Raw genomic sequence first — 144179 nt, 5'->3', positions numbered from 1 at the left:
TCTTTCAACTAACATGTTCAATTTAAAAATGAGTCTTTGTGTTACTCAAGGATGTATTTCTCAAGCAGTTGGTTTAATTGTCCTATTAGGCTAGAGATCTTGCTTAATACTATACAAAGATAGAGGTAAAATAGATATTATTAATAACTTTAATATACATTGAATATTTTCTAGAAGAAAAGTCTTTTGCTAAGTCCTAAGTTATTTCATTTATACTTCACTACAATACTAGGAAGCAAGAACCACTGGGATTCCCAGTTTACAGATGAGGCAACTGAGGATGCCAAAGTGAGCATAAATAACTTGGATGCAGATACTTCGCTTATACTGCTCCTGAAGACCCAGACACCGTTATCTTTCAAGAAATTCAGTGACCTAAATGAAAAAAGTCTTCATGATATTCAGTTCCAAGTTGAAATATATGTCTATCTCTGTGTAACAGAATCATAGAATATCAGAGTGTGTCATACTGGGAATTGAATACACCATTTTTGCTCTGGTTGGGGGGCGTGGAGCTTATATCTCAATAGATAGACAACCTGGCAATAAATTACAAGTAAAGCCTATAACATCAGAAAGTGATAGAGCAGTAAAAATTATTAATAAAAGCAGGATATACCTTTATTTATGTCATTTACATATACAATGAATATGTCATTTAAGGATTACCAATCTTTTTGAGCACTTGCATTACATTTTGAGTTTTCTACATTGAGTTTTGACCTTTCCAAAACGGAAAATAGAAAACTTATTTCATAGACATCTTTCATCTAGAATTCAGGCAATATCTTGGATTCTGCAAATAATATTCACTAACATAGATTTTAATATGGAATTGAACATCTTGAAGATATTTTCTTCATTCAGTACACTGAGTTTCTTGATAGATGTAGTAATTCACAGTCCAGGAGAATAGTACTGGCCATTTCCGGTATTTATTTTCCCCAAAAGGTCCCAGCATCATTGGTATGAGTTTTGGTGCTGGTGTAATATGTGTTATGTAATATCTTTTAATACATTTACCTCTTCTTAAATTGCCTATAGTGAATTCCACTATTTGCAACAAAGAACTATCACTGATACACATGGATAGAGACCTTGTCATATTGATTGAAGTAAGTCAGACAAAGAAAAATGTCATATGATATCACCTATATGTGGAAACCAAAAAAGGGGGTGGGGTAAAAATGAACCTATTTACAAAACAAAAATAGAATCACAGGTGCAGAAAACAAGCATATGGTTACCAGGGAGTAAAGCAGGAGAGGGATAAATTGGGAGATAAGGATTCACATATACACACAACTATATATAAAATAGGTAACTAATAACCTAATGTTCAGTTCAGTAAAATTGCTCAGTCGTGTCCAACTCTCCGCAACCCCATGAATCACAGCACGCCAGGCCTCCCTGTCCATCACCAACTCCCGGAGTTCACTCAAACCCACCTCCATCGAGTCAGTGATGCTATCCAGCCATCTCATTCTCTGTCGTCCCCTTCTCCTCCTGCCCCCAATCCCTCTCAGCATCAGACTCTTTTCCAGTGAGTCAGCTCTTCGCATGAGGTGGCCAAAGTATTGGAGTTTCAGCTTTAGCATGAGTTCTTCCAATGAACACCCAGGACTGATCTCCTTTAGAATGGACTTGTTGGATCTCCTTGCAGTCCAAGGGACTCTCAAGAGTCTTCTCCAACACCACAGTTCAAAAGCATCAATTCTTGGTGATCAGCTTTCTTCACAATCCAACTCTCACATCCATACATGACCACTGGAAAAACCATAACCTTGACTAGACGGACCTTTGTTGGCAAAGAAATGTCTCTGCTTTTTAATATGCTATCAGGGTTGGTCATAACTTTCCTTGCAAGGAGCAAGCGTCTTTTAATTTCATGACTGAAATAAACATCCGCAGTGATTTTGGAGCCAAAAAAAAAATAAAGTCTGACACTGTTTCCACTGTTTCTCCATCTATTTCCCATGAAGTGATGGTACTAGATGCGATGATCTTAGTTTTCTGAATGTTGAGCTTTAAGCCAACTTTTTCACTCTCCTCTTTCACTTTCATCAAGAGGCTTTTGAGTTCCTCTTCACTTTCTGCCATAAGGGTGGTGTCATCTGCATATCTGAGGTTATTGATATTTCTCCCAGCAATCTTGATTCCAGCTTGTGCTTCTTCCAGCCCAGCATTCCTCACGATGTACTCTGCATATAAGTTAAATAAGCAGGGTGAAAATATACAGCCTTGACATACTCCTTTCCTATTTGGAACCAGTCTTGTTCCATGTCCAGTTCTAACTGTTGCTTCCTGACCTGAATACAGGTTTCTCAAGAGGCAAGTCAGGTGGTCTGGTATTCCCATCTCTTTCAGAATTTCCACATTTTATTGTGATCCACACAGTCAAAGGCTTTGGCATAGTCAATGAAGCAGAAATAGATGTTTCTCTGGAACTCTCTTTCTTTTTCCACGATCCAGCAGGTGTTGGCAATTTGATGTCTGGTTCCTCTGCCTTTTCTAAAACCAGCTTGATCATCTGGAAGTTCACGGTTCACGTATTGCTGAAGCCTGGCTTGGAGAATTTTGAGCATGATTTTACTAGCATGTGAGATGAGTACAATTGTGCAGTAGTTTGAGCATTCCTTGGCATTCCCTTTCTTTGGGATTGGAATGAAAACTGACCTTTTCCAGTCCTGTGACCACTGCTGAGTTTTCCAAATTTGCTGTCATATCAAGTGCAGCACTTCCACAGCATCATCTTTCAGGATTTGAAATAGCTCAACTTGAATTCCATCACCTCCACTAGCACAGGAAACTCTACTCAATACTCTGTAACAGCCTACATGGAAAAATATTCTAAAACAAGAGTGAATATATATATATATACACCTGCATAACTGATTCACTTTGCTGTACATCTAAAACTGATACAATATTGTAAATCAACCATACTTACATAAATTTTTTTTAAATGTTTAAGGTGATATTTGTCAGAAAACATACAAATTTAAGGGAGAAAAGCACACAGAGAGATGAAACCAGAAGAAACAGTAAATAAAAAGTCCTGAAATAGGATTAGCTTGATGTGTTTTTGTAGCAGGAAGAACATCAATATGGGTACGAGAAGTGAGCCAGATGGAGAATTATATGAAATGAGATCAGGCAGAGAATCATGAAGTGACTTGAATATTATGACAAAAAAATTCAGATTTTATAGTGACCGTGATAGGAATTAACTGTGTAGCTTTAAGAAGTAGTTTTATAATATGACCTACAATTAAAAAATTCACTCTGACAGTTGTGTAGTACTTATAATAGAGAAACCAGAGTAGAATTGAGATACACAAATGTCTAGGAGAGAGAAGTGACTTACACTAAGTTGGAAATAGTTGGGGTCACAGGAATAGGTTTTATTCTAAATATATGTTGAAAATGGAAGCTATCACTTTTGTTTTTATATTAGATGTACATTTTGCGAGAAAGCAATTGGGTGGATTATGATTATTTACTAGCAGCTAGAGAACAGATATTTAGTTTTGTTAATATGGGGATAGAGAAATCAAAAGTTCAGTTTTGAAATTACCCATTAGACATATAAATGAGGATTTATAGAAAAGTTAGTCAATTTTATGGCTGTGGGGAGTTTAGAGGGCAAACATTAGACAGATAAATGTCTCTAAATGTCAGAGTCAACTGGACATAGATTAAAAATCATTAAATAGATGACCTCTAAGTACTAAATAGAGATAGGGAATGTTAGCAGCCCATGTATTGTACTAAGCTAGGGGACATTCTAACCTAAGATGTTGGGAGTGTAGAAGGAGTAAGAAAAAAAACTGACAAAAATTGCCCAATGAGATGAGATTAAAAAAAGCAAGACAATCGTATTCTCCATATTCCAAGTGAAGATAGTGTTTCTAGAAAGATAGCATCACCAACCATGTGAAATGTTGCTAATCCAAAAGGTGATAATGATGAGGTCCAGCACATAGGCATGTCCATCCTAATGTTTTGCCTTGCATGGATTTTGATTTCTTGTTATTTTCATGATACCAGGTATTTATCAGAGCTCTAAACATTCCATCTAGTAGGCAGGAGGAAGAGGCAAATAAAGATGCGAGTGTATTTCTTTCCTTTAGTGATACTTTCTGGCAGTTCAGTGCACAATTTCTGCTTGCAACCACTGAACTTAGCCTCAAGACCATGACTGACTGCAGGGAAAACGAGGACATGCAGCCTTCATTCTGGGTGATGCAGATAAAAGTAAGGGGTTCCACTGGTATGGGAAAGACGGAAATAAATACTTGCAGCTGTTTCAAGTTCCCTGGGAAGCAGAATCTGAGATAATTTCCAAGGAAGTTTATTAGAGAGTGTTCTCGGGATCGACAGCTGATGAAAGGTTGGGGAAGAGAATGCCTATGGGGACACTGAACTGCTCCACAGTCCCAACAAAGATCTAAGCCAACTCCATTCAGAGTTGTCCATTGTTGGGAGTGGGCAGGGGCAGTCAGTCTTCATATTTCAACTTTGGTCGTTTAATGCAGGCTGCAGACTGCTGAAAGATATGTTGGGCAAAACAATTCTCTTCAGCTGAGAAAATTTCCAAAGAAACGACAATTAAGGGCTTTCTGCCAGCACTTGTGGAGACGGCAATGGCAAGCCACTCCAGTACTCTTGCCTAGATAATCCCATGGATGGAGGAGCCTGGTGGGCTGCAGTCCGTGGGGTCGCTAAGGTTCGGACACGACTGAGCGATTTCACTTTCACTTTTCATTTTCACACACTGGAGAAGGAAATGGCAACCCACTCCAGTGTTCTTGCCTGCAGAATCCCAGGGACGGGGGAGCCTGGTGGGCTTCCGTCTATGGGGTCACACAGAGTCGGAAACGACTGAAGTGACTTAGCAGCAGCAGCCAGCACTTGGGGGAAAAAAATCTTCATTCCTGTAAAGGGACCTTATAATATCTACCACTGAAGACTGCTAGAAGTATGTTTGCTGTGGAGGATAAAGTAGGAAATAGAAAACACATTTGCCTCATTTGCCAAATGAGGACCTTACCTTCTAGTTACATTCCAAAGACCTCAAACACAAGGTTGGAAGAACTAAGTATTTAAAGAGAAACACAAACAAAGAGGGGTGGGTTTCAGCGGGTACAGATTATTTACAGTTCTTATTAGGCACTTACTATAAGTCAGATACCATGCTAGACAACATGATAAAGCATATAATGTGATGGTGTATTCCTTTGCCATCATGACATTTAGTGACTCATTTGGAAGAATGATTGAAAACAAGTAAAGAAGTGAAAGAATAGCTAATTTTGATATGTTATAGAAAGACAAATTAATAAACAGTAAAAAAATGACTAATTATGAAATATGTATTTGAAGGAGATGCTCAGAGGAAAGAGGGAACTATATAAGTGAGAATTAGTGATGAGAAGGAAGCAGCCTCAGGAAGAATGGGAACACAGATTTCTAGGCAAGGGGTTCATTCAATGACAAAGTGACAAGTTTGAGAACTAGAAGAACATCTGCTTGACTGGGACACAGTAAGCAAAAAAGAAAGTTGTGTGAGATGAGATTAGAGTGTCACGATTACTCAGTGCCTGAGAATCTGGGTTATTTTCTAGGCACACTGGAAGACAAGGATTTAACACCAGTGAAAGCACATGTGATCAGAGTAATACGGCACATAAATTATTTCTGGGTGTAGTTGAGACTGATACTTAGGGATTAAAAAGACTTCAGAAAACTTGACATTATTTCTGAGAACTGCTTTCAACAATTATTTAATAAATACATAAATGTTTCACACTCTAGAAATACAGTGATAAGAAAAAAGACAAAATGTCTTGCTTAATGAAGCTTAATTTTCCATAGATTCTCTTTCTATCCCTATCACTTCTCTATGCACAAACACAAATTTATAAAATTGAATGTATGAAAAGTAATCTCTGAATAACTCTTATAGCTCTTCATATATTTATTTTTGCTTTTTAAAAATACCATTCTTTTACCTTGTATTAGAGTTATTTATGATACATACACACACTATCTATATGTATACTACATTATATATATATATATTCTATATACTATACATGTATATTATGTATGTATGTGTGTATATGATGTATGTGGGTTCCAGATGGCACAGTGGTAAAGAATCCACCTGACATTGAAGGAGGTGCAGGAGATGTGGGTTTGACCCCTGGCTGGGAAAGATCCCCTGGGTAAGAAATGGCAACCCACCCCAGTATTCTTGCTTGGGAAATCCCATGGACAGAAGAGGCTGGCAGGCTACAGTCTATGGGGTTGCAAAGAGTTGGACATGACTGAGCAACTGAACATGGGCATGAGAGCAACTGAGCTTGAGCACGATTATGTATGTATACACGTGTATATATTATGTGTGTATATATACATATAGGATATGTATATATGTGTTATATATGTATAGTATATATATTATATGTGTGTATAGAATACCATATAGATATTATATATAATATGCCATGCTAAATTATGCATTAATACATAGAGTTTTCATGTTTGTTAACTATTTGAATAAAAGTAGTAACTTAAATAGTTTATAGTGTAATCTCAATTTTGTCATGCCCAATACTATATAACATACTGCAGGATATTCTCTATTGAATTCACAAACGTGTTCATATGTTTCTATGAAAATAATTTTATATTTTTATTTTAATAAATAATTATTTTAAATATCATCTTTTCCTATTTTATGTGAAAATATACCTAAATAAGCATTTCTTATTTTTAAATATAAGTCAAAAGTTAGTGTCAAGGCAAAAATATTTTTGCTTACCTATGACTAATTATTATTTAACTCATTCTATTTGTGACAGATATCTCAGGGGAGTGGGTAATTTCCTCGGTTCTGTCTCATCACAACAAAAATTTGAAGCGACGGACATTAAAGCCCTCAGCATGTCACAACACTCAGACAGACTGTGTTATAGCTTTCGGACAGATCAGTATTACAGCTCTGTGTTACAGCTCAGTTTTATTTAGAAAATAAAAGGAAAATACATCCTCAAGGCATGAGGGCATGATGACCCAAAACACGCGAAGAGAAGAGAGAGAGAGAGAGAATGCCCATGTGCGTGCGCTTGTGCTTGAGGGAGAGGGAGAGAGACCCCCTGGCCTTTTGGCTCCTCTTTTTATGTTTTACCTCCCCCTGGGCCTGCCCTATGTAAACTGGGCTAGCCGGGAGTGCTGTTTGTTCTACCTGAAGTCCTCACTCAGGTCTTTGGACCGTCCTTTGTTCTATTTTTGTGGGCTTTTCCCTTCCTTGTCTTTTGGCCACCGCCATTCTGGACTCCTTTGTCCTATTCTAACTACTTAACAGAGATTTATAAAACAATTTGGAAGTTTTCTACATTGACTGAATAGGATTGCTAGGTGGAATGTAGAACTGAATGCAATGCCTTTTTATATGTTGTATTTTCACAAAACCTGTGATAGAATTTTGGATTATTTCATGTGAGAGATCTATGATACTTTGCTATGATTCTACCCATTTCATAAGAGAAGGGTAACTATTGGAATGCTTACATCATTAAAGAAAAAAGAACATCATTTTTTTTCAAAGGTTATAAACAATTTTTGTATATGAAGCATGCAAATATTTGAAGCATAAATGGATTTTAAATTTTAAAAAGATCATTGTTCTAGTCAGGGTTTATATTTTTTGTTTGTTTTTTCTTAAATAGACTTTGTGTGTGTGTATGTGTGTGTGAAATCAGAACACTGAAAACTCACTGGAATTTAGATACATGTCCATCCATATGCTCTAAACTATCAAATGTCTTTTAGACAGAAATCTGAATGTACTATAACCTGGAGACTGTTGTAAATCATGCATTTAGTTGGGAAGTCTTAGCTGATCAGCAAGAGAAAAATGTTTAAGGGAGAAAACTACACATCAAACTGACGTCAAAGCTTCCACTCCTTTGAGCTACAGAAAGGAACACCATGAACTGATCACTAATCATGTGCACTACTAAGCCTATGGGATTCAAAAGACAACAGTGCACATGGCCCTTCCCACCAGCTCAACAGGAGAAATGTGACACACACTGAAACAGAGGCAGAAGCTAAGAGTAGAGATTTAGCCGACTGAAATTTTTCTAGACTCTAGAAAAGTTCTGTCAGAGGTAAACTCTCAAGAACTCATTTTCCATCCACTCCCTAGAGCTGTATAAGAAACTATGGAGAACACTTTAGCAAAGAATTAGAGCAGATTTTATCAGCGAGGTGTGGCTGATTATTAAATGCTCTTAGTAATGTAACCCAGGACTGCAGCAATGGTGTTAATCAAAAAGCTAGAGCAGGTTACCCCAGCTTTCACCACTTTTTTGTTTTGTTTCCTAAATCCGATAGAATTAAGTCTAAATGTTAATACATAAGATTTTTATATATTGATATATTATGCCTGTTTTCAATACTAGCTTAAATGTTATTAATTACCAAAGTATAATACCATCAGGTTTTTTCAGAAAACTCTCTTAGCCTTTTATTAGTCAAAACACTTCCATTATAGTGGCTGAATCTCCAGGTTGGATAACACTTCTTAGTAACAGCCTTAGGATCACATCAGCATTGAAAGGACAGGAGCAGGCTGGGGGTCAGTGCCTTCAGGCATCTTAGTTTCTCTTTCTCTGGGCTTCTGTTGCTAGGCACTTACAGAGAATAAAGGCAGGGCTATTGTTTAAGGGTGGTTCCCCCTTTCCCTCCTAAGCTCCTGTTTCTCTAGTTCTGAAATAAGTGACTATTTGGAAACAGACTACAAAGAGGCCAACAGAAATTTCCACGTTACCATCTAGTTAATATCCCTGGGCAAAGAATTTTAAGGTAAGCACTATCAAGGAGTTTTTCTAAATTGGCATTCTACTTGAAGGAAATTTTTTTAAACAGAAGTTTGATATTGTTGACTCTAATGAGATTACAGGTTTGAGTATTAACAGTTTTAGTATTTTGTCAAACACACAATAAATTTATTTATTTATTTATTTATTTTTTAGTGCACACACACACATATTTTTATTGGACAGCACTGTTTTGATGAAAGATTTCACTAATAATCTACCAGAGAGGTGTGAACAAGAGTTTCTTGTCTCTTTTAATAGGATTAGATGATCAATACAATAGAAAAATTTTCAGATCTTGTAAGAGATTGGAGTTACTAGTACCAACGTTAATAGAGAGTATGACAAAATGATAAATGATGATATCAGGAAAATAAGATCTAATTTATTTTTAAGGCATTGGTTTTCCTTTAAAATGTGTGGCACTTTTAATTCAGCAGGAACTTGAAAAAAATCTTTTTGGCAGAATTTAACAATACAGACTGAAGGAAAGCATTTATGGTGAAAACGGTTATCATGCTATTGTTGCCTATGGCATAATTATTTAACTATTTCTTTAGTTGATAAATTAAATCAATAGACTTTGACTGTGAAGCTGTTAATAGTTTGGAAAAAACTGCTGCTGCCTTAATTTTATAGATATTCTGATTGCTCTGGACACAGAAATCATGAAGGACATTTTGTCCATTTGCAAATTTGACTGCTTTCTTTCCTTTTGAAGCCAAGCTCCGTGTTAATTATTTCAACCAGTTTTCTAATATAACAGGAACTTGCCTCTGTGTGTCAACAAAAATGAAGAATAATAATACATGATACATAGCATAATACATGATATCAGGATAACCTGGGAAGAGGGCAAAGCCTCAAAGTTAAAGTATTACTGTGATTATGAGGGGAGGTTATGTGTTTGTCTGTCTAAAGCCATAAGGGGAAACAGGAAAATGTATAAATATGGCCAACAAAAATTTTAAAAAGAGATGAACCACACAGAAGAATTTCTGGTGATTTGAGTAAGAAAAATCCTCCCTTGAAGATCAAAGAAATTCAAGAATAGACGGGTTCAAGTCTTATTTTGTCAAGAGTATAGAAAATATAATGGAAGTTAGGCATTGTTGTCGGTGGTCAGTACCTAAGTCTTGTCCAACTCTTGGCAACACTATGGACTGTGTGCTCCTCTGTCCTCCACTGTCTCCTGTAGTGTGCTTGTTCATGTACATTGAGTCAGTGATGCTATCTAACCATCTTATCCTCTGCCACCTCCTTCTCCTTTCCCAGCATCAGGGTCTATTTTAATGAATCAGCTCTTCAAATCAGGTGGCCAACGTACTAGAGCTTCAGGTTCAGCATCAGTCCTTTCAATGAATATTTAGGGTGATTTCCTTTAGGATTGATTGGTTTGATCTTGCAGTCCAAGGCACTCTCAAGAGTCTTCGCCAGTACCATAATTCTAAAGCTTCAGTTCTTCAGTGCTCAGCATTCTTTATGGTCCAACTCTCACATCCATGCGTGACTACTGGGAAAACATAGCTTTGACTATATGGACCTGTGTCAGCAAAGTAATGTCTCTGCTTTTTAATATGCTGTCTAGGTTTGTCATAACTTTCTTTCCTAGAAGTAAGCATCTTTTGATTTCATGGCTGCATTCACAGACCACAGTGATTTTAGAGTTCAAGAAAATAAAATCTGCCACTGTTTCCATTTTATCCCCATCTATTTGCCATGAAGTGATGGGACCAGATGCCATCACTGGCATCTGGTTTTTTGAATGTTGAGTTTTAAGCCAGCTTTTCCACTCTCCTTTTCACCTTCATGAAGAGGTTCTATAGTTCCTCTTTACATTCTGCCTTAAGGGTGGTGTCATCTGCATATCTGAGGTTTCCAATGTTTCTCCTGGCAATCTTGATTCCAGCTTGTGCTTCATCCAGTCTGGCATTTCACATGATGTACTCTGTATATCACTTAAACAGGGTGACAATATGCAGCCTTGACATATTGCTTTCTCAGTTTGGAACCAGTCTGTTGCTCCATGTCTGATTCTAGCTGTTGCTTCTTAACCTGCATACAGGTTTCTCAAGAGGCAGTTAAAGTGATATACGTTTATTCCCATCTCTTGAAGAATTTTCCAGTTTGTTGTGATCCAAACAGTCAAAGGCTTTAGTGTAGTCAAAGAAGCAGATGTTCTTCTGCAATTCTCTTGCTTTCTCCATGATCCAGTGAATGTTGACAATTTGATATCTGGTTCCTCTGCCTTTTCTAAATCCAGCTTGTACATCTGGAAGTTCTCAGTTCACATACTTGCTTGAAGGAGTTTGAGCATTACATTGCTAGCATGTGAAATGAGCACAATTGTACTGTAATTTGAACATTCTTTGGCATTGCCTTTCTTTGGGATTGAAATGAAAACTGACCTTTTCCAGACCTGTGGACACGACTGCTGAGTTCTCCAAATTTGCTGCTGTGTTGAGTGAAGCACTTTAACAGCAACATCTTTTAGGACTTGAAATAGCTCAGCTGGAATTCCATCTCCTCCTCTAGCTTTGTTTGTAGCAATGTTTCCTAAGGCCCACTTGACTTCACATTCCATGACATCTGGCTCTAGGGGAGTGACCACACCATCATGGTTATCTGGGTCATTAAGACATTTTTTGTATAGTTCATCTGTGTATTCTTGTCATCTCTTCACTTCTTCTATTTCTGTTGGGTCATTGCCATTTCTGTCCTTTATTTGCTTATCTTTGTGTGATATATTCCCTTGGGGTATCCAGTTTTCTTGAAGAGATCTCTTGTCTTTCCCAATATATTTTCCCCCCTATTTCTCTGCTTTGTTCACTTAAGAAGGCTTTCTTATCGCTCCTTGCTATTCTCTGGAACTCTTCATTCAGTTGAGTATATCATTCCCTTTTCTCCTTTGCCTTTCGCTTCTCTTTTTCTGTCAGCTATTTGTAAGGCCTCCTCAGACAACTACTTTGCCTTCTTGCATGTCTTTTTATTGGAATGATTTTGGTCACAGCCTTCTGCACAGTGTTGCAAACCTCCATCCGTAGTTCTTCAGGCACTCTGTCTACCAGATCTTATCCCTGAATCTATTCATCTCCCCCTCCTCCAATCTATAATCATAAGGGATTTGCTTTAGGTCATACCTGAATGGCATAGGGGTTTTCCCTACTTTCTTCAATGTAAGCCTGAATTTTTCAGTAAGGAGCTCATAATCTGAGCCACAGTCATCTCCAGGTCTTGTTTTTGTTCACTGTATAGAGCTTCTCCATTTTTGCCTGTTAAGAACATAATCAATCTGATTTAGGTATTGACCATCTGGCCATGTCCATGTGTAGAGTGGACTCTTGGTTTGTAGGAAAAGGGTGTTTTCTATGACCAGTGTGTTCTCTTGACAAAACTCTGTTAGCCTTTGCCCTGCTTCATTTTGTACTCCAAGGCCAACTTTGCCTGTTACTCCAGTTGTCTCTTGACTTTCTACTTTTGCATTCCAATCCTCTATGGTGAAAAGGGCATCTATTTTTTGGTGTTAGTTCTAGAAGGTCTTGTAGGTCTTCATAGAACAGGTCAGCTGTCCAACTTCATCTTCTTCAGTTGGGACATAGACTTGGATTACCATGACATTGTATGGTTTGCCTTGGAAACAAACCAAGATCATTCTGTTGTTTTTGAGACTGAACCCAAATACTGCATTTTGGACTGTTTCGTTGTCTATGAGGGCTACTCCATTCCTTTAAAGTGATTATTGCCCACAGTAATAGATATAATGGTCATCTGAATTAAATTCACCCATTCCTGTCCATTTTATTTCACTGATTTCTAAAATGTCAGTGTTCATTCTTGCTATGTCCTGCTTGACCACGTCCAATTTACCTTATTTCATGGACCTACCATGCCAGGCTCTTATGCAATATTGTTCTTTATAACACTGGACTTTTCTTTCACCACCAGAAAATATAATGGAAATTAAGCACTGGGTTGATCAAGTATAACTCTGGTTTCTTGATATAATAACATCTCAACTTTGACCAATTATTACTTTACATTGTATAAAAAGTCTCGTGTACACTGACCCAAGTAATCATCAGAAGGAGACTATAGAGGAGATAACAGAAGCTTGGCAGGATTGAGGGACATGTCTAAGATCATACCAGCAGTCCATGACAGAGCATGGATGAGAAAGACCTCAGGTTCAAACCTGAGATCCTTTGCCATGCTGCCTTCTTTCTACACTGCACTGCCTATGGTTCTAAAAGAAATAGGTAAAGAATTTGAAGAGAAAGTGTTCATGATAATATGAGAAAAATTATGTGCTTTATGGGGTAGCTGTATCTGGAAAAGAGATTTATTTACTGAGATTTAGGAGCAGAAGTGCTGATAAATGTAAGGGAAAGCCATTTGTTGGCTGCTTCAATGCAAATCCAGAGATGTCCTTTGCCTACAGTCATAGGGAAGTTTTGAATGGATAATTCCCTTTTCTATTTCTTCAGTTTAACTAACAATACAGAGATCTGTATACTCTATGCTAAGCAATGAACTGTAACTGTCAACGGAGGTAATTTCTTAATTTTACTGGCACGTAGACTAATATCTAGTTAAGGTTTAAATTACAGTCTGGCAAATACATACTTCAAAATTCCATTTGTGAAGTTGAAGCAAATGTATTTGCAACATATTTCTTAAATACAGGAATTGCTTATTCTAAGGTATTAAAGGATCCAAGGGAATGCGGCTGTTTTCTAGTTATCACATATAAAAATCTTCAAAACTTGAGAATTACTGTTAGATACAGTTGTTTTGTTAAAATGATTTCCTTTAACTATAAAAGTGTTAGAAATGAAATGAAAGTGTTTTCATTCTGTGTAAATGCTTATGTGTGTATGAATGAGTTATATGCCTTTTTAAAATGAAAGATTGAGACAGAAATGTTAAAGTTGTTCTATGTTTCTCAGAGTTGCCCATGGTGAATGTAAGCTGTCTTATTCTATTCAGTATTGTTACCACTACTCTGATAATGGTTCTACTAGTATTGATTTATATTTCTATCCAGTCAAATATTATATGCCTTCTTCAGTTCATTGTATTTTTGTGAGTAATACACTGAATCCATTTCTGCAGGTCTTCTTTTCAACTTATAGTTTTGCTTTTGGGAACATACAGTAATGATACTTCTAATGAAGGAGTTGAGTATAATAACTTATGCGTCACAAATGCTGAGAATCCTTCAGATGAATGCAAAGTCCTTTGTGAGCTATTTTTGTTCTGATTATAACACTGTTTACAACATCTGGTCATTTCCTAAATTTATTACTAATGAGAGTTTGTTAGCAGCTGGGATCGCTCTAAATTTAAGCTAAGCTTATTTAAATTAGGGTATTAAACCATTTTCCTGCTGCTTAAGAAAAGTAAACTTCTTAGGAAAATTACTTTCATATTTTGTCTCTGTGTGTTACCATCAAGTCTCTGCAGAACGACCATATTTCTTTTAGTTAATTCCTCTAAGATGTGACAAAATTATTGGCTTCTTATTTTTCTATTTTAGGGAAATTTTGTCGTGGTAAAAAAAATGAATTATTTGATTGTTCAGTTCAGATCAGTCATTCAGTCATGTCCAACTCTTTGGGACCTCATAAATCACAGCGCGCCAGGCCTCCCTGTCCATCACCAACACTCTGAGTCCACCCAAAATCATGTCCATTGAGTTGGTGATGCCATCCAGCCATCTCATTCTCTGTCGTCCCCTTCTCCTCCTGTCCCCAATCTCTCCCAGCATCAGAATCTATTCCAATGAGCCAACCTTTCACATGAGGTGGCCAAAGTATTGGAGTTTCAGCTTTAACATCAGTCCTTCCAATGAACACCCAGGACTGATCTCCTTTCGAATGGACTGGTTGGATCTCCCTGCAGTCCAAGGGACTCTCAAGAGTCTTCTCCAACACCACAGTTCAAAAGCATCAATTCTTCAGCGCTCGGATTTCTTAATAGTCCAACTCTCACATCCATATGTGACCACTGGAAAAACCATAGCCTTGACTAGATGGACCTTTGTTGGCAAAGTAATGTCTCTGCTTTTTAATATGCTATCTAGTTTGGTCATAACTTTTCTTCCAAGGAGTAAGCATCTTTTAATTTCATGACTGCAATCACCATTTGCAGTGATTTTGGAGCCCCCAAAAATAAAGTCTGACACTGTTTTCCCATCTATTTACCATGAAGTGATGGGACCAGATACAATGATCTTAGCTTTCTGAATGTTGAGCTTTAAGCCAACTTTTTCACTCTCCTCTTTCCCTTTCATCAAGAGGCTTTTTAGTTCCTCTTCACTTTCTGCTGTTAGTCAGCTACTTATCATCACTTATTATTAAGTGTGTGTGTGTGTGTGTGTGTGTGTGCATGCATGTGTATCATGGTTAGTCAGTTGGAAAGAGCACTTAACATTTTCCCAGTATTAAAATCGGACAAAATTACCTAAGCTCTGTAAAATTTACTAAGGTATTTTTAGGAGAATGTGTGTGAAGACAGAATTAGGTATAAAAAGACTATCGATTTTGATTTACAAAATCTGGGTTTTCGTCCTGATTCTAACAGCAGAATTCATCGAGTGTCCTACTGTATTTTTTTCTTTCATTTTGTGTTCTAGACACGTTATAGCCAAATGCTCCAGGAAACAAACTCACTCAGAAGGACAGCATGGATAGTGGAGTGAAGTTTCTTACACCAGCGGGTCTGAGGCAGTCTCCTCTTTAGCCAGGGACCCTGATCAACTTTTGCGAAAACCTTATATACCTCAAGTATACTGCTCAAGCCCACATCCTCAAATTCCTTAAACCTAGCCTGGAAAATGTTCAAGGGAGATATAATCAGGTTAAAGCCATGATTCATAATCAGAAGGGTCATTTGCTTATACATCGTAGCCTATACCAATGGGTGCCATAAAGATTACAAAGGTGATTGACTACATGGGGGTTTATTACATTCTTTTTGGCGATGGGAAATCTTGGTGTGGAATCTGGTGTTTATCAATCCAGGAGGCTAGTTCGGCCATAGGTACGTTATCCCCATGGCTACCCGGCACATAGTCCAAAGTTCACTGAAAGTACAAAATGGAGTTTCCTTCTTTTTCAAGATGGTGTCAGCTCGGCCTGTTCCTTTCCTCCTTTAGGCATACTAAATTTTTGGTTAATATCAGTTCAAGTTGACTTTCTATCCTGAAGATCATCTCTGTTCTACAAATGAATATGAGTACTAGATTTGTTGTATTTGATAAAAGAAAGACTATACACTTGCATTAAGAAAGTTTAACACACTGCTAAGAAGGGGCAAATGTTCTTGATTTACAATTATTAAATTCTTTTCCTACTTATAAAAAATTAATGTGTAAATTACATACATTAAAATTCACAGTAATTTAACAACTGTATATCCTCAGTACTCACAACCAAAAGCAAATGTAAAATATTTTACATCATCTCAGAAATATCTTTCATGTCCTTTTCCAGTAAGTACTCCCAACCCCAGAAAAACTATTTTCTGATTTCCACCACCATAATTTAGTACTTCCTTTTCTTAGATATCCTATAACTAGAACTATGTTCTTTTCTATCTTTCTTGTCTCAAACCTCTCACTCAAGGTATTGATTTTGAGATTCATCCATGTTATTGTACACAAAAGTATTTCATTCCTTTTTGTTGCAGAGTAGTGTTCCACCATATGAACATTTCAATCTTCATTTATATCTTCTTCTATTGATGGACATTTGGGTTGTTTCCAGTTTGGGACTACTATTATGAATAAAGCAGCTCTAAATACGGACAAAGCTAGTAGAGGTGATGGAATTCCAGTTGAGCTATTTCAAATCCTAAAAGATGATGCCGTGAAAGTGCTGCACTCAATATGCCAGCAAATTTGGAAAACTCAGCAGTGGCCACAGGACTGGAAAAGGTCAGTTTTCATTGCAATTCCAAAGAAAGGCAATGCCAAAGAATGTTCAAACTACATCACAATTGCACTCATCTCACACACTAGTAAAGTAATGCTCAAAATTCTCTAAGTCAGGCTTCAGCAGTACATGAACTGTGAAATTCCAGATGTTCCAACTGGTTTCAGAAAAGGCAGAGGAACCAGACATCAAATTGCCAACATCTGCTGGATCATCATAAAAGCAAGAGAGTTCCAGAAAAACATCTATTTCTGCTTTATTGACTATGATCCACTTTGACTGTGTGGATCAAAATAAACTGTGGAAAATTCTGAAAGACATGGGAATGTCAAACCACCTGACCTGCCTCTTGAGAAATCTGTATGCAGGTCAGGAAGCAACAGTTAGAACTAGACATGGAACAACAGACTGGTTCCAAATAGGAAAAGGAGTACGTCAAGGCTGTATATTGTCACCCTGCTTATTTAACTTCTATGCAGAGTACATCATGAGGAATGCTGGAGTGGAAGAAGCACAAGCTGGAATCAAGATTGCCGGGAGAAATATCAATAACCTCAGATATGCAGATGACACCACCCTTACGGCAGAAAGTGAAGAACAAATAAAGAGCCCCCTTATGGAAGTGAAAGAAGAGAGTGAAAAAGTTGGCTTAAAACCCAACATTCAGAAAACTAAGATCATGACATCTGGTCCCGTCACTTCATGGCAAATAGATGGGGAAACAGTGTCAGACTTTATTTTTTGGGGCTCCAAAATCACTGCAGATGCTGATTGCAGCCATGAAATTAATAGAAGCTTCCTCCTTGGAAGGAAAGTTATGACCAACCTAGACAGCATATTAAAAAGCAGAGACATTACTTTGCCAACAAAGGTTTGTCTAGTCAAGGCTATGGTTTTTCCCGTGGTCATGTATGGATGTGAGAGTTGGACTATAAAGAAAGCCGAGCGCTGAAGAATTGATGCTTTTGAACTATGGTGTTGGAAAAGACTCTTGAGAGTCCCTTGGACTGCAAGGAGATCCAACCAGTCCATCCTAAAGGAGATCAGTCCTGGGTGTTCATTGGAAGGAGTGATGTTGAAGATGAAACTCTAATTTAATTTTGGCCACCTGATGTGAAGAGCTGACTCATTGGAAAAGACCCTGATGCTGGGAAAGATTGAAGGCAGGAGGAGAAGGGAACAACAGAGAATGAGATGGTTGGATGTCATCACTGACTCAATGGACATGGGTTTGGGTGGCCTCCGGGAGTTGGTGATGGTTAGGGAGGCCTGGTTGCTCCAGTTTATGAAGTAGCAAAGAGTTGGACATGACTGAGCCACTGAACTGAAATACTCTTGTATTCAGAATACACTTATAAGGGACTTCCCAAGTGGCTCACTGGTTAAGAATCTGCTTGCCAATGCAAGGAGATACAGGAGACACTTGCCCTGCATTGGGAAGATCCCCTAGAGGAGGTAACGGCAGCCCACTCCAGTATTCTTGCCTGGAGAATCCCATGGAGATGAGCCTTGCAGATTACAGTCCGTAGCATCACAAAGAGCATGCACACATGAATACTCTTTTACAGGACCTTTTGTGGACACATTTTCATTTATTTTGGATAAATATCTCCATGTAAAATTTCTTTGTCAAGGGTGAGATGCATATTTAAATTTTATAACTGTCACACAGTTCTCTAAAGTGATAATTTCTATAGGAAATACATGAGAGTTCTGATTGCTTTACTCCCTTCCAACATTGGGTATTGTGAGTCTTTTTAAATTCTAGTTCTAATGGTAATGTAATGGTATTTCATTATAGTTTTGTTTTGCTTTATTCCGATAACTATAAATTCTGGGCAGCTTTTCATGCATACGTTGGCAACTTATACATATTTTTTGTTATGTGTCTGTTTAAGGCTTTTGCCAATTTATTAATTGGATTGTCTTTTTATTATTTATCTACAGGAATACATTTTATAATCTGGATAGGTAACTTATTCAAATATCTGAATTTCTATCATTTTGCTCCTATGTGAGGCTTGCTATTCATTTAAGAAAAGTGTATCTTTTGATGAGCTGAAGATTTTATTTCTGAAGGGATTGGATGGATCAATTTTTTATGGTGCATGCTTTTTGTGTCCTATCCAAGAAATCTTCTTCTGCACCAAGGTCATGAAGATATTCTCTTAAATTTGTTTTTTGAAGGTTATGGTTTAGGTTTTAAATTTAGTCCATGATCCATCTTAAATTAATTTGGGGTTTGGAGTCAAATAGAGACAAAATTTCTTTTTTTAAAATTATATATTTATTTGCTCCAGTATCTTTTATCAGTAAGATTTTTTAATCATAGAACTGACAGTGTTTTTGCCCCCCAAATCATTGTTGATTGACTACTAGACTCACTACTTCCTTCAACTGTTCTATTTTTAGAGAAAACTCTCTTGGCCTTATATTATTTGGAATACCAAAATGGCTCTGTTTAGATTATAGATTATCTTGAAATCAGGTGTGAGAGTTAATCAGTTTAGTTCTTTTTGAAAACTGGTTGAACACTTTAGATTCACTTTCTTGTGAACTTGCCTAAATTCATTTATTAGTAGAGGTTTTTAAAAAATTTTTGAGGATTACACAGAGTTGCTATGTACATAGGTATGTTATCTCTAGTAACAGCATTTTATTTTTCCTTTTCAGTCACTCTGCTTTTGTCTCTTTTGTTTGCCTTGTAATAGTGACTAGGCCTTCCAATCCCATAGTGAGTAGAAGTTAAAAGAGCAAAGATTTTTGCTTGTTTTTTAAATCAGAGGAAAAACATTCAAATGTTTCTTGATCAATACAGATATTATCTGTAGATTTTTACTGATTGCCTTCTAGTCCCAGTATACCAAGGGATTTTAACATGAACTGGTGTTTAATTTTGTCAAATGCTTTTCCAGCATCTATTTAGACATATATATCTACATTTTTCATTATGTATTTTCTTTAGCTAATCCATCTGGTCCCATCACTTCATGGGAAATAGATGGAAAAACAGTGGAAACAGTGTCAGACTTTATTTTTTTGGGCTCCAAAATCACTACAGATGCTGATTGCAGCCATGAAATTAAAAGACGCTTGCTCCTTGGAAGGAAAGTTATGACCAACCTTGATAGTATATTAAAAAGCAGAGACATTACTTTGCCAACCAAGGTCCGTCTAGTCAAGGCAATGGTTTTTCCCGTGGTCATGTATGGATGTGAGAGTTGGACTGTGAAGAAGGCTGACCGCCGAAGAATTGATGCTTTTGAACTGTGGTGTTGGAGAAGACTCTTGAGAGTCCCTTATACTGCAAGGAGATCCAACCAGTCCATTCTGGAGGAGATCAATCCTGGATGTTCATTGGAGGGACTGATGCTAAAGCTGAAACTGCAATACTTTGGCCACCTCATGCGACGAGTTGACTCACTGGAAAAGACTCTGATGCTGGGAAAGGTTGGGGGCGGGAGGAGAAGGGGACGACGGAGAATGAGATGGCTGGATGGCATCACGGACTCTGTGGACATGAGTTTGAGTGAACTCCGGGAGTTGGTGATGGACAGGGAGGCCTGGCGTGCTGTGATTCATGGGGTCGCGGAGAGTCGGACACGACTGAGCGACTGAACTGAACTGAATGTGATGGAATTCTTAAAATAATTGTCATGGTGTCATGATATATTAGCCTTTTACATAGTGCTTTTATTTAGAGTATTTTTGTTTACATGTCCATGTAGGATGTTAGTCTGTGGTTTTATTTTTATTGAAATATTTGGATTAAAAAATATTTTGTTCTAGTGTTTTTCTGACCTCATGAATTGAGTTGGAAAATATTACTTCATCTTCTATTTTTGAAAAGAGTTCATGAAGACATGATATATGTTTTAAAGAACCTACTAATGAATCCATATGGGCTTGGAGTTTTCTTGTTGTTGGAAAGTCTATTATGAATGTAGCTTTTAAGGTTTTTTCTTATTCTATTTAGTTTTTATAAAAACATAGTATGTCCTTTCACTTAAATTGCAAGTATATTAGCATGTGGGTCTTCTGGAGACAAATCCTTTTAGGTTTTGCCTATTGAAGATGTCTTTATTTCTCCTTTACTTTTAAGGATATTTTTATTACATAGATGTAAAATTCTAACAACTTTTTTTTTCCTTTGTGTATTTTAAAGATGTCCTTCCATTGTCTTCTCTCATTCATTGTATATAATTAAGTCAGCCATAATAGTTGTACACTTTGTGTAATGTAACTTATTTTAAAAAATTACTGAGTGCTTTCAGTATTTTCTTTGGCTGTTCAGGATTTTACCTACAGTCTGTCCAGGCACAATCTCCTTCTCAGGATTTCCTGAACTTCTTTAGCGTTTGGGTTAATATGTTTCATCAATTTTGGAAAATTTTTATCTGTTATCTTTTAAAACTGTATCTTTTGTCCTAATCTCCTTTTCTTTTTCTTTTATTAAATCCTACATCTATATTATACCGTATGAAAATGTTCCACAGATCTCAGATACCGTTTTGTCTACACCTTTATCTTTTTTGTGTTGCAGTTTGGACAATTTGTTTTTAACCTGCCTGTCTTCACACTAGCCAGTCGTTTTCCTTTCTATTTCACTGTTATTCAGTTCAGTTCAGTTCAGTCGCTCAGTCATGTCCGACTCTCCGAGACCCCATGAATTACAGCACGCCAGGCCTCCCTATCCATCACCAACTCCCGGAGTTCACTCAAACTCATGTCCACAGAGTCGGTGATGCCATCCAGCCATCTCATTCTCTGTCGTCCCCTTCTCCTCCCGCCTCCAACCTTTCCCAGCATCAGAGTCTTTTCCAGTGAGTCAACTCGTTGCATGAGGTGGCCAAAGTATTGCAGTTTCAGCTTTAGCATCAGTCCCTCCAATGAACATCCAGGATTGATCTCCTCTAGAATGGACTGGTTGGATCTCCTTGCAGTATAAGGGACTCTCAAGAGTCTTCTCCAGCACCACAGTTCAAAAGCATCGATTCTTCGGCGATCAGCCTTCTTCACAGTCCAACTCTCACATCCATACATGACCACGGGAAAAACCATTGCCTTGACTAGACGGACCTTGGTTGGCAAAGTAATGTCTCTGCTTTTTAATATACTATCAAGGTTGGTCATAACTTTCCTTCCAAGGAGCAAGCGTCTTTTAATTTCATGGCTGCAATCAGCATCTGCAGTGATTTTGGAGCCCAAGAAAATAAAGTCTGACACTATTTCCACTGTTTTTCCATCTATTTCCCATGAAGTGATGGGACCAGATGCCATGATCTTTGTTTTCTGAAGGTTGAGCTTCAAGCCAACCTTTTCACTCTCCTCTTTCACTTTCATCAAGAGGCTCTTGAGTTCCTCTTCACTTTCTGCCATAAGGGTAGTGTCGTCTGCATATCTGAGGTTATTGATATTTCTCCCAGCAATCTTGATTCCACCTTGTGCTTCTTCCAGCCCAGCGTTCCTCATGATGTACTCTGCATATAAGTTAAATAAGCAAGGTGACAATATACAACCTTGACGTACACCTTTTCCTATTTGGAACCAGTCTGTTGTTCCATGTCCAGTTCTAACAGTTGCTTCCTGACCTGCATACAGGTTTCTCAAGAGGCAGGTCAGGTGGTCTGGGATTCCCATCTCTTTCTGAATGTTCCACTCACTGTGTTATTAAGCTTATCAAATTATTTCTAATATCATATTTTTGTTTCTATTATTTATATTTTCTTTATAGTTTTTGTCTCTGCAGACATTCCCTCTGTATTCAGACATGTTGCTCTTATTCTAGGATATTTAAGTTAAATTATATCAATACATATAATATCTGAGCATTTTCTGGATCTTTTTCTACTGTTTTCTTTTTTGACTATGGGTCACATTTTCTTGTTTCTTCATTTTTCTCTTTTTTTTTTTGAGAGTATTATATGTAAAAGAACTGTAGCAAATAATATTTACTTCAGAGAGAGGCATACTTCTCCTGTCAGGCCTCAAATATGGGATCCACTGCTGGTTAGTCTCTTCAGTTGTGTCTGACCCTGTGCGACTCTATGGACTTCTCTGTCCACGGAATACTCCAGGCAAGATTATTGGAGTGGGTTGCCATGTCCTTCTCCAGGGGATTTTCCCGACCAGGGATGGAACCCTGGTCTCCTACATTGCAGACAGATTCTTTACCACTGAGCCACCACAGAAGCCTCAATATGGGGTCTAAGTCACACCAATTTGTAGTTGAGGTAGGTTTAATCTAAGCTAAAGTTGTTACATCTTTTATTGTTTTAACTCAACACAGTTTTAAAATTGATCATACTTTGAGTATGATCAGGATTTTCCTTTCAATTAAGCTCGAGATCAGAGCACAAACAAAGCTCCAAAGAGTTAGTTCTTTATTCTTTGCAATACAGAAAAAATATCTCTGAACTCTGTGTTACAGGCCTAAAAATAAGGTTTCCAATTATATGCTGCCTCAATATATGAAACCTAGAGGGCTTCTTATGGCCCCAACCACAAGTTCCCTTCCCCTTTCTGCTCCAGTGGATAAGGTCCCCTGGCCAAATAATTCTCCTTATCAAGGGAACCAAGCACAGTTCCTCCTCGTCCCTGAATAGTGGGATTCAGTTCTCTGCCAGCTTGTAGAATTATTCAAACAAGGCCATTTCACCCTCCAGTGAAAGCCAGGGTTGGGGGGAAACCTCCTTTCTTGATATTACAAAACTGGCCCCTTACAGCCCCTGGCTATTTTACTCTGTTCTCAGGTACAACCTCAGTGCAGACTAGTGTAGTATGTAGTGTCTTCCTTCCCAGGACTGTGAGTATATGTACAAACTGCTACCAATCTCATTTGTCCATTGTCAGGTGTCATGTGTCATCCATCCCTACCTTCATAAGGAGGGAATTCTTCACCAGTAAAGAGGAGGTGATTAAAATTCTGTGGGAGATCTCCTGTTTTACAGTAAGAAATCTATTTTATTTTCATCTCTAATAAGTTATCTTTCTTCTCCAGAACCACCCCTGGATTTCTACGCTATGAAAGATATTTCTCCCACCTTTTGCCTTATGTTCCACCTTTAGGAGACCCTTGAAGTGTGCTCAGTGAAGACCAGCATACCTCAAAACCATTTTTATTTTCAGTCGTCTTGCCCTTCACCCAGCCTTTGGAGGGTTATGGCAGTGACTTAGTGAAAACTAATTCCTCCTCTGTTAGCCTGTTCTTGTCACTACCCCAGGGAAGGGATGGAAGCTGAGGCTGCTTGTAACAATCCTGTGAGTGTAGAATCTAAGCTCTCCATTCAGCCTCTGCAGGCAGGGACAAGGGCAGCACCACAGTTCTTTCTGTGGTGTTTGGTGGGAGTAGAGCAATTACTGCCTAAAAAGATTTCTGTCTTTCTAGGTTGACCATTTTCTTCTGGTCCTTTGGATTTTCTTGGGGTTTTTATTGTTTGTGCCATCAGTGTTTATAGTTTGTCAAATTCTCCCATACTTGGTCAGGGAGATATTAGGCAAAAAAGAAAATCCAGAGAACCCAGTGCAGTTGTTCTTCAGGTCTTCTAGCCCATCCGCCTTCCTCACCTTCCAGAGTCTTCTTATGTTTGTATTATACATCGTGGTTAGGAGTTTTAGATGTACTTAGTAGGAGGAAGAGGGAAACATATGCTTCTATATTTCCAGAAGCAGAAGTCATTAATGACAATCAATCAAAGATTAGCCATAACTTTCATGAAGGAAAAGAAAATGCTGTTTCTAAAATGTGCAAAATAAATTAGTCTTAAAGACTTTTTAATACTTTCAAGTATATTGCTCTACTTAAATGGAAAATATAAAATAAGCAATAGGAAGTTTTGCAAACTACAATATAAACATTTCCTAAGAGGGTTATTTGGTCATCTTTTATCAATTTGCTCTTAATGTTCCTAATTATAGAATTAAAAATTTTATATTAGGACAGAATGAGTTCTTTCCTAACAAACTTTCCTGATAAACTTGTCTCATTTAATATTAAAAATTATTTCACTCATTATACTTCCATATTTCCTTTCCTACCAGACTACTGGACCTAAATTTTATAATTAATTCTGGTTTGTTTGCACACCTGAGATTTTTCTGGCATAACTATTTCTTTATTACCCTTTATTATACAGCTCTTAGACTTTGCTTTGTAGTTCTCATGTGCCAGTGATGGTTTCAAGATAAATTGTCTCAAACATATTTTGAAAACAGATGAGGTAGAAACAGTGGGCTGAGTTTTATTTCAGAAGGATTTGCATGCAAGAGGTAATCTTTTTAAAAGGGTATTCTAGGAGACTTCTTGAAGTTGTATTCATAGAAGGAGTACCTTGTATTTATTTACCTTGCTTTTTTTTTTTCTTTTGTGTAGCTATGAGTTGGGGAATAGATTCTCCTCTCTAACCGCTGATAGGTGTATAGAAGTACTTCATCATTTTATCCGTTCATTCATTTATTTAGTAAACATTTATTGAATGTCTACCAAACACCATTCTAGATGCTGAGGATGTAGCACTCATATTGTCCTGGAGGTATCGCTCCAGCTAGTGAAGGAGCATATTATCTGTGCTTGTGAAGAATAAGGCAATTGCATCCAGTCCCATAACTTCACAGCCAATGGAAGGGGAAAAAGTGGAAACAGTAACAAATTTTATTTTCTTAGGCTCCAAAATCACTGCAGACAGTGACTGCAGCAATGAAATTAAAAGACATTTGCTCCTTGGAAGGAAAGCTATGACAAACCTAAACAGTGTATTAAAAAGCATAGACAACACCACTGACAAATGTCCATCTAGTCAAAGCTATGGCTTTTCCAGGAGTCATGTATGGATATAAGAGTTGGACCATAAAGAAGGCTGAGTGCTGAAGAATTGCTTTTGAAATATGTTGCTAGAGAAGACTCTTGAGAGTCCCTTGGATGGCAAGGAGATCAAATCAGTCAACCCTAAAGGAAATGAACCTTGAATATTCATCAGAAGGACTGTTGCTGAAGCTGAAGCTCCAATCTTTTGGCCACCTGATGCAAAGAGCCAACTCATTGGAAAAGACCCTGATGCTGGGAAAGATAGTATCACTGACTCAATGGACATGAATTTGAGAAAACTCTAAAAGTTAGTGGAGGACAGAGGATCCTGGTGGGCTACAGACTATGAGGTCACAAAGAGTTGGACATGACTTAGCAAATAATCAGTGATATCACTTACAATGCTGCTACTGCTGCTGCTAAGTCACTTCAGTCGTGTCCGACTCTGTGTGACCCCATAGACGGAAGCCCACCAGGCTCCCTTGTCCCTGGGATTCTCCAGGCAAGAACACTGGAGTGGGCTGCCATTTCCTTCTCCAATGTGTGAAAGTGAAAAGTAAAAGTGAAGTCGCTCAGTCCTATCCGACCCTTAGCGACCCCACGGACTGCAGCCTACCAGGCTCCTCCATCCATGGGATTTTCTAGGCAAGAGTACTGGAGTGGCTTGCCATTGCCTTCTCCGAGACTGAACAGGAATTGAAAAAGGCACCCAAATGAGAGAATAAAGTAGTAAATATTAGACTAAAAGCAAATTTACAAACAAAAAATCTTCCCTCTAATTTCGTAAATTTAAACAAATGTAAATCACAATATTATCAGCAGTATCTCACTGTATGTTTTAGCTGTGACATAAAAGCAAAATATACCGTTAAAAACAATTGAGAAAATGAATGACGACAACTTGAAAATTATTTTCTCTAGATTTTTGTAAACTAGTCTTCCACCAAAGAAGAAGACTTCTAGTTTTCAATTTTTGGCATTGCGGAGGGGGGGGTGTGCGCAGTGGAGTTTACTGTTAGATGATGGAAAGAAGAATTGGATATGAGTCTCAGTTCATTCCCTCAGTCAGGTCTGACTCTTTGTGACCCCATGGACTGCAGACACCAGACCTCACTGTCCATCACCAACTCCCAGAGCTTGCTCAAACTCATGTCCATTGAGTCGGTGATGCCATCCAACCATCTCGACCTCTGTCATCCCCTTCTCCCACCTTCAATCTTTCCCACCATCAGGGTCTTTTCCAATGAGTCAGTTCTTTGCATCAGGTGGCCAAAGTATTGGAGTTTCAGCTACAGCATCAGTCCTTCCAATGAATATTCAGAACTGACTTCCTTTAGGATAGGCTGGTTGGATCTCCTTGCAGTCCAAGGGACTTTCAAGAGTCTTTCCAATATCACAGTTCAAAAGTGTCAATTCTTCAGTGCTCAGCTATCTTTATAGTCCAACTCTTATATCCATACATGACTACTGGAAAAACCATAGTTTTGACTAGATGGACCTTTGTTGGCGAAGTATTATCTCTGCTTTTTATATGCGGTCTAGGCTGGTCATAGCTTTTCTTATAAGGAGCAATGTCTTTTCATTTCATGACTGCAGTCACCATCTGCAGTGATTCTGGAGTCCAAGAAAATAAAGTCTGTCACTGTTCCCATTTTTTCACCATCTATTTGCCATGAAGTGATGGGACCAGATGCGATGATCTTAGTTTTCTGAATGTTGAGTTTTAAGCCAAAAAGATGCTCTTCAGTTCTTTTTCACTTTCAGTCATAAGGGTGGGGTCATCTGCGTATCTGAGGTTACTGATATTTCTCCCAGCAATCTTGATTCCAGCTTGTGCTTCATCCATCCCACCATTTGGCATGATGTCCTCTGCATATAAGTTAAACAAGCAGGGTGTGTATACAGCCTTAACATACTCCTTTCCCAATTTGGAACCATTTTGTTGTTCCATGCCTAGTTTTAACTGTTGCTTTTTGACATGCATACAGATTTCTCAGGAGGTAGGTAAGGTAGCCTGGTATTCCTATCTCTTTAAGAATTTTCCAAATTTTGTTGTGATCCACTCAGTCAAAGTCTTTGGTGTAGTCAATAATGTCAAAGTAGATGTTTTTAGTCATGTGTGGATCTGAGAATTGGAATATAAAGAAAGCTGAGCACTGAAGAATTAATGCTTTTGAACTGTGGTACTGGATAAGACTCTTGAGAGTCCCTTGGACAGCAAGGATGTCCAACCAGTCCATCCTAAATGAAATCAGTCCTGAAAGGTCATTGGAAAGACTGATGCTGAAGCAGAAACTCCAATACTTTGGCTACCTGATGCAAAGAACTGACTCATTGGAAAAGACCCTGATGCTGGGAAAGATTGAAGGTGGGAGGAGAAGGGGAACACAGAGGATGAGATGGTGGATGGCATCACCTACTCAATGTACATGAGTCTGGTAAACTCCGGGAGTTAGTGATGGACAGGGACGCCTGGCGTGCTGCAGTCCATGGGGTTGCAAGGAGTCAGACACAACTGAGTGACTGAATGAACTGAGATGTGCTTCTGGAAATCTCTTGCTTTTTTGATGATCCAATGTATGTTGGCATTTTGATCTCTGGATCCTATGCCTTTTCTAAATTCAGCTTGAACATCTGGAAGTTCATGATTCACATACTGTTGAAGCCTGACTTGGAGACTTTTTAACATTACTTTGCTAGCATGTGAAACAAATGTAATTGTGCAGTGGTTTGAACATTCTTTGGCTTTGCCTTTCTTTGGGATTGAAATGAAAACTGAACTTTTCCAGTCCTATGGCCACTGCTGAGTTTTCAAATTTTGCTGGCATATTGAGTACAGCACTTTCACAGCATCATCTTTTAGGATTTGAAATAGTTAATCTGAAATTCCATCACCTCTACTAGCTTTGTTTGTACTGATTTTTCCTAAGGCCCAGTTGACTTCACATTCCAGGATGTCTGGCTCTAGTTGAGTGATCATACCGTCATGGTTGTCTGGGACAAGAAGACCTTTTTTGTATAATTCTTCTGTGTATTCTTGCCACCTCTCCTTAATAAGTCAAATCCCTTGATGATTATATAGTAAGTGGCAAATAGAATCAAGGGATTAAATCTGATAGACAGAGTGCCTAAAGAACTATAGATGGCAGTTCATGACACTGTAAAAGAGGCAGTGATCAAGACCATCCCCAAGAAAAAGAAATGCAAAAAAATGGTTGTCTGAGGAGGCCTTATAAATAGCTGAAAAGGCAAAGAGGAAAAGGAAAGATATACCCATTCAAATGCAGAGTTCCAAAGAATAGCAGAGAGATGAGAAAGCCTTCCTCAGTGATCAATGCAAAGAAATAGAGGAAAATAATAGAATGGGAAAGACTAGAGATATCTTCAAGAAAATTAGAGATACCAAGGGAACATTTCATGTAAAATGGGCACAATAAAGAATTGGACATACATCAATTAATAATGTGCTACTTTCGGAGGTTACTTCACTTCTTGAAGCTTGATTTTCTATCAGTAAAATGAGAGTCAAATACTTACTTGGCATGACAGTTCCAATTTATGGAGAAGGGCCATAGTAAAGTATTATTTTCAAAATTTTATACTATTTTAAAGATAAGAATTTCTCACATGAGGAAGAAAGATGCTGCCAAGAAACCCTGTTAATCTAGTTGAAGCTTTTCCCTGCTTCCAATATTTTATAGAGGACAATAACTCTTGTAGCCATAAAGCAGCTTTTAAATAATACATAGCACTATCTACAAATCTGACAAAGGTCCGTATTGTCACAGCTATGGTTTTTCCAGGAGTCATGTATGGATGTGAGAGTTGGATTATAAAGAAAGTTGGGTGCCAAAGAATTGATTCTTTTGAACTCTGGTGTTAAAGAAGACTCTTAAGAGTCCCTTTGACTGCAAGGATATCAGTCCATCAATCCTAAAGGAAATCAGTCCTGAATGTTCATTGGAAGGCCTGATGCTGAAGCTGAAACTCCAATACTTTGGCCACCTGGTTCAAGGAACTGACTCACTGGAAAAGACTCTGATGCTGGGAAAGATAGAAGGCAGGTGGAGAAGGAGATGACAGAGGAAGAGATGGTTGGATGACATCACAGACTCAATGGACATGAGTTTGAGCAAGCTCCAGGAAATGGTGAAAGACAAGGAAGCCTGGTGTGCTGTAGTCCATGGGGTTGCAAAGAGTCGGACATGACTGAGTGACTGAACAACAATCTCCAAATCATGAAGTCCTTAATCTAAGATTCTCTCTTAACTCCTAATTACATTTTTGTCCCAACTTAATATGATTTTTTGTTTTCTCTTATGATTAGAAAACACTAAAATAATAATAATAATGAATAATAATATATTACAAAAAGAAAATGGAAATAACACCATTATCTCGTCAGCTAGAAAGAGCCCTTTTGCAAAATATATTCAATCCTTAAGGTACAATGAAAAAATGATATACAAACCAGATGATAGTACATAATATAATGAGTTTTATATTTGCTTTCTTATAAATTACTCAGTGAAAAAAAATGGCAATAGAGTAAAACAATTTAACTTGAACAATTTAGCAACCACAGGGGTGTAGCAAAATGATTGGGTCCAGGTGTAAAAACTGATGATATAGTTTAATCCAGGGATAGTTCTTATAGTAATTAGAAGAATGACTGAATAGTCTTCAGGCAATAATCCCAGGAATATTATTATCCTTAACTGTTAGTTGATGAATATTAATGAGTGTCAAAAGCAGAATTTGAGGCTAGACTTCTGACAGTTTCTTAAGTATGGATACTTACTTTATGTCTCCAATTAAGAACTGATCCATACACCTAAATCCTTCAGATGAGATGGTGATTCTCTGGGGAGTTACAACACAAGATGGCTTATTGGACTGATAATGAGATACAGAACCTTTAGCCTTCTGATCACAAGGTCACTTGTAAGCTAGGATAGCAGTAACCAAAATCATTATTGGTCAATATGTTATGGAGGAGAAATTAATTGCTTTAGCTCAGCTCAGTTTTTATTACCATTTGAGAGTCATTTGTTATCTCTTATAGATTCAGTGAGTGACCCTTTACCACTCAAGTTCATTTGTCCTAAATAGGATCAAGATTTTTTTTCAAATCATAGAAACAAAAAAATGTGTGTGTCATTATTCTGATTATTTCTTAAACTTTCAGGATTGTCTCTTCATCTACTTTTACTAAATCTAAGAAAATGATTTAAAATTGTACACTAAATAAAAATACTTCACTTAGAGCTTTCTAATTACTATTCTGTTCTAAGTCAAAGATAGTTGCTTGTGTCTTTTCCAGATAAAGAAACTGTAATGTCTTTTTCTCAGTACTGACAACCCTGCTTGCGTTGTGAAAATTATGCAGTTTCATCACTCTTTTTAGTAAGTAATTGCTGCTTGGATTGTCTGTGCTGGACCTATTTGCTCTTTTACAAATGCAAAGTTAGTTAATTTCTCTGTGATGTATCTGAGAAACAGATGTTTTGTACTACATATCAAAGTCAGTTGGCCTGCTGCTGACTAGTGTGTGTCGTCGTTTAAATAACCTCATGCTATATACTCTGTAAATGTCAACAACAGTCTACAGCCATACCACCCTGAATGCACCCGATCTCGTCTAAATGTCCATAGCTTGTATAAGAGAATGGCAGAGATGAAGGGGAGAAAATGTATTAAGACCAAAAATTTAGTAATTCAGAGGAAATTTAGGTCTTGTTTCGAAAACTGGTGTCCTGTATACAGGATTAGAGACAAGAATGTCTATCTGTGGTGGGTGTTGTTCAGTTGCTCAGCTGTGTCTGACTCTTTGTGACCCCATGGACTCTTTGCAGCCCCATGTAAAAAGGATTAGAGACAAGATAATATATCTACAATAATATATAACCAAATAGTCATGAGGTTTCCAGTTTTTTGGTTCTGAAAGAAAACATTACAAGACTGAATATTTAACAAGAACTTAATACCAGGAATTGAAGTTGACAAAAAGGTTAATTACACAGAGATCTAGCCTTCAGGTAATATATAATAGAACACAAGTACACTGAGACCCAAGAATATTCTTGCTTTATAATCTCAGCATCTAAGAGAGCACCTCACTAAAGCTGACTGGCGATTTGGGTTATTACTGAATGAATGAAAGAAGAAACATGTGGATGGATGAACTATTCTAGTTTGTTACTTATATGTCCGAAGAGTATGCTATGGAAAAATTTTTATAGCTCAGAGAGCTTAATGGAATCCTGAGAATCAGACATTTGTTGGAACAGTGAAATCATAAATCCCATGAAGCATCCCTACTGGGAAAACCACCATTGAGAAGTCTTTGATCAATGCAGTTCCCTATTTTCTGCTGCTGATATATTTGGTGCTACAGTAAAAATACAAAAACTAATATTTATGATTCCATTTTATTTTCATGTAAGTCCACTCTTTCTTCATCCTTTTTTAGTGGTAAAATATTTATCACTCCCAATCATGAGAAGATAAGGATTAGAAAATAAAAGAATTAAATTTCTGATGCTTCATTCCCTAATTGGTTCTAATAGAAATTTTGAGAGCAAAATTTAAAGTGAGTTTCTTGTATACTCATATAATTCAGTTATTTATGCTTTTCTTTTTTATTATCATCATTGAGATTGACTTCAAATAATGCTACAGCTAAAGTGTAGATAGAAAAATAGGGATATGTTTTTATTTTTTGACAATTCAGCCTGTGATGTATGAAAGGGCAGAGACACTGTAGACTGAGTTTTTATTTATGTGTGTGTATGTGTATATGTCCTTAAACAAAACTTGGCTCTCTAGATGGGGCACTGTTGAAAGGAAGTATCACATTTTTTTTCTCAATTTCCTTGCATAGTAGAACAAAATGTAAACTCTTTGACTTAACCCATCCAAACAAAATTCCATCATCACCATGAAATTTCTCTTCAAAACTGAGCAATACATGAAATATGAGTGGACCTGGGAAAGTTATTTCATGTTTCTTTCATGGGTTTTCCTGATAATCATTGCCTGTGTTTTTCCATTTACCCTCAGCTTCGTCGGACACGCTTTATTGCTTCCATAGATCATCCTACCAGAGGTCACAGATCACACAGAACCTACAGAAACAGGAAATCAAACTTCCCGAGTCCATTACAAAACACAGAAACCTGTTTCCTCTTCACATCTCAAATTGGCAGACCTCTGTCTTAGCAGATTCAGTGTGGAAGCAGCTGTCAGAAAGGCTAGAAGGACTTTATCCCCCAATTTTACATGAGCTTTCTAGGTTCAAACTACTGAAATGAAAGGAGCAAGGCTATTTATCCTGCTTTCTAGTTTATGGAGTGGAGGCTTTGGGCTTAATGACCCTATGCACACTTGGATTACACCTGAGGATGAGAACTCCCAGAAGAATGCGACCTCTGCTTCAGTTCCTCCAAACAAAGGACAAAGTCTCCAGGTGCTGCCAACCACCCCGATCATATCACCTGAGGTGGCCACAGCTCCTGATTCCAGCACTTCTGAAGACAGTCTTCTGAAATCAATACCACTGCCCTCAGAGACAAGTGCATCTCCCGATGGTGTGAGAAAACAAACTCTCACACCCACAGAGAAGACAGAAGAAGGGATGCTGAAGTTACAAACTCTTGCACTCCAGACGGAATCTACTCTCAAGTTCAGTCCTAAAGCAGAGTCAGTGATTCTTTCCAACTCCACCCTGAAATTTCTTCAGAGCTTTGCCAGAAAGACGAATGAACGAGGCATTTCTCCAAACTCAGTTGGAGGTGTGGGAAATCGATCGCCACGGGAAACATATCTCAGCAGAGGTGACAGCCCTGGAAGCCAAAGAACCAGCAAACAAAAATCAAGTTTTGAAACAACTAGAGGAAAGTAAGAAAATTCTTTTTTTCCCCTTTCTAATGATATGGTTTATAAGATTGCAAGCTAACAGTTAAGCGGTCTCATTTCCAGAAAGGATTTTATGTTCAAGATGAAACCAGATCATATGTCAGTTAGATGAGGGAATTGAGCATTACCTTATCTTAAAAGGAAAAGCTGAACAAACAAAATGTAGCAATTTGTTTTAATTGAAGTGGTTCAAGTTACTAATAGAGGTACTTTAACTGGAGATGGTCACTAACCCTACAGTGTAACCCTACAGGGACTTGTTAGTTAACTCACATCAAGCATATGCTGTTTGTGCTCAGAATTACACCCACAAGGTGAAAGAAAAAAATGTCAATACAGTTAAGGTGTGAACAGATTTAAAAATTGAAACAGCCTGGTGCTGTGGAAATTGAACAGTTATCGAGATCAAACCAAGCAGAGCTGGGTTGGAATCCTGGCTCCCATACTGTCTAGATCCTTGACTTGAGCAAGTCAATTGATATTCTTGAATCTGAGTTTCTTCATTTGTAAAATGCAGATAGGAAGTACCAACTTTTCAGGGTTATCATGAAAGATTCAAACTAATGAAATGTGCTTAGACACATGCTTCTTACAGAATGGGTGCTCAACAAATCATATTTACTAGTACTATTATACTGAGTTATGCCATTATTATTAATGTGTTGATTAGAAAGGCCAATTTTTCAAATAGATTTTGATTTAAAATTAGAGAAAATTCAATTTGAATTGTTGTTGAAACAAAATAATAAAACAAAGCTTAAAAGAGTATCATTAAAGAAGACTTTTGAAAGGACCAAAAAACAAGAGCAAAACACTGAGAAATCAAGTCAATGCTCTATTCACTCAATGTCCAAAATTATTTCTGTGTTTGGAATACTAGAAGTTTAGTATTATGAAACTAAACTTTCAAATACCTTTTGCCTATAAAAAAAATTTCAAGACATCAATAAATGTCTTGGAAGCTTGAGTTAAACATCTGACTATATAAACTAATTCAAGTTAATAATAGCAACTTACACCTGCTGTATGAAAGGCATTGTGTCAATGATATAAAGATGTTCTTGATATAAAGATGAGGACACATTGGGAAGCATATAAACCAATAGACTTGTATTTATTTAATTCCATTTTCACTGTATTTCAAAGGTTATAGAATTTTTTAAATATGAAAGTAACTGTGATTTTAACTAGACATTAACTTGGTGGAATGTGGAACATGCCAATGTACTATAAAATAAATACTACAGATTACAAAATGTTCAACTTGAGAAGGATATACTTTGTCTATAATAGACATTTTAACAGACATAAATTAAACTTTCTCATGTTTATGAACAACAGAATATGGACTATCAAATAATAGTAAAATGTAAACTATTGAGAGTCACAGTCACTTATAAATCATTTCTATTAATATTTTGTAATATTCTATAATTTAATATTTTAAACAAGTTGAATAGAAACCTTAGGCACTCATAGAAAATGACTTGAACTTTTTAGAGATGTGTGTCAAGATTTTTCAGTAGACTAGTAAATACAACCAAAAGAAAAAGGGAACAGTTCTAATTAAAATACTGCTTAAGTTTTACATGGTATATAGAAATGTCATATAGTTGTTTCATAATTAGAAGTAGTAATTGATAACTTGATGAATACTAGATAAATGCTAATTGTTTTACCCAGAGACCTCACTGTCAAAGCTTATGAACACGTACTTATTTGATGATTTTTATATATTGCCTCTGATGTGCCTAACATTGTACTAGTCTCTGGGGAAATAGAGAATTTTTAAAATAATTCCTGCTTCCAAGGAATATTTTCTTTAAAAAGTAAGCACAAACATGTCTCAGATTTTTAAAAATTCACTATATGTTAGGAGGAAACAAGACATTAAAGTTGTAACCTGCTGAGCAGAACTCCATCCCTTGGATTTTCCAATGAAAATAATCTTATTTCTCGGGCTTCCCAGGTGGCTCTAGAGGTAAAGAACCCTCCTGCCAATGCAGGAGATGTAAGAGATGCAGGTTTGATCCCTGGGTCGGGAGAATCCCCTGGAGAAGATAAAGGCAACCCACTCCAGTATTGCCTGCAGAAACTCATGGACAGAGGAGCCTTGCAGAGTACAGTTCATAGGGTTGCATAGAGTCAGACATGATTGAAGCGACTTAGCACACATGTACTTAGAGAGTCTTGAACAAACTCCAGGAGACAGTGGAGGATTGAACAACAACAACTTAGTGCGTCTACATCCTGAAGTCCTGGAGAGCTAAGGTTCTATTTCATTTTTTTGGCTGAACCATGAAGCATGCAGGATCTCAGTTCCCTGACCAGATATCAAACTCTCTGCATTGGGAGCACTGAGTTATATACCACTGGACCACCAGGGAGGTCCTGACGTTCTCTTTTAGTAAACTTTTCATTAAGTCCCAGGCTTCTTACTCATTAAGCCATGCAATTGATAATGGTATTAGACAAAACTCAGGTCCATCTCTTATGGACACAGTGCTGACGAAAAGAAACCTTCAGTTCAGTTCAGTTCAGTCCCTCAGTCGTGTCCGACTCTCCGCGACAAGGTCAAAAGAGATCTTTCATATTTTCATTTGATTAATAAACAATAATAGTAGTAAACTCTTTATTATATTATCCCTAGTACTGTACTATTCTGAGTGTGTGTATATGTGTGTATGTGTGTGTGTGTATATATGAAAATACGTAATTTTCAATCCTTTAAACATCACCATAATTTTATGAAGAAGATTATTTTACTATTTCATTGTGGAGAGGTTAAGAAACTTAACTAGGGTCACTGAGCTAGTAAATTGCAGGGCAAAAATGCAAACCCAGGCTGACTGTCTTCAGAGACAAAGCATTCTATCCCTATGTTATACTGCCTCAGCAAACACAGTCTACTATCCCAACTGGAAAAAACAAGTGGCCAGTATATTTCCCCACTTCTGAGGCTTCAGTGGTTATTCTTTGCTCCATAACAGAGTCCAGATTTGTTACCCAGTCAGTCACACAACGCCATCCTTGATCTGGCTCTCGCCTATCTCCCCAGCCTCATCTTCTGTCACTTTCTGGTCATTAAAATTTGTAGTTTTCTAGTCCACGGTATCGGAAAAGGCAATGGCAAGCCACTCCAGTACTATTGCCTGGAAAATCCCATGGATGGAGGAGCCTGGTAGGCTGCAGTCCGTGGGGTTGCTAGGGGTCGGACACGACTGAGCGACTTCACTCTCACACATTGGAGAAGGAAACGGCAACCCACTCCAGTGTTCTTGCCTGGAGAATCCCAGGGATGGGGGAGCCTGGTGGGCTTCCGTTTGTGGGGTCACACAGAGTCGGACACGACTGAAGTGACTTAGCAGCAGCAGCAGCAGTCCACAGTATCGGAAAAGGCAATGGCAAGCCACTCCAGTACTCTTGCCTAGAAAATCCCATGGATGGAGGAGCCTGGTAGGCTGCAGTCCGTGGGGTCGCTAAGGGTTGGACACGACTGAGCGACTTCACTTTCCCACATTGGAGAAGGAAATGGCAACCCACTCCAGTGTTCTTGCCTGGAGAATCTCAGGGATGGGGGAGCCTGGTGGGCTTCCGTCTATGGGATCACACAGAGTCGGACACGACTGAAGTGACTTAGCAGCAGCAGAAGCAGTCCACATTATATTGTTTGTTAAACCCATCTCTGGTCCCTGTTTGTACTTCTGGCTAGCATAGTCTTATTTTCCTATCACCTACTTCTTTTACACCTGATAATAATACCTCCAGGAAGCCTTCTCAGTCTCAGTCAGGTGGGCTCTCTGACTGTACAAATACTCTGAATTCTTCTTTCACCACACTTACAGTTCAGTTCAGTTCAGTCGCTCAGTCGTGTCCGACTCTCTGCGACCCCATGAATCACAGCACGCCAGACCTCCCTGTCCATCACCAACTCCCGGAGTTCACTCAAACTCATGTCCACAGAGTCGGTGATGCCATCCAGCCATCTCATTCTCTGTCATCCCCCTGTCTCCTCCCGTCCCCAACATTTACCAGCATCAACTCGTCGCATGAAGTGGCCAAAGTATTGGAGTTTCACATTTAGTAGTGTATTATATTTATATATGTGATCTCCTTGCATTTAGGGACATATTTTCATTGCTAGTAAAATATTTGGTTTATAATAAGTACACAATATTTAATGAACTGAATGTAAAGTTTATGGATCTATATGTGAATATATAAACAAATCCTTCCTAGAGAATTATTATTTCTGTATAAGAAAACCAGATTGACTGGGGATAAACTCGTCTTTAGGTTTTGGGGTTTTTTTCCCTACTACTCTTGGAATTTTATAGTGATTCTACTTAAAAGGAATACTTACATCAATAGAATTTTTCTGGCATATTTTTGTCTCATCTTGTACTTTGTCTCATCTTAGCACCACAGAACTCCTGGCCGCACCAGAGTTGTGGTTTCCGGTCTAGCACAATGGAGGTTGGACAGTGACCAAGCACTTTGAAACAGGCAGGATAAAAAGGAGAAATTAGAATTAGTGTATTTATTCAGTGATCCAATATTTGCTGAGGACTAATACAGGTCCTGGGTGTTCATTGGAAGGACTGATGCTAAAGCTGAAACTCCAATACTTTGGCCACCTCATGCGACAAGTTGACTCACTGGAAAAGACTCTGATGCTGGGAAAGGTTGGGGGCGGGAGGAGAAGGGGACTACAGAGAATGAGATGGCTGGATGGCATCACCGACTCGATGGACGTGAGTTTGAGTGAACTCCAGGAGTTGGTGACGGACAGGGAGGCCTGGCGTGCTGTGATTCATGGAGTCACAAAGAGTAGGACATGACTGAGCAACTGAACTGAATACAGGCTACAGTTCATGGGGTCGCAGAGTCAGACATGACTGAGCAACTAACACTTTCAGCTTTCAATGTGTCCCCAGCATTGTGCTTGTGCTGAGAGTAAAAGTGAAAACAAACTCCCACCCGTTCTGCCCTCATGGAACCTGCAGTCTAGGAGGGCATGGGGAGGAAAAAGAGTGCATCACAATTGCTGGTGTGGAATCAAAATGGTGATCAACTTTCTGAATGAAGTTCTTAAGCATACGTAACAGGGTGACTGGCCTACCCTGAATGCTGTGAGCCTTCCCTGAGAGGATAGTAGGTAAAATGAGATCTCGAGAGGCATCAACTGCCTACCTAATAACTTCTCTCACCATCCCAACCCCTGCACATGTGTACTTGAATCTTCATCTCAGTGAATGGCTAGTTCCGTAACTAGAAACCTTTGGTATATATTTTACATTTTCTCCCCTGGCCTTTATATCATCAATTAAAAAGTCTTAGAGTCCTCTCCAACATTCTTCAAACCCCCTAGCCTCTCTCCACCTTTACCATCCCATCCCATTCTTACCACCATTATCCTCCACCAATCTCTTATCTTGTCCACATTTCCACTCTTGCCTCCACACGTGTGAGATCTTTCAAACTTTTTTATTGAATAAATTTGACATAGAACATTGTATGTTTGACATAGAACTCGGCTCCTCCGAGTCCCTCTGTGCCCAGCCACCTGCTCCCACCCAGGTGCCGCCAGGGCCAGGGCCACTGCACCCGCACTGAATCCTGATTATTTTAAGCTAACTGTGGAAATGGTTTCCCTTGGCAATGTTTGACTTAGGAGTAGACATGTGACCAGCTTTTGACCAAAGAGACACCTGGGAAAAACCACCAGGGGACCTCAAGGAAAAACTTCCCCACTCTTGACACTCAGGTTTCTCTTCTTCCTCTAGGCATGCACTCTATACTGTGATAGCCACTAAGCGACTGAGCATAGCACAGGTGGCTATTTAAAATTAAATTAATTAAAATTAAGTGAAATTAAAAATTCAGTTCCTCAGTCACACTAGTTACATGGTCAAGCATTCTGTTCACCTGGGGCTAGTGGCTGCCGTATGGGACAGTGTAGACACACAGTATTTGCATTGTTGCAGAAAGTTCTATTGGATAATTCTGTGCCTGGATATTTTCAGTTTGGATTTGATGCCAAAACAGTGGTAGCCATCTGAAAAACACTGAAAGGGGCTGGGGATTGCAAGTGAAAATGGAGATAACCTGAGGTTTTGAAAGATTGGCTTCCCTGATAGCTCAGTTGGTAAAGAATCTTTACCTGCAATGTGGGAGACCCCAGGTCAATTCCTGGCTTGGGAAGATCCACTGGAGAAGGGATAGGCTACCCACTCCAGTATTCTTGGGATTCCCTTGTGGCTCAGCTGGTAAGGAATCTGCCTGCATTGTGGGAGACCTGGGTTCCATCTCTGGGTTGGGAAGATCTCCTGGAGAAGGGAAAGGCCACCCACTCCAGTATTCTGGTCTGGAGAATTCCACAGACTGTATAGTCCACGGGGTCACAAAGACTTGGACATGATTGAGTGACTTTCACTTCATTTCAAGGCATTTAACCTTTGCCTCAGGTTAATGAATTTCATTGAATGTAAGACTTATATACTGTGATGCATTATCTTATGTACTAATAAGAAAGTATGAGATTATAGTTTTTAGATTTATCTTTTGGAGTTTTATTACATATCACTTAGGCATCCTTGAAATGAAAATATAAATAAAACTGGTTTAGCTATTTCTAAGGCAGTAACAATACCTACCATCTGACCAATAGTGACTAAAAGATACCATTGATTTCAAAACATATTCCTGATTTCCGAGATGTGTGTCTTAAAAACCAGTGAAATTTGGTATTTTGCTCACCTGCTCAAATTCACTTGGTAGCTTTCCATTACCTATAGAATAAAATTCTAAATCCTCACTGTGCGCACTGGGCTTGCTCATGACCCCCTGTCTTTATGATCTAAATTTTCACCATGCTCCAAGTTCATGCCACTTCATTTTCTCCAGTCACAGTGGGCTTCCTTCTGGTTACCGACCATGTCAAGTTAATAAGTATCTCAAGGAAATTTCTTGTGTGCTCTCGATAGAATGCTCTAACTTCAGTATTTTTAATGATTGATTCCTTTTCTTCATGCAACTCTAGCATTGATGTCCCTATCTCAAGCAGACCTTCTCTGACAACCCAATGTCAAATTGCCATCCTTATCACCTTTACTTTTTTATTTAAAGCATTTATTTGAAATTATTGGGTTTATTACTATAGACATTCATATATTTTATATTTTTTCATGTCATACATACACCCTGTGATAATAGGAACCTTGCCCTTCTCAAGTATTATTCTATTCAACTGCTAACATAAGTGCCATGTACATAGAAAAAGTCGAACAAAATTCTATGGAATGACTGCTTAATGGATGGATTTGGAGTTTGAAGCAGAGATCAAGGCTAGAGACATAAGTTTGGAAAATATGAGAACTATAAAAATATGGATAATCAATTGAGGAGTTTTCTCTTTTTTTTTTTTTAATGAAAAGGAAAAGGGAGAGAGGGCATGAGTCAGAGCTGGCTCTGAGAGTTTCCCACTCTCTTGTTGCCATTGTGTTTTATTTTGCATAGAAAATGGCCATAAATATTGGAAAATGTTAATGAAAAGGCCAGAAGGGAAAAGTTGAATATGAAACAAGATGAATACTTTATTTGCTGAGTTTACTGGAAACTTGATTTATTTTAGAATTTCATTTGTTTATTCTTTCTATAAGCTATATAACTTGCTTTAAGTACAAACAAGTGGCTCAAGTTAAATAAATTATGATTTCTAGTATGTCTAAGCACTTTCCTGGTGACTCAGTCAGTAAAGAATCTGCCTGCAATGCGGGAGACCTGGGTTCGATCCCTGGGTTGGGAAAATCCCTTGGAGGAGAGCATGGCAACCCACTCCAGTATTCTTGCCTGGAGAATCCCCATGGACTAGGCAGACTGATGGGCTGCCCATGGGGTCACAAAGAGTCAGACACAAGTGAGCAACTAAGCAAAGCACAGTATGTCTAAAAATAATAAATACTACAAGTCTTTAATTAATTAGACCACTTGTAAATAGAAATTTTAAATATAATTTAAAAATTTAATGGTTTAAAATCACAAAAACTAACCATCTAATTAATTCTATTGCCTATCATAATAAGCATTTTTCTGCTTAATACTGTAAATTATGAGGTTTTAGATGTGAAAAATCTGGTCAATTAAATTCAGATAACATCTTAGTCCATTCAGACTGTTACAACAAAATGAAAGACTGGGTGGCTTATAAACAACAGAAATTTCTCAGTTGTGGAAGCTGGAAGCCCAGGAACAGGTTGCTAGCATGGTCAGTGAGGTTTTTTTTTTTCAGGTTCCTGAGTTCTCATTTTACCCCCACATGGTGCAAGGGATGAGGGATCTCTCTAGGGCCTCTTTTATAAGGGTACTAATACCTTACACCTAATAACTCCCAAAGTCCCCATCTCTCAAAACTATCATAATGGGCATTTGGATGTCAACAAATGGAGTTTGAGGGGGACGCAAACATTCAGTCTGTAACACATGTAGTTTGCAAAGTTCTTATCAAAGGCCTAGCAGCATCCAAGGGGGTTATTCTCACATGCTGTAAATATCTAAAAGGAAACACACCATGTGTATACTTGAGAAACAAATGTATCTACTACATTATTGCCAGTGAAAACACTAAAGTATATTCCACATCTCAGTTTTTTCTTATTAATCATTTCCTTTTATTTCTTTGATATTTTTACTCACTAAATTGCTGCTGAATATATAAATACATATTGTATGATACATGCCAGATTTTAAGGAGTGCTTATATAATCTAGGTGATGAGATGAGAAGTGTTTGTATACTTTGTTTACTTAAATATGAAATTAATTTAAAAATGTATTACTTGGGGGGATGCTAAAAAGAGTCAGTTTACAGGAACAACTGATTTAAGTATAGCATTAAGCATCACAGCATCTATTAGCCTGCCTTTCCTGAGGCTCTGCAGTTTGCACAGTGGGAAAGTCTGACACCTACTGGAGTAGAGTTTACAACATCCCTGAAAACCAAGTCACAGGATGGGGAAAAGAAACAAAAATAAAATAAAATTAGGTAAAATAAAACCAATGTATGAAAAAAAGTTTAAGGTACCTTTAATGATTGCTACTTATAAAAATGCATATGTTATGCATATCGAATTCAATGTACCTCCTAAAAATGTTCTATCATTGGCTTTAAAACTTGAAAAATAGGTTTGGTACAAAAGGCAAACTCCAAGCACATCCCGGGTAGGGGGCACCCTCAGCTCATTCTCCTAAAATTTTACACTGAAAATTACTACTATTATTATTATTATTGTATATACACAATAATTTGTGACTCTGAGCATATGTCATTAAAAACTCAATTATATTCACTATATTGTGCCCACCATGGAAGTCAAAACAGTGGTGCCTGACAAAAGACTTTCATTGCAAAGGATGGTATATAAACGTTTTTTTTTTTTTTTTTTCTTAAAACCTAAGTTAACCAGAAAATTCAAGTATCAGAAATTTCCCATCATCTGAGATTTTCATGATTGCCTCTCAAGATCTGTTTCAAATATTTCTATGATTCTTTTATAAAACTAATACTTCTATCCCACTTTAAATATTATATAGACTTTAGAAAATGGATGGGCTATATAAAGGTATTACACTAAAATAAATGAACCACAATTTTTAAAATTTGAAAACAGGCATTTTCTTAAAGAGATTATTATCAAGATGGACTTGTCTTTTGAACTAACTGCCAAAACTAAATATAAAATGTCTAATGCTTTATTTGTGTGTGATTTACATAATAAGAATCTTTTCACTAAATATAAATGCTTACTTCCAAGTTCTGTTAATATTTCTTTCACATTGTATATTTTCTTTGGACTACTTTCTCCTTTGTAACAGGTGCACTACCTATAAATCCTAATCTAGACAGTCTATGAAATTCTCTAGGTCAGAATACTGGAGTGGCTAGTCTTTCCCTTCTCCAGGGGTCTTCCCAACACAGGGATGGAACCCAGGTCTCCTGCATTGCAGGCAGATTCTTTACCAGCTGAGCCACAAGGGAAGCCCAATGAAAATAAAGATTCCTATAAAGATTACATAACATTTGGGAAGTATTTAGGTTCATGTCTTTTTGGGACTTTAGAGACATCTGGAATATATTTCTTCTGAGAGCTAAGCTTCATCATATGCTTTGATCAGCAACAATAATAGTCTTCTGTATTAACCTGATATACATAAGCATTTACGGTTAAGATGAATTTATCAGGTCATTAGAGAAGAAAAAGGAGCGATCTCTACTAGTGTATGAGGCAAAAAACAAAGTGGGAGATTTATACATACATATATACAGCTACATAGGTATCTATTCCCTTCATAAAAATATCTTATTGAACTCTCTGAATCATGTAGTCATTAACAGCAGCAGCAACTGTTTTAAATATATTAAGTCATTTAATCTCACAACAATTTGTGAGGTAGATAACATTATTAAATTTATTGTATAGATGAGGAAGCCACATTTAATGAATAAGCTTATGGCTAAGTTGTTTAATTTCCTCTTGTCCCTCACTGAATCCCCGTTCATCTCAATAAGGGGATGACAGGAAATGAAGTTAAAAGTTCTTTAATTGGCATATTACGATGTAACATTGGTCTTCATTTCCATCTTAAAACGCCTAAAAATGCCTAACAGGTTTTTAGATTTGTGAATTTTAGTTGAAATGTATTTTACGATGTTACTAAACCTGCAGAAATATTGAAATATTTCAGAGAACTTATTCACTGTACATTTAATTTATTTTATTTATAAAAGTTATGAACTGTAGAAAGTTTTACTTGTTGGGTCAAATGCTTGTTGCTTCAAATGCTTGTTGCATTTGAAGTGCTAGTTACAAGAAAACCAAATACCTTCAATGTATAAATGCTATTAAGTTTTTAAAGGACTCTGGAGTATAAGTAAGTTTGTTTAAAGAAATTTAGTCTGTTCAACTTGAAAAAAATAAATAAATAAAATTGGAAAAAAAAAAAAAAGTTCTTTAAATACATAGTCTCCCCAAGTACAAAACCTTATCCAACTTCCAAGAGAAAATCACATACCATTGGCTAGTTTATGGTGGGAATTTTGCTGATTGACTTTGATTTCTAGTATACAGTCTTAGGAATTGGTATTTTCATGGTATTGTGTCAGGTCAAATCCCAGGGTGTGAATATAAACATTTAAACATTGTCTTATGAACAGGATGACAAGCAATTTATTAATCTGAATTTTAAGGACTAGTATAAATATGTAACATTAAATTTTTTAGATTGGTGTTTTCTGTTTCTTAAGAAAAATACTTGTCATGGTCATTATTTAAATGAATCCTTTGTTGCTTCAGTCCATTCTCAATTCAGGATGAGAACGGAATCTGTGGGCCATGGTTTGGTCAGTGTGCACAGCAAACGGCAAGTGGCCAACTCATGGAATTTTTGTTTTTCATTTAGCGTTTTCACTGGCTCCTTGGAAGACTGGATTTCTAAAATGTTTCAGAGTAGAATGATTGTTTATTTACAGTGCTTTTCTTAGTTCATTAACCACAAGACTTCAAGTTGTCTGAATCAAAATAGAATCTTCTATCATTACTTTTTTAAGTTCTGCAAGTGCATCTCATGTTCATAAATAGCCAAAGATGTCTGCTTTTCCCTCAAACAAATCTTTTACCTATTAACTTGGAAAATCCAAAGGATCAATACAAGCCTTTTTCAGTACATGTTGCTGCACAAAAGCAAGTGTTCTTACCCTTAAAGAGAATCCCAAATGCAGTCTGCTGTTTGGAGGGTTAGGACCCCACGGAAAGCTCAACACTTCAAAGAAACTGCTCTCTGTTTGCCATAATCAGTCTGGAAAGGTACAAAGGATTTCTAGATTTAAGCAAAATGCTTGTCTGGGATCATTACATTGCTTTTAAACTTGCCTGTCGCTATTTCACCATGCTGAATTTTCTATTTTAAAACTTATATTTTCAAATTATTCGGTTTTAAAATTATATTTACATATTTAATATCCCTTAATGAGCTTATTTCGTTGGTAGCATAAACCTAATTATGAATCACACCAGGGACTCTTTGGCTGTGGATAGTTCTCCCAATTTACACTGGATCAAAGATTGCTGGGCCATGAGCAATCTACTGATCTGCTTTTTTGCCTACTACACTATTTTAGTCATGAAATGGTTTTACTATTTAGAGTTTTAAACAATCACTACAGCTGATGCTGATTTACTCTCACAAACAATATCTAGCTATCTTTCTATCATCTTTTTTTTTTCCCCAAAACCCAGGTTACGTAGTGACAGTGAAACTTTTTTCCTGCCTCATACTGTCTCCTCCATAATCATTCAGCCAATGCTTACGTGACAGACAATTTAACTGGACTTCAGCTGAAGTTAATCATTCCCTGTACTTAGGATAATCAGTGGATTTAAATGAAAAATCTATTTTTAAAATATCCCTTTATTGTAGTCTTTAATTTTTAAAATTTTTGTTACCTGTTTTTGCCAGTTCTTTGTTTCACATTACTTTTCCAAGTATCACCACACAGGAACAAAATTTGCTAATATGTCTTTACAGAACTGAATTGTCAAACTTCTCATTCAAAAGAACCTTGCACAATAAGCTGTATAATGCTCACTTTATCTGCCTTAGACAGATGAATGACTGAGTCAACTTTATTTGTAGAAGACCTACATATTTCAAAGCAGATATTTAGTGACTGGAGAAAAATGTGTTCCTTCTTTGGTTTTTAACATTTAGGTTGATTGTTGTATTATTTTAATAATAATAGTTATTATTATTTTAAGCAGCATAGATTTCTTATATTCTAGTGATTTGGTGACATACATCTCATACTGATTTGAACTCATTTGTTGCTGTTCAGTTGCTCAGTTGTGTCCAACTCTTTGCAACCCCATGGACTGCAGCACGCCAGGCTTCCCTGTCCTTCGCTATCTCCTGGAGTTTGCTCAAACTTATGTCTGTTGAGTCAGTTACATCATCCAACCATCTCATCTTCTGTCGCCTCCTTCTCCTCCTGCTCTCAATCTTTCCCAGCACCAGGGTCTTTTCCAATGAGTTGGCTCTTTGCAGCAGGTGGCCAAAGTACTGGAGCTTCAGCATCATTCCTTCCAATGAATATTCAGGGTTGATTTCCTTTGGGATTGACCTGTTTGATCTCCTTGCAATCCAAAGAACTCTCAAGCATCTCAGAAGCATCAATTCTCTGGCACTCAGCCTTCTTTATGGTCCAAATCTCATATCTGTACATGACTACTGGAAAGACTTTGACTCTACAGACTTTTGTCAGCACAGTGATGTCTCTGCTTTTTAATATGCTGTCTAGGTTTGTCATAGCTTTCCTTCCAAGGAGCAAGCATCTCCTAATTTTGTGGCTGCCGTCACCGTCCACAGTGATTTTGAAGCCCAAGAAAATAAAGTCTGTCACTGTTTCCGCTTTTTCACCATCTATTTGCCGTGAAGTGATGAGAGCAGATGCCATGATCTTAGTTTTTTGAATGTTGTTTTTAAGCCAGATTTTTCACTCTTCTTTTTCACCCTCATCAAGAGGCTCTTTTGCCCATTTGATGTTACAGTCTTGAGCTTTGCTACTATACTTTGTAAGTCATTTCTGCCTCTACCTTCAAGAAAAATAGTCTCAGTTACCAATGAGAGGGAATATGTATCTTGTTTTATTTATATATAGGGAAAAATGATAGAAATAGAAACCTAAGAATGAAAAAATCATATAATCCAATCATTCAATTAATCTATAGTTATTAAGAACTTTCTTACAGTTTAGTATAGGATCTCTCTTATAATAAAATAACTGGTATTACAACCAGAAATGAGACTGATTTTTGTTTTCCCAAATATTATCTATATATTCCAGTCTCATTCTGTTAAAAATTAGAAAAATAATTTTTTCAGATATTACAAGCACAGTAAAAACATTTTCCAGGCTTCTGCCTATAGCAACTAAGTTTCATCCATTTATGTTAGATAATTTTCTTTCTCGTATGATTTGTTTAATAAATTATTTTTATAAAATTGCAAATAATTTTTTTGTGTCTATACTCATTTAACTGTTAACATTTAACTCTCTCTCCATTCCCCTACAACTTCATTTGGAACATTAATATATATTTTCAATTTAAGATTCCTTGAGGTATGGAATATCTTTAAATATCATTTTGGATGGCTTCTGCCAGAATGTCAACTAAAAGTAGGTACTTTAATAAAGGTCATTTTTGTCTGATCATGGCATTTTTGGCAAATGACCTACTTTAATGTTGTTACAGTTTCTCAGCCTCCTTGGAGAATGGTCAATTCATATTCCTCTATTATCTTATATGTTGATGAGAGTAAGCATACATGCATGGATATGAACAAAGTTTTTTTAGAAATGGGCTTGAGAAAAGTTATAGGTATAATATGGTCTAATTGATAAGACATGGATCAGCACAGCAATTCAGCTGAACCTTTCTGTAAGGCAGGATTTATTTTTACGTTATTCTTAAAGCATACTTAAAATTGTGTGACATTTGATAAAGAATCAATTTATTTTTTAGCTTTATGTAAGAAAAGAGTATCACATGGTATTATTTCTGTAACTTGCTTGCATCACACAAGTTTAAGTATTGATGAATAAATCTATATGTAAATATTTCAGAATGTATTTCACCATTCTGTGATAAACGGACATTGAAACTACTCTTCAACTTTGATAATTATACTGTTAGAAATACTCAGATACATGATTCCTGGTACATATGTGCCATGGTTTCTCTAAAGTATATATCTAACCACTGGATCAGAGGATTCAAAGTTCATTTTTACATAATGTTAACACATTGGTTTTAAAAGTGGTCATGCCACTTTATAATTCCACCAATAGTATGTATAAGATTCCAATTCTCTATCTCCTCTGAACATATGAGACTGTCAAATCCTCAGTGTTTGCTTTTCGGAGTATAAAGCATTATTCCATTATGATCTTAATTTGCATTTTCTTGATGTTGACAAGACTGACCTTTTTACATGTATAATAGACATTAGTATTTCTTTGTATAAAATGTTTGTTCAAGTAGTTTATCCATTTTTCAGTGTTCGATTTTTTGTCTTTATATTTCTTATTGGTAGGAATTTGTTATATTTTTTGGATGTTATTTTTTGTGTGTCTTTGCCAAATATTTTCTTCTGATTCACAGTCTTTGTTTTTAGATTATTTCTGGTGCTTTCACATGAATAAAAATTTTTAAATTTTATATATTTAAGTATTTTAGTTAGTACAAAGAAAAACAAGCTATTCATTTTTTGAATAGTTTCTAATGTGTAGAAACAAAACTATTTCTCATATATTGCAACCTTGCTGTATTTGCATATTAGCTCTAGTAGTGTTTTAGTGGACTCAGAATTTCCTACATGCAAGAAATATGCAAACATAAGTTTTACTTCTTCCTTTTTAGTATGGATCCCTTTTTTTTTCACTCTTCCCTAGTTACCCTGAATAAAACCTCCAATAAAATGTTAAAAGTTCCATCTTATTGGCTAACTGTCATTTCCTTTAAGAGCCTCATATAAGTGGTTGGCCATAAATTCAAACTTGGGAATCCCAATATGACAAAACCCAGCCATTCCCCAGAATCCATACAATTGCCATCTGGTAGTGAGTACAGCTACTCTAGGTAATGCTTTCCTTCTATTTGCAGTAAATCTGTTTGCCCTTTTGATAATTCAAATCGTATATATCTTAAAATTCGTTGAAAATGTATACTTTTATGTTCCTGGTCTACCAAAAAGTTTAAAGTGAGGATTGTATTTTGGTCTGAAGCTTCCTTAATTTTACTAGCAATTAGTATATCATCCACATATTGGATTAAAACTCCATTAATTGGAGATCCCTAAATTTCTTGGCTAAGGCTTCCCCCAAAATAGGCGGCCGCAGGGAGGGGCATGCTAAAATTCTTGTGGCAATACCATCCAAAAAATATTGCTTTATATTAGTCTCTGGATCATCCCATTCACAGGCAAACAATTCTTGGGACTCAGGGCTATGTAGTAAAAAGCATCTTTTAAATCCAGAACTATAAACCAGCAGTAGGTTCCAGATAAAGTTGTTCACAAAGCATATGTATTTGGCACCACAGGATATAGATCCTCTACAATTTGGTTAGTCAGTTCAGTTCAGTCACTCAGTCGTGTCCGACTCTCCGCGACCCCATGAATCACAGCATGCCAGGCCTCCGTGTCCATCACCAACTCCAGGAGTTCACTCAAACTCATGTCCACAGAGTCGGTGATGCCATCCAGCCATCTCATTCTCCGTTGTCCCCTTCTCCTCCCGCCCCCAACCTTTCCCAGCATCAGAGTCTTTTCCAGTGAGTCAACTCGTTGCATGAGGTAACCACAATTTGGTTAATGGCTTTCAAATGTACAAAAATGATCGTTTCTGATCCTGAGTTTTTGTTATTTATTTATTGGCCACGTCACATGGCTTGTAGGCTCTTAGTTCCCTGACCAGGTATTGAACCTGGATCACAGGGCTTCCCTTGAGGCTCAGCTGGTAAAGAATCCATTTGGAGTGCAGGAGACCTGGGTTCTATCCCTGGGTTGGGAAGATCCCCAGGAGAAGGGAAAGGCTATCCACTCCAGTATTCTGGCCTGGAGAATTCCATGGACTAATTGGACATGGAATTGGAGAATGGCTATCCACTCCAGTATTCTGGCCTGGAGAATTCCATTGGACTAGTTGGACATGACTCAGCGACTTTCACTTTCTTTCACAGATCATAGCAGTTTAAGCCTGGAATCCTAACCAGAAGCCCACTAGGGACCCCTCTCTGAGTTTTTGTACAAGCAAGATTGGAAGGTTATGTGGGGGTTAAGAAAGTCAGATTACTTTGCATATAAGAAATGTGGCTGTCAAAGGCTTTATACTTTCCTCCACATGCTTCTTTTAAAGGCTATTGCTTTGAATTTGGAGTCCTGGCACCTGGACAAATTTTTACTACTATTGGGTCAGCCATCTTAGTTCTTACTGCCCTCCTGTCATCCCAAACATCTAGACTTTCCTTCCTGAAATTTTTCAGTAATTTCAGGTTGGTGTTTTTCTCCCAATTAGAACAGCTTGGAGAGTTTCATCTTTTTAGGATCATCTCAGTAGGACAGCATTTTATTTATCAAATTATATGAGCTTCCCTGGTAGCTCTGTCGGTAAAGAATCTGCCTGCAATGCAGGAGTCCTAGGTTCAGTCCTTGGATCAGGAACATCCCCTGGAGGAGGGAATGGCAAATCACTCATGTATTTTTGCCTGGAAAATCTCATGGACAGAGGAACTTGTGGGTTATAGCCCATGGGGTCACAAGAGTCGGACACAACTTAGGGACTAAACCACCACCACCATAGATCAAAGGTAGAAAAGAGAAATCCCCTGGGGTAGACTTTGGTCATCCAGGCCTGTGGGAACTTGTCTTGAGGGATATTGTGCTGCCTGAGGCAGAGGACCCCCTGGACTAAATTATGTACTCTGGTGAGTATGGGAAAGGGAGACCAATCCCTTTTGATGATCTGGAAGGAAGGGTACAAGGCCAGAGCTGGACCTGCAACTCTAGGATGGATGGCTACTTGCAGAAATTCCTCCCTTCATATAGGGAGAGAACTCCTGGAAACTCCACAGGAAGAGTCAAGGCCATCACTAGGCTCTGACTCAGGCATGACAGGCATTTCCTGAGGGTTTTCCCTCTGAATCAGAATTTTACATCTCTTTTGCAAATCCTTGAAGTGAAGTGAAGTGAAAGTCACTCAGTCGTGTCCGACTTTTTGCAACCCCATGGATTGTACCTGCCAGGGTCCTCTGTCCAAGGGATTCTCCATACAAGAATACTGGAGCGGGTTGCCATTTCCTTCTTCTTCTATAAATACCCAGTTTTGTTTTGCTGCTGAAAAATGTATGTAATAACTTGGAAAAACCAGTTGAAGTGAAATATGTGACCCCATTACTTGTACGTGCCTATTCTTAATCTGAGGAAAGTGGATAACCGGAGCGCAAGGCAGAGCTGATGGTAGAACAGCCAGGAGTCCTCCATCATTGGAGGAAAAATAAGCCCTTTAGTGAAACTGAGCTCTGCAGTTGGCTGATAAGATTTCCTCCATAGTAGTGCTCAAAACAGTTTACTTGTTGGCTAGCAAAAATACTATGAGCCTAGAAAGGCCTTTCCTCACATTCATGGGGTGAGTCTGGTGTCAACCAGCAGAAACTCAAGGTCTGGGTAATGCAATGTTGGCTGCCCCCTTGAGTTCACAGATGAAGGAAGGCACCAATCTGAGGTTCAAACCAAACTTTTTCCTTGACAGGAAGTACCTGAGCACAGTAGAACCTTGCCTTCCTCACCAACACTTCACCTTAATGCTGGTTCTGAGGGGTTAGCCCACCCCTCCTAGAGTGAAGGTTTAGAAAGAGAGAGACAGCACCTGGATGGGCAGGCACACCTACATCAAAGCTCAGTCAATATCCTAAATTTTAAACCAAAGAGCTAAGAATGAATTGCAAATGGATTGTCTATGGATTGCAAATCTCGAGAAAATGACCTTCCCTTCAGTTCAGTTCAGTTCAGTCGCTCAGTCGTGTCTAACTCTCCACAACCCCATGAATCACAGCACGCCAGGCCTCCCTGTCCATCACCAACTCCCGGAGTTCACTCAAACTCATATCCATCGAGTCAGTGATGCCATCCAGCCATCTCATTCTCTGTCGTCCCCGTCTCCTCCCACCCCCAATCCCTCCCAGCATCAGACTCTTTTCCAGTGAGTCAACTCGTCGCATGAGGTGGCCAAAGTATTGGAGTTTCAGCTTTAGCATCAGTCCTTCCAATGAAAACCCAGGATTGATCTCCTTTAGAATGGACTGGTTGGATCTCCTTGCAGTCCAAGGAAATCTCAAGAGTCTTCTCCAACACCACAGTTCAAAAGCATCAATTCTTCGGCGATCAGCTTTCTTCACAGTCCAACTCTCACATCCATACATGACCACGGGAAAAACCATAGCCTTGATTGGACGGACCTTTGTTAGCAAAGTAATGTCTCTGCTTTTTAATATGCTATCTAGTTTGGTCATAACTTTCCTTCCAAGGAGTAAGCGTCTTTTAATTTCATGGCTACAGTCAGCATCTGTGGTGATTTTGGAGCCCCCAAAATAAAGTCTGACACTGTTTCCACTGTTTCCCCATCTGTTTCCCATGAAGTGATGGGACCAGATGCCATGATCTTCGTTTTCTGAATGTTGAGCTTCAAGCCAACCTTTTCACTCTCCTCTTTCACTTTCATCAAGAGGCCTTTGAGTTCCTCTTCACTTTCTCTTACTCCCCTCAAAAAGAAGAAGGAAATGAAACAGCCTCAATAGGCATGAGAGAGAAAGTAAGAATCTTAGGATTTAGAAACCAGTTCCTAGTTTGGTTCGGTTTCTGGAAAGAAATAAGCCAACGTAGCAGTGACTTGGCTATAAGAAGTCCCCGAGACACCGCTGAAGAAAATGACAATCTCAAAGATGACCAGCTCAGATGTGAGGACTCATTCAGGGATCACTGGAAAGCTTTCCATTAGAGATGGTTGTCAGAAGTATAGTGTACACACATGTTATCCAGTTGCCAAGGAAATCCATCCATGCATTCCCAAGACTGCCACCAGCTTGGTCAGAGGATCCTCAGTAGTTTTCTCCCACGTGCTGGATGTGGGCTTGCCTATTGCAGAGGATCTTAGGAAAGCCCAGGCTCTATCTCACTCACCACCTTGAAAGCTTACTTGATGAGGAGGGTGGAAGAGGTGACCATATCACCTTGAAGAAAGTGAAGTGAGGAGGCTGCCTGAGATTCAAAGCTGAATTTGACAGAGGATACAAGTTGAGACAGTGAAGGCTGGGGAAGCCTGGGATGCTGCAGTGCATGGGGTTGTAGAGTTGGACACAACTGAACAACTAAACAGGTTGAAATAATCAAGTGCTCACTTCTTTCAGAGCATGTTGGGGTTTAATCTTCCCAGTAGAAAATCAAAGCATTTTACCCCCTTAGCAGAGACCACAGACAAGCAAATCAAGACATCTGGGCAATTTCTAGGTAGAAAGCATTCATCTCAAAGCCTCCTCCACATTACAGCCCATGGCATTGGGTACCACCACCAATATTTGTGTTCCTACTGGCAGAGTTTCCTTTCTTACATACATATGTTGTTGTTTGTCGCTTAAGTATGTCTGACGTTTTTCAGCCCCCAAGACCATAGCCCTCCAGACTCCTCTGTCCATGGGGTTTTTCAGGAAAGAATACTGTAGTGCGTAGCCATTTCCTTCTCCAGGGGATCTTCCTGATCCAGGGATAAAATCTGTGTCTGCTTCATTGGCAGACTGATTCTTTACTGCTCAGGCACCAGGGAAGCCCTGCATACATAAACACACACACTCTTAAAGCAGTTTAAAGCCTGCTAGCTTGGCTCAGACAAAAGAAGGTTAAAATTCTCAGTGAGGAAAAACCAAAATGTATTCAATTGTATAAAGGCTTCCTTGCTTTCAACAAACAGGGATAAAGCTAATTTCCTCCCATTTTTTCTCTTTTACAAAAGAAGTCTAATTGTAAGAGAGTGTTATAATTCAAAAACAATTCTCTGGCATTTTCCTCCGACTCCAGCTCATATTAGAGCTATGCTGTGTAACAAAAGAAAGCAATTTTCTTTTTTTTTTTTCATAACTTCAGTATACTATATATACAGTTGGAAGTTTTATATAGAATTGCAAGGACATGTTACCATTTAAAGAATAAAAGCACATAATTGAAAGAGCCATGTTATAAGAAAGGACAGGTACAAACTTACTGACAGAGTTCTGTAACCAAATGATTCTTAGGTATCTCCATTAGAAAGTGTCTCCATCTCTGAGATAATTCAACCTTCTCCAGCCACTCTTAGATGTATTTAATACTACATAACTGCAGATACTCAAGATGATGTGATCACTCACCTAGAGCCAGACATCCTGGAATGTGAAGTCAAGTGGGACATAGAAAGCATCACTATGAACAAAGCTAGTGGAGGTGATGGAATTCCAGTTGAGCTATTTCAAATACTGTAAGATGATGCTATGAAAGTGCTGCACTCATATGCCAGCAAAGTTGGAAAACTCAGCAGTGACCACAGGACTGGAAAAGGTCAGTCTTCATTCCAATCCCAAACAAAGGCAATGCCAAAGAATGCTCAAACTACCACACAATTGCACTCATCTCACACACTAGTAAAATAATGCTTAAAATTCTCCAAGCCAGGCTTCAGCAATACGTGAACCGTGAACTTCCAGATGTTCAAGCAGGTTTCAGAAAAGGCAGAGGCACCAGAGACCAAATTGCCAACATCCACTGGATCATGGAGAAAGCAAGAGAGATCCAGAAAAACATCTATTTCGGCTTTATTCACTATACCAAAGCCTTTGACTGTGTGGATCACAATAAACTGTGGAACATTCTGAAAGAGATGGGAATACCAGACCACCTGACCTGCCTCTTGAGAAACCTGTATGCAGGTCAGGAAGCAACAGTTAGAACTGGACATGGAACAACAGACTGGTTCCAAATAGGAAAAGGAGTATGTCAAGGTTGTTTATCGTCATCCTACTTATTTAACTTATATGCACAGTACATCATGAGGAACACTGGGCTGGAAGAAGCACAGGCTGGAATCAAGATTGCCAGGAGAAATATCAATAACCTCAGATATGCAGATGACACCACCCTTATGGCAGAAAGTGAAGAGGAACTAAAAAGTCTCTTGATGAAAGTGAAAGAGGAGAGTGAAAAATTTGGCTTGAAGCTCAACATTCAGAAAATGAAGATCATAGCATCTGGTCCCATCACTTCATGGGAAATAGATGGGGAAACAGTGTAAACAGTGTCAGACTTTAGTTTTTTAGGCTCCAAAATCACTGCAGATGGTGATTGCAGCCAGGAAATTAAAAGATGCTTACTCCTTGGAAGGAAAGTTATGACCAACCTAGATAGCATATTAAAAAGCAGAGGCATTACTTTGTCAACAAAGGTCCATCTAGTCAAGGCTATGGTCATATATGGGTGTGAGAATTGGACTGTGAAGAAAGCTGAGCACCAAAGAATTGATGCTTTTGAATTTTGGTGTTGGAGAAGATTCTTGAGAGTCCCTTGGACTGCAAGGAGATCCAACCAATCCATCCTAAAGGAGACCAGTCCTGGGCGTTCATTGAAAGGACTGATGCTAAAGCTGAAACTCCAATACTTTGGCCACCTCATGCAAAGAGTTGACTCATTGGAAAAGTCTCTGTTGCTGGGAGGGATTGGGGGCGGGAGGAGAAGGAGACGACAGAGGATGAGATGGCTGGATGGCATCACTGACTCGATACACATGAGTTTGCGTGAACTCCAGGGGTTGGTGATGGACAGGGAGGCCTGGCGTGCTGTGATTCGTGGGGTTGCAAAAAGTCGGACACGACTGAGAAACTGAACTGAACTGAACTGCTATTTTCAATGCACTTACTAAGCATTATCTTAAAGTTTTAGTTGTGTTTTGGAAGGTGTTTTTTTGCTTTATTTTATAGCTGGCTAAATGTAAGCCAAGTTGACTACCATATTTATTATTTAAACTGCAAGTAATTATATAAAATTCTTTTTTTCTGTTACTGCTTTAACTCTCTCAACCTTCCTTAAATTCCTGTTTGTCTAATAACATTGCCCCACCTGTTTTAATCTTTTCATTAACTCACTCTAAAATTACATGGGTGTCTTGTATCATGCTGACCAACTTGGAAATAGATGATTTTTCTTCTAGCTCCCAGTTTGCTAATTTTGCTTCATGTATTTCCCATTTATTTTTCCTATGCTTACTCCTTGGCTGATTGGTATGATCACATACTTCTTTTCTTTTCCCATTAAATTTGCAAGTAAATGGTTGAGCTACCCCATTTTGGAAGTTTCCCCCCTACACCTTAGGAAGACCAGAGGAAAATGTTACCAAGGAGGTGTCTTAGGTGGAAAATTCCTCTAACCCAGGCACAGAATTTGTTCTTCTGGAGTGGGCAGTTTTCCTGATTTACACTCCCTCATTTCTCCTTTTATCTCTCACACAACAGAGTAATCAGGGCTGGTTCCATTAAGAACACACATCTATACCTCCAGGCAATCATATAGGCATGAGTGAAAGACCATGCCCTGCAGAAAGCAAAATTTCTAGTCAGAGAGCGACTTCTTCTCCTCAGACAGAGGACCCTCATTAATATCAGGTTTAGGGACTTCTTTGGGGGCCCAGTGGGTAAGAAACTACCTTCCAATGCAGAGGATGCAGGTTTAATCCCTGGTCAGGAAAGACTCCGCATGCCTTCTGGCAACTAAGGCCATTTGCCGGAATTACTGAGACTGCACTCTAGAGCCTGTGAGCTGCAAGGGAGACAGGACACTTCCAAAATTAAAACAGACAAATAAAAATGTTTAAAACATATATCAAGTTTAATACTTTGCTGCAGTCATTCCAAGAGCCAGTGGCTATTAACCAAGCTAACAAAACAGACACAGACAAGCATGGACAAAGAAATCCAAAAGGCTAGGACTCAATCCTTTGAGGACCTCAGCAGCTGTAACCTTTTATTCCCACCCTCCCTTGTGGAAGTGTTTGTCCCTGAGTCCTGTCCGGCTCTGTGGACTGTAACTCACTAAGTTCCTCTGTCCATGGGATTCTCCTGGCCAGAATACTGGAGTGGGTTGCCATTCTCTTCTCCAGGGGATCTTCCCGACCCGTGGATCGAACCCAGATCTCCTGAATGGGAGGCAGATTCTTTACTGTTTGAGCCACCAGGGAAGCCACACCACCCTCCCTTAGGGTGGGAATTTAACAATCCAGCATAGGCACCTTTTAACAAGGTTACTCACCCGAAAGACATCTGATCCTGGAGCAGTTTCTTCTCTCAAAAGTGAGAGCAGCACCTAGGAGCCTGGAGAGCAGCAGCAGGATACAGGAACGTGACTACTGACCCCTAGACAAGTTTGGTCTGGGTGACCACTTAGGGTCAGTGGCAAGGGTCCACATGCTGCCAGGGGCCATAATGCCCCTGGTGCCTTTGGCAGACAGTCACAAGATTTCTATCCCTTAGGGTCACCAAAATCTTTACCTAGCAAGGGCTCCCTGCCCACTGTGCACAGAAGCCAATACCAAGGTACCAGCTTTTGAGAAGATAAAAGTGTATTGCAAGGTTGACTGGCTGTCTCTTGCATCCAGGGCTCAGGGTGAAATTTGGGGGATTAGGAAAATTATAAACTTGGAATCTGATGGGCTAGTCTTGAACATGATTGACTTAGTCCATATAAGCTCTCCCTGCTGCTGAAAGCCGGAGAAGGCAATGGCAAGCCACTCCAGTACTATTGCCTAGAAAATCCCATGGATGGAGGAGCCTGGTAGGCTGCAGTCCGTGGGGTCGCTAAGGGTCGGACACGACTGAGTGACTTCACTTTCACTTTTCACTTTCCACTTTCACACATTGGAGAAGGAAATGGCAACCCACTCCAGTGTTCTTGCCTGGAGAATCCCAGGGATGGGGGAGCCTGGTGGGCTTCCGTCTATGGGGTCACACAGAGTCGGACACGACTGAAGTGACTTAGCAGCAGCAGCTGCTGGAAGCCAGATTTTCCTGATTGAAGAACTTATTTCACGAAAGCTTCAAATAGCAACATTTCTGTCCTATTGATTTCCACAAACCAAAGACTCTTGATCCTGCGGTTATTCTGGCGATAAGGGTTCCTGTTTTGCACATGCCCAGTGCCGTCTCTGTGAAATAACTCAAGGTTTCATTAACCAACAGTCTACTCAAGGAAGCAAGACCCCTTTAAGTTGGTGCTATTTGCATTTGATTAATCAATGATATATTTAAGAATACGAAACTAGTTTAAGCCGGTCAATATTTTACCTGCTGTTTAAAATTTAATAAGCTTAATGTTATTTTTGCTATTGTAACTATAACTGATCTTAGCCATATGGCTAAACTTTTTGTTAATTATAAAAATGTTTATATTGATCTTCACTAAGTTGCTAAACTCATTTATCATAATCATTTACATTGACTGTATTTTCTTCCTTCACAATCATATCACTTGCAGCTAATAACAATTTTTCTTCTCTTTTGAACCTTACACTATTCATTTGCTTACATTTGTCTTATGCATATTGTTCAGTGGATCTAGGTCTGAGTCACTATCTCAACTAATATTGATAATTTGCATAAGGGCAATCTTGGATTTTGACTTAGCTTATAGCTGATCAGATCTGGTTTTAGCTCTGATTTATTCTTAATTTACTTTGATCTTACAATGTTTATTATCCATAAATACATTCATACAATAATAGACATGTTTTCTCTCATTTCTAGATATTTTAAAGCTAGATATCAAATTTTCAAGGTATCTAATACACAGTAGTGGCAGTAGACATAGGTCTATGGAAATAATCTTGATGAAAAGAATGCTTTCTGACAATAATATTTTCCTAATACAAATGATCTATTCCTTAGGAACTGGTGCGCTTATGTACATACCAGATTATCTCCAACAGTGATACTGGACAACCAAGTCACTTATGTTCCAAGTGGCAGAGGACCCTGTGGCTGGACCAGTGGACCCTGTCCTCAAAGGTATGTTTCTTGAAAATACCCACTGCTTATACCATAATCATGTGTGGCCTGGAATATGCAGAGAAAGTTAATCATACCAAGTACATGTATGTACAGTAGGGTCAGGGTAGGGCCATCACATTAAACTAGATGTGTGATCTTTAGTTAAAATGCACAAACTAATTATCCTTGCATCTGGTCCCATCACTTCACGGCAAATAGATGGGGAAATAGTGGAAACAGTGGCTGACTTTATATTTTGGGGCTCCAAAATCACTGCAGATGCTGATTGCAGCCAGGAAATTAAAAGACGCTTACTCCTTGGAAGGAAAGGTAAGACCAACCCAGACAGCATATTAAAAAGCAGAGACATTACTTTGTCAACAAAAGTCTGTCTAGTCGAGGCTATGGTTTTTCCCGTGGTCATGTATGGATGTAAGAGTTGGACTGCAAAGAAAGCTGAGCGCCAAAGAAATGATGCTTTTGAACTGTGGTGTTGGAGAAGACTCTTGAGAGTCCCTTGGACTTCAAGGAGATCCAACCAGTCCATCCTAAAGGAGATCAGTCCTGGGTGTTCCTTGGAATGACTGATGTTGAAACTCCAATACTTTGGCCACCTGATGCGAAGAGCTGACTCATTTGAAAAGACCCTAATGCTGGGAAAGATTGAGGGCAGGAGGAGAAGGGGACGACAGAGGATGAAATGGTTGAATGGCATCACCGACTCAATGGACATGGGTTTGGGTAGACTCCAGCAGTTGGTGAAAGACAGGGAGGCCTGGCGTGCTGAAGTTCATGGGGTCGCAAAGAGTCGGACACGACTGAGTGACTGAACTTAACTGAACTGCCACTTATGGGTGTTTTTATCATATGTGAGATAAATGGAGTAATATGCTTAGCCTAGTGCCTGGTTTTGTGGGTTTTTAATAAATGTTAACTCTTATGTTTGTTTCTATTTTTATTATTACTATTACTTTTATTCTATGACCAGACCAACAATCCTTTAATTTTATGAAATTCATATGGTTCTAAAGCTTTATTGATAATTTCCTTTTCATACTAGGCTAAAGAGAAGCCCATAACTTGGCAAGCCACTAATTGCAATTATGCATGGTAAAGCAACTAAGTGGGTTCTTTCTTCTTGTGTCTATTTTAATGACATGTCATTTAGGGGTTTTTTTTAATTATGTAATTTTCCTAAAATGTGAGGCTGAGTGATAAATTCTCTGAATTCATGCAGTCACAGTAGCTCAGCTGGGGATGTTTCAGGAAAGCCTGCAATAAAAACTAAAATTGTTATTCAGGCCATGATGGCTAATGTTATGCAAATTGTCATACAAATAACTCATGCAATAAATCAGTCTGGAACAGTGTGCAGTAAGGATACATAAAATCAAGGTGCTTCTTAGTCCCTAAGGGCATAGCTAAGGTCCAAAGAGCTAAGCACATCTTAGGGATTTGGGAGACCTGAGCTCCAGTTCTTCTTCTGGCATTTACTCCTCCCTTCATGACAATTTCCGAGTCAATGTTCAGTACAAAGAAAAGACTGTGAAAATATCACTACAGTAACCCCAATCACACTGCGTGATTAAGTTCAGTTTAAGTTGAGCTTTTTTTTTCTCTTTGAACAAACTAGAAATATGTATCTTTGTCCCCATTTTTTAATCTTTCTCTACATTTGAGTGAATCTCTCCATTTACTTTCTATTTCGGTACAAATGCAACATTTGTCAGTTTTTCTTTGTCTGAGCCACATGCACCAGGGATACACTTTGTCAAAGCAGAAGCAGTTGAGTCCAACAGTAATGCAACTAACTGCTTGAGTTCACCCTAATAAACTCTAGAGTCTTTTCCCAAACTGCCTTACTCCCTGTTTATCATTAGCTGCTGGACTAGAGATGCTATTTCACTGGATAGAGTTATTTGCTGATTATAATTTACAGAAATAAATACAGATAAATGATTAGCCTACTTTCAGAGATGGAAGAAGTCTTATAGCTCATTTTAAAATTGAGAAATAATTTCACACATAATTAATACCCATCAAGTTATCACGGAAACTAAGATCCTGTCTGTTATAATACATTTCCCCACATAATCAGGGTTTATCCATGAAAGTGACTACTGTTGTCACCACAAAGTCATATGTGACAAATTCAGATAACAGGTTCCTCATCAGCAAGCCAGGATAATAATACTGTCCTCATAGAACTAATATTAGGATTAAACAAAATAATACAAATTAGTTTCACAGACCCATTTAATAAGAAGTATTACCTAAATATTAAAGTCAGAGGGATAAGAATCATGTGACCAAGTTGTATTTATGATTTACACTTACATATTTAAAGCTTGCCATTTAGTAACATTCGCTATTTATTAATATATTGATTATTAACTTGAAATGCCATAGTTTCTTCATTTCCCTTTCATGGTTTCTTCTCAGAAACATTTTCTCATGTTGGATCCTTTTCTCTCTCTCTCCCTCCTCCCCCTCTCTCCCTTCTTCCCTGTCTCTCTCCCTCTAAGAGAGATACTATATAAGAGAAATAATAGGTAGTGTAATTTAAAAACTTGAGAAATAAGAAAGTACAGGTGAAATCATAGTGGCTATCATATTTTTAATCAGATCACTGATATCTAACTTGTTTCAAGTTGTTTAATATTGATCTGAAGGAAAACAGATTCTTTTAACCCTAATGATATAAGAAATAGTAAGAACTAAAACTAATTATTCCCATAAGCTATTTAAACATTAGAATTAAAATAGATTTTAACATGGTTTAGGGAAAAACATTATCAAGGGAAAAATTGTAGTATCTTTAGAAAACATAATGATAGGTATAAATTTTAAATACCAAAGAGTATAAACCGTAATTTTTAAATAATGTATTTAAAGAACTCTAAGTTTGACAATAATATTGATGATGAAGATTATTATAATAAGAAGAATAACAGATAACACTTAACATAAGCTTATTATATTCCAGGCATCATCCCAAACACTTTTATTCCAACTAATAATTTAATGTAAGACAAATAATCTGTTTTCCCCCAATTGGGCTCCTCTTCTCTAGATCTCAGAAGATATCAAATTCTGTGTACAGGATGCAACATAAGATTGTTACCTCATTAGAATGGAAGTGCTGTCCGGGATTCAGCGGACCAAAATGCCAGCTAAAAGGTATCCAGGTTTGATGCACGAGACAGGGTGCTCAGGGCTAGTGCACCTGGACGACCCTGAGGGATGGGAGTGGGAAGGAGGTGGGAGGGAGGTCCAGGATGGGGAACACATGTACACCCATGGCTGATTCATGTGAATGTATGGCAAAAACCACCACAATATTGTAATTAGCCTCCAATTAAAATTTTTAAAAAGGTATACTCTAATAGTAATTTCATAATCACAATGAGAAGCATAAAACTATTAAAGAATAAGCAACTGATTCCAAAGGAGTTGTGTTTTCTCTTTTGAACCCGAGTAAATTAACATGAAGCGAAACTACCAAGACTTACTATTTTAGAGCTTTTTGATGTGGGAGCTATTCCAGCACCCTAAAATTTCATCAGCCATCCTTTAAGTTCTTTCATTTTTGCATTGGTTTCATATGATAATAATTGGAGATTTGTCTAAATATTTTAATTTCCCATAGCTCTGTGGCATCAACAATGCCTTATTAAGATATCAGAAATCCTAACTTTATATTTTTCGGAGAAGGCAATGGCAAGCCACTCCAGTACTCTTGCCTAGAAAATCCCATGGACGGAGGAGCCTGGTAGGCTGCAGTCCGTGGGGTCGCTACGAGTCAGACATGACTGAGCGACTTCACTTTCACTTTTCACTTTCACACATTGGAGAAGGAAATGGCAACCCACTCCAGTGTTCTTGCCTGGAGAATCCCAGGGACGGGGGAGCCTGGTGGGCTGCCGTCTATGGGGTTGCACAGAGTCGGACATGGCTGAAGTGACTTAGCAGTAGCAGCATCAACTTTACATTTTGAAGTAAACTGTCTTTAGAAGTGACCCTATGTAAAAATAAAATCACCTTCTATTTTTTTCCAGTTCAATCATTTGAAATAATATCATCTATAAGTGAAATTCTGCTTTTTAAAACATATCCTAATGGAGCCATTTTTCAACAAAGTTTAAGGATTTTCTGGTGGCAAGCCTGATCAAATGCATGGTAACCTGCTATGGTCTAACATCCATGTGACTATTATTTTGCTTTGGGCTTTAAATAGATTTCCTTTGAAAAATAAAATACAGCATCAGAATACATATTTTAAATGAATGAATATTACAAGAAAGGCCATTAGCGGTAGCAGAGAATTCAATCAACAGTGTAAGAGACTGTGATTAAAAATTAATGTAAGTGTGGAGAAACCATTATGGTTTACATTAAAAAAAAATCAAGTTGTAATATAAAAGCTCTAGGAAACTTGCAGTTTAGTTAAGGATATTATATATGGTTCTTCTAGCCCATTCGTTGAGAATCTGTAGGCAAATTTCACTGTACTGCTATTTATTCTGGATCTGGACTGAATTTCAGAAATGTTATTTAGTACATTTTCAGAGTATAGCATCAGGTAAAACAAAGTTTTAAGCAAAATATCATCTATACCAAAAATATTTGCAAACAAGGTAATTTAGCATGTTCTAAAAAACTCAAAATATTATCCAGCTTTCAGAGGATTTCTGATTTCCGTCAGGTACCTAGACATACTCTCTGTGGTAAAACGTATTTGTTTATAGTCTGTGTACGTCAGATGGTTAAGAGTTATGGAGAATATTTAGTACTCAATTCTAAAGTCTACAGTTCATTTTTATATTTCTCTTCTTATGAAAAAAGATCCTTAGGATTATTAATTCCATTATTATTTCTTAAATATTCAGTGTTTGTTCAGAAGGGTTCATAATATACCCTTCTAGAAATTTTGAATGTCTTTCCATGTCCTATTGTACCTAAGGGACGGAATGCAGACGTGTAGCAGGAAGAGGAGTCTGTATGTCAGAGAATGTCATGGTCTCCAGCTGATGAAGACTATGTTCCTTCATGCTTCTTCCGTTTATACCTGCTAATGGATTATTAATCACTAAAGGTGGACTGTTTATGCCCAGGAGGAAAAAACACAGAATTCCATCATTATAAATAAACACACACAATAAAAAAAAAAGACTAGTTGACAGTTTTGATTACTTACTATGTACTTTTTCCCTTTTTTCAAAGTATTACATGAAATATTTAAACTGAATCCAAATGGGATTAGCTTTGTTTTTTAACAACACTTCCTGGTATAATGGAAGCAACCTATGGATACCTTTAATACTAGATTCACAAATTGTTATCTTGAATCCCCGTTAACAAACACATCCCACAGCAGTTCTGACTCTGACTTTCTATCACAATACTGTAACTAGAATTATGCAGGTATCTGCTGGTTAAGCTGCTGTGGGAATGTCTTCTTTCCATTGAAATCTATAGTAGGAATAATTTTCTGATGGTAAATGTGTCATTTTGTCATACAATCAACCGTAACACAACTGTGATTCCAAGGGAACCTACTGTTGCTCCCTACAATATCCTGACCATCCCAGTCTTCACTTTTATTGCAGTACATAAAAGCTGTTGAATTTTTCATTAGTGTAGTTGATGTACTAGTAGTATCAAGAAATACTGTGCCCCTTTGTCCCTTGAACCATTCTTCATTATCTCATCTATCCTTGGGGCAGGGGTTGGGGGGTGAGGGGGAGTGCACACATTTTCCTTCTGATTCCTACCCAATTACATACCAAGGTACTCCCCTCCTTTTCATCACACCTTATATATGTGCCAACAGTCTTTTATTTGTATGTGGGAGAGAAAATTGTCAGGTTTCCTTTGACAGCACTCTCCGTGCTGTCTCATATGACAAGCAGCTCCAGATATGGCAAGAACCATCAGTGTGGCTGATTCACTCTTTAAAACCCTTCAGAACCCTCAAGGGTTTGAAATAACCTGGTTGTGTAGCTACGATGATAATTACTTCTGTGTTAGTCCTTTGCAACAAGAGGAAATTATTTTATTCATAGAAAATCTGTAAAATATTACATGAATTTCATAAATCCTTATTTCCCCACAACTTTTCTTCCCACAACAAAATTAACTCCATCATAGAAAAAGTAACAATTTTAATTTAAATTGCACTAGGGAGGTCTTTTTAAATATATAATCAATAGATCAGAAAATGGAATTGCTGGCAACTATACTCTCATTTATTTCTCCTGCTTCACTTTCTACCCTTTTCTTTTTCTGTCTTTCTCTCTTTCAATAGACTAATTCCCAACCTGTTAGGAAACGATGTGTGATCGAAAATCCATGGGGGCAAAAGAATTTGAAAAGAAAAACAGGCACATGTTTATGTATAACTGAATCACTTCACTGTACACTTGAAACTAGCACAACAGTGTTAATCACCTATACACCATTATAAAATAAAGCTTTAAAAAAACAAGACCCATGGAGCATTTCTTTCTGTGGTCTCATTCTCCAACATACTATTTATATTATTACTAACTTTCCACACATGCTCTTTTTGTTGCAACTCAGAGAATCAAAATTCTGGTAAGAAGTTCTGCTGCTGCTAAGTCGCTTCAGTCGTATCTGACTCTGTGTGACCCCATAGACGGAAGCCTACCAGGCTCCCCGATCCCTGGGATTCTCCAGGCAAGAACACTCTAGATTAGTTATTAAAATATTAGTCATACTCTTAAGAAGAAACTAAGTTTTAAAAAGCTTAAGTGAATAGAGTTTTGTTGGGAAGAAAAAGGAGCACCAAGTCCAATATCAAAGTAACATTTTTATGTATTTTCCATTTGTTACACCTTTCTTGAGGGTCAGCAAGCTTGTCTTCACAAAGTGACCTAGATTTGTGATGTGGTATCCAAGATATGTTTTGAAATATCAGCAATGACATACTTTCTAAGACAATTTTATAAACTTTGCAATAATGTGCTTTTCCAGTAGATGTCTCTAAAATGTTCTGAAGTAGTTAAAGGAAATTTTGGCTTGCTCTAATGACACAAAGGACAGGAATTTAAGTTCAAATAATGTTAGATTAGAGAGGAGGGAAAAAAACTTCTCTAAAAATCTGTTTTTAAAAAAATCCAGTCAACTTTAATCAGATCCTCTATCTAGTAAAAAGGTATTTTATAAAACTTTTATAAAATATATCATAGTTATTATGAATGTCTTAAAATGTAAGCAGACCCTGCCATTTGTTATGAATATATAAAACTATTTCTTTTCATAAGTGTGCACTAATTCAATAAATTATGTAAGAGCTATTGTACTATTTTAAATATGGGGCTTCTCTAGTAAGGTTATTTTGAAAATTACTTCAATTAATATACCATAAAAGTTACAATATTTGAAACAAAAAAAAACTATATTTCTTATATTTTTGCATATCGAGTTCTTCTTGGTGGTGATTAATGCCTTCCCCTGAAAAAGAACATTGCCTCCTCTGCTCAATAATGTTATGATACATTTATTCGAAAAACACAATGTACTTTTGTTGCATCAAACTGTATTCTATTTAGCTACTAAATCTCAGTAAATGTTTACATATGTACTCAACACCATCATACAGTGTTCAGTTGATATCAAAGGGTCAGCTGGAAACTGGCTTTGTCAAACCACACAGGAAGGTGTCTGGTTCTAAGGTGGAGAGAGCAAGCTTCCTCATTACTGAGACGCCATTAATGACTTCCTCCATATGCCTCAAAAGCCTGGAAGGAAAAAAAACTCAAAAATAACACCTGTCTAATTAAAAGAAAAAAAGGAAAAGCACCTAATAAAGGAATGGTTGCTCTTGACACTTGCTGACCTTGCTTCTCTTAAGCCCTGATCCACCAAGATCAGAGATTCTAGTGCAAGGAAAAAAAGAGTAATTATATTGGGAAAAGAGAAAAAATAAATCCAATTTTTAAAATATATTGAATTTTTTAAAAATCAGAAGAACATAAAGATCTGTAGACTTATTCTACTTAAATAAATGTCCTTCTCTCTCAGCACCAATCTCTTAGAAAGGATCAAGAAAAAAAGACTTAGAAATTTGTACCTATGGAACAAAACAAAGGTCTCTGCTTAAGTGCAAGATAAGAAGATTGCCTGGAAAACTTAGAATCGTGGCAGTCCTGTGGTAGAGAATACATAAGGAAGACAGAAAGATTGCTAAATGAAAAAATAAAAGAGCATCGATCAACCAGGAATTTTATCACAGGAGAGTAACTGACTCCACTCTCAAAGATCCTATCAGTGCTTCTTCACCAACTAAATCCTGAGAAATAAATCAGGATGAATGCACGTATTGAACTCCAGTCAACAAACAGAGCTAAGAAAAGATAACAAACTATTGAATTTGTTAAACTGGCATTTCAGGTTTTTAACAGCCTTGGCAGAGACCCCATCCAATGAATCCCACAGAAAAGAGTCATATGACAATTGGATCTCAAAGATCTTTTGGGTGCTTAATGTTGTTTCTTTTACTTAGGAGTAAAATTCTTCGTCCATTTCCTCCTAAAACAATTAATTAAAAATAACTATAGCTAAGAGCAAATGTGAAGTTTTATACACACACACACACGCAATCACATTAGTTTTTGTCATTCAATATTGAAAAGGTTTCTTTCCACTTACATTTTCTTTCAAATCAGACTTTTTAAAATTTTTAAAAATATAGAAAAATATTCCTAGATTCCTTAAGAATTTCCATACCATCTTCCATAGTGGCTGGAAACTCAAACAGGGGCTCTGTATCAACCTAGAGGGGTGGAATGGGGAGGGAGATGGGAGGGAGTTTCAAAAGGGAGGGGATGCTGATTGCAGCCATGAAATTAAAAGACGCTTACTCCTTGGAAGGAAAATTATGACCAACCTAGATAGCATATTAAAAAGCAGAGACATTACTTTGCCAACCAAGGTCCGTCTAGTCAAGGCTATGGTTTTTCCCATGGTCATGTATGGATGTGGGGGCTTCCCTGGTGGCTCAGAGGTTAAAGCGTCTGCCTCCAATGCGGGAGACCCGGGTTCGATCCCTGAGTCGGGAAGATCCCCTGGAGAAGGAAATGGTAACCCACTCCAGTATTCTTGCCTGGAGAATCCCATGGACGGAGAAGCCTGGTAGGCTACTGTCCACGGGGTCGCAAAGAGTCCGACACGACTGAGCGACTGGACGGAACAGATGTATGGATGTGCGAGTTGGACTGTGAAGAAAGCTGATCACCGAAGAATTGATGCTTTTGAACTGTGGTGCTGGAGAAGACTTTTGAGAGTCCCTTGGACTGCAAGGAGGTCCAACCAGTCCATTCTAAAGGAGATCAATCCTGGGTGTTCACTGGAAGGACTGATGCTGAAGCTGAAACTCCAATACTTTGGCCACCTGATGCGAAGAGTTGACTCATCGGAAAAGAATCTGATGCTGGGAGGGATTGGGGATGTGAGGAGACAGGGACGACGGAGAATGAGATGGCTGGATGGCATCACTGACTCGATGGACATGAGTTTGAGTGAACTCCGGGAGTTGGTGATGGACAGGGAGGCCTGGCGTGCTGTGATTCATGGGGTCACAAAGAGTCGGACACGACTGAGCAACTGAACTGAACTGATATGTATACCTATGGCTGATTCATGTTGAGGTTTGACAGAAAACAACAAAATTCTGTAAAGCAATTATCCTTAAATAAAAAATAAATAAATATATATATGGAGAAATATTAACTGCTATTTCATAAATAAATTTCCACATGCTAAGGAATGAAGCACCAAAGATGAGTATGCAAGAAAACTGAAGACTTCAGTCAGTATTTCTGTGTTAATCTTTATCCTTTTCTGTTTACTTCTTTTTTTCTTCCTGAAGTGTTAGTCAGTCATGTCCGACACTTTGTGAACCCCACGGACTGTAGCCTCTGTCCATGTAATTCTCTAGGCAAGGATACTAAAGTGGGTAGCCAGTCCCTGCTCTAGTGGATCTTCCAGACCCAGGGATCAAACCTGGGTTTCCCACATCGCAGGCAGATTCTTTACCATCTGAGACTTTCTGAAAGCTTTCTTTATTTAATTCTCTTCTCCCATTTTCTTATTCTGAAGTTTTTTCCTATCTTTTTATTTCTAATTTGCTGATTTGCTCTAGTATGTCACTTACTATTCTCTCATTGGCAATGCAATAGCATTTTTCCAGATTGCATGAATGAAACTTACTTGAAATTCTTTTGATCCTAAGGTGAATAGAAAATCACACTCAAATTCTTTTTGTATATTTCCTTTCTGTTCTTGACCCTTTATCTCTTACCTAGGTTTCTTTTCACTCCTTGCACATTCAGGATCTAGCCTGGAGTGAGTGGCAGAGACAACCATAATTGGATGAAGTACTCCGCCTCAAATAGGACCCAAAACACGTAGAATACCCTTCACTTTCTCTTGTGTGAGTGTGTGTGTGTGTGGATGACTCTCTTTTTGCTGGTACTTTCCAAATCAGGAACATTCAATGAAATAGAATGTTACAATCTCCACATTAAATATGCAAGATTTAATACTTTGTGAAGAGACCCAATTTCATTAAAATATGATAATGCAATATAGAATAATGCCTTATAATTTGTAATGAAAACTTTTAGCATCGTATTTTAAACCCCTGGGAATGTACTGTGTAAAATGCTATTGGAATTTTTATTGAGGTTACTCCACTTTATTCAGGATCATGAGTGCCTCAATTAATCTGCTTCTTGATTATGCTGATGGGGTGGCAAGGGGCAGGGGTTATATTAAAAAAAATTGACAACTAACTGGGTATCAATTAATATATAAATCAATATAAAAATCAAAAATTAAGAATATTACTTCATTTTCTTAAGTTACTTAAGGAGGAAATGGCAACCCACTCCAGTGCATATGTTACTTATATTACAAAACTATATACCAAGTAATATAAATCATAACACAAATCAGTCATTGTATCATTCAAATAAATCCTAAGCAATTGATGTGCTCTTTATTTGGACATGGATGACACCAGCTAAATGATGTCCCTGTCAGAGATATGATTTAATATAGGTAACTGCCTCGATCTGTTTTAAAGACTTCATCAGATTTAGAGCCATGAGTGACTTGAAATCTCAGTAAGTTTATAATTTCTTTTAACATCAATGGGATTGCCATGCAACTGAATTATCTACTAGACGCCACTGAGTTAACAGTGATTGCATTATGCTCTTTCATTATTTCTGTGTGTATTTTTAAATATTCAATATATTTATTATTAACTAAATCATAAAAATTCTTATAGGAATGTCCTATTTAATCAACTCATAAAGCTCTGCAAACATTTGATCAAATTTAGGGCATCATAAATCAAGGCTTAACATTATACATTTGAGTTTTGTCATAAAAATTTCATTTTCACATAAGTTATTAGAAAATCTGTATTTTCTCACATAATTTCTCCCTTATTAATTTTTGTATTAAGTAGTATCTGTAGACATTTTTCACATCTAAAATATCTTTTATCAGTTTTCATGTTATTTTCAGTTTAAAAGGGAAATAATTTTTTCCTTATAAAATTAAAAAAAGATTTAGAATGTTATTTATGAAAACCAATTCTCCTTTTCCTTTCTGTAAAAGAAGCTTGTTTTCCACATGTTAAACATAAAACTGATCTGAATTTCATGATGATGTTAAACGTTCTAATTTTTTCTAAAATTCTTATTTTATTGAATTTTGCTAACATATTTGATAAAGCATTTTTGAAGTTTTTATTTCAAAAGCTTTACCTTACTTGAAAATTTTTATTATTACAAAAGCTTATTTCATGAAACTAATTGGTGGGCTGTAGCCTGGAGAATCCCAGGGACGGGGAGGCCTGGTGGGCTGCCGTCTATGGGGTCACACAGAGTCGGACACGACTGAAGCGACTTAGCAGCAGCAGCAGCAGCAGGACAAGGCAATGGCAAGCCACTGCAGTACTCTTGCCTAGAAAATCCCATGGATGGAGGAGCCTGGCAGGCTGCAGTCCCTGGGATCGCTAAGGGTCGGACATGACTGAGCGACTTCACTTTCACTTTTCACTTTCACACATTGGAGAAGGAAACGGCAGGCCGCTCCGGTGTTCTTTCCTGGAGAATCCCAGGGATGGGGGAGCCTGGTGGGCTTCCGTCTATGGGGTCACACAGAGTCGGACACGACTGAAGTGACTCAGCAGCAGCAGCAGGAGGAGGCGATGGCACCCCACTCCAATACTCTTGCCTGGAAAATCCCTGGTAGGCTGCAGTCCATGGGGTCGCGAAGAGTCGGACACGAAGGGGCAACTTCACTTTCACTTTTCACTTTCACACATTGGAGAAGGAAGTGGCAACCCACTCCAGTGTTCTTGCCTGTAGAATCCCAGGGATGGGGGAGCCTGGTGGGCTGCCGTCTCTGGGGTCGCACAGAGTCGGACACAACTGAAGTGACTCATCAGCAGCAGCAGCAGTGGTAAAGAACCCACCTTCCAATGCAGGAGACAAAACAAATGGGCTCGATCCCTGGGTTGGGAAGATCCCGTGGAGAAGGAAGTGGCAACCCACTCCAGTATTCTTGCCTGGAGGATCCATGGACAGAGGAGCCTGGCAGGCTACAGTCCATAGGGTCTCAAAGAGTCAGACAGGACTGAAGTAACTTAGCACACATGCAATTTCATAAATACTTTGGCCACCTCATGCGACGAGTTGACTCACTGGAAAAGAGTCTGATGCTGGGAGGGATTGGGGGCAGGAGGAGATGGGGACGACAGAGAATGAGATGGCTGGATGGCATCACTGACTCAATGGACATGAGTTTGAGTGAACTCCTGGAGTTGGTGATGGACAGGGAGGCCTGGCCTGCTGTGATTCATGGGGTCGCAAAGAGTCGGACACGACTGAGCGACTGAACTGAACTGAATTTCATAAAGGTCGTTAATATTTTTCTCTTGATCACAAATTAATTTTAACAGAAATTAAATGTCATTGAAGACAAAAATTCTAGTAATTTTTAATGATACAAATTTAGATCGTTATTTGAAATCAACATTTATATATTAAGTAAAAACTGGTGGACTTCCATGGTTGTTGAGTGGTAAAGAACACATTTGCCAATGCAGGAAAAGAGGGTGTGATCCTTGGGTCAGGAAGATCCCCTGGAGTAGGGAATGGCGACCCACTCCAGAATCCTTGCCTGGAGAACTCCACGGACACAGGAACCTGATGGGCTACAGTCCATGGAGTCAACAATAGAGTTGGACGCAACATAGGAACTAAAAAAAAATAACAGTTCACTAATTTTTATTGAAAATCAAGTTGATTTTATTTCAAAAATAAAGATTATATTTTAAATATAATTTATTTTTGATATTGATTTGTTATTTTTGATTTTGATATCTTATATATCAAAAGATGTTCCAGACTGATATTTGCACTGTATCATTAGACAATCCAGGACTTGGCTCATTATTGATAACATTTCTATTATTTTCTGAGGTTCAAAAATTCCCACTCATGATATCTAAAAGAAATGCTTTGAAAATTTAAACTTTTGTCTCTTTTCCAGTGTTTTTAATAATTTATTATAAATTCTTTAATAATATTTAGTAAAATCCATGTACTGAGAACAATTAGTATGTACTAGAAAGTAAACTAAAGTAAGAAACAAACAATTTAGAAATTCTAACTACTACATAAATCACAACTAAGAAGAAACTGTGTGTGTGAGTGTTTAGTTGTATCCGACTCTTTACAACCCCATGGACTGTAACCCACCAGGCTCCTCTGTCCATGGGATTTTCCAGGCAAGAAATCTGGAGTGGGTTGCCATTTCCTTCTCCAAAATAAGAAACTGATGTCTGTCCAAAAAATCGATATAGTACATCGATGAAGGAATCTGCCTTAAACTAATGAATCTGCCTGTAATGCAGAAGACTCGGGTTTGATCCCTGGGTCAGGAAGATCCTCTGGAGAAGAGAATGGCAAGCCACTTCATTCTTGCCTGAAGAATCCCATGGACAGAGGAGCCTGGCGGGCTACAGTTGGTGGGGTCCCAAAGAGTCAGACACAACAGAGCGACTACCACTACTATTATGTAATGCATAAAACGGACCCAACAAATTACTAGTTATGAAAACAGTTCTCAGATGTTATAAAAAGAATTCCATTTATCATGTAGCCTACAAGATATATCTTTTATCACACATACACAATTAACTTGGAATAATTTAATATTTCAATTTTTTTAAGCTAAGTTTAGCAGTTATTGTTGTTTAAGTTGTATCCAATTCTTTGGCAACCCCATGGATTGTAGCTTACCTTGCTCCTCTATCCTTGGAATTTCCCTGGCAAGAATACTGGAGCGGGTTGCCGTTTCCTTCTCCAGGGGATCTTCCTGACCTAGGGATCAAAACCATGTCTCCTGCATTGGCAGGCAAATTCTTTACCACTGAGTCACTAGGGAAGTACTTGTGAGTTATTACACTTTATCATAATATATTTGCCAGTATGTATGGTTGTATTTCAATATTTTAATAATTGCTAGGTCACATTGGTGTATACTGACTGAATACAGTTTTGAAGTTAGGGCTTTGTGGGATGTTACCAGGTAAGAGTTAGGGGCTATAGCCTAGGCTTTGAGTGGAAAGGCCCTTTTATTTCTGAGACATACTGAAATTGTCAGTGGGCTCTAGATTTGATTGCTGGGTAGGTGGCTCAAACACTTCACATGCACACACTTAGGAATCTCTCTTCGGGGATTGTATGTCCTAACACCAAGAATAGTATTATCTATAGTAGGGAATGGGAACTGTGAAAACCACCCTCCACATCCACCTCACTTCACTTACTCCTTATAAAGGTCTGCTTGTCTATGGAATGGTAGGAGACTAAAGGTTTTTATTCACTTATTAAATCAAGTCTTTAACATGTACTCTTGTTATCAACAAAGCTAGTGGTTGTTTAAAAATTTCCGAAGATCAATCCAATTGCAATCTGGATTGCAATTTTTAACTTAAAAACATCTGGTGTTTTTTTAAAAAAAGAAAAAAAGAAAAATCTGGTATTTTCTGCCTTATAACATTGACTTTATTTATTAGAATTAGAAAATTTTGAAATTTGTTCTGAATTAATGGTTCTTAACCACAGTCATCGGAGAAGGCAATGGCAAGCCACTCCAGTACTCTTGCCTAGAAAATCCCATGGATGGAGGAGCCTGGTGGGCTGAAGTCCATGGGGTCGCTAAGGGTCGGATGCGACTGAGCGACTTCACTTTCACTTTTCACTTTCACACATTGGAGAAGGAAATGGCAACCCACTCCAGTGTTCTTGCCTGGAGAATCTCAGGGACGGGAGAGCCTTGTGGGCTTCCGTCTATGGGGTCACACAGAGTCGGACACGACTGAAGTGACTTAGCAGCAGCAGCAACCATAGTCATGCATTGAAATCACCTGCAGAGTTTAAAGAACAATATACACACATTCTCAGTTTCCCAGCACAGAGCTACAGTTCATAATCTTCAGATGGGGCAGGGATGATAGACAGAATGTTGACAGTTTCCAAGTTAACAATCACTTCTGATTCCCATCCATGACAAAAAACTACTAGTCTAAAGAAATGTTAGGAAAAAAAGAAGAAAAGCAAGAACATAATATGCTTTAAAAGTTAATGATAGAAAAATAAATTTGAAGAGCCGCCTTGTTTTTATGCCCCAAAATATGTGGTCTTTGTTTTACTGTAATTACACACATCGCTTCCTAACAAAATCTTCTACCTACCAGGCTGTGGTATGCATTTCAATGCACCAGTTCTTTTTGTTCTCCTATGATCTGGCTCAGAAAGTTAGCAGTAAAAAAATGGAAAGACCATTTGTTCATTTTGCTAAACCCACCTTTTCCTTTTGCTATAAATACAAGTCTATATCCTATACACTCTTCTACTGCTAAGAGGAACTGGTAAGGTAGTGAGGTGGAAAGTTGCTAAGAACGATTTATCTTGATAGATGGATTTAATTCCAGTGATTCACAAACTTCAGTGTGCACTGGAATCAACTGGAGAGCTTGTTAAAGCACAGATTTCTGCCTCACTCCAGGTTTTCTTAAATTAGCAGATCTGTGGGGGTGCCCAGAAGTTGTATTTTTAAAACTCCTAGGTGATGCTGATATTGCTGATTTAGGGACCCTGGTTTGAAAACCAATGCTTTACTCTTTAGTAACACTCTTAAGTAGATAGATTTTAGCTGCCAAGAAAATGCTTTATTACATCTAAGAAGGTATCTTGATTTTAAAAATTATACAATTATTTAACATATATTTCTATAAATTAATTTGATTGGGGCTATAATAATTTTACCACTAGGATCTAGCATAAAGCTGATACTCTTCACCATCTACCATAGCTCCTAAATACAGACACTTTTCCCCAAGCTACAGACTGTCTTCTTCCACCAAATAAAAAATTATGCCGGGCTATCTATTAATCAGTGGAGACAAGAAAATCAAAACAAAAACTCTGGACATGAATGGAAATTCATTAATTTAGCTCAGTGCCCTAAAGAAAGCAATGCAAAATTTAATCCAACAATAGAAACTAAGTCAAATTAGCACCAAAATACATATACTTTCTATGGAGTAGAGATGACTTAGTATTATTGTCACAGTGACATATCCTTATGGAGCATAATTGACATATGCCAGAAGTGCAGTTTCATTGGTGCATAATTTCACATGGGAAGAAGCACAGTCAGACACCAAACACTTGTTTTCTGGTGACTGATATTCAGATCTCAATGAATAAATTTGTTCATTAGAAGTCTGCAAATTACAGACATATATTACTTGATGTGTTCAATATTTTTAATAAATCTTCCCTCTCAATTATTTTCCCCAGTGAAAAATTATATTCTCATTTAAAATATTGTTTGATTCATGGGAAAAAAGAAGCAATTCTTTAGGAGAGTAAATTTATTTTATAAGAATTTCCGTTTTTCTGAAATTTCACTGATTTTACTGCTTGATCTTCTTTAGACATGCCCTGTAATGGTTTGCTTTTACTTACAGTGTTTCTGTTTTGAACCTATGTATTTCTTAAAAATCTGGGGAAAACCCATTTAAGTGGCACTATTAAGCAAATATTCTCTTAGTAAAGCACTTGTAGTTCTCCCTTACTTTCAAGTGGCCACCAGTTGGAAATTTCTTTGTTAAACAAACCATCTTTGAGACAGTCCACTTAGAAAGCAGCTACAGCTTTTAACACAGATAAGTTTAAGGTCCCCTCAATTATACTGGCAGTATACATCCCCCAATTTACACAGCTTCCCCAAACTATCATCCATTTTCAATTACAAGGAAACCTGAATAATTTTACTTTTTTCAAAGAGAACTGGAATCTTGCACTTCCAGCGCCAATGTGGTAGCACATCACCCTGTGGATGAGGGCAGAGTCACTCACTCTGCAATCATGTTGGACCAAGACCATCATGCTTCAGTACACGGGGAAAATGCATGTTAGCCACATTGCTGCTCAGGACTGGAAATAAATGAGGCCAACCCAGTGCTTAACTCTCTCTCTTCTCTTTTTGCTTCTATCTAGCCCAGGAACAACAGCAGCTGATACACAGTAAACAGGCTGAAAGTCACACGGCTGTTGGCAGAGGAACATTGGAGCAGCAGCAGCAAGACTGTGGTGACCCAGGTCACAGATTGTAATTACTATTGTCCCTAACCCAATCATTGTCAACTCTATGAAGACTTACAAACAATACATCACTTCCTGTCAAATGTTCGATGATGACACGTTAACGTACCTCTTGACCCTTTTCTACTGCTGCTGGGTATTAGGTGAAACTGAGTGAGTTGCTGGTTCCCAGTATGAAGGGAACATGTGTAATTATTGGAGCTCTCTGTACAGACACAGAAGGGAATAGAAATGCTGTCACACTAGGTTGTAAGGAATTCACAGGTTTTCAAATTTAAATCACATATTGTCTTCCAAAGAGTACAGTTATGGAAGAACTTTGGCATGGATGGAAGGACTTGATCATTTTAAAGCAGTTAAGAAGGCTTTCTTCCCTTGTTTGATAAGAGATTGCCAAGGTGTATTGATCACAGACTAGGGCAAAGAATTGTGGCTCAGAATCAACAAGAATATCATGTTGATCTAAAGCTGGCATGCCACATACTTTCTCATCTTTCTAATCATAAATATTTCACCATTCCTTTTAGGCTTCATCTCTTAGAAACACAAAGTTGGTTACTGCTAAAAACATCTATATTTGGCATACAAAACAAGTAAAACTAGCAATTATAAACTTTTGGGGGTATGTTTTTCAACTTCATGTGCAGTTAACATATGGCATAACTATTTTTTATGTTGCAACTTTTTGTCAATATGCGAGAATCATGTCCACTCAGACAGCTGTGCAACACGCTCACAATTTGTGATTTAATAATCTGTAGTCTAATAATTTGTGATTTCATACAAAACAAGGCACTTAAATTGAGGAATCTGATTTAAGGGAATCTCTTTAAGAATTCAGGTGAATATAGCTTATAAACTGTACTCAATTTTTGTTAAAGGGTCAAACTTTAGTGTTTTCACAAAATACAGTGAAACCCTCCTTGAATTATTGAAATCACATGTAAAGGTATGGAAAGTATACTGCTTTATAAAGTGATTCTAACTGAATTCTGAATCTCTCTATCTCTCATTAAAGAATACCTCAGTAAATAAAAAACTCTCAGAATACAGATACAAACTACATCTATATGTAGTATATGCATGTGTAGGTGTATGGATGTAGCATGCATGCACATGTATATGTATATATATGAAGTTACACCTGTCCAATTTTGGAGCATTAGATTTGAAAGCAGAAGGTGAGACATTAGCTTGGCAACCTCAAGCAAGTTATTTTAGTTTTCTGACTCTCAATTTCCTCATCTATTGAAAATTTAACAGACACTCTTTATGAAAAGAGAGACTGAAAATTCTGGGCAAAATTAAAACATTTTAGACTTCTAAGATATTAGAATGCTTTTTACAAATTTCTTCCCCTAAATAGTATAAAATTTAGGATGCCCAATTTGGCAAGTGTGTATAATCTATATTTTCAAATATGAAGCACAAACACAGTTTATCTGAATTACCATGCAATCTATCATGAGATTTGAGTGGTTTTAAATATGAATTTTTAAATGTTTCCTATTTTCTCATCTTATGTATCAGCAGTGACACAAAAAATGACTGACCAGATGAACTACCAGGCAATGAAACTAACCCTTCTGCAGAAGAAGATTGACAATATTTCTTTGGCCGTGAGTGATGTAAGGGGCACATATTCCTCACTAGAAGAGAAAATCAATGAAGACAAAGCTGGGAAATTTCAGTCTTTTCTCAAAGGTAAAAGTAAATTATTCATTTAATTGAGACAGAAGGCAAAAGACTCATTTATCTTTTCCCACATCATTTTAAGATCTTTTCTTTAGATTGGGAGGTAGAGAAGTCTAAAACAGATTTTTTTGGGGCATAAATTACTTTTAAATCCCTTAATTTCTGAAATAATTTGAAACATCTAAATATATTTTTACGAATACAGACAAATCTTTAAATATTTCATCTGACCTACTGACATTATATACCTAGTTACAGCCTTACTTGTATTCCTTTATAGTTAAAAGGAGCTATACTTAATCTGCTTCCATTGTGGTTTCCAGTTCAAGACAAAGATGAGGTCAAGGGATGCTTATCGAGGCACATAGATCCATGATTATCTCAATATTGATGAAGATATTGAGGATAAATCTAAAATATATTATTACTCCAGAAACTATCTAGCTCATGGAGTATAATCAATAAAATATATTCTAAATTCCATCTGGTCATTATTCATAGAAATCTGAGTCAGTTTTGTCTGAATTTTGTGCTCTTGAAACAGCAGTCTCTATTCCTTTCTGGAGAATCTGCAGGATAATCCATTTCCTGTTCATTTGAGTTGTTAGAATTAATTTTCTTGTAGTTATAGGATTGAGGGTCCATTTTCTTGATGACTAAGCTTATTCTCAGCTTCTAGAGGCTACTGCGTTTCTTGGCTCATGGCCTTCTTACTCCATTTGCAAAAGCCAACTCAACAGCTGTTGAGTCCTCATGGCAGTTCTCAGACCCACTCTCTGCCTTCTTCCTCATTAAGGACACATGTGATTACAATGGACCCATCTGGATGATCCAGGATAATCTGCTCATTTCAAAGTTCTTAACCTTAATCATATCTGTCAAGATGCCATGGAAGGTAACATATTCACAGGTTCAGGAGATTAGGGCTGAACATCTTAGGGGCAGCATTATTCTGCCTACCAGAGAGTTTTATGTATAGTGAGTAATTGGTATGGTAGCAATACAGTAGGACCCGTTGATTATTTCAATAGATCCAATCTAAGGGGTTCAGGGAAGGCTTCTACAAAGAAAAACCAAGTCAACTGATAAGTAATGGATCAGGAGTTAATTTGGCAAAGAGATTTCAGGTAGGCCATGGATATTCAAGACATGTGTTTTGGTTACTAGGAGCATCTCAATTCACTGGGCTTATTGTATGTTTCCAAGTTTCAGGATTACTTGTCCCTTTCATTTTATTTTGTACATAAAAAATATTCACTGTGCATCCCATTTCTACCACTGTTATTTTTTCTCTATTTTATGTGGTTCACAAATAAAATAAATAAAAAGGTGAAGATTTCCATATCATTTACTAGTACAGAGCCATCATTATTTTTTCAGTCATGTAAATTATTAGTGCTATTAACCAGTGAAAGACTCTGTCTTACATTTCTGGTATGTTTCCTATGGCTAAAACTCATAGCAAGCATGAGAAAGGAATATATTTTCTCTGAAGTGATAGCATGAGAGAGAAGTTAAATAGGAACAGTACACAATCAAGTATAACCATCGTAATAAAATTTGTTTAGCAAAACTTAGTTATTATAACCTGAGAGAATTAGGCCTGTCAACAGTCTTTTGTGAACCTACTTACAAAAATTCTGGCCCTGACACGGAAAATATGCACTCATAGTAACAACAGTCCCTCTTCAAAAGGAGTCATTAATTGTGAGCTGAGCCCAATCAGTTAAAAGAACCAGAGGGCTTGCAGTTAATGAATGTTTATACAGGGAACAAGAGCTAAATTCACCCCCAAGGTACTGCACTTTCCCAGCAAAACCATGACCCTTCTCTCACTTACACTACATCGGACCAAAAAGCACTGCTTTATCTGCTAGGAGCTGGAGAAACTGTTTAAAATCAAATTCCCCAACACCTTAAGAGTTATCTAAATATTATGAATAGGTCATACGTTCACAGCCACAGGAGGGACATGCCAAGGTATCTGATATCAGATATATCTGTTAAGTCACCATATACAATATCGAATTGTTTAGGAAGTAGTAGCACATTGAGTCACATGAAACAGAATCAAATACACTCAAAATGATGTGCTCCCTCAAATATTGACATAAAGCATTTTGACGTATTTTTGCAAAAGTTAGATTCTTGCACAGATGTTTCTATAGTAGCAAATTATATAAATATTTTCTGAAAATCTTGTTTCCTTGAAACAAGTTTTTAAAGCTAATAATCTGTTTGATTCCTTTTCAGACACTGGCTATAATTTTTACCCTTTACCCAATGTAGTTTTCCATTAAAATTTTAAAGCGTGAATTGTTATTTTTATTGTTTATTTTTTTCATAATTACTTTGTTCAGGATCCTGTACTGAATTTTATACCTATTTACAGTGTTTTTAGCAGCAGCAGCAGCAGCACCTATTTTCATTCTTTTCCTGATTTTCAGATCATGCTGCTTTCCCCTTTTAAAATCTGTTGTTATTGTTGCTGTTGTTCACAATTAATAAATTCAGTTACACTTAAGTTTTATTTTACCTTGTCAATCTTGAAAAACATTTTAAAGCCAAATTTGTTAGGTTATAAATTTCAGATAAGTCTGATTCCTAGCCTTAATTATTTTATTGTGTTTCATCTAGTTGTTGCCATGAGAATTAAAGATGATTCTAACTAACAGGAAATGACTAAATGATCCTATAGAAAGTGCCATAAAAATATCTTTTCTGTTAAGCAGTGCCTTACACTCAGTGAAGCTACCGTATTCTGTTTTAATGTCCTAAATCTCATTGGCCAAATTTCATTTTCTATGTAGCATCTAGAACATACTCAATGAAGATTTGTTGTATAAATGAGTGGTGTGTCAAATGCTAAGTAAAATTTAAAAAATAAAAATACTTTAAAACCTTTCTTGGTATAATTGTTCATGTTAGTAAGTGCAAAAGCTAGACTCTTTCAGTATAGTTTATCTTAATTGCAGCTATTTAATCTTTTCTAATAAACAGCTTTTCTTTAGTATTTTGGTGCTGTGTGTCACTGATTACTATTTCATGCTTCACATGCTTTTTTTTTCTGTTACATACAAGTTGATTTTCACGTACTTATAATTTTTAGACTAAAGTTTATTTCAGTTTCCAATAGGTTTAGAAATGTAAATTTTGTGCTCTAGAAATCCTAGACCCTAAATGATCTATTAACAACATTCATCTTTAGTGTTTAGGATTTCTAAGGAAATATTTATCCATTCACAGCTTTGTCTTTGTACACTAATTATCAAGTATCAAGATGCTTAAGCAATACATCATTCCATTTGGTATAATTGCTCTTTCACAATATACTTTATGTAAGTCTCTCAAGCAACTTAAGTACCTTTTAAAACTTGCTTACAAAATAGAGACATGTAGAGACTATACATTTTTATTCGCTAATCATTTTTCTTGAATAGACTTCATAGTAGCCATAACTTGTTTCACAATACTCCATTGTGCAGACCTTCAATTTAAAATGCTTTGTAATATGTTGCCTGTATTTTGCATTATAAATGTTGGCTATGTTGGATCTGAATGGACATACCTTCCATTTATATCTGTTTCATTGCCACATACTATAAATATGCCTCAAGTATGTTTTAGTTTCTCCACTTTCTGTTTATGTATGGTTTGTCTGTTTTTACATTTTAAAAATATTTATTTCCTGTTTTAAATGATTCTGAATAGTTCAAAAGTTTTTTCCTCTTTTCCCTTTTTTTCATGCTGCTTTTCGAATGTCCATAATTCTGGATTGTGATCAATCTGTTCTTTCTAAAAGGGAGGTATTAGTATGTACTTTATTAATGGCAAGTTTCCTCTCCCCTTTTTGTTAACCATTAGTGTAATGATATTGTAAATTAACTATACTTCAATTAAAATAATTAAAGAATTGCCAAGGTAAAAATAAATAAAATCACCTAAAAAAGAATTAACATCATGTTATGATAAGTCATGTATATCTTAAATTTCTGTCTTTTTTTGACTTAGTTTTGTGGTTCCCCAAACACCTCATTATTTTTATTTCATTGTTATTTTGAACTATTGTTGAATTTTGTGATTATTACTTCATATTGCTCCTCATTTGGGAAGCTCATGAAATTTCTTTCTGCAGTCAACATATTAAGTTTTAGAAGCACAAAATACAAGCTCTGAAACCTAATTACAGTTGACCCTCTATCAACATAGGTTTGAATCTCCTGGGCCCACTTACATAAGCATAAGCAGACTTTTTTCAGGAGTACATACTATAGTGCCTCACAATCCACAGACAGTTGGTTGAATCTAAGGATGTGGAACTGTGGATTCAGTGATTTGTTGTTTAGTCACTCAGTCATGTCCAACTCCTTTGTGACCCCATGGACTGTAGCACACCAGGATTTCCCAGCCAAGAATACTGGTGTGAGTTGCCATTTCCTTTTCCCGGGGATCTACCTGACCTTGAGATCAAACCCATGTTTCCTGCTTTGGCAGGCAGGTCCTTTACCACTGAGCCACCAGGGATTCAGAGGAACCTTGGATATAATGGAGGGCCACTACAGATAATATGTGGAGTTTTGACTGTGCAGAGGGCTGGTGCCCCAATCCCTGCTTTGTTCAAGGGTCAACTATACTAGAAAGCTAATAAACAGTCACGAGCTAACACCAGGTACTAAGGCAGAAATCCCCAAACTGTTTATTTTCATATAAAACTAAGGCTAGAATCATTGCATACAAGGGTCCGTTAACTGAAGTCCATCGTATTTCCTTCATGTCTTTTTGTCCAAAGAAACTTAGTTCTACAGTTCTGGTGTGTACAACCTGCAATTGATTTTTTTCCCCTCAGACTTACCAATTAAGAAGTGATCACCTTGTAGGAATGCCAGTAATTTTTTTAAATTTCATAAGCAAATGTAGTCAAAAATATTTTTATTATTTCATGTCATTAATGTTTAGTCTCAAACTTTTATCTTTTTAGAGATATAAAGAGTTTACGCAGTTAAAATCATATGTCATTTATTTTTGTTTCTTATTTCTTTCTCCAGGCCTAAAGTCCAAAAGCATTAATGATCTGGTAAAAGAAATAGTAAGAGAACAATCTAAAATTTTTCAAAATGACATAGAAGAGACCGTAGCGCAGCTCTTCAAGACTGTATCAACCGTCTCCAAGGAACTTGAAAATGTCAAACAAATAATTCAACAAGTTAATGAATCTGTAATTTCAGTAGCAGTCCAGCAAAAGTCTGTTTTAATGCAAGAAAATAGGCCTACTTCAACTGATATACTGGACCTGAAAAATCACATTGTAAATATAAGACAAGAAATGACCATTGCATGTGAGAAGCCTGTTAAAGAACTAGAAGTAAAGCAGACTCATTTAGAAGATGCTCTAGAACAGGAACGCTCCAGGAGAATTCTATATTATGAATCCCTCAACAAGACCCTTTCTAAAATAAAGGAAGTACAAGAGCATCTTTTAACAACTGAACAAGCATCAAATCAGAAGGCTGTTCCAGTTCCTGTATCAGTTAGCGATAACATCACTGAATACATATCTACTCTACATCAGAATATAAAGAGGCAAGGTTTGATGTTGTTGCAGATATCTGATGATTTGCATGCCCAAGACAGCAAGATAAACAATCTCACTCTTGCTTTGGAGATAGAGAAAGAATCTGTCAGGGAGGAATGTGAAGACATGTTATCCAAGTACAGAGATGATTTTAAAGTTCAAATTAAGGATACAGAAGATAATTTACAAGTTTTGAACCAAACATTGGTTGAGTTTCTCTTTCCAATGGACAATAAAATGGATAAGATGAATGAGCAACTAAATGATTTGACTTATGATATGGAGATTCTTCAACCCTTGCTTGAGCAGGGAGCATCCTTGAGAGAGACGATGACTTACGAACAACCAAAGGATGTGGTAGCTACAAAGAAAAAAATGGAAAGTCTGACTAGTGCTATTAACAGTCTTACTGTACTTACCAAAGAACTTACAAGAAGATACAACTTACTCAGAAATGAAGTACAGAGTCGTGGGGATGCCTTAGAGAGACGTATTGATGAACATGCGTTAGAAATGGAAGATGGTCTAAATAAGACAATAACTATTGTAAATGATGCCATTGATTTCATTCAAGACAACTATGTATTAAAAGAAACTTTAAATATAATAAAGTATAATCCTGAGATCCATCATAAATGTACCCAAAATATGGATACTATATTGACATTTATTTCTCAGTTCCAACATCTGAATGACTCTATTCAGATTTTGGTCAACGACAATCAGAGATATAACTTTGTTCTGCAAGTTGCCAAGGCCCTTGCATATATTCCTGAAGATGAAAAACTAAGGCCATCCAACTTTCAAAAGATTTCCCAAATGTTCAATGAAACCAGTTCCCAAGTGATAAAATTCCAGCAAAATATAAGTCATCTGGAGGAAAAATTACTCTCAGCCACAAAAATTTCTAAAAATTTTGAAACTCGGTTGCAAGGCATTGAGTCTAAAGTGACCAAGACACTCATACCTTACTATGTTTCACTAAAAAAAGACAGCACAGCTACAAATGAGAGCAACCAGGCTCTACAACTGCAGGTATTAAATTCCAGATTTAAAGCGCTAGAAGCAAAATCCATCCATCTTTCTATTAATTTCTCTTTAATTAACAAGACTCTCTATGAAGTAGTAACAATATGTCATGATGCTTCTAGAAGTATATCAGAACTGAATGCTACCATACCCAAGAGGATAAAAGATTCCCTACCAAATATACAACTTCTTCAGAAAAGTCTGACAGAATACGTGGAATCAGTAATTGAAATAAAAACTCAAATTGCCCTCTCTAATTTAACTTGGTATATAAATCAATCATTGTCTAGTAGTCTTACAAATATTGTCAAGTCACAGAAGCAGATAAAACTATCGTCGAAGAAACCAAATACTCTTAAAACAACAGTGAACCTGACAACTGTCCAGATAGGCCGGGCCCAAAGAAACACAGACAACATTCTACTTCCTGGTAAGCTATTATCAAAAAATAAGTTTTAATCATTTTCCTATTTAAGTCTATTTAGTAGTTATGTATGGCTTAGCAAGATCATAAGCTATAAAAGGCACTTAACTGAGCTTGGACAAATAGTTAAGTAATTCAAAGATCTCTGATATATTATTTGAATCTTATTTCATCCTGTGTAAAGCAGTTATCAATACAAAACAAATGATTATAGTGTGAATACTTGTTCTATATGTCTTAAATTTTTTTTCTGACAGGCCCCCTATAAAACAATCAAGCTTGTAGAACATTTTATTTGCATATGTAATTAAAGGAATTTATTAGACAGTGAGCTCCTTGATGAAAAAGATTAGATTGTGTCCTGTTCGTTTTGGTGTTATCTGGCAAAATGTTTGGTGTGCCATAGGAACTCAGTGTATATCTGTTGAATGACTGGCCCAGTGAATGTACAGTGAGCAGGAATTCAGTTTGGGCTGATGATAGAAGGTCTTGAATGACAAGCGAAGTATCTAGGTCCCTTTGGGCTGCTTTAACAAAATTCCACAGACTGGATAGCTTATAAACAACAGAACTTTACTTCTCAACATTTTAGAGGCTGGGGAAATAAAATTAAGGTGCCAGCATAGTAATAATCTGGTGAGGGCCCTTTTCCTGGTTCACTTGGTTCTGGTAATGACTGGCTGTATCCGTACATGGCAGAAGGGGTGAGGGAGCCTGTGAGGTCTCTTTGATAAGGACACTAATCCCATTTGTGAACACATGAACACAACCCTCATCTCCAAAGCACCTCCAAAGGTCCCACCTCCTAATATCATCAACGGTGGGGGTTAGTATTTCAACCTATAAATTTTGGGAGACACATTCCAGGCAGGTAGACATGATTTTGTAAAGAGTGGTCTTTGGAAATTCTGAGCAGAGGTTTGGGGTATGGTGAGAACTGTATCTCAGGAGCATGAAGCCAGCAGTTGTGTGTAGCGTGAAATTAGAGTACCAGTTAGGACATTATTGGCAAAATCGTAAGAACCAGATCTTGGGAAGAGGTAGCTGAATCAGAGGAGATGGGTATGAATAATGTAAAAGTAATATTAGCAGAAATGAAAAGATAGTGGGAAAATTAATGGTCTAAGGAACAACAGCACACGATTCCGGTCCTGGTTGTTTCAGTACGTCTGTGTAGCCTTGAGTAAGTTCACCTCTCTGAATCTCAGATTCTTTCATTCATGTGATGGAACTGCAGTAGGTATTTTGCTGAGCTCATTAGCAGAAATATCTAGTCCCAGACTGTATCAGTCGCAGATCGGATCATTGTAAAAGAAAAAAAAAATTGTGAGCCATTCACAACCTGAATGCATGGCACTTGGGAAGGGGAGAAAAGTAGAATATTCTGTGGTTTTGCACTTGGGAAATGAGAGGACAGAAGTACCATTGACAAATATTGTAAACACCAGAGGAGAAGCATGCATTTGAGAGGAAGGAGGAATTTATTGTAGTGCATATAAACTACTTAATAGTCTCTCCATATGAAAGAAGTGTTTTATTAAGATATTTGGCATATGAGTAACATTAAATAATCTTTTCACAATGAAAAGAATACTATACTTAAAAGAAATGACAGTGTACCTCTCATATGAGTCTGCTGTTAAATTATACACTCATTTGGATGTATTTTGTATTTTACTGCTTTTTAATTACAAAAGGGTAATCATTATCCTAGAATAATATGACCCTTTATGTTTTATCTCTGAATGCTCTTATAATAAAAATGACAGAGTAATACAAAGTTGAGATATCTCTTCACATTAAACTATTGTATTTATTTATTTATGACTCCTTTCAAATTAATCTGACTCAGGAGAACTAATCTTACCCTGTGGGATCACAGAACAATTATTTAGGCTTTACATATTTCCAAGAAAAGGGAGTGTTTCAATATAAGATGTTCTTATAATAATAATTTTAGGAAAAATGAGTTGTTCTTCCTCCATATTATTTTAATCCTTGGTCTTCCCTCTGTGGACACTACAAATGAGTTTGTTAAGCTCCATAGGATGTGTAATCATCCACCAGGTAAGCCATGTCTTTTTCCCCCTTAAATCAAAAAAATATCTGTATCTATAGAGCAACTATAAATTTAAATAGCTTCAAAATTAAAAGATTCAATAGAAAATAAAAAACTAACAAAGTTTCATATTCTTTCATTATAAAGAATGCATGCTAGGAGTTTATAAAAATTGCATTGAGTTTTTATATACCAGTATATTAATGGGCTAATAATTAACTTAGTATTGATTATTTTTTTACTGATGCCTTGATATAATTACTTCTGGTTTCTTTATTTACTGTAAGTAGAATTTTTATAGACCTAAAGTTAATAATTAATTAAAAGTTCTTTATTTTATCTTGGTAAAGATAACCCATAATTATGTCAGGGCAATGGAGATTTATTGGCCTAATTTCATATGTGAGGTAGATATTCACTTTATGCAGGAGCAGCAACATAACGTGTGGGGTCCTTTCAAGTGGATGCATAGATATGCATGTTCATTAAGCCAGCTCTACTTCTATGAGCCATAAAACTAGTGGCATTCATTGGACAGCCAATGAAAAGTATATGTAAGGTAATAAAACCAGTGGATTCAGGCTAAATTCTCCCATAAGAATAAACCAGTTGCAAAATATACTACTTGCTTTGATACCAGCTGTGAGGCACACTGAAACACTACTTAAATTTAGCTATGTTTCCTTTGACCTTTGCTATGATATGGTAAATATAGTCCAGCCACATTATTCCCTTATCTAATGCCAGAGGCAATTTATCATCATTTTAAAACTTTCATCATTTTTAATAACCACTATCATTTGCAGAGTAAACATTATTTGCAGAAATAAAAACCACATAAACATACTTTTTAAATTCAATTTTTTAAATGAAGTATAGTTGATTTATAATAGATTTTTAGTTTCAGGTGTACAACACAGCATTCAGTTAGACACACATATATTCTTCTTTAGATTCTTTTTCAGATTATATATATTCTTCTTTAGACTCTTTCCCCTTATGGTTATTATAAAATATGGAATATAGTTCCTGTGCTATACAGTAGGTCCTCGCTGTTTATCTATGTTATATATAGTAGTGTATATATGTTAATCACAACCTCATTTATCCCTCCTCCCTCCCCTTTTCCCCTTTAGTAACCATAAATGTTTTCTATGTCTGTGAGTCTCTTTCTGTTTAATCTTAATAACTGATAACCTCCTTTGAAGCCTAGTGACAGGAATACTATAATGATGTAATATTGGATATTATTTAATAACACTTACTACATCCCAGGCTCTATTCAAACTATTCTACATATGTTCCTTCATTTGATATTTATGAAGTAGCTATCATTATTCTTATTTTGAAGATGAGTAAACTAACCCTCTGCCTATGGTCACGCTTTGTAAGTGAGAGAGCCTTACTCCTGGTCTGTTGGACACAGGGCTCAGCTGAACCACTGTACTCAAGTAGACGCTGAAGTGTGTTCACCTGCCTTTCTCTTCCTTCTGCTTGTGTTTGATGCATCATACCTACTTCAGAGTCTGGCCATATCTGAATATTCCATATGACCAGAGTTCATACTCCCAGGGAGTTTGCTTTCTTGAGAATCCAAATACTGCCACTTATTTCTGCTTCTGATCAGAGAGAAGAAAGTGGCTGTTTTTCAATGTAGCTTTTCCATGATAATGGCCAGTGGGCAGTTGCAATTTAAAGTTCCCATTGGTTATTCACAAGATCTTCTCGGGGCTGATGCAATAGCAGGTAAAATTCAGAGTCCTCTTCCCCTCACTTCCTTCTGAGCCATTTCCACATTCAGTTATGCTAACTATGATTCCTCCTAGGCCAATGCTGATAAACTGTTCTGGTTGAATCCCTGAATATTTGATTTGTTTTTAAACAATAGTCCAATAGACATCAAGAGGATTTTATTTCCACTTTGAAGATTTGTTTGCACAATTGGCAGACTTGTCCCTATGGAAAGAGTTTGGCTGCTTGCCTTCCAAGAGAAGCTGAGTCCTGTGGTAGCAATGTCAGCAACATGGCTGAGGCTGTGTCCTCTGCTCTTGAGACCACTGGCTTTCTACTTTAACTGTTTCCCCTGTATTTACCAGGTATATTTAACTCTCCTTAATAAACCTCTCATTCATCACGATCACTTCAGTTACTCTTTTTAAGAAAGATTTTGTAAAAGGTTTGGTACTGTATGATATACAACTTTTAAAATGATCATTGCTGTGAATATAAGCAGTTTAAAAAAGAAAAATAAGAAACTAGTGAACATTTAACTGTTATATCATTTTAAAATCATTTATAAATTTTATGACACAGCATAGAGGCAGTTGTGGATGACTAAGAAGCACTGAATTGCCTAGCAAGACTTATTTGTAATAAGTCTTTTTTTCTAAAACTTACTTATCTCATTTATAAAATAAGAATAACATATCCACCTTACAAAGTTTATTTTAAGGATCAAAGAAATCAACTGGCACACAGTGTATTATTAACATGGTTATGACTATATGATAAAATTTTCTCAGCTATATTCAATGTTTATATTTTACTTTCTTTAATATTTTCACTTAATATTTGATATGTAATTATTTCCATGTAACAACATAATTTAAATGCTCATCGTATTCCATTGTTCTACTTTTAATTTATAAGTCTCACTGTGTTTTAAATTCATCATGTTTATAAATGAGCTTATGCTTATCACATAACAATAAGTCATAAAGAACAAGATTAAAAATGTAAAGGCTTAAATGTATAAAATGCTTGTGCATTACAAACACTAAAAGAGATCTGCAGAAGTTTTAATGAGTTTTCTCCATGGTATTTCAGTCCTTGATATGCTTTTCCATGTTATAAAAAATAATCATTCTCACATATGCCTCAGGATAAGTTGACTTTTATACAAAATAGTGAATATAAGCTAATTAAATTTTGAAGGATTGCTGCTTGAATTTAGAGTTTACAATGTGTTTCATAAGGTATCCAAAATGTCACACAAGTTTGCTGATATGCTGGCCGCATTCATGGTACTCAGAAAATAGTTACACACATAGCTAAGGTGGATTATAGTGAAATGATACATGATATAATCAACAAGGGAAAAGGACCCAGGCAGAATCTGGAGAAATCCAGGCATAGGCTTTCTTAGGCTCTTTCCCTCCTATAAGGGGGCCCCACTTCTGTGTGGGATCTTTTTTTTTCCAGTCACCAAAACATGCACCAGATATCCAACTCCTAAGGTATTTACTGGGGCTTGTCTTAGTTCACACTGCTATACTGCTACGACAAGTGCCATAGGTAAGGTGGCTTATAATCAATAGAACTTTACCTCTCATGGTTTTGAGATCAGGCTGGCATGGTCAGCTTCTGATGAAAGCCCTCTTCTGGACTGCAGACTCAACTTCTTTTCTTCTCACATGACAGGGAAGGAGGGAGAGAGCTCTCTGTGGTCCCTTTTAAAAGGGCACTAATCCTACTCGTGAAGGCTCCACCCTAAATACCTAAATGCCTCCCACAGGCCCCGCCTCCTAATACCATCCCTTAGGGAGTTAGAAATTCCACATATGAGTTGGTGGGGGACACAAAGTTTCAGCTCAAACAGGGCTGATCACGTAGGCACCCTCTCCTGAGCACATGCTGCTGCTGCTGCTAAGTCACTTCAGTCGTGTCTGACTCTTCGTGACCCCATGGACTGCAGCCTACCAGGCTCCTCCATCCATGGGATTTTCCAGGCAAGAGTACTGGAGTGGGTTGCCATTGCATACCAAAACTCTAAAAGGAAAGCAGAAGTTCAACCTAAAACACACCATTTGTACAATGAGTCAGGGCACTATGAAGACACTTTTTAATTAGAGAAGCCAAGTTCCCAGATATGGATCAAAGGAAAATCCTTGAAAGTCGGCATTTCTAAAGGTAGCAGTCTCAGGCCTGCTATATAAACTCTTTTCTGCTCATGATCTTAAAGATATTCTTTGTGCCAGAGTTGGTTAGCAAGCCTGTCTTCTGGGGATAGCATCCCCAGTTTGTGTCAATAAAGCAGGGTTGAAGAGAATATTAAATGAAGTAGTTTTGTTCATTGTTCCCAAGAAGTAGAAAAGAATCCCCTAGCTTTTCAGAGGATTCCCCTGTGTATGGAAGGATGACAGTTGAAGAGAAGATGCTGGGAAAATTGACAATTCTTTCCTGCTTCATGTCTTGCAATAAAGTGACCATGGAATCTAAAGGTGAACAGTCAGAATGCTATGTGCTTGACATTCTCATCTGAGCCAAAATTTATAACACATACATCTGACGATAAAAAAGAAATGGGACAGGATACCAGGATTCATTTACATAGTCACTACATATGCTAAGATTAGTCTCCTAACAAGAAGCACAGGAGCTATTTCTTAACAACAAATTGTTTCTTTGACACCAAAGATTTGACACCAGATCTCATTATTAACTGGCCTGTGATTAAATACAATGAATGGATTTCTTTCCACTGGTCACTAACAACACTATAAGTTCAAAATTGCACCTGACACTGTAGTATTATTTTGTATTGTACTCATTGTCAAATATGAGGAATAATCTGTTGGGATTATTAAATCATAAATTGTGAGCATGTTGCACAGCTGTCTGAGTGGACATGATTCTTGCATCTTGACAAAAAATTGCAACATAAAAAAATAGTTATGCCATATGTTAACTGCACATGAAATTTGAAAAACGTACCCTAAAAGTTTATAATTGCCAGTTTTACTACGCACAGCTTCAAAGTGGATCTGAAAAGAAATAATAAGTATTTTCTCAGTATTATTTCTCAGAAATAATAAGTATTAACATTTTCTCATGGTCCTAGAATGACTAGTTAGGATGTTTAATAATAAACACTATTTGGTTTTAAATAATAGGAAATATTTTTAAAAAGAAATAATAAGCATTTTATTTTAAATTTAATTAGAATTATTCAAATCTACTTATTTTGAACATCACTGTTTCAGGGGAAATATAACATGGCATTTTGTTTTGTTGATATAATTGGTTAATGTAAACTCAAGTCTCTTCATATCTCAAACTAATTAACCAAAAATTTATTATACAGTGTTTGGAGAACTGAAGAAGTCAGTGAAAGAAAATTATTGAGTCTCATTTTGCCAGTCATGTAGAAATTAGAGTACACATCTACCTTTTATAAAAAAGGATATCATTTTTATAATCAACAGTCCCTTAAGAACTCTTTTCTAGATTTTATAATCTTAAACAAGTGTTAAATTTAAAAATTTTCAGGGATATTTATAATAGATTCAAGAGGTATCTGCACAAATATTAAGTGCCAATAAAATCAGGTACATTTATAGATGTTTGGGATACATAACATTTTTAAAAATTCATATTTTTTGGAGCTTACACTCTAGCAGGGATAGAGAAAGACAAGTAAAAATGTAAATTATATAGTCTGGTAAAAGGTGATAAATGTTATGCATAAAAGAACAAGCAGAGAAAGGTAGAGAATCAGAGTACTGTAGGATTGCTGAGTGTGTGTAGGGAGCCAAGTGTAGTATTAGTAAATAAAATCATGGGATAAGACTCAATTTCTGGAAAAGTAGTGAACCCCACAGGCAATGGGAGTATAAATAAAACTTTGTAATTTTGTTGTAACACAAGTTGACTGTGGAAGATGTACCTATAGAGTAATGTGGTATTTCATTGTTATGTTTTATGTTTAAAAATTTTTTCCATGTGCTTCTGAACACCATGTTGATATAGCTGTTTTGAACATGAAAGAAGAGACATGTCACAGCATATGTTAAGCACTAAATGAGGGTTATAAGAGTTTAGTGTCTTATTAAGAACTGGGCAAATCTCATGAAAGAGGTAGTTTTGGGCTGAGCATTCATTAAATCAACCATCTATACCCTGTGTGGAGTATCATATGTTTAAATTCATTCTGTTAGTAACAATGAAAGATCTTTGAGCAAGAGTATAAGATAATCAATAACCTCAGATATGCAGATGACACCACCCTTATGGCAGAAAGTAAAAAGGAACTAAAGAGCCTCTTGATGAAAGTGAAAGAGGAGAGTGAAAAAGACAGCTTAAAACTCAGAATTCAAAAAACGAAGATCATGGCATTGGGTTACATCAATTCATGGCAAATAGATGGGGAAACAATGGAAACAGTGACAGACTGTTTTCTTGAGCCTCAAAAATCACTGCAGATGGTGACAGCAGCCATGAAATTAAAAGACACTTGCTCCTTGGAAGAAAAGCTATGGTGAACCCAGACATATTAAAAAACAGAGACATTACTTTGCCAACAAAGGTCCATCTACTCAAAGCTATGGTTTTTCCAGTAGTCATGTATAGATGTGAGAGTTGGATCATAAAGAAAGCTGAGTGTCGAAGAATTGATGCTTTTGAACTGTGGTGTTGAAGACTCTTGAGCGTCTCTTAGACTGCAAGGAGATCCAACCAGTCCATCCTAAAGGAAATAGCCCTGAATATTCATTAGTAGTGTTGATGCTGAAGCTAAAGCTCCAATACTTTGGCCACCTGATGCAAAGAACAGGTGGAAAAGACCCTGATGCTTGAAAAGATTGAAGGTAGGGGGAAAAGGAGATGACAGAGGATGAGATGGTTGGATGGCATCACCAGCTCAATTGACATGAGTTTGAGCAAGCTTCAGGAGTTGGTGATGGACAGGGAAGTCAGGAATGCTGTAGTCCATGGGGTCACAAAGAGCTGGACGAGACTGAGCGACTGAACTGATAGCATAATCATGTGTGTGCATTATTAAGATTTATTCTAAATTCTTCCACAGATCAGTTACAAATTACAACTATCCTGACTTGAATAGATTAAGACCTCAATAGGTGATAGAGAATGGAAGAAAATGAAAACTGGGAATGTTAGTTAAATGTGAATATATATTTAGCAGAAAACAGCCAATTGAAAACACAAAAGCTTAGAATAAATATAGGACCAACATTTAAATAAAACATCAGTGATGAGAAGTCAGTCATTCCATTAATGGAAATAGAAAGGTTAAGAAGGAAGTACAGATGCACATGGGAAGAGAAGTTTACTGTGATACATTAGTTTAAAGCTCTCTATCCCTGTGTGTTTGTGTGTGAGCTTCTGCATGCCCAATCACTCAGGCATGTCCAGTTCTTTGTGACCCCATGGGCTGCCCCTTGCCAGGTTCTTCCGTCCATGAAATTTTCCAGGAAAGAATACTGGAGTTGGTTGCCACACCCTCCTCCAGGGGATCTTCCCAATTGGGTTGGGAATATCACCTGCATTGGTAGACGAATTCTTTACCACTGAGCCACCTCTATCCCTGTGGAAATGTCCAAAAGTCAAAGAGTAATGTAGGTCTGGAACCAGAAGAGGGTTTGTAGATAAAAATTGGAAATCACTGCACCGAGGTGATAGTTGAGGGTACAGAAGTAAATTAGGTAGCTAGAGAAAAAGTAGAGAACTGAAGATAGAAATGTGGGAGAGAAAAAAAGGAGTAATCAGAACCAGAAAAGTACATAAGGCTCTGAATTCAAAGTCTTTAAGAAAAAAGAAAATATATTTAAAAAAAGACATAATGATGTAGAAGGAAGACCTGGGCAAACAAAATAATAGAAATAAAAATATTGGGGAGATGTCTGTTTATTTTTGCTATAATTTACATGGAGTTAAATTCACTGTTTTTTTTTTTTCTTTAATTCACTATTTTTGACATGCAGTCTGTGAATTCTGACAGATGGGTAGTCATGTAATCACCACAAAAGTCAAGATAGAAAACAGTTCTATCACACCCTCAAATTCTCTTATGTACCTTTTTAGTCAAATCTACCTCCACCCCCAGTCACTGTTAACAGTGATATATTTTCTTCCCTTACCCTTTTATCTTTTACAGAATATCTTTTACATTAAATCATGTAAAACATTATACAAATCCACCAGTATCTGTTCTAGACACTATGTCCACCACAACATTATAACTTTTCTTTATCTTTCATGCTATGTAGACTTTTGAGCCTAGCTTCTTCCGCTTGGATATCTGAGATCCTTTATTGCATGTGTTCTTTTTCATCACCGAGTAGTGGCCCATTGTATGGATGGACCTACAGTTTGTTTACCCATTTAGCAATTGAAGGATGTTTTGGCTATTTACAGTTTGAGGTGATTATGAATAAAGCTGCTGTAAACATTCAGGTTTACATTCCTACATACAGGTTTTTGTGCATACATAGTTTTCATTTCTCCTGAGTTATGCAGCAGTAGCATAACTTAGTTATAAAATAAATATAGTTTTAACTTTGTAAGAACTGGTCAACCACTTGCCATTTCCATTAGAAATGTATGAGAATCTTAATTGCTCCACAATCTTGTCAGCACTTGGCATTGCCAATATTGTTTATTTTACTATTTTAATGGATATATTATTGTATTTAATTATGATGTTATTTTGCATTTTCCTAATGACTAACATTGTTGAACATATTTCAGTACCTTTGCCATTTTTAGTATTCTTTTGATTGAAGATTATAACTCTAAAGAAAAAGGCAAAAACAGATGATAATGTTGAGTAAAAAAACATTTCATTTTCTGGGTTCTGACTTAGGATAAATATAAATGACAAGTGTTAGAGTAAATCATCTGAGACAGGGATTGCTGATATGATTAAAAGAGCTTTAAATTATATTTGAAGTGTTGAGAAAATGATCCCACAAACAAGATCAATAACAACAGACATGAATTTAAAAGGAGAACAAAATAAAAACTGATAATTGAAGGAAAAGTAGTAAAGATGGTTGAAAACAATGTGTCCATCCATCTCTAACTAATGAACAGAGTATGAGTGCCTGTTCGTAACTAATAAACAGGTAATGAGTCTGAAAAAGTAATATAAACAACTGCTCACATTTCTAGAAGTTGTTGGAAAGGGACATATGAAGCGTTTTTAGAGCAATGAAAGGATACGACTTATCTGATAGATATGGTTTTGATAAATGATGAAACAATAGCACTAAAAATTAATATATGCATTAGTATGAGGGTGAAAACATGTTAGCATTGGCATCAGGATGAAAGTGTAGACACGGTATCTAGAGCAGATACTGGTGGATTTATGTAGTGCTTCCCTCTGTGTATGACAAAAGTTGCCCAGAGGCACTGAGAGGTCCTCTCATAGTCTGTTAGAAACTCCATTCTGACCTCAGCAGGGATCAGAGTTATCGGTCCTTAACGATGTTACTGTTTAAATGATGAAATAAAAAAATAAAATCCTGATGCTAATCTAGAACTAAGCATTAAAAGTAGAAATAATTTAAATAAGTAATAGAATATTATATAAAACATGTATGGTGTTAGGTGAACTACAAACAAAAATAGAAGTAGAAGACATCAGTATGAAGTGTCCCTTCATTATTTGTCAAATGCCTATTGAATAAGTGCTGAATGAGCACTGAGGAAAATTAAGTGGATAGAGAGGTAAATTAAACACAACCTCTCTTCGCATGGAGTCCAGACATTAAACAAGCAATTAAAACAAAGAATGGTAAATATTGGCAAAGACAGAGTGCTTTGAAAATGTAAGGAGTTCTTCAAGCAGTTCAAATTTAACATGAGCCTTTATAAAATGCGGAAGTAGGATTAATAGAAAAGTATAACTTGAGCACATATCAGGGTTCAGAAAGCAAAGACCAGAACAAATTGAGACTTATGAAACATTCCAATACAATGGTAAATGAATTTTAGTTCTGTTCAGATCAGAGAAATGAATATTTTCAGTTCAGTTCAGTCGCTCAGTCGTGTCCGACTCTCTGCGACCCCATGAATCACAGCATGCCAGGCCTCCCTGTCCATCACCGACTCCCGGAGTTCACTCAAACTCATGTCCGTAGAGTCGGTGATGCCATCCAGCCATCCCATTCTCTGTCGTCCCCTTCTCCTCCAGCCCCCAACCTTTCCCAGCGTCCGAGTCTTTTCCAGTGAGTCAACTCGTCACATGAGGTGGCCAAAGTATTGCAGTTTCAGCTTTAGCATCAGTCCTTCCAATGAACACCCAGGATCGATCTCCTTTAGAATGGACTGGTTGGATCTCCTTGCAGTCCAAGGGACTCTCAAGAGTCTTCTCCAGCACCACAGTTCAAAAGCATCAATTCTTCGGTGATCAGCTTTCTTCACAGTCCAACTCTCACATCCATACATGACCACGGGAAAAACCATAGCCTTGACTAGACGGACCTTGGTTGGCAAAGTAATGTCTCTGCTTTTTAATATGCTGTCTAGGTTGGTCATGACTTTCCTTCCAAGGAGTAAGCGTCTTTTAATTTCATGGTTGCAATTAGCATAGTCACACTATTTGCAGAAGATGAGAGAATATTGAGTTGGCCAAACTTAATTGTACTTATCTTCATCAAAGAAAATAAATGGACTGGAAGGAGTTTGAAGTTCTACCCAAGATAGAAGTTGTGGAAAGTTTTCTTGAAATAATTCCATGTCTCTAGAAAAACATGCCAACATCATAGAATCAAACTCTACTTGATCTTTGAGAAAAAGTGAAGAAGAAATAGAGTATTAGATAAAGGATGTGATCATCTACTCAATCTTCCATCGATTTGTTTATTCGTCTTTAAAAAGACACTTGAGTACTTCTGTATGTCAAGCACTGTGCTAGTCAGTAGTGACCCAAAGTTTAAGAAGTGGAAACCCTGAGCCGTGTCCTCACAAAAACTCACACTCTAATTGAAAGTAGGAACAAATGTGCAATTACATGATGACTCAGTGGGTAAAGAATTCACCTGCAATGCAGAAGACACAGGAGACATGAATTCGATGCCTTGGTGGGGAAGATCCCCTGGAGAAGCAAATTGCATACCATTCCAGTGTTCTTTCCTGGGAAATCCCATGGACAGAGTAGCCTAGTGGTCTACAATCCTGGGGTCACAAAGAGTTGGACACAATTTAGTGACTAAGCATGCACACAGGCCTGATAAATTCAATAGGAACTTCAGAGCATCAAACAATTAAGAGAGTCAATGTAATTCTATCGAAAGGAAAGATGTAAAAAAAAAAAAGAAAATGATGTTTTATTTAGAGTCTGATTTTTATTAATTCAAGGACAAATTGCCCATTGGACACAAATATGTACAGGAACTTATAAAGGTATCTAACCATTTTAAAAATATTTTAGTAATAAAGTAAAAAAAATACAAATCAGATGATATACAAAAGTAGATTTGTAGCTGACTGTATAATGAAATAGAAATCTCTTCAACTGACAAATCAGTGCCAACCAATCTTTAGTTGTCTGTTACAAGGTTCTATACTTAACAAGTATCCATTAAATATTTTTCCAAAATGAGAATATAGCCAATATCTTATCATAACTATAGTTTATTAAAATATTGAATCATTATACTATACACCTGAAACTAATAACATAACACTGTAAATCAACTAGACTTCAAAAAAAAATGTTTTCATTCTAATTACACAGGCATGCAGTTTGGTCACATTTTATGTGAATTTGAATTATTTAAATATGAAGTAGAATGTATTTAAAATATTTCTAGATCTCACTCGAGATAAATGTTAAAGCAAATAATCTTAAATTTAAAAATCATCAATGACCATATTTTGAAATGAGTGAATTGTAAACTGTTTACACTATTTCCACAAGGTGGAGTCATAGTGGTAACTGTATCCAGTAATGTATTCTTCCAACCTTTTCTTTCCACATTATTGTGTATTACATTTGTAATCATATTTATCGTTTAAAACCATATTTATAACTTGAGGCTTTCTAAATAACTGAAATTATTCTATATCCAATAAGTGAACTGAAATACTGTCTTCAGCAAATTGAGTATGTTGGGGATTTATCCCACTCTTGTGCTGTCTAATATTCCTTGCTGAAAAGAGAGTGGTAGTAATAGTGTTAGTCTCTTAGCCCTGTCTGACTCTTTGTGACTCTGTGGACTGTAGTCCATCAGGCTCCTCTGTCCATGGGATTCTCCAGGCAAGAATACTGGAGTGGGTTGCCATTCCCTCCAGGAGATCTTTCTGACCCATAGATAGAACCCAGGTCTCCTGCATTGTATGCGGATTCTTTACCATCTAAGATACAGGGAAGTTCTGCTGAAAAGATACTATAATTCATTTAACAAGTCCCTTTATCAGTGGTCATTTAGGGGTCCTACTATTTTTCACTAGTGCAAATGATATCATGAAGAAATTTCTTGAACATTATCTTTGTGCAAGTGTGTCTGGAATATATGTTCTGCTGGGAGAAATTTCTGGCTCAAAGCAAATGAACCTCTTTAATTCTGTCAAATTGTCCTCTTCAAAGGTTCCAACAATATAAGGTCTAACCAACATTATACGAGAATGCTCATTTCCTGCATGACTGTTTTGTTTTTAAATGTTGCCACCTGATATAAAACATTGATGGTAATTTGTTACTCCTTAATAATGAGGTTGAATAAGTTTTGAAATGTAGTTGTTCACTAACTTCCCAGCTCATATTACTTGCTCATTTGCCACTATTTTTACAGGGTTACACTCTATTTTGTGGGGATTAGTCAGAACATTTTGTTATAGATATTAGTCATTAGATTGTTGTATCTGTTAAAAAATATTTTCTCTTCACCTTGCACTTTGAAATTTGATAATGCATGGCTTTCATTGCAAATGAGTTTTGGGTCTAGGTCAAACCTCAGGATTTTTCTCTTATGGCTTCTGGGTTTACAAAGATATTCTGTTTATTTGATTATAATGTAATCATTTTTTTCACATTTAGTATTTTTATGCACATGGAATTTATATTTTTGTGAAAATACAGTTAGCCTAGCACCATTTATTGCAGACTTTGCTTTCCTTTTCAATTGTTATCCTGTGTCCAGATAGCCTATTAGATCTACAGTTGACAAAAATCTTAATATTTATCACAAATAATTGCAGTGGATCACAGGATTATTCTCACTTCCAAGAAGCAGGAAAGGGCTTCAGAAGAAGCAGCTCAGACAGTTCAGAGATTTCATGAAATCCCATGACTGCATTGGTGGGTGATCTGGGTCTGGGAAAGCATTTTTCCTATTTCTGACTCAGTGTTTTTCCCATTGTGCTGCAAACTCTAATTTGACATCAACAGAAAAACAGGTCACTTTTACCCTCTTTTATCTTGATTCTTTTTCAGTAACAGAGGAGTATTCATACTGTAGTAGATCCCCATGCCAGAATGGAGGTACATGTATAAATGCAAGAACTAGCTTTATCTGTGCTTGCCGACATCCTTTTACTGGTGACAACTGTACTGTCAAGGTGGCAGGAGAAAATGCTTTAGCTCCAGGTAAGAAAGCACATGTGTCCTTGGATTAGCTCAATGTCATAAACAAAAATATTTTTTGAAATGTTTACAAATGAATATTTAGACCTGCTTAATCTGGACTCACTTGAGGATTAATTCTTTTACTTCTGAAATTCACTGAATAACATACATGGCTATTCATATACACATTCATGAAATGTTCAATGGTGGTTTAATAAATCCCCCAACTTGTTTTCTCTAGTGCATCTTAAAATATATATTGCATAAGAAAATATAGATTATACTTTCTTAAAAGAAAATACATGTTATATATATGCCATATAATATGTATACATAGTGTATATATATATATATATATATATATATATATATAAACTTTTTCTCCTTAAACAAGAATACATCTTTGATTCATATCAAATCTGATCCCTTAAATAAAGCTTTAATAAGTGTATAGCAGTCTGTCTTCTATGAAGGTCATAGTACCGTTCTGATTGGCTGAGGGCTATTAGACTATGCTAAAATGTAATGAGTAGAGCAAGGTGCCTTTTTGTCCATTTACTTTCATAAGTATTGGTTGCTATAGATTTACTTCCAGAGTGTATCATTTCTGATTCTCACACAAGAAAATGTGTGCAGTGCTTAATATATATTCTCTTTAAAATGATGTCAAAAATATGTTTCAAATCAGGTTTTTCTTAATAATATGCTGCATAATAAAGAGTAAAATTTTTAGTTTGCTTTTAAATCTCAGATTTTGTAAGTACGTTTGGCATTAACTACATAGAAGATTGCTTTTGTCTGCCTCTCTATAGTGCATATGATTTCATTGGGTTTCCATTTTAGCCTCCAGAAACTGTTTGACAACACGCAGGAAAAATTGTTTCTACATCATGTCAGCTTTAATTCATGCAAGAGGCTTTAAAACATTCTGACATACCATAATAATCATAAAATGCTTTGAATTCCTTCATCTCTGGAGAGATCAAAGCCACACACAAATTAACCTTTGAGGGGTTTTTGTGAGTGATGTATTGAGTGTTACTGTCATTCTACCTTGATCTAAGTGGAGAAACTGAGTCTCAGAGAGACTAAGCAATTTTGGGTAGTTCAGGCAAGAAAAGAGGCAGGCATCCAGACACACATGCCCTTGTTAAGTCCAATGAATGACCATTTTACTTCTACTAACCTTTTTTATAACTGAGATAAAGAATAAAGATATAAACAAGATCAAAACATGAAAATCAACTCTTTCCATTTTTTTTCCACTAACAGATTTTTCAAAAGGAACTTACAGATATGCACCGATGGTGGCATTTTTTGCATCTCATACTTACGGAATGACTACACCCGGTCCTATCTTATTTAATAACTTGGATGTCAACTATGGAGCCTCATATACTCCAAGAACTGGAAAATTCAGAATCCCCTATCTTGGGGTGTATGTTTTTAAGTACACCATTGAGTCAGTTAGTGCTCATATCTCTGGATTTTTAGTGGTTGATGGAGTAGACAAGCTTACATTTGAGTCTGAAAATGGTAACAGTGAAATACACTGTGATAGGGTTTTGACTGGGGATGCCTTATTAGAATTAAATTACGGGCAAGAAGTATGGTTGCGCCTTGTAAAAGGAACAATTCCAGCCAAATTTCCCCCTGCCACTACATTTAGTGGTTACTTATTATACCGTACATAAATTAGCATGAAAGACAGACTGTCACCTTTACTGAGAAGCAGCCAGTGTTTTTATTTATCTTTGCATGCACACCTGCTCTGTTTTTGGTTTTTCAACACGAACCTCTTTATAAAATCTGAGTAAGGCTCTAAGTTTGTTTATTTCACAAAATTGTTTAATTATCTTTTAGACAACCCGTATATGAAGGAATTTTTGCTCCTGAAGAGATTTAGTAGCATAGAAAAAAAAATTAGTTTTTTAGCATAACCATTCCTATTTTTGTTTTTTCATGTTAAGGCATTGCAATATAAAGGAATATTATAAAATGACAATCAGTCAATATTGCCAGTCACAGTAATTTTTCAACAGAACATTTAACTTTTGTGATTCCTTGTGTACATAAATATATAATATATGTTTCTTAAATTCGCAAGTTCAGAGTACTCAAAGACCAAGAAGTCTTCCTTTAACTTTGATTTTCAGTCTTTTCTGTTGTTTTAAAATTTTACATATTGAAATTTTCACTTGTAATGAAAATTTTTAAACTTGAATTAGAAATTTGAAATATGTTTTACTATTGTTTCCTTCCTAAACTATATTCAATATCCTGTGAAAAGCCATAATGGAAAAGAATATGGAAACCAATATGTATGTGTGTAACTGAATCAATTGCTATACAGCACAAACTAACACAACATTGTAAGCCAACTATACATCAATAAAATTTTTCTAAAAGATTATTTTTTCCTTCCTATAATTAGCAAATAAAGAAATAGTTAACACGTGAACATTTACACCCAAGTCTAAAGACACAGAAGTGGATATTTTATCTTTCTTTCATAATACAATAACTGTGTGTGTGCTCTGTCAAGTTCAACTCTTCGTGACTTCATGGACTGCAGCCCAGTAGGCTCCTCTATCCATTGGATTTCCCAGGCAAGAATACTGGAGCAGGGTTGCCACTTCCTTTTCCAACGGATCTTTCTCACCCAAAGATCTAACCGGGTCTCCTGAACTAGCAGGCAGATTCATTACCACTGAGCCACCAAGGAAGCCCATACAATATATACAGGGAGGAAAAAAAACCCCACCTTTCTCTAATGAGTGTCCTATGGCAACACACGCAGACCTGATTGTATTTTTATAACACGTGCATATATTCCATGGTGATATTATGATTTATGGATTTATGGTATGCTTCCTGTGCCCTGGTTCTCATCTATGCAATTAATATGTAACATCTCATTGATTCCTTACAAAATTTTTAAAAGGTGGGTATTAACCAAGTTTCACAGCCAGGAAGAACTAAGGTAGGATTTAGAACCTTCTTCTCTAGCACCCACTTGCATCCTTTCTCTATCTTACCTCCTACAGATGTACCATAATTGATTTAACAATCCCTTTGAAGTTCATTTGGATTATCTCCAATGTTTCAGTATAACAATATTATTGTAGTGAACACCCTTAAGCATACATTTCTTATATATTTAACAAGATATTTCTGAAGAAGAAATTCCTGTAAGACATTCTAAGAAAGAAGTAAAAGTTTTTGGTATGGAAAACATTCCTCATGAATTAATTTAATGATTATTATAATATGAATATTGTACTAACCTTATAAAATATGTATCATGTATTATTCTCTCTACACTGGTAAGAAACAGAGGCACATAAGTGGGTAAGTTTCACAATAGTTCAGGAAATTGTGAGAATTTCAAGAACAAAAGATTAGCGTATATTTCTACTATGCTAAAAGTTCTACCAAAAGGCCCTTGAGAAGATTGTTATCCAGTTTGCTCATGTTAAGGAGTACTCATTACCCCCAAGACATACTAATCAAAACTTACAGTGTTTGAAAACACTGCCAATCTTAAATACTGCTTTCCTGAGAGCAGAAAATTTTTTTTCAGTTTTTCTAAGACTTGAATGCACATGTCCAAGCAAAGAGGTGTATACAAATGTTCACAGTAACTTTGTATGTAATAGCCAAAAACTAGGTTTCACCCACGTTTGGCAATAGATGAATAGTTAAGCAAACTCAGATATATCCACACAGCAGAGGGCTGCCAGTCAATAAAAAGGAAGGAATACACAACACATACTGTATGCCAATCTGTAGAAGATTTCAACCTGCAGCCTACTGAAACTTGGACAGCCCTGCAGGTAAGTGTGAAGTGTGTATTGTCCAACAGAATGTGTCTTGTTGAGCCAAAATTGCTGTGCCGTCACAGCCCAGCCTCACTCAGTACACCAGGAAGAGTGGAAGCCAGTTGCTGACAAATGAAGGCTGAATGACAGACAGTTTCTCCTCTTATGCGTAAATGTGTTATCTTCAAAAGTATTTGGAGAATTCTGATTACTTCTTTCAGTTCAGTTCAGTTCAGTCGCTCAGTCGTGTCCGACTTTTTGTGACCCCATGAATCACAGCACGCCAGGCCTCCCTGTCCATCACCAACTCCCGGAGTTCATTCAAACTCATGTCCATCGAGTCGGTCATGCCATCCAGCCATCTCATTCTCTGTCGTCCCCTTCTCCTCCCACCCCCAATCATCCCCAGCATCAGAGTCCTTTCCAGTAAGTCAACTCGTTACATGAGGTGGCCAAAGTATTGGAGTTTCAGCCTCAGCATCAGTCCTTCCAAACTTCTTTAGTCCCTGCTTAAAATAACATCACAATCTGAAATGTTTATTACTTCAAATACTCCTAGACTAAACAGAATTTTTGTTTTCCAATTATACTTTTCAACAGATACCAGTGATTTCAATGTACTGCCTTTTCTGTAATAGCAAGAACAGGAGGAAGTGAGTCATTTGACAATATTTGTCATTGCCACACACAATTTAATTTTTGATTTTATAATTAGATAATTTAGAACATTTAGCATTAAATGATGCTTTAGTGTTTGGATTTTAATTACTAATTTTATCCTATATTTTTACACATATTTGTAGAAATGCACAATTAAATGACAAATTGCCACCAATTACCAAAATAGTAGCCACTTCTAAGTTTCTGTGAACTTGTTTGTGTATCTTTTTAAAAGCCACCCAATATTATGCACGACTGAGCAACTGAACTGAACTGAACTGAATATTATGCAGGACAGCTTAGCAACGTATTTATAACTGTTATTATCAAATTTTTCCATATATTAAAAAAAAACACTGGTATTTTCTTGATTTTCTCTATGCACATAGCAGACTTTAATGAATATTATTTTGCAGATTGAATTCCAGAGCTCTTCTCCCTCACTAGACCTTCCTACCTACAAACTCCCAAAGTATACTCAGACTCTAACTACTGATAGCAATTTCATACCCGTTCATTCATCAATTATTTAATAAATACCCACTTCGTGACAGGCAGGATAAATCATATATTAAAGTAATGTAAAAATAAATATCAAGTAAATCAGTACAGGCAGATACTGCATTTGAAATACATTATTCAGAGTTATGCTGAGATTTACTCTTACCAAAATCATGAGTAACTCCATAAGAATGGAAAATGTATCTTTAATAACCAATTCTGCCAACAAAGGTCTGTCTAGTCAAAGCTATGGTTTTTCCAGTAGTCATATATGGATGTGAGAGTTGGACTATAAAGAAAACTGAGCATTGAAGAATTGATGCTTTTGAAGTGTGGTGTTGGAGAAGACTCCTTGAGAGTCCCTTGGACTGCAAGAAGATCAATCCAGTCAATCCTGAAGGAAACCAGTCCTGAATATTCATGGGAAGGACTGATTTTGAAGCTGAAATGCCAATACTTTGGCCACCTGATATGAAGAACTGACTCATTTGAAAGGACCCTGATGCTGGGGAAGATTGAAGGCGGGAGGAGAAGGGGATGACAGAGGATGAGATGGTTGGATGGCATCACGGAATCAATGGACATGAGTTTGAGCAAGCTCCAGGAGTTGGTAATGGCATGCTACAGCCCATGGGGTCACAAAGAGTCAGACATGACTGAGAGACTGAACTGAACTGAATAACCAACGTCCCACTATTTTCTACACCTCTGACTAAACTTCCATTACTTGTTTTTGGCTCACTTCAGGAATAAAGAAACTTCATATTCAAAGCCAAGTGAGCCTAAATTGTTCTTTCTTACTATCTTACAAACTGCTCATTTTGGAAGAATGGGCTAGCATCATTAGGGCACTGTGCTCAGTCTCTCAGTTGTGTCCAACTCTTTGTGATCCCATGCCAGCTTTGTGACTCTTTGTGACTGTAGCCCACCAGGCTTCTCTGTTCACAGGAATGCTGGAGTGGGTTGCCATTTCCTTCTCCATTTGGGCATCAAGAAATGCTAAAAATAAGCCAAACTGATTTTCACTTGACTAATTTAATTAATGCTGTTAAGGGGGATTTTTTTTTTTAATGTTGTTCATCTGTTTCAAAATATAAACTCACTGAATTGAATGAACTTCTAATTGGTAGAAGTTCAGTTATATATAAACATTATTTATATATGGATATTTACATTACACATACATTTGGTCATATGTAAATTCAGGTTTTCATGTATCTAATATATGTCTCAGTTCAGTCGCTCAGCCGTGTCCAACTCTTTGTGACCCCATGAATCACAGCATGCCAGGCCTGCCTGTCCATCACCAACTCCCGGAAATACTTTTCTATCTAATATATATAAATTATGTGTATTATACACATCAAATTTAAGATTTTTATCATGTACTTTTCATCCAACTTGGCACTTTTTTAAATAACTGCTACAGTTTATTACTGTCAATTTTTTCACATTAGAAACTAGTTGAATAATAATCTTTGCTTTCATGGGCAATTTTTTAATGCAATAAAATACTCCTTTCTCAAAATTGTTTGCCTATCCTCTATCTTTGCAAGCACGTGTGGAACACTTCAGAGCAGAAATGATAGCCCGCTCTTCCTAGATTGCACGTTTACTCTGGTTGATCTTCCCTGTTAGAGGCAGAGATGTTTGCCGCCCCAGTGGTTTCAAGCCCAGTGCTTCATCAATGAGCCGAGGAGTATTATAAGGCAGATTCTCACTGATCTCACAGATCAATCATCTATACTGGGTTTGTGCTTGGGAAAAAAATAATAACAAAGTAGTGTTCATTTTTCTGGGCTGACTTGCTAATTAAACAATCCCAAACTCTGAAAAGTCCAAATTTAGGATTTTTTAATTATTTTTATTCATGGGTTTCTTCATGAAATATCAAAACCCAGATTTTGGTCAAAATATTTCCCAGGAAACAAGTGTCAGATGTAATAATATTTAGAATATTTTAAAATGTTATTTGCACATTTAAAAAAATATCAATCCATAACAGATTCTGATTTGTAACATGATTTCCTGTTATATTCAAATAAATACTTAAAGCAAACCCAATGAAGATTACAATTAAAATGCTATGAGATCACAATCTAGGAGTCAGTTTTTTTTCCAGTGTATAAAAATCTACATCCAAAAGTTTGGATTAAAATACTTGAATTTCCTATCTTTTAAATTCGAACAAGTGCTGTATCAAGTTAACTCAAGTTAAGAATGAAAATACTATGTGACACAACCCGAGGGTTGGGCATTCTTATAAAAACTACTCTACTTTGCTTGCTTAGCCAGCAGAGAAGAAACTGACTGACTAGATTCTTCTTACCAGGTAAAAGACAATTACAGAGTTTCTAAAATTACAGATAGTGTTAAAATTGTTTTGGTAACTTACTGCCCTTCATTGATCTTTGCTGTCACCATCACCAAAGCATTTAATTGTGCATAATCCGTATAAAGAGGACCACATATCTATTTCTTCATCTATATGAAAATTGTTTATTAAGGATGACAACTTGCCAGAACACATATGTAGAAAAATACCTTTGTACTACCTAACCACTTCCAAAAATATTTGAGGTAGCTAGATGAATAATATGATAGGAAAAATATTAAACTTTGACAAACATACTTGCTACTTAAACATCCAATATATGTCAAGAACATGTGCTTTTCTTATCCTAATTTTTTAGATACACTCACATGCACTAATTTTCATTATTTGTCACATTCACCTTGTGCTTAACAAAGAATATTCTACAGAGATGCCTCCCATAGTCGCAAGCCCTTTTTTAACCCCCTACTGCACCTGATTCCATATCCCCCCATTGTATTAATAGATTTGCTGTTTAACGAACATGTTTAGATCTCTTTAATCCTGTTGAGGAGGCAGTTAAATAGTGTGGAAATTATTCTGTAGCTGAAATTTAAAAGACTCTCAAGGGATCACACGCCTTTTTAATGCTACCTTTATTGTCCTTTCTGAAGCTTGTCATTAAGGTTTTTAATCATGATTCTATTTCATAAACACTAATTCTATTTCCTTTAAATGGTCAGCTAACTGATAGGTCATTCATGGGTTTTAACTTTTCACAGAGCTCCATATTAACAGCAAACTGAGCTCTATCCCATGCAATGAACAAAGATCATTACTGAATTTCTCTATTATTTTTTTGGTTTCTCTCATCCTATGTGGCATATTTGACAAAGCAACAATAGCATCATCATAATCAACAACCACTACAAAAATACCCTAAGGGCATTTTTGGGTATCACAAAGGAACCTCTGTTTTTATACTTAAGAAATATATTTTAAATATTACTGGAGCAGTATTGGTATCTGAAAACTGATTTTGTAGTGTATTCTGAAAAATGGGCAGACAAAGACGCCTGTAGAGAATCTTAGAATTCTATGAGGTTGGGTACCATTTGCCCATCAATAAAGTTCATGGCACTGCAACTAGTGGAAGATCACTGAGATCAGTAAATATACAGAACATATGGCAAAATCAACCAATATAATATTGTAAAATAATTAGCCTCCAATAAAAAAAAGTTAAAAAAAATATAAAAAGTTAAAAGACAAAAAAAAAGGACTAGATGTCTTAAATTTATTAATTAAATTTTACTAATTTATACATTTTTCTTTTAAAATTCATTTTACTTAAATTTTATGGGACAAAAATAATTTGAATATTCAAGTTTGTGATTACCAATACGAAAACTAGTCCTGGTTTTTTTTAAATTAGAGAATTAATATGTGACATCTACATTTGGCTAAGGCCGTTATCTTTGTTAGACACAGGTTTTAGGCCTGTGATGAAAGCATCAAATTTTCTTAAAATAGTCTCATTCTGGGCTGTAACAAATAGCTACTTACTTACCCTAGCTACATATTTAACACACTGATGCTGTTGCGCCAACTGTATTCTTCATGCCAATGGAAAAATGATCTTAGCAAGTGACCTTGTGAGGAGACTATTTTCAAGAAGGCAAAATAGCTACTACCTCAGGAAGAATGACTTCTCTTACCAGTAAGTAGTTATACAGAACTTGAATTGCAGTTCTCTTCTTGAAGTACACATCACACAAGCTACTCATTGCCCTTATATCACTACAGTTCAAAAATTGTAACATCATTTTTTTTCCCAGAACTATAAAATCAAACACAATACCAGCTACAGAGAGAAAACTCCTAAATATTTTCTTTCCCTCTTGCTTCTTTCTGGCAACTATGTGACAGAAAATGAAGACTAAAGAACGATCAAAAGAGAAGTAAGAATGAGGAAAAGGAAGATGAGTAGGAGGAGGAGGGTGCCCTTGAGATGGGGAGAGTGATGAGAGGGAGCAGAAGAAATAGCTAGAGAGCCAAATTGGTTAGTATTGAGAGATAGACTATGGTCAGACACAGTGATGTAGCACTGGGGACTGAAAACCACCTGAGCTGTAAGATAATAGTACAGTTTCATCAACTTACCTCTGGGCCCAGATGGCACTGTTACCCAGCAAGAGCTTAGTGCCCCTCACATGTAGACACAAATACTTAGGCACTAACATTTGAAAAAAGAAAAGAACTTTATTTTGAGGTCCACCAGCAAGGAGACAGGGCTCAGAGCTGCCTTTCTGCTCCAGACTTCAGGATAATAGTTAGAGGTTAGGGGAATTTCAAACTTAGAAGCTGATTGGCTAGTCTCAAGTCAGTACATATAAGCCACTCATGCTGCTGGAAGCCACATTTTCCTTATTGAAGGAATTCTTAATCCCTAAAGGGTGTGCTGCAGTCCATGGGGTCGCAAAGACTGGGAAACAACTGAGCGACTGAACTAAACTGACCTGAAAGGGATCTGATGGCAATGCTTCTATTCTTTGAGTTTGTAGAGTGAAGAAGATCCTTGGTTCTGGGGTTATCCTGGAGATATGAGTTTCCATCCAGGATACGCCCAGAGATGTCTATGTAAAATAACTCAAGGTTTCATTAATCAGCTATTTAAGGAGGCAACACCAGTTTAAGCTAGTCAGTGTTTCACGCACTGTTTCAAAGGGAAAAACTCACAGAGAAAGCTTGCAACCTATTTGTATCTATTTGCTCCAGCTGGCATTTAGAAAACCAGTAACTTTGTCTTGAAAAAATGTTGACACTGTCTTTTGAACTTTGTGGAGTGCTATTTTCTGAGTCACGTACGGATGTCAGAGTTGGACTGTAAAGAAAGCTGAGCACCAAAGAATTGATGCTTTTGAACTGTGGTGTGGGAGAAGACTCTTGAGAGTCCCTTGGACTGCAAGGAGATCCAATCGGTCCATCCTAAAGGAAATCAGTCCTGAATACTCATTGGAAGGACTGATGCTGAAACTCTAAAACTTTGGCTACCTGATGCGAAGAACTGACTTATTTGAAAAGACCCTGATCGTGGGAAAAACTGAAGGCAGGAGGAGAAGGGGAGGACAGAGGATGAGATGGTTGGATGGCATCACTGACTCAATGGACCTGTGTTTGAGTAGACTCCAGGATTTGGTGCGGAGAAGGCAATGGCAAGTCACTCCAGTACTCTTGCCTAGAAAATCCCATGGATGGAGGATCCTGGTAGGCTGCAGTCCGTGGGGTCCCTAAGGGTCGGACACGACTGAGCGACTTCACTTTCACTTTTCACTTTCACACATTGGAGAAGGAAATCACAACCCACTCCAGTGTTCTTGCCTGGAGAATCCCAGGGACGGGGAGCCTGGTGGGCTTCTGTCTATGGGGTCACACAGAGTCGGACACGACTGAAGTGACTTAGCAGAAGCAGCAGCAGCAGCAGGATTTGGTGATGGACAGGGAGGCCTGGCGTGCTGTAGTCCATGGTGTCGCAAAGAGTCGGGACACGACTTAGCAAATGAATTGAACTGAACTGAACTGATTTTCTGAGTAATGTAATACCAGCTTCACAAATTAGGAAGCAAAGGGAAAAGGAATTATTTTTGCATTCCAAAAATTCTGTATGATAGTGTTCTCATATTTTTCCTTTTTGTTCTTAAAACTTGGCAATGGGTCTAACAAGAAAAAAAGTTAGCATTCCTACAAATTTTCTTTTAGTGAAATTCTAAGATTATTTCCTAGTATAAAACAATTGTCAGTGTGTTTATTCAGCATATTATTTGAAGTCCCATGAGGCAGGTCTGCACTTTAAAAGGCATGAATGGGTAAATTGGTCACATTTTCAACAAATTAAGCATATGTTCTGGTAATACCAAGAACTGCCAAGTTTCTACACTGGCATTGCTGCTGATAAGTGTAGGAAGTTAGCAAATACATGTAAACTTTATATATGTTTTCTGAGCTCTAAAAGCAAAGAAAATACTACAGAATTTTTTGTTAATTAGAGTAGTGGCTTCAAAATGAATCTGCATTTAATTCAGATTGCTTTTACTATAAAGTATGTTCTGTATAAATATTAATCATAAAATAATTTATCATAATATGCATTTTTCTCTCTCCCCAAATCTTTTTTCTTAAAAGATAAAAGGAAATAAATTTCCATATAAAGTAAAATTTCATTGATTTCTCTTTTAGAAAAAGAGAATTTGATTAACAAATATATAACTAAATAATCACAGAGGTGGAGTTTGGGAGAGGAAGTTCTTTGTAAAATCTCAGAACAGATATCAGAGGCACATAATTCTGCTTTTCTCTTCTGAAACATTTCATAACATCATCCAGTTTAAGTGAGAATTTTTTTTCAGAATAAATGGAAAGACATTCTGAGAATTATTTTATTTTACAACTCTTTCCTATTTTATTTTTTGCCCCATATTTCATAAAGTCCAAGAATACTCTGAAACACTCTCTAGGAAATACTGTATTTTCAGTGAAATTTATTTTCATTGTTTATAGACCTAAAAGGAAAGTAGTAATTACTCTGAAAATTAAAGTGTTAGTCACTCAGTCATGTCTGACTTTTTGCAACCCCATGGACTGTAGCCCACCAGGCTGCTCTGTCCATGGAATTTCCCAGGCCAGAATACTGAAGTGGGTAGCTGTTCCCTTCTCCAGGGGCCCTTCCTGACCAAGGGATGGAACCTGGGTTTCCCACATTGCAAGCAGATTCTTTTCTGTCTGAGACAGTAGGGAAGCCCATAAACACCTGCTGCTACTGCTAAGTCACTTCAGTTGTGTCCGACTCTGTGTGACCCCATAGACGGAAGCCCACCAGGCTCCCCCGTCCCTGGGATTCTCCAGGCAAGAATACTGGAGTAGGTTGCCATTTCCTTCTCCAATGTGTGAAAGTGAAAAGTGAAAGTGAAGTCGCTCTGTCGTGTCCGACCCTTAGTGACCCCACAGACTGCAGCCTACCAGGCTCCTCCATCCATGGGATTTTCTAGGCAAGAGTACTGGAGTGGCTTGCCATTGCCTTCTCCGATATAGACCTGCTGCTAAGTCACTTCAGTCGTGTCCAACCCTGTGTGACCCCAAAGACGGCAGCCCACCAGGCTCCCCTGTCCCTGGGATTCTCCAGGCAAGAACACTGGAGTGGGTTGCCATTTCCTTCTCCAATGTGTGAAAGTGAAAAGTGAAAGTGAAGTCGCTCCGTCGTGTCCGACCCTTAGCGACCCCACGGACTGCAGCCTACCAGGCTCCTCCATCCATTGGATTTTCTAGGCAAGAGTACTGGAGTGGCTTGCCATTGCCTTCTCCATAGACCTGAGAAAGGCCTAATTATATTTTCTTTTTTAAATGTTACTGTTAATATTCTGTTCAACAAGATTCTATGGTTATCTAAACCAATTAATCTGCCGTCTGAGTATTATATTTAAAAGAAATTATTTAACATCATTATTTACAAATTACAATTAGTTTAAGTATAGACTTTACTTACGTGAAATATTTATCTTGTGCAAAGAAACACTTTACTTATTTAGGTGAAATGTTTGTCTTGTGCAAATAAACGTACGGAATGAATTACCAAAAAATAAAAGTCTGTACATAGCCACCTTTATAATCAAGTGAAAAAAAAAAATACAGCTAAACGAAACAATTTGACTTGTAACAGGAGATGAAGCAACCTTGGGTTTAATTAGCCATTATACAAAAAGAGTCCCAGTCAAAAAAAAATTTCTTCCTAAGTATCAGAAGCCCTTTGAATGTACAGAGCTCACATTATTGAAAATCTGTATGTTTCAATTGATGAAGATTAAGTATGATGAATGCTTGATTATCTCAGATGAAATCACGTGTGCTGACAGAACATCTGTTACAACCTCCCCTCTTGTTATTTTATTGCAGATTTACAATCTATTGCAACTAAAATAGCATGATTAAAACTACAGACATTTTGAATAAAGGGTAATTTATAGACCTCTCTCTAAATAATCAACCTATTTTGCAAGTGGATGAGATTTTAAAACAGAAAAAGATTTCTGAAACCTTATATGTGTTGCTTTTCATTCAAAGAAACACTCATATTTGGTATCTTCATTCAGTCATAACTACTATTAAAAATTCCAGAATCAAAAATGTTTAATGTTCACTTATGTTATATTTATAAAAGCTATTTTACAGATACTTAATATTGGTTTTTCTTGCTTATAATATCCACAAGGACTAACCCAGTGGCCACGTATAGTAGATATTCATTTAGTATTTGTTTACTGAACACTTAACTTGAGAATAAATATGAGTAAAATGTCTATATGCACAAGTTTTCAGTTCAGTTCAGTCTCTCAGTTGTGTCTGACTCTTTGCGACCCCATGAATCACAGCATGCCAGGCCTCCCCATCTATCACCAACTCCTGGAGTTCACTCAAACTCATGTCCACAGAGTCGGTGATGCCTTCTAGCCATTTCATCCTCTCTCGTCCCCTTCTCCTCCTGCCCCTAATCCCTCCCAGCATCAGAGTCTTTTCCAGTGAGTCAACTCTTCGCATGAGGTGGTCAAAGTATTGGAGTAAGTATTGGAGTTTCAGCTTTAGCATCAGTCCTTCCAATGAACACCCAGGACTTAGGTGTGTACAAATGTTTCACACTGCCTAAGAAAGTAGCTAAAATTATTTCATACAGAATGATGCCATATTGCATGATTTATAAATGCAAGAGTGTGAAAGTCAGTGTAATTTTTAGTGTGTATGAAAACAATCTCCCTCATATAACTGATGTTCCCCATAATCTGCCCATGTAACAAATAAATCTGTGAAACTATGTTAACTCTGAATAAAAGGCTATAAAAATCATTTGTAAACAACAGCTCGGAGAAGGCAATGGCAAGCCACTCCAGTACTCTTGCCTAGAAAATCCCATGGATGGAGGAGCCTGGTAGGCTGCAGTCCGTGGGGTCGCTAAGGGTCGGACACGACGGAGCGACTTCACTTTCACTTTTCACTTTCACACATTGGAGAAGGAAATGGCAACCCACTCCAGTGTTCTTGCCTGGAGAATCCCAGGGATGGGGGAGCCTGGTGGGCTTCCGTTTGTGGGGTCGCACGGAGTTGGACACGACTGAAGTGACTTAGCAGCAGCAGCAGCAAACTACAGCTTGGTGGTGATTTAGTCACTCTATCATGTCTGACTCTTGCCACCCCATGGACTGTAACCTGCCAGGCTCCTCTGTTCATGGGATTCTCCTGGCAAGAATACCAGAGTGGGTTGCCATTTCCTTCTCCAGGGGATTGCCCCAACCCAGGAATCAAACCTGTGTCTTCTGTGGCTCTTGCCTTGCAGGCGAATTCTTTACCACTGAGCCACTAGGGAAGCCTTGACTATTTGCATATTGCTAACTAAAATTTCTAATTTTTTATTTATTTACCTTAAATCAAATTTTCTGACCAGAGTGAAGCACAGATTTAGGTCCCAAGATGGTCACAGGTTTCTTTGATAACAAGGCCTGAAATCAGTTATCTGTCAGTCAATCCCAGAGGTCACACCTATTTCATGGGAGAGGCTATTAGGGGGCTGGTTTGATCGGCAGGAATTACTGAGTTCAAACTCAGTCATGAGCATTGGACTATTTTGTACTTCATTTTCTTCATCTGCAAATGGACATAAAAATATTTCCCACGTATTATTAAGATTTTTATAGAGATTAATTATGACAATGCTTGTAAAACATTAAATACAGTGGCTGTGTGTCTGTGTACTGAGTCCTGTCTGATTCTTTGCAGCCCCCTGGACTGTCGTCTGCCAGGCTCCTTTGTCCATGGAATTTTCCAAGTAAAAGTACTGGAGGGGCTTGCCATTTCTTACTGCAAGTAATCTTCCTGGCCCCAGGATCAAACCCACATTTCTTACGTCTCCTGTATTGGCAGGCAGATTTTTTACTACGGTGCCACCTTGGAAGTCAAGATTAGCACCTAGGAAATACTCACTAAATGATGGGCTAGCACTGTGATGCTGGAAAGAAGATCATGAAGAGTAAAGGGGAACGCCCAGAGGAGGGGAGGAGACAAATGGCAAGCTCTCAACCACTGCTTATTGTTGTATTCAACTTTCAACAAGGAAAATGAAAAGCAGTAAACAGAATGAGAGTAAGCTTATGAAAATGGATAGGACAAAAGATGCCCTTTTGCCGGAATAAACTTGTATACTCATCTTGTGACAGACCAAAAATCTGAAAGGAAAAATAAGTACAAATCAAGCCTTGCACACTGAATTGAATAATTCTGAAATTAAATGTATCTTTAGCCTGAGGTAATACATCAGTGTTCAGGGAAAACAGAAAATGAGGGCATGTGAAGAAAAAAATGTAACAGAAAATTATTTGCTGAATTTAAAATTCTGCATTAATTTGTCACCTTTCTTTACGTCACAGTGACACAAACCTTTCAAGGGTGTACAAAAATGTTTAACTATAAAAGGATATGAAAAAAATGCCAAAATGAAAAAGAATTTCTCACATAAGTAAATTTTTAAAAATTGAGATATAATCACCATATGTTAGTTTCAAGTGTATAAATAGTTAAATACAGTTTTAGGCTGGATAATTGGCTTTTTAAAACCAGTTTTACTGTAGTAGTATTCCAACCTTCTTAGATTATATTAACCGCAGTGTCAAAATGACAGATCACATATAACATGTAGAAATTAAAGCTATTGAACTTCGTGAACTGTTCTAATGCATCAAAATTGCATGAAGCTTAAGAAAATCATTTTACATTGCTCAGAATTGTTTAGTTCAGTAGTGGTAAAATGCTTCACTAAAATTTCTTGACTTATCTAAAGTAAGAATTTTTAAATGTTGGATTAAAAATATTTTCCCCTGTTCTAGAACATTAGAAAAAATCCTAAAGTAAAAGCAGAGCAGAGCAATTAAATAAAAGGTTTTATGAAGGAACTGCAATGCGTAGTGGTTATAAGAAAGATTGCTTGGCTCAAAACCTAGCTCTGACATCTGCTGTGTAAGCTTAGGTTAGTTAATAACCTCTCTGAGGCTCAGTTTCATCTTCTGTAAAGCATAGTAATACTATTTACCTCATAGGATTGGTGCAGGGATTAAATTAATAGACCTATAGCGCTGAGAATACTAATTGGCAAATAAGTGGTATTCTTGAAATATTCACTACGGTATCTGGAATTTCACTTAAAGGTAAAATAATTGAAATAATCTCAAAGTTTAAAAATGATAAAAACTTCTTCGGCATCAGTACCGTGTTGCCCAGAGACGTACACTTCAATTCATTATCTAACATTTATTTATTTCTAATCTCAAAGAGATTTCACTTTAAACAAAGATTATGAGATTCTCAGAAAATCTCACTTGAAATATTTTATGGTCATTATTATAACATAATATTTTATAATAACCTCACTTGAAATACTTCTCACAGGAAATATTTTATTAAGAATCTCTTGATTAAGTTAATGTAGAACATAAACATTGAAATAGTGCTAAAATGATTTCTTCCTATGTCTGTTGCCCTCCTGAATCTTTTAAAATATCTAGTCTATGGTACAGGTAAATCAAGATTTCAGACTTTGTCCACATGGATTCCTGTATGCTTGATTTAGTGATGATTTACTCAAACAGAAGTTTAGAAAATATCTATTTATTATTATACAGAATGATTGAATCCATTTATGATGTTGTGACGTAAAAGAAATATATATATTTGGTCTTTGTCCCCGGTTTCTGGCATAGAGCTTCTAAAACCCTCATGATTTCTTGAGTGATATGTCTAAGCAGATTGTTTTTTGTAATTCATAATAAGTCCCCTTAAACTATATCCAAGTATATATGCTAATTACATGACTAGTTACTGAAACCCCAAGATAGGTTTCCAGATAAGGTTCTGTTTAGAACCAGAGAAACTGCCACCTACTGGAGGGCTGAAACTTACAATCTTACCCCGTGGACCTACAGGGAAAGGAAAGGGATTGGTTAATCACTGTCAACCAATGATTTGATCAGTCATGCCTAGATAACAGAACCTCCATAAAAACCTTCAGTTCAGTTCAGTCACTCAGTCATGTCCAACTCTTTGCAACCCCATGAAACACAGCACGCCAGGCCTCTCTGTCCGTTACCAACTCCTGGAGTTTACCCAAACTCATGTCCATCAAGTCAGTGATGTCATCCATCCATCTCATCCTCTGTCATCCCCATCTCCTCCCACCCCCAATCACTCCCAGCATCAGAGTCTTTTCCAGTGAATCAACTCATCTCATGAGGTGGCCAAAGTATTGTAATTTCAGCTTAAACATCAGTCCTTCCAATGAACACCCAGGATTGATCTCCTTTAGGATGGACTGGTTGGATTTTCTTGCAGTCCAAGGGACTCTCAAAAGTCTTCTCCAACACCACAGTTCAAAAGCATCAATTCTTCGGTGATCAGCTTTCTTCACAGTCCAACTCTCACATCCATACATGACCACGGGAAAAACCATAGCCTTGACTAGACGGACCTTTGTTGGCAAAGTAATGTCTCTGTTTTTTAATATGCTATCTAGGTTGGTCATAACTTTCCTTCCAAGGAGCAAGCATCTTTTAATTTCATGGCTGCAATCACCATCTGCAGTGATTTTGGAGCCCCAAAACTAAAGTCTGACATGTTTCCACTGTTTTCCCATCTATTTCCCATGAAGTGATCGGACCAGATGCCATAATCTTCATTTTCTGAATGTTGAGCTTTAAGCCAACCTTTTCACTCTCCTCTTTCACTTCCATCAAGAGGATTTTTAGTTCCTCTTCACTTTCTGCCATAAGGGTGGTGTCATCTGCTTATCTGAGGTTATTGATATTTCTCCCGGCAATCTTGATTCCAGCTTGTGCTTCTTCCAGCCCAGCGTTTCTCATGATGTACTGTGCATATACGTTAAATAAGCAAGGTGACAATATACAGCCTTGATGTACTCCTTTTCCTATTTGCAACCAGACTCTTGTTCCATGTCCAGTTCTAACTGTTGCTTCCTGACCTGCATACAGGTTTCTCAAGAAACAGGTCAGATGGTGTGGTATTCCCATCTCTTTCAGAATTTTCCACAGTTTATTGTGATCCACACAGTCAAAGGCTTTGGCACAGTCAATGAAGCAGAAATAGATGTTTTTCTGGAACTCTCTTGCTTTTTTGATGATCCAGCTGCTGCTGCTGCTGCTGCTGCTAAGTCGCTTCAGTCGTGTCCGACTCTGTGCGACCCCATAGACAGCAGCCCACCAGGTTCCCCCATCCCTGGGATTCCCCAGGCAAGAACACTGGAGTGGGTTGCCATTTCCTTCCAGCAGATGTTAGCAATTTGATCTCTGGTTCCTCTGCCTTTTCTGAAACCAGCTGGAACATCTGGAAGTTCACGGTTCACGTATTGCTGAAGCCTGGCTTGGAGAATGGTTAAACAAAGGGATTTGGAGAACTTCTGGGTTGGTGAATGCATTTGTGTGCCAGGAGGATGATGTACCCCAAATTTCATGGAAACAGAAGCTCCTACAACTTGGAAAGCTTCCGGATTTCATCCTATGTACCTCTTCATCTGGCTATTCATTTATGTCCTTTATAATAAACTGAAAATATTAAGTAGAATTTTTTCTGAACTCTGTGAGCGATTATAGCAAATTATTAAACCTGAGAAGATAGTTGTAGAAACCCCAATTTGTAGCCAAGCCAGAGAAGAGTATGGGTTACCTACTACTTGTGATTGTCATTTAAAGTTGGGGGACAGTCATGCGAGACTGATCCCTTAACCTTTGGGTCGACATTAATTCTGGATAGATAATTGGCATAATCAGTGTAGGAACCTAGCTGAGAAATGCAGAATTGCTTGGTCTGGAAAATCCACACTTTTGGTGTCAAAAGTTTTCCACGTATTAATAGATAAAAAACAGATCATAGTGGTAGATCACATAAAAGAGCAAAGGAGCATTGATGAAAGAATAAGCCTGTTAAAACAATGGAACCCCATAGGCAGTGAATGCAATTAGGTAGAGTAAGATAAGAACAGAACTAGATTGAGACCGACTTAGTTGTCTAGTTAAGTGACTCAGATCAGTGATTTGGCAACGAGAGAAAAAAGCAGTAAGGTGAAGATACAGTTGTTTTCTTTTTTTTGTCATATACATATACATAAACATATGAAAAGTTGAAATTCTTAAAAAAAAAGAGAAAATAATTTTGAACTCTGGATTCCTCACCTGTTTTGGAACGCACATGTACCATTAACCACAGGAAAGCAGTCATTCTGTTTTTGGCAGGGAAACCTGGTTACTTAAAATGAGAGCATAGACAGAGGAAGATATAATAGAAAATTATTTTCTGAAATTCAGAATTCCACTTATCTTTATGTTTATTGCTGTGACTTGCTGGGTATAGCAATATGGCTCTCAGGACAGGAGTGCAAGGTCAAATTCATTTCCCTTTCTCCTAGAACTGGTTCCCCTTAAACTAAAGCTAACTTCTGAACTCAGGATCCTATACAAGGTGCACAACCCCCTGGGAAATGTAATTCAGTCACTGCTTCAATCCCCATGCCCCATCTTCTGCTCTATTATGCCTGCTTCTCTTTTGGTGAGCAGCTGCCTAAGCAGACTGCTTACTAAATCATTGGGAATAAAAATGTCTTCAGTTAATATTGTCTAGTTGTTTGATTTGTCATGAGTTAAAGAGACAACAAAAAGAAGATACACAATATGAGGGTGTCAAGATTTTTAAAATTATTCTAAAAAATCCCTTTGTATATTATAATAAGCCATACAGTGGACTGCACAGCTAATTCTATGAAAAAGAAAAATAATGCTTCAATATATATTTGTTTTTATATTGAGAAGAACATAATTGCTCCATAGCAAAAAAAAAAAAAAAAATCACTAAAAGGAGTTTTCTTGTTGAGTTCAAAATTTTTAAATTAACTTTACAAATTAAAAATCCTCAAAATATTGAAAAACTGAAGAATAAGATAATAACTGTCCCATTATATACCACAGTCTTTGATCTTCCAGAAACCCTGATGCTCTCAGTGTAAGCTTTTTACTTGTCTTCAGGTTTCCTTTATCTGGGAGGAAACAAATTAGTAATTATCAATATTTGCATAAGTTAGACCCAGTTACAAATGATAGTAGAAATGAAAGAGATAAGTATTTCATAGAGGGTGGTCTGGGGAGTTTCCTGCCTCTGAATACTTTATTAATAGGCCAGGGGTTAATCACATAATGAGAAGCCCATTCTATTTTAAGGCACATATATTGTCCCCAGTACTAAGGTAAAATATATTTTATTTTCACATTAGTTTAGTTCTTTCATGTAAAATCAGATAGAAAATAATTTCTACATTCTTGCTGTCAATGCCTCTTTTAGGATGTCATACCCAGAAGGGAATGCTGTGCTCCAGGCACCAACACAAATACCATGTGTAAGGATATTCAGAAGCTTTGCCTAATAGGACTTATCAGAGGTGGCAGGTTTATGACATTGAGATTGCCAATGCCCACCCCTCAATACTTCCAGTTTCCCTGGAAGTGTCACTCAAGGGTCACTTGACAGGACTGTAGGCATCTTTCTCCAATGTTGTAGCAGCTGAGACCTAAAATGAGTCTCAAGTCATTTCACATTAAGATATTCTATAAATGAAAATGGAGCACTGAACTTAATTATGCAAAACTTAGCAACTATAATAAAACTCTATTAATGTAGCGGTTATACACACAATTAATATAAAATGTATTGTTATGGACTGAATTGTGTCTCCCTCAAAATTCATATATTGAAATTATGATCCTCAGTATCTCAAAATGTAATTGTATTTGGAGACAAGGTCTTTAAGAAGTAGTAAAGTTAAAAAGAGGCTTTTAGGGTGGGTCTTAACCACTGGTTTCCCTAGTGGCTCAGAAGATAAAGAATTTCCGTGCAATACAGGAGACCTGGGTTTGATCCTTGGGTCAGGAAGACTCCCTGGAAAAGGGAATGGCTACCCACTCCAGTCTTCTTGCCTAGAAAACTCCATGGACAAAGGAGCCTAGTGGGTTACAGTCCATGGCATCACAAAGAGTCTATATGACTGACTAACACTTTCATTTTCTTTAATCCACTGACTCGTGTCCTTATAATAAGAAAAGCACCTGTACTAAGGAAATGCCATGTGAGGACACAGCAAGAAGATGACCATGTGCAAGTCTTCAGGAGAGGCCTTAACCTGAGAATACAAACCTGTGAACATCTTGACCTTAGACTCCATGAATCCAGATGAAATAAATTTTCAGTTGCTTAAGTCTCTCAGTCTAGGATTTTGTTATGGCAGCTCTAGGAAACTAATACATGTCATTGTATATAATTGTTTATATAATTATTATGCATGTTTTTACTGTGTACAGTAATACAGTATACATGTCATTGTATATAATTGTTTATATAATTATTATGTATGTTTTTACTGTGTACAGTAATACAGTAATGTATAATAAATTAATATATAACATTACTATTTATCTTATATATTGTTATATATAATTTTAAGAGTTTGATAACACTAAATCTACCTGTATATCACCTATATCTTATCCATAAATGATCCAGTGGGATGAATTTCCTTGGAAGAAATAATATTAAGGTCAATATAAGTGATTCATGTCTGTAATAAATTTTTATAAGTTTTCATCTATGTTGGAAAACACTAGCTGTGAATTGAAAAAAACATAGAATGTAGAGATTATTCTTAATAGATAGCTTGTGGGGGAGTAAAATTCTACTTTGCTACCAAGGAATTTGCCTTCTCTAGCCAAGAGCATTTTAAAAAGTGCTGACAACACACTTACACAATTGCCTTCAACCTAACAAACTTAATGAGAAATTTCTGTCTGCATTTTGATCTTCCCACAGTATGGTGGCTGCATCTTTCAGAAGAATGTACCAATCATTTGCTCACATATGCCGATAGCAGCATGCAGTCAACCTCCACGTTGTTGGACCTATCTATTGTATTTGACATCATTGATCATAAGTTCTCACATTCTTATACAGCATATGTTTTTTCTTAAATAAAGGTTATTCTTTGCTCATGAAGCATATAGGGTACCTTATTGTTAAAATTGCCAAGTTTTTTCTGATTCACTTTATAGAGACCATTAAGAACCATGAGATAATTCTTGAGTAAAAGTGAGTCCAGAATTATTGAATCTAATTTATATTTTCCTTCAAAGACCATAATTTTGAAGTATAGTTTCAGTTGACATTATTATGTGGATGATATATGAGTTTATTTCTCATCTCTCAAAGAGCAATTTAAAAATTGACTAAGTACCTGAGTGTCATTTGCTAAGTAAAACTGTGAGAATCAGACCATCACCTGAATAATTCTCACTTTCATAGGAATTGTATTTATACTCAATAGTTACAGGGATATATTAATCCATATGGTTTAGTGATAATAGGAAACTTCACTGGATTCCACTATAGTACAGGTTCCAAATATTTTAGTACTCTACTTCTTTAAAATCTTACAAAAGTGATATCTTAAACTAATATTACAAGGCATCTTACATACAGTAACAATTTAACACTCAAACTTAGCTTACCAGCAAGACATTACTAGAATTTCCCAAGTAGCTCAGTGGTAAAGAATCCATCTGCCAATGCAGGAGGTGTAAGAGATGCAGGATCAATCCCTGGGTTGGGAAGATCCCCTGGAGTAGAAAATGACAAAACACTCCAGTATTCTTATCAGAACAATCCCATAGAAAGAGGAGTCTGATAGGCAATAGTCCATAGGGTTGCAAAGAGTCGGACACAACTGAATGACTGAGCACACAAAACATTATTATCTCAATTTTACGTTAGAAGTTAGTGAAAGACTCTGGAATGTTAGACTACTCACTAATCTGAACTGGATGTCAGAAGAAAAACATGAACCATGTCTGACTCCAAAATCCACTCTCTTGTCTATTGCTACACTAATACATAACTCTCATTGAAATATTGTGAATCAGTTCTATTCGGTTATGCACTGGAAGATTATTTTAAGGTTGATATTATTTAAGAAACCAGGTTTTTCAAAAACCCCTTTTAAATTTATACAACTGGTTGATCTCATGATTAAAATCAAGCATTAAAAATGGTTGTATAAGCCTGATAACAATAGGAAAAAATTTGTATTTTGATATTAAAATTAATGATTGGATAGAGTTCCCAAGATGGAAGAGCAGAAGGACCATGAGCTCAACTCTTCTCACAAAGGCATACCAAAATGAAAACTATTTATAGGATAACTATCTTTGAAAAACACAAGAACCTACCAGGAAAGATCTTCTACAATTAAGGTTATAATGAAGGAACCACAAGGAGATGAAGAGAGGCTGAGTCATGGTATAGTCAGACAAATACCTCTGGGTGGGTGACCCAAAAATATAACGATTACAACTGCAGAGGTTTTCCTCAAGCAGCAAGGGGTTTGAGTCCTACATCAGGTTTCCCAGCCTGGGTTTTCTGCACCAGGAAGATAGGTCCCCACCAACATTTGGCTTTGAAGGCCACCTGGCTTACTTTTGGGAGACATAGAGGATGGTGGGAAATGGAAATTCCACCCTTAAAGGGCACACACAAAAATCTTACATGCTCCAGGACCCAGGGCAGAAGCAGCAATTTGTTAGGACCCTGGGTCAGACCTACCTGCTTATCTCGGAGAGTATCCCAGAGAGGCAGGAGGTGACTGGAAGTCACCCTTGTGATGTAGACACTGGCGGCAGCCATTTTTGGGAGCTTCTTCTACCACTGGTAGACACTAGTGTTGGCAAGCAGTGTTCTGGAATCCTCCCTACAGCTTATTAGTCTCAGGACCCAGCCACACCCCTGCCCACCAGCCTGCAGGCACCAGTATGGGAATACTTCAGGCTCAGTTCAGTTCAGTTCAGTTGCTCAGTCGTGTCCGAATCACAGCACGCCAGGCCTCCCTGTCCATCACCAACTCCCGGAGTTCACTCAAACTCATGTCCATTGAGCTGGTGATGCCATCCAGCCATCTCATTCTCTGTCGTCCCCGTCTCCTCCCGCCCCCAATCCTTCCCAGCATCAGAGTCTTTTCTAGTGAGTCAACTCGTCCCATGAGGTGGCCAAAGTATTGGAGTTTCAGCTTTAGCATCAGTCCTTCCAATGAACACCCAGGATCGATCTCCTTCAGAATGGACTGGTTGGATCTCCTTACAGTCCAAGGGACTCTCAAGAGTCTTCTCCAACACCACAGTTCAAAAGCATCGATTCTTCGGCGATCAGCTTTCTTCACAGTCCAACTCTCACATCCATACATGACCACGGGAAAAACCATAGCCTTGACTAGACGGACCTTGGTTGGCAAAGTCATGTCTCTGCTTTTTAATATACTATCTAGGTTGGTCATGACTTTCCTTCCAAGGAGTAAGCGTCTTTTAATTTCATGGCTGCAATCAGCATCTGCAGTGATTTTGGAGCCCAAAAAAATAAAGTCTGACACTGTTTCCACTGTTTTTCCATCTATTTCCCATGAAGTGATGGGATCGGATGCCATGATCTTTGTTTTCTGAATGTTGAGCTTCAAGCCAACCTTTTCACTCTCCTCTTTCACTTTCATCAAGAGGCTTTTGAGTTCCTCTTCACTTTCTGCCATAAGGGTGGTGTCATCTGCATATCTGAGGTTATTGATATTTCTCCCGGCAATCTTGATTCCAGCTTGTGCTTCTTCCAGCCCAGCATTCCTCATGATGTACTCTGCATATAAGTTGAATAAACAGGGTGACAATATACAACCTTGATGCACTCCTTTTCCGATACTTCAGGCTAAGCAAAGCAAATAACTGGGCAGGGACACAGCCTCCCCTGGCCCCACCAGAAGGCAGGCTTCTCAAAAAAAAAAAAACAACAATACCCTGAGCCCACAGCCTCCCATGGACAAGATGTTGCCCAACACAGGGCCCAATCCAGCACCCAGCTCTGGCCACCAGTGGACAGGCACCACCTCCAGAGTCCCCTGGGGCCTGGCCCCACCCACTAGTAAGCCTGCTCTAGACTCTGGGACCAGCCACACCAACCAGGGGGCATACACCAGCCCCAGGACAACCACAGCCCCATAGCCTGTGGTGGCAGGACCCAGCCCACCCACCAGCAGACCAGAACCAGCCTTTAGTCTGGTGAGCACTTGCCCCACACACCAAAGGTCAACACAGGCTTCATGACACCCCAACTCCTGCAGCCAGTGCGGCAGGAACTGGCACTACTAACCAGTGGTCCGGTGCCAGTTTTGGGACTTCTGAAGCCTGCAGCAGACCCCAGGATGCAGCTCTGCCCACTGTGGGCCAGCACTAGCCCCAGGACCTGCTTTTACTCACCAGTAGGTAAGCACCAACCCCAGGACTCTGACTCTGCCCACCAGTGAGCTAGCCCTAGCTCTGTGGCCCTCTGGGGTTTTGCAGCCAGCCACCTTGTGACCTACAACCAGCAACTGGTGGCTTCCACATAAGGCAGGTTCTGGGACAGGGGCTAGCCATGCCTGCCAGACCACCCAGAATAATCAACCCACCACAACAAAAGTCCCCATGCAGCCAAAATAGGAGTTAGAATATACCCCTAGAATATATTCTTGAGAACAAGATAAAATAGGAATCAGAACATGGTATTTGTTAAGTTCACCTTTGAGACAAAATGTTGTGGGGCTGAACATGTTAATAAACCAAAAAGTTTCTTCAATAGATATTTGCAAATGAAAAGTTCCCAATAGCATTAGGACCAACCCAGTTATTTTGAATATATGCTGATATTATCTCTTCATCCCTCCTTGTGACAACTTTGAGTGATTGTCAAATAAACAACTTGAATTTGAATGCTTTCCTCTTGTGTTATTTGGTTATTCACCTAATAGAATTGATGTGCAGAAAACTGTTTAGTGATGATTGACAATAGCAATTTTACCATTCCAACACACTTTGTGCTATGATTTAATCATCCATGACATTGTTTTTAACTTATTTTCCTCCTGTTGGCTCAGAAATCTTATGTGTGGAACAAATATAAAAACAAAATGGAAAAGAGTGTGCTGATGTGATTGCAAAAAATGGTATGGAAATAGGAAAACCCTGCTAGCTTCCCCGCTCTTTCAACAGAAAGGATTTTGGCCACACAATGCTTATTTCTATTTCTCCAGGAGTGAGGGGAAATATTGTTTAATTATCTGAATGATTAATGTGCTGACACACTGATCTATACCACTGTTTTCGACCATTGTTTCTTTAAAAGAAGAAAAAGTTCCAGAAACCTTGGAAAAGTGATTCCAGTTGAGAGACATTAATTGAAGACACAATTCTTAATCTAATGAAATATTTAAAATTTTGAATTAGCACTATAAATGATAAGTTTATATGTTTAACTATTAAAAATAAGTTTTAGGGTTATCAACCAAATAAATCAAAAATTTCATGACTTCTTTTTGAATTTTTGATCCCCATTTCTGTAATTCATGGATCTCAAATTTGCCTATACAAAATCAGACCAAAAGTGGCATTCTGTGTCTAATTGAGTGTGAGACCTCTGCAGCAAGGGGCTTGCATTTGGCTTCAGCCCTGTTATTAGATAAGTCTGAGTAGGTCATTTCAACTTTGCATCTTTTCCCTCATCAACAATGAGAGTTACATTAAATGCTCTCTGAGAACTTGTGGTCAGCCAAATGATGCCCCTCTCTCCTGAACACCACCCCTGGAACCTGGAAAAGTTAGCCAATATGACATTTATACTTAAGGTAAGGAACCTGCCTTTGGTAATGTTTTGTTTTTACTGTGTTTACTTTTCATTCTAATTAACATTTTTACATGTACAGAAGTTTTAGAAAGAAATAAGTGCATAAGGTTGGTAACAAAGCAATCCCCTGGATGTCTTTCACAAATTTCTCCTTTTCATAGGCAGTGGTAGTCTGTCTTCTTGATATTTCAGTTTTAGGAATCATTCGATCACTTGCTACTGTGGAAGCTGAGCCCCACAAATACACAACCATCCCACCACTAACCCTCCCAATTAACTATGTCATTTGGTTGATTAGATTAATATTTTTGTTTACATTATGATGATCATGCAAATGCTAGTCACAAATAAGTTTTCTTTAGAGTTAATCATCTTTGTTTGTTTGCTTAGTTTTCTCTATACTCTTCGCTAATTCAATCCCAAACCATTTGCCAAATATTTAAATATCTTCTCCTAAATGATCAGATTTATGAGTCATTATGTCAATTTCATTTTTTTTTGCTCTACTCTAGTCTCATTGCCCTCTTGGCCTGATGCACAGCTGTCATACAAGGACTCTTTGTACTGTCATTGTGGGGATTCTTTTCATGTCTTTCCAAAAAGAAAGTGTTTTTTGGTGTCTAGTTTTTGCCTCTCGTTTGAAAGAATCAACTTCTCCAGCTTTCATAGAAAGTGCACAAGGGACATAATTCTTTGCTATTCTACATGACTAAATATCTTTATTCTATCCTTGATTGCAGTGTGGTTTGATTTAAAATTCTCAGTTTAAAGCAATTTCCTTCAGCTGTCTTAGTATACTATCCATGACACTGTTAGCTTTCTGTGTGAGCAAGGAGAAACTCAAAATTGTTTTGACCCATCATTCTTTATTAGTGGCCCTCTATTTTTCGGTTTTCTCTTCCTCTCTGGATGCTTATAGATGTTCCTCTTTTCCCAGAAGTGTTCTGAATATTCACTAAGTGTCTAGGTATGGATTTATCTAAATCATTAATTTGGACACTCCATGAAAAGAAAGGATGGATAAAAGTAGATGAGTTGGCAAAATTGAAGTAATTTCTCTTGGATTTCATTTTCCTAATAAGGTAAGGTCTTCTACTGAAGTCCATAGAATTTTTTGGAAAGTTATTCAATTCTAAATTGTGGAGAACAGAAATGAGTTCTTATCAGACAAGTTTATTCTTATGTCAAAATAAGAAAACAAGGACTTCCCTTGTGGTCCAGTGGCTAAGAATTTACACTCCCAATTCAGGGAGCCTGGGTTTGATCCTTGTTTGGGGAACTAGATCCCACATGCCACAACTAAAGATCTCACAGGCCACAACTGTTTGATGATCCTGTGTGCAGTCAAATAAATAAATAAAAATGTTTTAAAAAATAGGAAGTAAACAGGACTTTTGGGGGTCTTAAAGACAGTAGGAACCCAAAAGCTTGAGAATTTGCTGATAGTTTATGGACTAACACACAGGTTGCAAGTATTTTCACATTTCACAGTGATGTGCTGGGCATCTATGCAGGACATATAAAGCAGGTAATCAAAAATCCATCTTGCACTCTTAGCCAGTACCTCTTCCTATGCTATTCCCTCTTTGAGTTCTAAATGTCTGAAGTTGAATGAACGGGAGTGAGTGTTTCTTTGAGGAAAGCTGGTGAAGTGTTGCAGCATTTTCTTCTCCCTTTCCCTTTTCTGTCAACAAAAGAGAGGATCAGACTATTCATCTGTCACCATGAGCAAATCGTGATGGCAGTCAGGAGGACTACTCAGAGAGTTTGACTTGCTCAGAGTTTCAGGGAGTTACTAAGTCAGTGTTATCTACATTTGGAAAAGTTTTAAGTGAACTATTACAGACAGCTGGCATTTCTGATCTTAAGAGTTAACAGAGGTGACTCTATTAGAAACAAAACCAGAAACTACAACTGTAGGCATGCAGGGGAGCTCAGGATGAATATTTTCCCTGAGGCAGAGTCATCTTGAAAGGAACCTTCGACAAGACTGTGACTGCCTAAGACAAGGAAGCACAGAAGGAAAAGGACAGACGTGGGGAGGGGATGCAATAACAGCTCATTAAGTCATATACACTCACGCAAAAAAAAGTACATAATGCAAGTCCTCGCAGATACTCCCAAGAGCGAAAATCAGCATCAAACACAGGTCAGCCATAAAAGCCTCAAAACCAGATTGCCACCATAGTGGTTAAGAGTCTTACAGATTTTAATCCAGTGCCATAGTTGATCACATTGCTGCTCCAATAGGTCCAGGTATGGCCATCAGGAACTCTTTCAGACTGAATGTTATGTCTTTTCAATCTGACCCAAACATTTTTTTTCCTTCTCTTAACATGTTTGTAAAACACACAAACTGGCACAATTTGATGCTGGCACAATGAGATGCTCTAGGCTTCTCTTGCATTTTTCTCAGCACAGCACTGGAATCACAGTTTCTCCAAGGAGTTCTGGTTCTCTTCTTGGAGAATATATTCAAAACCAAGATCCTAACACTGAGTGTACTCTTTGAAAAGAGTCACTGCTTCTAGACCCTCTCCTTGCTTGGAGCTAGAGAATATATGTATGTACCCTGAACCTTTACTCAGTTCAGTTCAGTCGCTCAGTCGTGTCCGACTCTTTGCGACCCCATGAATCACAGGACGCCAGGCCTCCCTGTCCATCACCAACTCCCAGAGTTCACTCAAACTCATGTCCATCGAGTCGGTGATACCATCTAGCCATCTCATCCTCTGTCGTCCCCTTCTCCTCCTGCCCCCAACCCCTCCCAACATCAGAGTCTTTTCCAGTGAGACCTTTACTCACACACAGACAATTATGTTTATTCATCTACCTATTTGCAGATGTATATTTGCAATTATTTCTTGCTGATTCCTATTTAATTCAGTACCACATGGTTCATTCTAGCAGTCACCTTTTGCTTATTGGTAAACTCTTCCTCTGACAGTGAAAATTGTATTTAATCCCTTTAAAAAGGTTTTCCTTATACTCAGAATAATATTCTCATTGATTACAAACCCTGTGTGATCAGTCCTGCTCACTCAGCTTACTGTTATATATTCTACTCCAAGCTCATTGGCCTCATTTCCTTGGTTTGAAAGTCCTGGTTCTATTACAAATCTAGTTATTTGCTCTAGAGATGTCTTCTCTGTGTTCTTTGCTTTTCTAACTCAACTTAATGTTATCTCCTCTAAGACAGAGTCCCTCCTTGACCATGACCAACAGGGGCACTCTTCATATACCTATACCTCTATCCTATCATCCTGGTGACCACTTTTATTGTACTCAACAATAGCTGAAACCTCCTTTTATTTTTGGTTCACTTATTTATATTCTATATCTTCAACTGGAATGTGTCATGAAGGAAGGGACCTGCTTATGTTTTCATGACAGCTACCTAACCAGAGCATAGAATAACTCCTGGTACATAATAATGACTTGATAAATATTTACCAATGTAGATGACACCACCCATATGGCAGAAAGCGAAGAAGAACTAAAGAGCCTCTTGATGAAAGTGAAAGAGGAGAGTGAAAAAGTTGGCTTAAAGCTCAACATTCAGAAAACTAAGATCATGGCATCTGGTCCCAACACTTCATGGCAAATAGATGGGGAAACAGTGGAAACAGTGACAGACTTTATTTTGGGGGGCTCCAAAACCACTGCAGATGGTGACTGCAGCCATGAAATTAAAAGACGCTCACTCATTGGAAGAGAAGTTATGACCAATCTGGACAGCATATTAAAAAGTAGACACATTATTTTGCCAACAAAGATCCATTTAGTCAAGGCTATGGTTTTTCCGGTAGTCATGTATGGATGTGAAAGTTGGACTATAAAGAAAGCTGAGCATTGAAGAATTGATGCTTTTGAACTGTGGTGTTGGAGAAGATTCTTGAGAGTCCCTTGGACTGCAAGGAGATCCAACCTAAAGGAAATCAGTCCTGAATATTCATTGGAAAGACTAATGCTGGAGCTGAAATTCCAATACTTTGGCTACCTGATGTGAAGAATTGACTCATTGGAAAAGACCCTCATGCTGGGAAAGATTGAAGGCAGGAGGAGAAGGGGACGATAGAGGATGAGATGGCTGGATGGCATCACCAACTCAACAGGCATGAGTTTGAGTAAACTCCGGGAGTTGGTGATGAGCAGGGAGGCCTGGCATTCCATGGTGTCGCAAAGAGTCGGACGCGGCTTAGTGACTGAACTGAACCAAACTGAAATATTTACAGAATTACTCATAGAATCACTGGCAGTCAACAACGGGAGTCTGCTCTATCAAAATTGGACACCATGAATTTGCTATAGTATTAGTTTATGCAGTTGTGAGCATTCAGTATCTCCTGAATGGGAAAAGAAAGGTGGGATTATGTTGATTTAGGGTTGTCATTTTGCCAAATGAATGTATCAAAAAGATAAGAGGATAGGGTTGCTATGAGTATTGGCAAGAAAGAAGTTGGGCAGCAGAAGAGGGGGATACACATCATGGAGGATAACACAGATATGAGCTTTTCAGAAGTATTAGCCAAAGTAGTGTGTTGCTAGTGGGGGTGAGAGGAAATAGAGTGGGGAGGCAGAAGGATTTATACCTCTCCAAAATTGCACATCCTACATTGAATAATATTGTTTATGACTGAACCATAGCATAGTGGGGCAGCAAGTAATGTCATTTGTAATTTTGGCCTCTACAAAGTTTTGGAAACAGTAACAGACTGCTACTTGCAGGAGATAGATGTCTTGGGACACCATCAGAATAAACATTGCTCAGCTTCTGAATTCCTAATTAGTACATAGCTGTTTGATAGGATACCTAATGTATTAGCATGTAAGCGGCTACAATGAACTCAATTTTTGTCTTCCTCCAGCCCCTATGGTCTTCCCTTGTGGCTCAGCTGGTAAAGAATTCACCTGCAGTGTGAGACCTGGGTTCGATCCCTGGGTTGGGAAGATCCCCTGGAGAACAGAAAGGCTACCCACTCCAGTATTCTGGCCTAGACAATTCCATGAACGGTATAGTCTATAGAATCGCAAAGAGTTGGACAGGACTGAGCAACTTTCACTTACTTACAGCCCCTATGGAGATCTTGCTAGAATGAATTCTTCTTGGTGGCTGTAATTAGATCAATGAATGCACTCCCTGCCTCTTCCTGCTGTAATTAACTATGCTTTGTCAGATCATTCCCCAAGAATGAGTTTTAAAATCATCTGTGCTTAGATGAAGATGTAGCTGGCAGATGATTTGAAAGGTTAATAATGAAAAATTAGAGAGAAGGACCAATAATATGTGATCCCCGACATAGTCTGATGGGAATAAGAAACAAACAAAAAATTAGCAAATAATAACAATCCAAAAAAAAAAAGACTCTTAAAAAACCCAAACTGTACAGAATGAGCAGAACCTAACAGAAAGAATGGAATGAGTTGTAGGTTGTTTTTTCTTCTGAATTTCATGATCTCTTTCAGGTTAAAAGTACAATTTACCTCACAAGAAGTAATTTACTAAATGTATTCTGGAGGAATCCCTGAGTCCATGTATCACTGAAAATGAGCAATTTGTTCCTTTCTTGTAGTAACAAGCCCAACAAATTATATAGAAATAGGGGAACAAGAAATGTCATTAAATATATTGAACTGGTTGAAGTAGTGGTTTTCAAACTGTGTTCCAAGGTCAGAGGCCACTTGCAAAAGGGCAAAGCAGAGGCAGCTTAAAATAGATCAACTCCATTTCTATCTGTTTTCTATACTGAGCTTCTACATGAGATTAAATTTAAAAACAGAATTCTGCTCCGAAGTGAATTAGAAAATCAATGGTCTTCTAAGGATAGAAAAAAAGGAACATTTTAAAAATATACACGCAACTATTTTCAACTATATTATATAACATATCAAAAAATATTTTAAACTTCTGTATCACTTAGGTGATAGGTATATTCTCATACATTTGGCATGGTAATTTTGAAATAAAATGGAAGTAAGAAAAGGAAAAAGAGAGGGAAGGAGTGAGGACGACAGAAATATTGTTCTGGATTCTAGTTCCTACTTTATTCATCTTCTAACTAAATTGTTCTTTGACTATTACCCTTAAAGTCTAAGACTATATGAAAATAGACATGAAATTATTTATTATTCATAAAGCTAATATAACATTGCATTAAAAAAGAAAATTTACCCAGAAGGATAAACCAAGTGAAAGTAGAATGTAACTAGACTATACTAGGCACTCTATGAATATTTGTTAAATAAGTTAATGATGAATAAAGTTTCAAGATAAGATGTAAAACTATAATTTCACCTATTTGTTCAAACGCAGATGATTATTAAGCTTTTGGAACAATATGTATTTCCTGGCATTGTCAGAAAAAATTTTACCTTTCTCTTGGATTTTAAAAAAATAATAATTTGATTCTTTTTTTAAAATTAAGGTAAGATTTCACGTAACATAAACTTAACTAGTTTAAAGCGAACAATTCAATAGCAAGTACTACATTTACAATCTTGTGTAACTCCAATCTGTGCACCATTTCAAAACATTTTCATCATCTCGAAAAAAACCTCCATGCTCACGAAGAAATCACTTCTCACTTTCTGCTCTCCTCAGCCCCTAGCAACCACCAATTTGCTTTCTGAATCCATGGATTTATCTATTCTGAATATTTCATATAAATGGTATCATGCAAAAATGTGATTTTTTTGCATATAACTTATTTCACTTAGAATAATATTTTCGAGGTTCATCCATGCTGTAACATGTATCAGTATTTTATTCCTTTTTAATACTAAACATGTTCCTTTGCATGTATACACCACATCGTATATATACATTTATCTGTTGATGAACATTTCAGATTGCTTCTACATTTAGCTATTGTATACAATGCTGCTGTGCACATTCATTTACAAGTATTTCCTTGGGTACTTGTTTTCTGTTTTCCAGGGCATATACCTAGTAATAAAATTGCTGGGTGATATGGTAATTCTATTTTTAAATTTTTTGAGAGGCTGCCAAACTGTTTATCACAGTACTGCACAATTTTACATTCCCCCAGCAAAATATGAGTGTTCCAATTTCTCCATATCCTCATTAATACCTGTTATTTTTCATTTGGTTGTCTTTTAATAAAACATTTTTGTGATTAAATATATTTATTGGTTTAACAGGAGAATAAATTTTTCAATAAAGGATTTTCTTTTTCATCTAGTTCCTTTGCTATTTTTCCAAAATTCAGTTTTTTGCTCCTCTTTATCCAACATATATTAAAGAAGAGTTTCTGACTTTATTGAGGACCCAGATGTAGAATACCATATCATTATACTGTTGGGAACTATTTTCTTTAAATGGAATGCCAGGATTCATTAGGATCCCAGGTAACATTCCTGGCCCTTTTTTTTTTTTTTAATCACTTCGCACTCCATTATCATAATGCTGTATGTTTCCTTCTTTACTAAATGTTTTTGGTGTAAAATATCTAGGTCTGTTATACTGACCTAGATTGGGAGTGAATACGGAACAAAAATACAAAGACACAAATTAGAAAACATTTTTAAAAAATCACAGAACATGTATGTCTATATGATATGCTAACACCAAATTATTTCATAGCACAAGAAAATGTAAGTCTCAGAACAATAAAACATGAATATTTTGGTCTGTTTTTTGACATTTGACCATTATTTTATGGGATTTCACGGGTAATTTTGCTTTTTGCTCACATAATTTCATTTTTCTGCTCCATGGCTACTTTATTATCTAGAATCAGTTGTTTGCTGCTGCTGCTGCTGCTGCTGAGTCACTTCAGTCGTGTCCGACTCTGTGTGACCCCACAGACGGAAGCCCACCAGGCTCCCCCGTCCTTGGGATTCTCCAGGCAAGAACACTGGAGTGGGTTGCCATTTCCTTCAGTTGTTTAGGTGATGCTAATGTGGCCACATATCAGTTTAATACATTTCTGCTCAAGCAGTGATCAGTCACACACCACCTGCCAAGCATTGTAAACGATCGCCAAGTAGACAATTTTGACAGGCTGTTCCCAGGAGATACCTGCACTGTGTTTTGTAACAGGCGGTTGCCCAGCAGGATCACAGTCTAGGAATGGAAACCCAAAAGCAAGAATGAAAAAAGAGGGAAATAAAAGATAGAAGTGGCTAAACACAGAATAGAATCTTTAAAATTTAGACATGTTGAAAGAATATAAAACCTTGAGCCTAGGAGACAAACATTAAATAGTATATACGCAGAATTGAAATGTTAAAAAGCTGCACCACATGATGAACAATGAAGACTAAATATGAAACAAACATAAATTCAGAAAATGACAAAGGGGCAAACATAGAATTTGGCAATTTTTGCCAAATAAATTGGAAGGATAGAGAATATAAAGCCTAATGGAGCAGAAATAAACAAGGAAACACAGTGGCACACAAACAAAGCAATAATTCCTAAAGACTATAGTTCACTGCTAAAACACACTCTCCCAATGGGAAGCTTGGGGTATTAGTCTCATCATCACTTGTTTGCTTGTATGAGAGCTCCATCAGTATTTTTTGGTTCTGCAAGAAAGACATGCTATACAGGAAATTTACATATGTAAAACATAAAGAAAATAGCATTATTTTCTCTTCTAACCTGTGCCAGTATATTAATTTGTATGTATTGATATTTCCTAAATGTGTCCTTCCCTCTGAGACATAATAATGTGCCTTTACTGTATGATGTACTTACCAGGAAATAGAACCAAGTAAACCACACAAGTATAACTAAAGGAAAGCTTGCTTTTTAAAGACTCCTGTTGAAATGTGGTGCTGGAGAAGACTCTTGAGAGTCCCTTGGACTGCAAGGAGATCCAACCAGTCCATTCTAAAGGAGATCAACCCTGGGTGTTCATTGGAAGGACCGATGCTAAAGCTGAAACTGCAATACTTTGGCCACCTCATGCGACGAGTTGACTCACTGGAAAAGACTCTGATGCGGGGAAAGGTTGGGGGCAGGAAGAGAAGGGGACGACAGAGAATGAGAAGGCTGGATGGCATCACCGACTCGATGGACATGAGTTTGAGTGAACTCCGGGAGTTGGCGATGGACAGGGAGGCCTGGCGTGCTGTGATTCATGGGGTCGCAGAGAGTCGGACACAACTGAGCGAGTGAACTGAACTGAACTGAAGAGTTGTAAGCTGGACTTCAGAAGTGAGATGAAGGCCTCCAAAAGTTTGCTCCCACTTGACTCACAGTGCTGTGACAGGTGGGAGGAAAACAGACACATTCTGCTTCCTCCTGTCATGCTGAACAGCTTGGGGAACCCACAAGCAAAGAAACCAAGGCTGTCGCCTTGAATCCTGTTCAAGAGGAAGACAAAGTGCCTTTGTGCTTGCTTCTGCACAAGGGAGAGTCCCGTGAATACAGGATCTGTTATAGAAAACCTGCCTAGAAGGAAAGCATATTTGAGACCAGACTGGGTAATCTGAGAGTCACACTTTTGTGATGCCAGAACCTACATGGGAGAGTCCTTGATTTGACTGGTAAATATCTGCTCTCCAAACTGTTCAATAACAACCTTTGATGAAGACACCAAAGCTGCATTTGTGGTAGAAAGCTATTCTAGTGTTACATTTGTTAACTAATTTTTATGAGTTGCAGAACAGAACAAGATAAAGTCACAACAACACAAAGTCCAGAGACAGAAAAAAAGTGACCAAGTAGTTCTTTGAAGAGTGGATGGAAAAATATTGCATAGTTGTACTAAAGTGGAGGTGGTAATAAACCCATAAGAATGAAAAAAAATTTGCACAAGAAGCACCAAGTAACTATTAAAAATGCCTCTTTGGAGAAGAATATTAAAATAATTTAAAAGGATATATCCTCTAACGGTAGAAATTTCACCATCAATTACTTAGAATTTAAATATATCTTATATTTACATACCATATGGATTTATTCTTTAGCAATCAGTTTGGATAAAACCTCTCTATGATTCACAACAAATATATGTAGCAGTTATAGCTATGTAGTATGATTAGTCACATAAAATAAATTTATTTCTATGATAGCCATTAATAGATATGTTAAAAATAAAGTATTTCTGACATCTATAAATTTAAGATATAATAGAACTAAGCATAGACAGTTCTGATTCAGGCATCGATAGGAGAAGGATGCTGCTTGCCTGGTCCACATGTATAAACATGCTTTCTTTTTTGGTGGTTACAAATATGAGATTGCCCCATGAGTTCAGATATCTCTTCCAAGGTCAACAAAATAATATAGATAATCACTGATGAAATATTACGGGATTGGAATCAGTTAATAGAATGAACAGGTTATAATTTACTAACCTGAGCGCACACTTTATAACAAATTCAAATAATAAGCAGGACAATAACATTCTGGCTAATCAACAATACCTGCTTACTTAGTCATTGAAAACACCTTAGCCCAACATACTAATGGTACTATGAGAATCCTTTTGTTCTTTCTCTTTTTGTTTCTTCATTTGATGATAGTTTATATTCTACACAGGATTTTGGAAATAATACAAAACCTATACCATAGGATTTTGCTGAAACAGATTGATCATTTCTTTTTATTAGGATTGATGAGAAAGTTTCAAAATTTCTCAGCAACTGAGAAAACATGGGCCTGTAGCCAGATCATCCTGGATTTGAATCTTACTTAGTTCTATAGCCTCAGTCAAGCGACATAACCCCTTTAACCCTTGGTTTCTGCTGTGTAAAACTGGACTATCTAGCATCTAGACTTGTGTGAGGATCTGAGACACCTTGATCAAGACCTAGTACACAGCAGATACTTGATAAATAGCAGGGTTTTGTTTGTATTTTATTCCTTCTCCCCCAGCCGCTGGTAATGTTGTCTCTTTGAGCCCTGGAACTGGCTCAGGTAAAGACAGTCTGCTTGGCCACAGCAGCCCAGGGCTAATGGCTTTTCTGTGCGGTTGTATAAAGGCCTTGGCCCCTCACTTAACCTCAAGACCATTGACAGGCCATCTCAGCCTCTGTGCATACCAGCTGACTGACTGAGCTGAAATCTTTGTCCTGGCTGTGTTGCCACCCAGCCTCTCCCTCTGCTCAATCCCGCTATCCTCCCCTTTCTTCCCATAGTCATTAATCAGGAAACCACTCTCTGATAAACTTATGGACCAAAATTGCATCTCAGAGACTGCTTCCCAGCCAATCCATCCTGCAACATTCCCCTACTAGTTAAGAATATATAATGAGTAAGATGAAAATGTTTGGGAGAGGTGGAGAATATAAGAGTGTAGAGAGACTTAAAAAGCTTTTCCAGGATAACAGAAGTATGAAGGAGAATAACCCAATTTCAGTATTTAAGAGTGAAAATTCAATTGTAATCTCTTTGCAGTATCCAGTGGTAAAGAATCTGCCTAAAATGCAGGAGACATAAGAGATGTGGGTTCAATCACTGGGTCGGTAATATCCCCTGGAGGAGGGCATGGCAACCCACTCCTATATTCTTGCCTGGAGAATCCCATGGACGGAGGAGCCTGGCAGGCTGCAGTCCAATGAGTCGCAAAGAGTTGAACATGACTAAAGCAACTTAGCTCATAAACCTAGTAATAATAAGAGTTGTTGTTTTGTCCCTAAGTCATATCTGACTCTTTGAGACCTCATAGACATAACTCGTCAGGCTCCTCTGTCTATGGGATTTCCCAGGCAAGAATCCTGGAGTGGGTTGCCCTTGCATCCTCCAGGGGATCTTCCTGACCCAGGGATGGAACAGAACAGTGGCATCAGTTCAGTTCAGTTCAGTCGCTCAGTCGTGTCCGACTCTTTGAGACCTCATGAATCACAGCACTCCAGGCCTCCCTGTCCATCACCAACTCCCAGAGTTCACTCAAACTCATGTCCATCGAGTCGGTAATGCCATCCAGCCATCTCATTCTCTGTCGTCCCCATCTCCTCCTGCCCCCAATCCCTCCCAGCATCAGGGTCTTTTTCAGTGAGTCAACTCTTCGCATGAGGTGGCCAAAGTATTGGAGCTTCAGCTTTAGCACCAGTCCTTCCAGTGAACACCCAGGACTGATCTCCTTTAGAATGGACTGGTTGGATCTCCTTGCAGTCCAAGGGACTCTCAAGAGTCTTCTCCAGCACCACAGTTCAAAAGCATCAATTCTTCGGCGATCAGCTTTCTTCACAGTCCAACTCTCACATCCATACATGACCACGGGAAAAACCATAGCCTTGACTAGACGGACCTTTGTTGGCAAAATAATGTCTCTGCTTAGGTTTTAAATTATCTTTGTGCTTTCAGCAGTTTTGAAGTACACAATGTTGTATTTCCATGAGACACCGTTTTTGGCTCGTTGATTAAAAGTCTAAAGAATCTTACTTTGTAACTAAATATAGAAGCAGAAGATAAATGCCTGATTATGAAAATCAGGGATATCTTAACAACCTATTTGAAAAATGATTTGCCAAAGACATTGACTGTGAAAATCATTGAAAGACATTTCCTTGGTTTTGGTCATGGTAGGTTCACATCTGGCATTTGGTCAATCACTCATTAAATATTAATTAGCATTATTTATGCAATTTCAATGCTCTTTTAACCTTTTAATGGGAGAAACCTGAAGAAACATGATCTTAAAAGGACAATAAGTTCTTTTTCACTGATCTGCAGATTGCTTTGGAGAAGGCAATGGCAAGCCACTCCAGTACTCTTGCCTAGAAAATCCCATGGATGGAGGAGCCTGGTAGGCTGCAGTCCGTGGGGTCCCTAAGGGTCGGACACGACTGAGTGACTTCACTTTCACTTTTCACTTTCACACATTGGAGAAGGAAATGGCAACCCACTCCAGTGTTCTTGCCTGGAGAATCCCAGGGACGGGGGAGCCTGGTGGGCTTCCGTCTATGGAGTCGCACAGAGTCGGACACGACTGAAGTGACTTAGCAGTTAGCAGCAGATTGCTTATCTAATTTAAATAAATTTCTTTTTTAAAATAAATTTCCTTTATCTTAAGCCTGAAATAGCAACAGTTAATTGAATGCAAAGAAAATATCTTTTACTTCTCAGCATGGAATTTTTTCCCAATAAAGTTGTCCAGTTAATTTTTATCAATATAAAGAAGAAATCACTACACTACTTAGCATTTCCTGAGTCTGCATGTTTATCTTTTTTAAATATATAGAAGAATTTTAAAATAACATAACTCTAAAAATGAAGAGTTTAATACACAGAAAGCTATGTGTATGTCTAGCAACAGCTAAAACATGCCACACAAGATTGGCTCTTTCACATGCCAAGAGTTTAAAAATCATTCAGCAACAATGTAAGAATTTGGAAATATGGAAGAGTAACATGTTTAACATGGGACTTGTTAGAGTAACTTTTAAAAGTCCTTGTAAGAGTAACATGTAAAACACAAATAAAAGTACTTGTAAGAGTAACATGATGCTTTTGAACTGAGGTGTTGGAGAAGACTCTTGAGAGTCCTTTGGACTGCAAGGAGATGAAACCAGTCCATTCTTAAGGAGATCAGTCCTGAACATTTATTAGAAGGATTGATGCTGAAGCTGAAGCTCCAATACTTTGGCCACATGATGCAAAGAGCTGACTCATTGGAAAAGACCCTGATGCTGGGAAAAATTTAAGGCAGGAGGAGAAGGGGATGAAAGAGGATGAAATGGTTGGATGGCATCACTGACTCTATGGATATGAGTTTGAGCAAGCTCCAGGAGTTAGTGATGGACAGGGAAGCATGGCGTGCTGCAGTCCATGGGGTTGCAAAGAGTCAGACACGACTGAGTGACTGAACTTAGTTAAATGAACATGGTTAAATGATATTGTACAATTCTTTTTTTTTTCTTTTAATACACATTTGAGCCTCTGCTGTTTGCCAAGCATTGTGGACAAAGGTGCTGTGGTGGACTTGGACTGTCGCTGAATTGAGTAGGAAAGGATAGAAGACTCAGCAATCCCAGATTTCATTTGCATCAAGCTGTGTGGAGGATGAGAGTGAACAGGTCCTCAGGGAAATTTTCAAAGCTATTTGTCATCTAAACAATAAACAAATACTTGGTGAAACTCAAAATGGTTCAACTATTACCTACTATTTTGTGACTTTAAGAAACTTTTTCTCTTTTTGACTTGAGACTTTGGGAAGCATTGGCAAGGCAAAATCCAAAAATTTTATTTTGCCACTTTGGATAGGAAAAACAAAAACAAAACTAAAGCCACTATATGTGGTATATATATCATTACATCCTCGTGCCTGAAAGCATATATTCAGATTCAGTCTCTAATCTCATGGTAACAGGACCCATTACATCACTTCCACATCTATTGGCTTGAATAAATGGGATAGACTTGTGTTGCAGTTTCTCTTTGACTTTCTTTGCAATTTATTTCTGGAATTACAATTAGCAAATCAAATTTATTCTTAAATTTTTCTTAATGTATATTGTCGTTATGTTGGGAAAGAAGTAAGAACATCTTTCATCTTTTAGACAGTAGTATCTATCATATGAAGATTTTTGTGCAGGGGGGATAATACAAAATCTGTACCTTAGGCTGTTTGTAATGTGCTAGAGATTAATATGCCTCTTGGTTATTATAATATTACTAAAGCATAGACATACAAATTAGATATTTGAGATTCAAAATATACAAACATAATAGTAGGATATAATCAAACATAATTCTTAGATGCTATTTTCTATTATAGAAAATCATTATAGAAGGTTGTCTTATTAAGGACTAAGAAAAATTAATAAAGGGCCAGCTTTTTATTTTGTCCCCTTTCACGCTAATCTGATTTAAAAATTAAGTTCAGATATCAAAGCCACTTTTAAGATAAAATAAGGAGTTGGATTTGATCCTGTCATCAATAATGGAGCAAACCTTTAACCTTTGCATTCACTATGTACAAAAGAACTTTATTATGAGGTTAATAAGATTGTGTCTGTAGAGTATTTTAAGCTCTTTTATTTTCAGAATGATAAGCAAATGTGAGGTTTTATTATCATTATCATTGGCTTCAAAGGGAATTTGGATTTCACAGCTCAGTGGGATGAAAAAAGATAAGAACCTGGCTACTAGAGTTCAAATTACATCAGGGTTAAAAATTCAGGGAGAAGGTGAAGAGACAGAGGGAGAAAAACCTCATTTCATTGATACATCAATGATGAGAGCCAGCTTGAGCAAGATTGAATCCTAAATAAACTATCAGGGCGAAATATACATACCTCTTTCTCTCTCACACACACATACATACATATGAACTGGCTTAATCACTTAAATAATTCCTCTGTTTTTCAATTTAATATATTACTCGTGTGTGTGTGTATGTGTGTGTGTGTGCACGCACACTCAGTCATCTGACCGTCTGCAACCCTAGGGACTATAGCCCACCAGGCTCCTCTGTCCATGGAACTTTTCAGGCAAAGGCTGGAGTGAGTTGCCATTTCCAACTCCAGTGGATCTTCCCAACCCAGGGATTGAACCCATGTCTCTTGAATCTCCTGCATTAGCAGGCAGATTCTTTACCATTGTGCCACCTAGGAAGTCATATTACTCATGTTCCTATGTTAAAGTCAAAATATAATTAAAATTAAAGGTATTTCTGACCACTTTTATTAATGCATGTGTTCATGGAATTTCCCTCCACGTTTAATGTTGCATGTATCAATGATAAATATAGCAGACCACTTCTATTAGATTAGCTCACAACAATTTGGTCCAAAGAAGTAACACCTGAGATCTTCCAGTCTGAAATGGATAGTAATATTGAGAGGAAAATCTTTAACATTCTATGGTTGTTGGTTCTCCCGTGGTCATGAAATCAAAAGTGACATATTTTCAAGAGTTTAACATCTGCACTTTTTTAGTTCATCTGAGAGCAACTCATCGAAATGTAAATCACGGAAAAGTATACACACAGAAATGAATGGATAAGCAGCAGAAAAAATAAAAATGTATTACCTCTATGCAGCCATTTGTCTTCTGAGAGCATGAGTAAAGCTTAAGTCAGATACAATTAAATGGACTGAAGCTTTAACAGTGACTTTTGAACTGC

At 37.3% G+C, this 144179-nt stretch overlaps 1 protein-coding gene across 2 annotated transcripts; it reads left to right on the top strand.

Annotated features, from left to right (window-relative positions):
* The first annotated feature begins 32839 nt into the window (after positions 1 to 32839).
* MMRN1 (multimerin 1) lies at positions 32840 to 107451 on the top strand. Of its 2 annotated transcripts, none has more exons than XM_055434832.2 (8): positions 32840 to 33527; positions 59107 to 59226; positions 62282 to 62388; positions 76824 to 76925; positions 78462 to 78632; positions 83669 to 85654; positions 100885 to 101037; positions 102289 to 107451. In XM_055434832.2, exons 1-8 carry the CDS (start codon positions 32938 to 32940, stop codon positions 102708 to 102710), a joined length of 3651 nt encoding a protein of 1216 aa, XP_055290807.2. In that variant the 5' UTR covers positions 32840 to 32937; the 3' UTR covers positions 102711 to 107451. The 2 variants fall into 2 exon arrangements, with proteins under 2 accessions (XP_055290807.2, XP_055290806.2); XM_055434831.2 differs by having other exon boundaries at positions 78459 to 78632; positions 102289 to 107450.
* The last annotated feature ends 36728 nt before the right edge of the window (positions 107452 to 144179 follow it).

The sequence above is a fragment of the Moschus berezovskii genome, chromosome 5, assembly GCF_049115385.1.
Source record: "Moschus berezovskii isolate FMDL1 chromosome 5, NW_MosBer_1.0, whole genome shotgun sequence".
Lineage (NCBI taxonomy): Eukaryota > Metazoa > Chordata > Mammalia > Artiodactyla > Moschidae > Moschus > Moschus berezovskii.
Note: the sequence above shows the minus strand (reverse complement) of the source record. Positions and strands in the feature narration are given on the sequence as shown.

Bases quoted from the DNA above. Each gene is read 5' to 3' on its own strand.
- MMRN1 (XM_055434831.2), top strand. From the start codon at position 32,938: ATGAAAGGAGCAAGGCTATTTATCCTGCTTTCTAGTTTATGGAGTGGA. The intron at 33,528-59,106 runs GTAAGAAAATTC...TCTATTCCTTAG, and splicing joins TTTGAAACAACTAGAGGAAA to GAACTGGTGCGCTTATGTAC. The intron at 78,633-83,668 runs GTAAAAGTAAAT...TTCTTTCTCCAG, and splicing joins ATTTCAGTCTTTTCTCAAAG to GCCTAAAGTCCAAAAGCATT.